This window comes from Coenobita brevimanus, chromosome 97, assembly GCF_032717465.1.
Source record: "Coenobita brevimanus isolate Jiangsu-jjx chromosome 97, ASM3271746v2, whole genome shotgun sequence".
In the NCBI taxonomy this organism is placed as follows: domain Eukaryota; kingdom Metazoa; phylum Arthropoda; class Malacostraca; order Decapoda; family Coenobitidae; genus Coenobita; species Coenobita brevimanus.
Genome location: NC_137050.1, coordinates 26716583 through 26860761, shown reverse-complemented (window position 1 = coordinate 26860761; position 144179 = coordinate 26716583). Strand labels below are relative to the sequence as shown.

At 42.8% G+C, this 144179-nt stretch overlaps 1 protein-coding gene across 2 annotated transcripts; it reads right to left on the bottom strand.

The window, feature by feature from the left end:
- Positions 1–74719: 74719 nt before the first annotated feature.
- Positions 74720–139377, bottom strand: LOC145413722 (protein PBDC1). 2 transcript variants are annotated; one of them, XM_080283379.1, is made up of 6 exons: positions 139350–139377; positions 129215–129270; positions 118013–118096; positions 117164–117223; positions 107556–107696; positions 74720–74973 (listed from the first exon to the last, which is right to left on the bottom strand). In XM_080283379.1, the coding sequence occupies exons 2-6, from the start codon at positions 129245–129247 to the stop codon at positions 74752–74754; spliced, it is 540 nt and encodes a 179-aa protein (XP_080139505.1). In that variant the 5' UTR covers positions 129248–129270; positions 139350–139377; the 3' UTR covers positions 74720–74751. The 2 variants fall into 2 exon arrangements, with proteins under 2 accessions (XP_080139505.1, XP_080139504.1); XM_080283378.1 differs by lacking the exon at positions 139350–139377 and adding an exon at positions 139181–139238.
- Between the last annotated feature and the right edge of the window lie 4802 nt (positions 139378–144179).

Below are 144179 nucleotides of genomic sequence, written 5' to 3'. Positions count from 1 at the left end.
ATTACACTCGCTGTGAAAATTAGTGTAATATATAAATGATATAAGATTGGCCATTCCAGTTCAACATCACTAGAAATGCATATTTTGTAAATCGTTTATGCAAGTCTTATAATATTCCCTCAGTACGATGTCATTTATAATTCATTCATTTTGGTTACAGAAAGTTAAATTTAAATAAGAGAGAATAATTGCCTGCTCAGCTAAAGGACCTACCTTAACTATTCCCCTTAGTATCATGATTCATAACCGAATACTTGATGCAGTTTAACTACTTCATTGCAAAGTGATACTGACAGCAGCGAGTGTCCACCCGTGAGTAGGGGTCTCAACCCCGGGTAAATTACCCCCAGCGCAGTCATTGCAGTCATTCTGCATTTAAACACATTTTTCGTTATATATACGCTAGGTCCATTGTCTATATAAACAGATGTATTGTTTGTGTGTATTATGGCCAACGATCCAAAAGTATTTGGAATATAAAAAACAGATTGGGTAGGCTGCAATGCACATATGTGCTACGTAATTAACAGTACGTAGCATATATGTGTCGGTATAATACAAGGTTAAATGCCGAAAATTTCCGTCGTCTCTATTTCGTCATTTCACAGTTTTCTTACCTAGATATTCCAAACCTCCTTTTCATATAATAGTTACTGTATCGTGAACTAAATAGAAATAAGTGATGGTTAACAAAAATTAAAAAAATTAAAATAAGATAACACTGATGCCCGGCAGTAATACATATGTGTGCAACGACAGGCATGAGGATATATAACTGTTAAAGGTATACCTCCTTTCCACACCACAGTAAGATGAGAAGGGAGGAAGGATTCACGGGAACAACGTGTGGTGTGAAGAGGTATGCCGAGCGGCTTTTAGGCCCTTCCTATTCGACTGGAGCAATCTCCTCATAGTAGACATCCTATGAAATTAAAGCAAACAACACTGAATCATATCGAAATTCAAACATTTAATAGGTGTTTATAGTTTCTACACGAACATCACAATATGCAAGGTGGTCAGGTTATAACTTGTCGAACTGATGGTGATGCGGCGAGGTGCACTGACAGGGAAATGGAGGAAGGGTGAATGGCTGCGGGTTTAGGGTAGCGAGTTTGATCCCTGGTTGACCTACTAGAGAGCATTGCAGCCTACCCAATCTGTTTTTTATATTCCAAATACTTTTGGATCGTTGGCCATAATACACACAAACAATACATCTGTTTATGTAGACAATGGACCTAGCGTATATATAACGAAAAATGTTTAAATGCAGAATGACTGCAATGACTGCGCTGGGGGTAATTTACCCGGGGTTGAGACCCCTACTCACGGGTGGACACTCGCTGCTGTCAGTATCACTTTGCAATGAAGTAGTTAAACTGCATCAAGTATTCGGTTATGAATCATGATACTAAGGGGAATAGTTAAGGTAGGTCCTTTAGCTGAGCAGGCAATTATTCTCTCTTATTTAAATTTAACTTTCTGTAACCAAAATGAATGAATTATAAATGACATCGTACTGAGGGAATTTTATAAGACTTGCATAAACGATTTACAAAATATACATTGCTAGTGATGTTGAACTGGAATGGCCAATCTTATATCATTTATATATTACACTAATTTTCACAGCGAGTGTAATTACCTAACATCTCATATTAGCCCATTTCGTAAGGAAACGTTGCATCTCGATAGATACCGACACCAATAAAACAATGTGCCTCCGACAGGTTCCGCTGCTTCAAAGGTCAAAATCATTCGAAACTAACCCCTGAAACAATACCATAAGTTAATCGGTACTCATTGCTACGTGTTATTCTTACTATAACTGTAATTACAGCTTGCTTATTTAACACAGACATCATCTGTATACATTACTTCTTGCCACGTAGTTAATATTCAGTAATAAATAAGGGACAAAACATTTGTTCCGATACTGAACGCCTCAGCCAATCACGTGCATCCTTACAAAGGTTGTAGATTCTGAGTGATCCATTGAAAAAATACGAGTGTTTACTACGGAACAGCTGCCAGATATCGCCACACACTAAGCATATTTGGTTGCACTTTCTTCTTGGCCAACTGTACATCCGCCGCCGGAGAGAGAGAGAGAGAGAGAGAGAGAGAGAGAGAGAGAGAGAGAGAGAATTTTGAAAACTTTTAACGTCGTGTCCTAAAACTGTATACAGATAAATAAATAAATAAAAACACAACCTATCTCTTTTAACGCTGTGGCCTAGAAATGTAAACACTGTATTTACTTCCGCTAACGCATGACATTTGTATTTATTGTATTATTTGTATTTATTGTATATGTATTGTATTACTGTATGTATTGTTATTTTATTCAGGTGAAACGAATACATCCTCCCATATGGGTAAACAGGACAGATCAGGCGCTGGAGAGGGACGCCTTCATGAGGTGACACCGATATAAAATTCAGGCTAATCCCTTCGCTCCATTTCCTACTTCCCCCAAAGAAAAATGGACTGCAAGAGGAGGGCACTTTAAACCAGCAGTCTACCGGGTTCACGTTTCATATCAACATGGGTCCACAAAAACAACAACAAGAGGAAAGACCAGCGATGGCGACTTAAAATCTGTTCTTGCTTCCGTCTGACAATTTTCTTCATCTCAGGAAAGGCCTCTCTTACCGAAGGGGTTATAAACAGCCTCCATTCACTGCAAGAGGTATTTCTAAGCCACGTAAAATCGCCTGGTGGTTGCAACTGCATTTCGTGTGTGGTGTGGGAGCGCGAAACTGTGTGGTGTGGTATATTGTGGTGTGCCGTGTTGTGGTGTGGTGTGGGAGGGTGATTTTGTGTGGTGTGGTATGGAAGGGTGATTTTGTGAGGTGTGTTGTGGTGTGGGAGGGTGATACTGTGTGGTGTGCTATGGGAGGGTGATACTATATGGTGTGGTGCGGGAGGGTGATATTGTACAGTGTGGTGTGGGAGGGTAATACTGTGTGGTGTGGTGTGGGAGAGTGATTTTGTGCAGTGTGGTATGGGAGGGTGATTTTGTGTGGTGTGGTATGGAAGGGTGATATTGCGTAGTGTGCTATGGGAGGGTGATACTGTATGGTGTGGTGTGGGAGGGCGATTTTGTGTGGTGTGGTATGGGAGGGCGATTTTATGTGGCTTAGTTTGAAAGGATGGTATCGTGTGCTGTGTGGTGTGGTGTGGTGTGGTGTGGTGTGGTGTGGTGTGGTGTGGTGTGATGTGTGGCTATGCTGATGTCGCGAAAGTCAACTGGAATGAAATACCTCCTGTCGAAAAATCGTTAGTGAAACTGACGGACAGAACTGCTCCTACATGATCCCACACCTAAAATGAAAGAGGAATATCTTGCAGCAGAGTAGCCATGAATAGGCACATCTTCCAAACAAAGGGTCATTCACTGCAACCCTCACCCTCTCATTTAACAACCTGTCCCTCAGCTGCCGGCAGGGAAAAGTGCAAAGAACCCAGCTAAGATAACTATGCAAAAGATTCTAAAAGCCAGTAAAGCCAATCACCGACTTTCCATCCATCCTTCACTCATCTTCTCTTTTATTTTTATTGCCCCACAGCTAAACTCAGCACGATTATGTCTTATATTTTGTTCTCGGGTGTTAGAAAGGGCCCTGGGAAAGGACGCCTTCATACGGTGGCGCCTATATGACTAGGTGGCTGAACTGCCCGGATATAAAAACTTCCCTCAATTGCCTCCCTATTCCCCAAAAAGGGAATGATGAAAAGCAATAGCAGGGCAATATCAACTAGAAGTCCATTGGGTTCACGTTTCAAATGAACCTGAGGCCCACAACAACAGCAACACTTTTTACTTTGACATCTTCATACGAGTTTATTTAACTCTTGACGCTTTCGAACTGAAAAGGTTTGACACAGCATTCATTAGCCAACAAGACAGGGCTCGATACCGCAAGAGAATCGTCTAACTACAGCAAGAATTAAAAAAAAAAAAGTGCTTTCGTCAATTGCCTGTCCTGCGTCGCGCCATGAAAAAGTCGTAAGGGTGTAAAGAAGTGGGCGTGATGAAGGACTAGGTGGGATGGGCTGGAATATTGGTGAGCAGTGGGGCCGAGGCAGGAAAGTATACCCTGTGAAATAGGTATTGTAGGATTAATGGTGTGGATGCACTGAAAGAAATAACCTTCAGGAGTGACGGTGTTGGAGAGAGGGTGGAGGGTGGAGGAAAAAGAAATGGAGGTGAGGGACAAAGAAATGGGTGGAATGAGGTGGACTTGTGGAGGAAGTGGGGTAGGAGCGAGGGGCCATGATATTACGAGTATATCCTGTGATTGTGGACGCTGTAGAATTAATGATCTGAGTGCTGTTCAAACTTTTCCACAACAACAACAAAAACTACAACACCCTTCATGGCGCTAAACAGATCAGCTACCATAATAAGACAGGAGCCAACACAAACTAACCAGGCAGATCCCAAATGAGAGTCATTCAGCACATCCCCTCCATATCACTTAACACTCCCCTCATCAGCTGCCGGCAGGAAAAAGTGAGAGGGAACACCGTGATACGCAAAAAATATGAGGGAGGAAAAAACAGCCTTTGAGAGAGTAGCAGCGAGGGGGAAAGTATGGAAAACAGAAGAAAAAAGAAAAGGGAGAAGGAGGAAGACAGGATTACATGAAGGGGAAATGACAAAAAAATGAGGGAACATGATATCGGCAAAGGGAATGACAAAAGAAGAAGTATTAAGTAACGATAAAGTGAGACTGAGGAAAACAGAAAAAAAAGAGGGAAAGGGAGAAGAAGAGGGGAAAAAGGACAAAATAACAAGAGATAAAAAGAGGACACGAAAGAGGATAATGTGAGATACCGGTATATAGTGCAAGGGAGAAAGAAAGTGTATAAAGGAGGAGGGAATGAATGAAATGGAAAAATAATTAACGAAAACAGGAAATGGGAGACGGAAGAGCAGAACAGAAAGATAACAATGGGAAATAAGTTAAAGAAGGAAACAGAATGAAGGGGAAACGGGAGAGAGGAAAAGACGGGAACAGAAGAAAAAAGATATTATGGAAGGAGAAAAACAAAGGTGCAGAGATGAAATAAAAACATCGGAAACAAGGGAAAAGAGGTAGAAAAGAGAAATGATGGAGAAAGATGGAAGAACGAAATGAAGTAATGACAAGAAATGGAGAATAAAAAGAGGAAAGAACAACATGAAACAAAAGAAGCTAGGGAAGGAAAATAAGAGGGAAGAGGTGGTGGTGGGGGCTGCAAGAAAAGGACACGAGAGAGAGAGAGAGAGAGAGAGAGAGAGAGAGAGAGAGAGAGAGAGAGAGAGAGAGAGAGAGAGAGAGAGAGAGAGAGAGAGAGAGAGAGAATAATCCTAAATAAGGGAAACTGAAGAAGAGCAGAAACAGACAACCGAGATGGAAGGGTAAAAAATGGGAGAAGTGAGAAGACAAAGATAAGAGGAAGGGAAATAAACTGTAAAGATTAGATGCGTTTGGGGAAAAAATGAAGGAAAGAGAAGAAAACATTTATAGGCTAAAGGAAGAAGGGGGAAACAGAGGCAAAATGAACGTGGCGTAAAGAAAAAAAAAAGAGAAGAAAAGAATGAAAAATTAGGCAGGAAAGAAATAAAGAAAAAGAGACAGGAAGTGTGGAATAAAATAATAAACTAATGCAGAAGAGAAGAACCACCAGTCGACAAAGGAAGCAAAGGAGAAAATGTTAAAAAATAAAGGAAGGAAAAGAATGATAGGAAAGAAATGGAGATGGGCAGCAGACAGGAAGAAAAGAAACAGTAACTTGTGGAAGAAGGGAAGAAACGTAAGGAATAAACGAGGCAGAAGATAAAATAAGGAACAAAAAGACAGGGAAAGATTTGGAAAAGGAAAGTGGGCAGGAAAAGAAAGAATGAACAGGAAAGGGACGTCGAAGGAAAAGTTGGAGAGGGAATGAAAAAGATAGGAAGTGGAATAGGAAAAAGGGAGAAGTAAAAGAAAATGAGGGGGAAGGAGGAGGGGAAGCCAAGTATATGGAGGAGGAAAGAGGAGGGAGAGAGAAAGGGAGGAAAGAAGAGGTAGGAGGGAGAGAGAAAGAAGGAAAGAAGAGGTAGGAGGGAGAGAGAAAGGAGGAAAGAAGAGGTAGGAAAGAAGTGTAGGAGGAAAAACTTGAGAGAAAGAAGAAGAAGGGTGGAGGTAATGGACACCATGTTAGGGGCTCCATGAGAAACTGTGGGTGGGTGTTGGTAGGGGTGAATGTGCTCCCTTACCCCCCTTACCACTCCCTCACCCTCTTACCCCTCACTACTCCCTCTTACCATTCCCTCAACGCCCCTTTACACTCCCTTAACTCCCTCACCCTTGCCTCTCCCTCACCCCTCTATCCCTATTTTAAAATGTCAGTCTCTCACTTCCCCTTATCACTCCCTCACCTCCCCTAACCCCTACCTCACCCTCTTACAACTCCCTCATCCCCTTACCCCTACCTCACCCCCTTACCACACCCACACGCCATTTACCACACCATTAACACTCTCTTATAACTCCCTCACTCCCCTATTACCCCTCCCTCACCGCCTACCACACCTTTATCACTTATCGCTCCCTCACCCCCCATTAATCCTCCCTCACCCCCTACCCCTTCTCACCCCCTTACCCCTCCCTCACCCCCTTGCCCCTCCCTCACCCCCTTATCCCTCCCTCGCCCTCTTTACTACATCTTTATCACTCTTATCACTTCCTCACCCCCTACCACTCCCACATCTCTTTATCATTTCCCCACTCTTGTGGCACTCCCTGACCCCCTCCCCCTCCCCCACCACCATTCCCCTCCCTCACCCCTTACTTCTCCCTCACTTCTTACCATCCCCTCACCCCTTTACCTCTCACTTACCCTACCTTTTCACTCCCTTATCACTCTCACCACTTCTTCACCACAACCCTTCCCCCCTTCCAACTCCCCTACCCCTCCTAGGCTAAAAAAGAAAAAAAAAAAATGATGGAATGAGTAAGAATGGGGGAAACGCTTTTGTCTGTAATTTACACTCTTTACTATCCATGCAGTACTAGCCCCACCGGAACAATTGTGGCTCAGTGGCTAGCGGGTTTGCCTCTCGACTTGCTTGTGACCGTAGTGTGCGCTAGAAACCGAGCACACTTCTCCTTAGCGATTTAATTTCTATGCTGCACTTTCCTGCTCTCTCTCTCTCTCTCTTGTATGTTGTCTACGTCTTTTTAACGTAAACTATCTATCTATTTCTATCTATAGGCAAAAACACATAAGGGTTCAATAACGAGTCATACACAAAAATAAAGTGCTGAGGGAAAGGTGTTAGGGAGCATCCGTTCTTGTCCGTAAAGGAAACTCCGTAACACCTCCTCCTTAGCGATTTATTTAGATTATCATACACTACTATCGTCTTTCGTGTTGCTTAAACCATTCTAATATCGCCATACTCTGCATAAGTAAGGTATGAATTTACATGAATCAACCAGATCCAAAAAATAAATCGCTAAGGAAGAGGTGCTAGGGCGTTTCCGACGAGAATAAAACCCAAAGTCCCTAGAGATGACATACACAGACTCTGATGCACCAAAACACAGCCAAATCCATCACTTCAATACTCACTATCACCTATACACATTTTCGTACTTGGCTAGCATAGGGAAGGGCTCATTCCGACTACAACTCCCTCCAGTGAGAAAATACGCTCCTGCAGCAGACCTCATACGGGCTGATAAGAGACAGAGACCCTGATACAGACGCCCAGATAACGATGTCGCTGAAGGCCAAGCAGGATAGGTTGCAATATGACAAGTAAATACAACATGACAAAAGCAGGGTGATGCAGCGATAAAATAGAAGAGAAAGTGCTAAAGTGCTAGATTCTCCATAATGTCCTTCCTGATACCTAGCGTTAAAAAAAAAAAAAAAAAAAAAAGGTGAAACAGCATCTCCGCATTTATTTACGTGCTTGTATGCGATTTTCCACAGTTACGGACACACATATCGTTCCTCTTTTTGAACAAACAATTACGAAACTCTTACAGAACATTCGAAATAGTTTGTTAGGCTCCATATATCACGCCACTGGCAATCAAAAGTTATCGCTCACTGTCCTGCTATTTACCGTAAAGAAGTGAATCAGTATTTATGTCCACGACTGTACAGCAAATTATTAGGGTCGCTTATGGTGTGCAACAGGCAAACTCAAAAGCATGGGGAGGGGGGGGGGAGTTGGTTGGGTTTAGCTTATCGTATTCTAAGTGGCGCTGGAAATTTCGTAACACCTTTTCCTATGCGATTTATTTTGGACATTACACTTTAACATCCTTTTATACGCTACTGATGCACACTATATCGATATTAAATGGATATAAATAACATGAACGAGAATGTCAAGGAGTCACCTGCAAAATAAATCGCTAAGGAAGAGATGTTACGAAACCTCCAATGTCAATCAGAATACGGTCAACGGTGCGTTCCGGTGCTACGCTGGCGAAATGTAAAAGAAAGTCACTGGAGTTTAGCCTATAGATATTTTATGTGTGTGCAAAGATGACGCACCGATAGTTTTCTGGCAGAAGTCATTTTTTTCGGATTTATATTACGCTGTTGGTTATCAGTACCTGTGATGGAGAGTATTCGCTACGAAGGTACTTCCTGAAAACAGATCCAGTGCGTCAGACCGTTTTATTCCAAGTTTTATTTCAGCTAAGCATGGCCTTTTAAGACAATCCTCCGGTGTAATAGTGCTTAGGATAGTTTCGTAAGTTCGAGATAGTGATAATCTACTAAATATGATGTTCTGTATTTATCATCAAAACCAAATACTACAACATCTTTGAGCTCATTCCCAATACTCTTGAAGGTGTGAAAACTTAGGCCACGTTATTCTCCATTCAAGGACAATTGTTGCCACTGGTTTAACTCACTTTATGCCTCCGAGAAGCAGGTTGTCATCCCATTACCACCATACACTCACTGCCCACACTCTACCCAAGCACCCACTCCTAACCTTCCCCCATCTCACTCATCCCTCACTCTCAATATTCCTTCGTCCTCTTCACATCTCTAACGCCTCATATCTCCTGTCCAATTACCCCCTTCCCCTACATCATCTCCTTCCCCCCCTTCCTCACCCTTCTCCTGCATCTCCTGTTTCTCCTCCCATCATCCTTCCTCCATTCCTCCCTCTCTGTTTTTTTCCCTCCCTCTCTCACCCTTACACCACATTTCCCACACATATTTCTCCTCCCATTACCCCTCCTTCATCCTTCCCTCTCCCATCCATCCACTACCTCCCCCACAACTCATATTCTCCCTACCATCATTCCTCCTTAACCACTCCCTTCCCTCCCTGTCATATACTTCCATTTATTCCCCTCCACTTTTTACATCCTTTCCCAACATCCCACACCACACCATTCCCTTCCTTCCTTATCTCCCCTCCCATCACTCCTTCTGCATCTCCTCCTCTATAAGCCTCATATTACCCCCCCCCCCCCAACATTGCTCCCACATCTCCCTCTCTCACCCTTGCAACACGTCTCCCACACCTTCAGTATTTCCCATCCCATCATCCCTCCCACACACTACTCCCTTCTATCTCAGTTCCTCGCCCCTCCCTCCCCCCCCCCTCTCTCTCTCTCTTTCTCAGACCTTTGCCATTTTTTGCCTCAGCTCACATATCACTCCCTCATTTTTGTTTATGTCTCCTGTTTTTTACCTTAATAATTTTTTCCTCAAAACTTTCCCCCCCCCTCCTCTCTCTCTCTCTCTCTCCCTTCCACGAAGGCTTAACTTACCACTCTTTTGTTTACCTATGACGTCATCGCCGCCATCTTTGTTTCGCTTACGTAAGGGACTGAAATTTGGGATATATCTGAGGACCATATATCGTTCAGTGTTAAAGTTTCCGGCTTTTTTCTTTTTAATGCTGACTTTTTTCTTTTTCAACTCTCACGCATTGACAATTCACTCTCAGCCGAATTAAATCGCCAATCGTCAGGCAGAATCGAATACTAGAGCTGTCCTGGCCATGAGAGGGTTAATGTAAGTATGCAAGAATATTTAAGTGATCTATTCCTGTCCCTACCAACCTCTATCATCTTCCACTCACCATATCATTGTCTTTATCAGTACTCATTGTTTTGTTGTCATTCCCTGAGTAATTCCGTTTTCTATCGTTTTTTTTTTTTCTTTCTCCAGATAACCATGATCCATTTTTATTTCTCCTTATCTTCACAACTCAGTCTCTTTTTTCTCCCTCCTATCAATTATTTCTATCTCTTTATACTTAATTTTTCCTCCTGATTTTGTACCCATCCCCTCTTTTTCAATAACGTCCCTCCTTAACGCACGCACGCACACACACTCGCTCTCTCTCTCTCTCTCTCTCTCTCTCTCTCTCTCTCTCTCTCTCCACTCCTCCTTCCCACTTTCTCTTTCTTTCTCCGCCTACCACACTCTTTCCATTCCTCCCACTCAGCTCTAATTCTGCCATGCTTTCTTTCACTACCAGTTTTATCTTTACCAATCTATCCTTCTCTCTCTCTGCCTCCTGCTTCCTCATTTTCCTAATCACCTCTCTCTCTCTCTCTCTCTCTCTCTCTCTCTCTCTCTCTCTCTTCATTATCCCACACACTGTCCTTTTCTCCTTCTGCTCCTCTCCCACACCTTCTCTCCCCTTCTCTTTCCCTCCCTTCCTATTCTCCCATTCTCTCCCATTTTCACACAGCCTAATACCTTCATTCCCACACTCTCTCTTCCCACACCCCACCATCCCAAGTTTCTCTTCTCATATCCTTTCCTCTTCCTTCCCACACACACACACACACACACACACACACACACACACACACACAGCACTCTTCCCCTCCTCTTCCCACCCTCCTTCCCTCCCTCCCTCTTTTTCCTTCTTTCATCTCTCCTACTTTCTCCTGACTCCCTTCCCTTCCTCACCTAGTCTCCCTCCCTCCCCCCTTCCTCTCTCATCCTCCTACTTCCACATTCTCCTTAGACAACACACTCTCATCCCACAGCACTCGCTCACTTACCCACTTTCTCTCTCTCTCTCTCTCTCTCTCTCTCTCTTTTCTTCTTCTTTTTCACATATTACCCTTACTCTCTTCCCCCCTCAATAGTTTATACTCACTATTTCCTAACTTCTCTTTCCCCACTCCCACACTCCTTCTTCTCCTCTCTCTCTCTCTCTCTCTCTCTCTCTCTCTCAGTTTTTATCACATCCTCCCCTCTCCTCTCTTTCCCTCAAATCTCTGTCTTTACTCTCATTTCCTCACTCCCAAACTTCCCCTTCACTTTCTCTTCCTCTTCCTCCACTCCTCCTATCCCACTTTCTCTACCCTCCTGGCACAGTCTTCCCTCCCCTCCTTTCTCACTTGTTTTCCCTTCCTCGCACATTACACCATTCCCTAGCCTTTTTATTCACCTCTCTCTCTCTCTCTCTCTCTCCCCTTTTCCCACAGTGTCTCCCCACCCTCTCCTCTCCCCAGTGGACTCACACAAGGCTGACTGTATCAACACCAGATTTTTATAGCGGTCATAACACCTTACACATGGCCAACCTCTCCCCCTCCCCGTCCCTCCCTCCCTTCCTCTCTCCTCACTGCCTCCTTTCACTTTCTTCCTCTCTCTCTCTCTCTCTCTCTCTCTCTCTCTCTCTCTCGTCACTGTTTACATAATTTTTCTGTTGTTTTCCATATGTTTACCTTCCTTCCTTTTCTCTCTTTCCCTTTCTCACTCCCTCCCTCTCACCTTGCACCCTTCTTCATCTCACCCCTCTCCTCCCCTTCCCCTCACTGTCTATCCTTACCTCTCTTTCTCTCTCTTCTCCTCACTTCTTTCTTTACCTGTTCTTTCTTTCCATATTCCCTCAAAATCTTATTTCTCATCTTGTCCTTTTCAAATTCTTCTTGCTGCCTCCAGACGACTGACTTAAAAAACAATAGAAACGGATCTGGTACTGAAGAACGTAGTGAAGGATAGATCTACTTATTATCTAGCTTATGTGGTGTAAGTATCCCCTGCCAAATTCAAGAAAATGGTCCAAAATCAGCAAAAACAATGTACTGATGAAAAAACAAAAGACGCCACCGTACAGCAAGAGTTAATCCATTTTTCTGAACCCCCTCTCTCTCCTACTCCTCTTTTCTCTTCTCAAAATCCTTCTTTAATCTGTCTCTTCTTTTTCGTTGATTCTAATATTTTCTAACGCATCAAATAATCCATTCAATTCAAGGACGTCTTTGGAAATTATAACCTTCCTGTTTCCAGACAGTTTGTGTTCAAGTTTAGAGAGATTTTTTTGACCTGGAGGGGTTGAACACGGTTTTCAATACAAGAGGGTTTTCCAACGTTACCTATAATTGTCTGGGGAATAAAAATAAATAAATAAAAATGCCAGCGTTGTGAAAAAATTATTTACCATTTCTTTTGGTTCCCTTCTTCCATTTCCTTCACCTTATATATTTTTTCTCATCCATGAATACAGTTTCAATGCTTTTTCTAGCCATTTCTCCCTCTGCCATATTTTCTCTTATTTTCGCTATTATTTTCCTACAATTTACTTCATTCTAATTCTCTCTCCTCTTTTTGTTTTCCCATTCGGTTCAATGACGTAACATTTTATTCTTGCTATCTCTAGTTGTAATCAGCCTGGATAACGTTTGTCGTGTTGAAGGTGATAATGAAGGCTATATCTGAGCCCCCCACCCCAGCTCATAAAGTCTCTCCAAAGCGGAATGAAATGGTCTGGAGGTATTTAGTGCTGCTGTGGTCCCAGGTTTATTTGAGGCGTGAACCCGGTGGACTGCAGGCTTAGGTCACCATTCCCCTTGCCAATCCACCGTCCTTCTTGCAGTGGGAAGGGATGTAGCTGAGGGACATTTGTATACCCAGGCACTTGAGAGGCTCGGGTTCATCGGTGCCATCACGTGAAGGCGCCCCTCCCCCGCACCGTCTGGATAGAGCAAGACTGATACATACAAGACGTCATCATAAGGAAGAGATTAAATGTATCTTTCTCTCAAGTGTAGTTTCTTTTCCCTCTCTCCCTCCTCTGTCTTTCCTCCCGTCATTCCCTCTTTCCACATCTTATTTATTCTGTCCTTTCCCCCCATCTTTTTTCTCTCTCTGTTGTCTTTTTCTTTTATTTTGCGGTTTCCTCATTCCTTCATCTCGTATTCTCCCCTCCCATCTCTCTCTCTCTCTCTCTCTCTCTCTCTCTCTCTCTCTCTCTCTCTCTCTCTCTCTCATACCATTCCTGTTAACTTTTCATCTTTCTTTCATCTCTTTATTTTCTTCCTTGTTTCTGCAATTCTCTTACACTTTCTCTTTCCCTTTCACTCTCCTTTCCTCTAACTTTTCTTGAACTTTTTCCCCACTCTTTCCTTCATCCTATCTCCTCTTCTCCTTCGTTTATCTTCAAATTACCACCAATATTTTCCTATTCTCTCCTTCACTTTCTCTTCCTTGACCTATTTCATCATTTCTCCATATCTTTCGTTAACTCTTTCATTATGATTTTTTTTTTTTTTTTTTAACCTCGCGATTTTATTCCACTGATGAGAGAGATTTTTTGAACTAGAGGGGTCAAATAGAGCCTTCGTTGACCCTTTGATAGAACCTTCGTTGACCCTTTGATAGAGCCTTCGTTGACCCTTTGATAGAGCCTTCGTTGACCCTTTGATAGAGCCTTCGTTGACCCTTTGACAGAACCTTCATTAACCCTTTGACAGAGCCTTCGTTAACCCATTGATAGAGCCATTGTTAACCCTTTGATAGAGCCTTTATTAACCCTTTGATAGAGCCTTCATTAACCCTTTGATAGAGCCTTCGTTGACCCTTTGATAGAGCCTTCATTAACCCTTTGATAGAGCCTTCATTAACCCTTTGATAGAACCTTCATTAACCCTTTGATAGAGCCTTCGTTAATTTCCTACTTTCCCTCCTTCCTTCCCTCCCTCCCTCTTCCTTCCCTCCCTTCTCCTATTTCCTCCACGCCTTGCCTCCCTCCTTCCCTCCCTATCACCTCCATCATCATCTGGCATTCCTCTCTCTCTCTCTCTCTCCACCACCACCCATCTCCCCTCGTCTGGTATTCTTTCCCCTTCCTCCCTCCCTCCCTCCTTCTCCCCTCCTCCCTACCTCCCTCCTTCCCCCCCCCTCTCCGTCTCTCCCCTCAGCGAGCGTGGGAACGAGGGGAGACCAAGGGTACAGGTGGAATAACAGTTTTTCTCTCCTTCTCTCCCTTCCTCCTCTCTTTCTCCACCCTTTTTCCTCTCCTCTGTACTTTCTCCCTTCTCCTTCCTCCCTTTCTTCTCTCCTCTTTATTCTCTCACTCCCACCCCCCTTCTAATTCTTCTTTTTCCTTACATATCTCGTTTCTCCTTCCCTCTCTTCTCCTCCCTCTCCCTATTTCCCCCTTTCTTTCCCTTTTCCTCGGCTCCTCTCCCTTTTTCTCCTTCTGCCCCCAATCTCTCCCTACTTTCTTACATGTCTGCCTCTCCTCCTTCCACTAATGTCTTTCTCCCTTGTCTCCCTTTTTTCCATTTTTTTTTTTCCTCAGTTTTTATTTCCTTCTGTATTTCTCTACCTTGGTCTTCCCTCCTCCTCTTATCTTTCCCTCAGTTTTCCTATCTTGCTCTTTCCCCTCTCTTATTCCTTCCTCTCTTTCCTCCATTTCCCTCTTTTGTCTCTCCCCTTTCTTCATTTTCTTATTATGGTCTCTCCCTTCTTTACCTTTTTTTATTATTATTCTTTATCTCTTTTCTTCCATTCCCTGTTTTTCATGTTTTCCATTTTCCTCCCTTTATCTGCTGCATTTTCCTTTCTATTTTTCTTCATTTATTACTCTCTCTCTCTCTTCCTTTCTTTCTTAACCTTCACTTTCTCCTCTTCGCCCTCTCTTCTCCCACATTCCTCTCCTCTCCCCCTCCTCCTCCACATCATCATCATCATCATCATCATATCACCATCCTTGTTGCCATCATCACCATCTTCATCATTCTTTCCCATCTCTTCTTTCCTCTTTCCACTCTTATTCATTCCTCTTCCGTCTCCTCTCTCTCCTCCCTCTTTTCTTCCTCTTCTCGCACCGCATATAAACACTACAAGACCAGATCAGACAAATCGTTATAATAGTCTCTTTAATTAGCTGCTTTCCCAATGGAGTACTAAAACAAAAAAAAATAAATATGTAGATGATAAGTTATAAGTATCGTTGCACCAGACTAATTACCCCTTCACACCGATGACGTATTATTTATTTTTATTCTTGCTACCTCAAAACCTTTCCCGGTGAAGTGGGTTTGAAAAAGTCTCCATTCATTTTTGGCCACAAGAGACGTAACCTTAAAACTAAATATCATATGGTTGTAGCACACACACACACACACACACACACACACACACACACACACACACACACACACACCTATCTATCCACTATCCATCTATCTAACTTAAATTCGATAGTACCATTTATATTTTTTTTTCCTGCTACCACTCAATTATTTTATTCACCTCAAGACGGACAACTACAACTGACAGGATTAAAACCAACCTATATTCTTGTGACTCAGATCAACTTTTTTTTTTCTTTTTAATGTGGTGTCCTGTATAATTTAAGCTTACTATTTCTCGTGAGACTTTTCGAACTAGAGGATTTATATATATATGTTTTTCACTAACCCCTTCATTACGAGGTGTTACTAAGATCAATAAAATAGGATGATATTAACTATGCGTTCAATTTAACTATAAATAAAACAGTCGCTTCTCCATCTTCACTACAGAGTTATAATATGAGAATAACACTAATATACGATGCTAGTCACGATAAAGTGCCATGGCGTGGATGTAGGGCCTCAGAACTGACTTATTCTGCCGCTGAGTTACGGAAAAGGAAAAAAAAAATAAGATGAAGAAGCTACAGAACAAAATTAAAGACATCCTCGTGCTGAAGCGGACAAGCGAAGCCTCTGGTAGTGAAGAGGTTAATTTTAAGCTTCATTTTCAGCAATTATCGGCTTCTTATCCAATCACTTCAAAGTTTATTTTCCTTAAATTTTTAGACGTTCTATACTAGTTTGGTCATTCCAGGGTATATATATTTTCTATCTATTTATCTACTTGTCTATCTATGTATCTACCCATCTATCTATATTTTTTGCAGTTTGGTTCATATTCTTTTGCACTCTCCTGTTTTGTCAAGTATTGTTTTCTTTTCTGTTCTCGGTTCTTCGTGTTTCTGTCATATATTTTCTGTATTATCCTGACATTCCTTCAGTGTTTACCTGGTATCCTTCCGTCCTATTTTTTTATTATTATTTATCTTTCTCCTTCCGACACTGCTTCCACTCCATTTATATATTTCCATTCTCCGCTCCATGCTTGCTCTCTCTCTCTCTTCACCGACGCTACTGGTACTCTCTCTCTCTCTCTCTCTCTCTGATATAACTTTCTCATCTTTCCCGTAACCAGTCCCTCAACCTTTCCTTCACCTCTTTTTTTTTTTCTTTTCTTTTTTTCAACAGGTAATTTTTTTGCCATTCACCTGCACCAGTTCCCTTTCATTTTTTATTCACTTTTAATTCATTTTTTATCGTACTTCAACCTGTCTTCCCCTCTCTGCCCATCCCCCCCTCTTCATCCCTCCCGTACCTTCATTCTTACCTACCTGCCTACCGTCTTGCCTACCCCCTTTCTTCTTACCTGCTCCTTGCCTCCCTCCTTACTTCACTCTCTTCCTTCTTCCGTCCTTACTTCTCCTTTCTGTCCACCTCTCCCTTTCGTTTTTCTTCCTTTTCTCCTCCTTTTCCTTCTTACCACCATCCCTCCCTCCTTGCTTTCCTTCCTTCTTCAATCCTTCTTTACCTTTCTCTTCACTTCCCCCCTTCCTTCTCCTCATTCCTCCTTTACTGCCCTTCTTTCCACCTTCCTTCCTTCCTCACCTCCCTCATCCCCTACCTTCGTTTCTTACCACCTGCCTTTCTCCTTAACCACCACGCAGCTCTCTCTCTCTCTCTCTCTCTCTCTCTCTCTCTCTCTCTCCTTATATATATTTCCATCCATTTATTTATTACACGTTTACATTGCAAATTCCATTTATTATAACTCCATCTATCATACATTCCATTCATTTATTATACATCAGCTTTCTTTCTTAACCTCTTCAGTTTCGGATATAATTTTCAGATCGTACTGTCAGACAAAGTCTTCATTAACCAATTCAATAAGAGAGGCCTTCCCTACGCTCCAAAAAAGTAAATAAATAAAATAAATAAACAAATAAATAAAATCGCTGGGAAGTATTAATAATGTCAAAAAAATGTCCTTTGATCCTCCTTATCTACCCTCAATGTCCCTCTCAAAGTCTCCTACACACACACCCTATTTTCTACCTACGGCGATGTGACAACAGAGCTAACAGAGTGAGGTCCCAGAGAGCCCGACCCAAACTGCCTTGATAAAATAGAACGACTGTACCCTAGGTCAAGAGAATTAATTCTCTTGACCTAGACTGTACCTACCACCACTTCTACCTACCCGTCTACTTACCAATCTCAGTAGTGATTTGCCTCTACTTCTACCTATTTCATCTAGCACGTCATCCTACCCTATTTCTTATTTACCTACCCTCTTACCCATCCTCCCACCTTCCTTCCCAATCTGTCCACTTATAACGTATCCTTTCCCCTTCTTCCTGACCTTCCCTCCCTCCCTCCCTACCCATCCTCCTCTCTTCCTTCCTTACCCTGTCCACCCTCCCTTCTTCCTTCCTAAGCTCCTCCCTTACCGGGCTTTTCTCCTTCACTTCTTCCTCTCCTCTCTGTCAACCCTCTCTCCCTCCATCCCTAACTGCCTACCTCCCTTCCCTCTTTCCCTCCCTACCTTCCCACCTTCGACCCTGACCTACCTGCCTTCCTTACCCTTTTCTTCTCCCTTTTTCAGTGACGTGTAGTGAATAAAGAAGCATTTTAGTTTTTTACCTTTCTTCTTCGCTGGTCAGATCCGTAGAAACTAATGTGACAAAGGCGCAGTTATTTCGATTTACGAGAGAGAGAGAGAGAGAGAGAGAGAGAGAGAGCAGGAATGAAATATACCCCTTACACCCTTTAATATATTTCATTTTTGCTTCTTCCGATAATCTTAACGAGTTTTGGGTTGATATCTAGTAGTGGAGGTGCTGGTGAAGGCTGCATCTGTTTACCCATCCACTCTGATCTGCCCTAACCTGAATCAAATCATCGGGAAAGACAGCAAAAACAAATGTAACATTCCACCATCGATGTGAAGGACTCATTACACATACATACAAGCCTGAAGAGGGTCCAGGTCGGGCCGAAACTGCTCCATCTTCATAAAAAACACAAGTTCAATATATGGGTGCAATATTTCTCTCAGATCTATCCTGCTTGGCCTAACGTTTACACCAAGCGAGATGAATCAAAGAAAGTGGGAAGCTGGCACAGAAAACGAGAGTGCTTCTATGTTCAACCCGTAACTTGAAAAAAAAAAAAAAAAAATCGCTTTCTTCCTACTCTCTGGTCATTTATCCCTTCATGCCCACCCCACCGCTACCCTTCCCCCCCCCACCCTTTTTTTTCCCTTCTTACTACGCACTCCTTCTCCCTCCCTTTCACCCCCTCCTTTCCCCTTTGCATTCCGTCCCTTTAAACCGTCTTGAAAGGGGTTCCTCTCTCTTTCTCTCTCTCTTTCTCTCATGCCACCGCTACCACTTTTTTTCAACTTTTTCCCTTCTCCTTCCCCTTTTAAATCGCCCTGAAAGGGGTAACTGGCTTCTCACTTACATTTTTTATATTTTTACTGTTTCTTTTCTTTTCGCTCGCTGTATCCCTCGTTTCGTTTGCTTTTCAGTTATCACCACATCTCTGGCATTTCTTTCAACATTATAAATATCTGTTTCTTTTTCCTTCGCCCTTTTTCGTGTCCTGTTCCGCTGTTTTTATATTCGTTTATCATACGTTTTCTTTAATAATGTTTTTCTTGATTCTGCGGTATTCTTTCATTTTTTTTCTTTTTAGCCGTTATTCTTTCCTACGTTCATTTTATTTTTAATCTGTCCTTACCCACAACCCCACCTCCTCTCTCTCTCTCTCTCTCTCTCTCTCTCTCTCTCTCTTCCACACCACCGCCTCGCCCGTGCTGCCTTGCCGGGAGGAGTAGCTCCCTCCTGTAACCCTAGCGGGGCTATATAGTCCAATACAGGGCTTAGCTCGGGGGAACTCCATTTCTCCCATTTCTCTCTCTCTCTCTCTCTCTCAAATGTGCTATTCCTTACATGTTATCAAATCTTAGTCTATAGCACCAAAAGAGCACACACACACACACACACACACACACACACACACACACACACACACACGCATTACCCTCTTCTCGTCATACTCTTCCTCCACTCACACGCCTTCATAAACCCTTTCAATCCGGCGACATCCCTCTCTCTTTTAATCAATTTATTTCATCTCCTCTAACAACAAACACTTCTATTCATCTTATGGGGCTTCTCGTACTGAAGGGGCTACAGACGGCCTTCAAAAACCACTTCATTACGATGGATTCTTACAGCTTAATTAAATCATATAGTGTTCAAATAATGTTAAAATTACGTCACAGGGTCATTTTTCGTAATCTTTCTTTCACAATATATATATCTTTTTTTTTCAGGGGCATTTCCTTTTTACTTTTTGTCTTTTGATGAATGCTAAATCTAACAATGGAATTCAGAGAGTATCGTCTGTGTTCAAGAAATTACTCTGAAGAAAGAAGGAATAATAATAATAATAATAATAATAATAATAACACATCTGATGACGAGGATAGCGACAACAAACCTACTCATCCACTACAACAACAAGACAAAGGAATAACAGACTAATATAATGTACTTCAATAACCTGTCATTTCTTGGGCATGACAAAAACTACTGCATCCTCTTCTCTTCCGTCATTCTCTCCCTCCTTCCCTCCAGTCATCTCATTTCGTCTCTCCTCCCTCTCTTATCTTCACTACCTTCCTTCGTCTATTTTTCTCAGCCTCCTCCATCCCTTCCTTCGATTTCCCTCTCTCCTTTCCTTCCGTTCCTCTCACTCTCTACTTGTCTTCCTCTCCAACCCTTCTTGACTTCTCTCCTCACCCTACTTACCTCTTCCTCTTTCTTTCCCTCTCTTTTCCCTCTTTTTCCCTCCTTTTCTCGTCACTGTTTGCTTTTCTATCCTTTCTTCCATGTTCCTTCTCCCTTGCCTCCCTCTCCATACTTCCCTCTCCTCCCCCTTTCCCTCCTCTTTTCTTACACCTCATAGTCTACTGTTCCTTCCCGCCTCCTTCCCTATCCCTCTCCTTCTCTTTCCCATTCGTGCCTACAGAGCTCTCCATCCTTCCTTTTCCCCCATTTCTGATCCTTTCTCTCTCCCACTTCACTGTCTACCTTTTCATCCTGCCTTCTACTCCTCTCTCTTTTTCCCTTTTCTTCATCTCATTACCTTTCTCTCCTTTTCCCTCGCTCTCCCCTCCTGTCCTTCCTCACTGTCTAGCGTTACACTTTTCTTCCTCGCTTCTCTCTCCCCTTCCCCTTGTTTCCCTTCTCCCTCTCTTTCCCTCTCATGTTTACTTTCCCATCCCTCCATCCTGCTTTTCTATCCCTCTCTTTCAAATCACAACATAGGCTTCATAGTTATACCTTTCCATAAAAGAAACAGCCAAGAATGAAACAATAGGTCTGTTGCCGTTTCCTTTATACTCCCTATATAGCTCCCCTTCCCCCAGCAAGAATACTTCTCCATCGTTCTCCCCCCTCCGTGCCTGCCTTCACTCTCCTTCTTACCCTTTCTTCTCCTTTTCTCTCTCTTCTCCATGCCTAACCCTCCATTCCCTCCTCCACTTTTTTATCCTCATCTCTCTCCTCCTCTCCTCTTCCCCTCCCCACTCTCCTCGCCCCCCTTTCCCCCCCTATATCCTCCTCCCCCCTCTTTCTCTTCTATTCCCTTCTCTCTCCTCCCTTCCCCTCCCCTCACCTCCCCCTAATTCCATTACCTACCTTCGTATCTTGAAATCTGAAATGGGGAGGTAAAGGAAGGAGTACAAGAGAGGGAAACAGATATTAGGGAGGAAAAAAGACAGGAGAGAAACGGCGAGGGCAGAGAAAAAAAGAACAGAGAAACACAGACGAGGGAGGATGAAGAGAGTAAGAGAAATTAAAAAAAAAAAAAGAGAAAAATGTAATATGGAAGAAGACTTGGGGGCGGGGCAGTACGAGGGAATTGATGAGAAAAGAGAAAAAGAGACTAAGGAAAGAGACGGGGAGGGAAGAAGGGAGTAGGGGAGAAACGGGGAGAGAGGAGAAAGAGAGGGGATGATACAGGAAAATTTATATGATGAAGTGAGACAGGACGAGGTGTAAAAGAAACGCAGAGAAAAGAATAAACGAAGAAACAGAGAAGGATGAAAACAACAGGAGGAAAAATAAGATTAAAAAGGAAAGCTGAAAGAAGCAAGAAAGGACTGAGCAACAGAAACAAGTAATGGTGACAATCTATATTATAATGACCCGATTTCTGCATGTTTGTTTGTTTGTTACCGCAATATCAAAAACCGGCGCACGTAGCATAAATTTTTGTTAGAGCAAAGTACCGTTCAAATACCTTAACTTGAAGAATAAAACAATTTTCAGTCCAATCTGGCCACCGGTTACCGAGTTATGGCTCATTTCCGACTGAAAATAGGAAGTGACTTGACATCGAGCGAAGGCCGCCCAAGGAGGCCTTTAAGCGAGTATAGATAAAACAAAAATTGAAGAAAAGAATGGGGGAACGGATAAAGAAATGGAGAAAAAAAAAGAAAAACGAAGGATGGAATAAAGAATGGGAGGAAGGATGGATGAAATGAGGGGGAGACGAGGATAATGAGAGAAAGATGAAAAAAAACAAAAAATGAAGACAAGGAAGGATCACAGAAGAAGAAGGAGGAAGGATGGAAGAAAGTCAAGGGTAGGAAAGGATGGAATTGAACGATAATGGATGGAAGAAAAAGAGGGATATATGAAAGGGAGGAAGGTTGGAAGAAAGGGAGGAAGGATGGAAGAGAGGGAGGAAGGATGGAAGAGAGGGAGGATAGATGGAAGAGAGGAAGGATGGATGGAGGAGTGGGAGGACGGATGTCAGAAAGAGTGGAATGGGAAGGATGAAAGAGAGGGAGGATGGATGAATGAAGGAGTGGGAGGAGGGATGTAAAAAAGAGTGGAATGGGAAGGATGGAAGAATGACGAGGAGGAAGGATGTAAGAAGGAAATCCCAAGGTGTTAGTCCAATTACCAGGTAATTACTGAATGTTTGGCAGGTGACGTGGGGAGGAGGAGAGGGGGACAGAAAAACACGGAGGAGGAAGAGGGGAGGAACACTGGGTAAGAGGGGAGAGGATCAAGGGAAATGGGGCGCTAGGGGGGGGGGGCAAAGTGGAAAGAGGAAAAAGGGGGTTGGGAGGTCTAGGTGAGAAGAGGGGAGAGGAGGAAAGTGTATGAGGCTTGGGTAGAAGGAAAGGGGTGAGTACAACGGAAAGCAAAGTGGGGGAAAATATAAGGGGGAGGAGGACGAAAGGTGGGGGGGAGGGATAAACAAAGAGAGAAGAAGAGGGAGAGGGGAGGCAGAGGATGAGGAAAAAAATTAAGAGAGAAGAGAGGAGGGGGAGGAAGGTGAAGAGGCAGAGTGACGGAGGGCGAGGGAGGGAGGAGGAGAGGGAACTAGGGGAGTAGGAGAGATGAGAGGAAACGCCATTATCTACTTCCATCACCTACTGTTTCACCGTCCTTGCCTTGTAAACAATCCTACCCTCCTCCCATCCCCTCTATGACTTTACCCTTTGGGGGAGGGGGCGAGGTAGGGGAGGAACTGGGGGATAGGGGAAGGAGCGAAGGGGGTAGAGCTGGCAGTCAAGGAGAGGGTTACAAAGGGTACATAATAAAGCTTTCCGTTTTGTTACTAGCAAAATTACAGACGACCAACGTTCTCGCCTCCTCGTGAAGCCCACAAACATACACTTCAGAGAGGCTGCTGGCAAAGTATGGAAGAAATTTGAAACCAGTGACGGCACAAACTTCGACAGACAGAGCTACAAACATGAAGTCCTCGTGTTTCCCCCAAAGCTGTAAAGGTCTGGGAGAACCACCACAACATAACTCTCTTACTTAGCTTAACAGGGAAAGTCTTTAGGTTAGCTTAGAAATTCTTCCCTAAACACAAACACACACACACACACACACACACACACACACACACACACACACACACAAAACACATACACACAGACACCTAGTATGCCTCAGGTAAAAATAAGAAAAAACAACATGTACCTACACCATACAATTATGACACCATCCTCTTTTAACTAATGTATACTCTTTATCAAACCTCCTCTCTTCCTAATAATCACCATTAAAAATAAAAAAAAGTGGGGAGAGACTGGGAAAAGGAGAGGAGAGGAAAGGAGGGAGGGAAACGAATAGGGGGTAAGGAACGGAAAAAGCATGAGGGAGTGATCACATGAGCTAGGTGAAGAAAGAATGCAGGAGGGGAGGGAAAACTTTGGGGTATTATAAGGAAAAGGAGGAACGAAGGAAGGAAGGAATGAAGAAAGGAAAGAAGGAAGGAGGAAAACTGGGAACAGGGAAGACATAGACAAAAGGGAGGGATAGAAAAAAAAAAAAGGTTGGAAAATATACAGGAGGCAGAAGAGAGAGGGAGACGCAACTAGGAAGGAAAAAGAAAAAGAAAAAAAAGGAGGACAGGAGAGAAAGAGAGGGATGACAGGAGGTGATACATGAAACGAGGGAGAGAGGAGAAAGGGAAGGAAAGAGAAAATGAGAGAACAGAAGCCAACAGTGCAGACACAGGAGATGTAAGGGGTAGAAGTGAGAGGAAAAAAAAAAAAGTTAAAACAGGAGAGAGGGGAAAGGGTAGGGGTGAATCTCAGACTAGGAGAAAAGCAGGGACGAGGGAGGGAGAAAAATAACATTACAAACATCACCTGTATACCATCTCTTTACCCACATAAACATTGTTCATTTTATTTCCCCTGGGTCTCCTCCTCATAAGTCAGCACGTTTACAGTGTCGAAGTCTACCCTCACATGATAGGTTCCTACTTCAGTGAATCACTGTCACTTCTTTCCGAACAATTTCTATCAACTCAATGATATGAGCACCAAAAATGCACGACACACGCTAAAAGTTGACTACAATGTGGCAGAGTCGTGATAGTACTTTACAGGTCCTATTACTTTAAGGCCTTGTATTACTGCCACTTGTTATAAGCATAGGTTCCTATTTGTTATGCAGGGCACACTAGGGAACACTACTGCCTACGATTCAAACTATGACGGACCAAATTTCCCACATTCTGTCACAGTCACGGCAATTTAAACTGGCTAACTAAACTGTCCTTACTCTTCCCTTCTGCATGTCAAGGTTAAGCAATGTTATATGTAATACTTTTCTATGCAGAAACTTCATTTTCTAGTCTTCCACCCACTTGTAGTGTATCATTCTCATTTTCACTTAATTTGCCCTTTGTATTGTACTTGCTTGTTACTTCCTCTCTCTCTCTTTCATCTCTCCTTTTCAAATCTCTTTTTCTTTAGGTAAAACTCGCACCTCTCCCACTCATTCCTCCATCTCATCCTTCTGTCTCTATAATCTTTTCACTTGTCTCTGTTCTCATCCCTCCCCCATGCGTTCTGTTCCATATTCATTCGTCCATCTTCTCTTGCAAGGGCGTGTCCAATTTTTATTTGCCTGTTTACTTTCTATGGGGAGCTGCCTCTATAGTAGACATAATACACAACGAACCACATAACTTCTGAGAGATCATTCTAACTCTTTAAAACATTTCTCGAGAGGAACTACAGCATCATTATACTATTTTTCTGTTTTCTTAATTTTGATTACCCTCTCACCTCTCAAAAAATTTAATACCAGATAATTTTACCTAGTGGGATTCCCCCCCTTCTTACAATCCTGGACACGCCCTTGTATTAGTGTGTAATTCTGTAAAACTTTCCCTCTCCAGTTTGACCTCTCTCCACACTGCATCTCTTCTACGCCTCTATGTGCTTTTAACCATTCTCTGCCTACACAGTTTCGTAGGACTTTCTCTCTACTTCCAAACTGCACTCTGCTCTTATTCTTCAACATATTCTCTTCATTCTTCTATGTAGATCTTCTTCGGCGGTTACAGTTCCCTTCACTCCACCCTTTTTTTTCTCCTCTCCTCTTTCCTTAGCTTCATCTCCCCTATCTTTCCCCTCTTACATTTTCTGAACTTTTCCATCCTTCACTTTCACTTCAACCCTCACTTTTCTCTCACCCTCACTTTTTACCTTCCATCATTCCTTCATATCACAAACTCATTTCCAAATATTTTCCTCTTCTTTTTCCTCCCTCTGTTCCCTCTTCACCTCTTCAATACGATGACGTTGCTTCGTTTTATTCTTCAAAAATGTTTATCACTGTAATATAATTCAGTTTGAGATTATTAAATGGAAGGTTTAGATACAGCCTTGACTAATGAATCCTATCATAAAGGAAGTTTTTTCCTAATTAGTAATATCGTCTGGAGGTAGCAAGAGTAACCTACTAAAAGACATTACGGTACTGAAGGATTAAGTGCACCAAAGTATATGAAAAGAGGCTAAGTACAGCAGCTGGTTGGGTCATAGTAAACACCTCCTGTCTAAGGGTGTACAGTAAGGGCAGGTCTACACTCTCACAGTCACCCTTGTCTCCTAACCATCCTACCTTACCCCTTCCTTTCCCTCTCCTGCATCGTCCCTTCTCCACTCCCCCTTCTCTCTCCTTCCCTATTCCTTCATTTCCCTCCACTCTCTCCTTCCCTACCTCTTCCTTTCACCCTCTCCTTCTCTACCCCTTCCTTTCACTTTCCCTCTCCTTCCCTACCCCTTCCTTTAACCTTCTCCTTCTCTACCCCTTCCTTTCACTTTCCCTCTCCTTCCCTACCCCTTCCTTTAACCTTCTCCTTCTCTACCCCTTCCTTTCACTTTCCCTCTCCTTCCCTACCCCTTCCTTTAACCTTCTCCTTCTCTACCCCTTCCTTTCACTTTCCCTCTCCTTCCCTACCCCTTCCGTTCACTTTCCCTCTTCTTCCCTATACCCCTTCCTTTCACTTTCCCTCTCCTTCCCCTCCAAAACCCCTTCCTTCATCACTGTCTCCTCTCACCCCTCCATCTCCCCTGACTCTATTCTCTTTTCTCACCAGACTTCCATTCTCCTTCCTTTCCTCCATCTCACCACGCTCTGCCTTTATCCCTTACCTCCTGCCTCCCTCCATCTATCATTAAAGAGCAAAGTCACAAGGGGTTTAGGAGGGTCGGACACATACGAGACACAGAAGGCTAAACGTAGGCTTGTGATAGCCAACACTGTATTGTCTATCTATCTACCTGTCTACAGCCAGACGCCACAATTCCGTAAGGGGTGGCCGTTTGTCTTTACGGGAGGGGCGCTAAACCTTCGCCGACCCACTTGTTGACACAGGGAACACGTATGGGTTGGATATGTGGTTACCACCCACCACTGTAAATGGTTTCCTGGTTTACAGGAAATTATTCTGTGCATTAAGTTATTTGACTGTTGCAGATAGGTGTTAGCATTTGAGCGTCCACCTTAGTCATGCTGGTAGTCAGAGGACTCGAATTCACGAAAGAGTGACCTCCAAACACAGGTCTGTACCAAGCCGACCGAGCTAAAAAACTGTCTCATCTACCTTCTCTCTCCCCTACTTCCCACTACCGTACACCCTGATCTCCAGTCCTTCTCTTCTTACCTCTCCTCCGTCAAGGCGTGTGAAGAGGTGTTGTTGTGTCACGTAACCCCGGATGACCTGATCTCACACGGGACACCTCCTGACCTCACCCCCACCCGGTACACAACACCAGCGACAAACAACAAACACAACACTGACAGAATGGTTATCGCCTCTCCAGAAGGGTCGTCGGTGTGCCGGGGGTGACAAACGTAATGCTCTTTCTGTTTTTCTTTTTCAATTTACTCATGCTGTCTCCAGTTAATGTTAATCGGTTTATGGAAAATGTTTAGAACTGGAGGGGTTAGATATGGCCCTCACTGTCCCCTTCACAACTAAAGGGTCTTCCTGACGGACAACCCCTTCAATCCGATGACGTCCTTTACAATACCTTCAAGCAATTTCCAGACAATTTTATGCTGCTCAAGATTTTTTTTTTACTGGAGGTGTTATATGTGGCATTCAAAATCTCTTTCACTATTAATTAAAATTTATCAAATGTTTATAATTACGTGAAATTAAATCTGTTTAGGTAGTTCATTATTAAAACGTTAGTTTGTGGTACTAGAAAAGTAAAGTTTTATCCTAAACCGTGATCTGAAAAATTTCAACACATATAACAAGAGTAGTTTTTATTTTAATATCCTTCTCGTTTACTTCATTATATATATATATATATATATATATATATATATATATATATATATATATATATATATATATATATATATATATATATATATCTGTTTATTGCCTTTTTGACGAAAAATGCTATATTAATTAATCTTCTATTGTAGCAACATATATTTTTGATTGGATTTCTCTAACGTTTATGGGATTTATTGTGTTTATTTCCGTTATAGTATTGTATTATAGAGGTACGTACATGTATGGATGGTGATTGTAACTTTAAATCGATTAATATATTTCATCCTAGCCTTTGTTCTATTTATATTCTTTTAATTATTAGGTCTAATTTAATTAGGATCATACTAGGGTGAGATGGCCTCGAGTTAGTGTCCTATGCTTTAGTATTTACTATCAAAATGAAAAATCCGCAAATGCCGGAATATTAACTTGCTTATCGAGTAAGCGATGCAGCAATTCTTCTAAGTGTTGCTCTCATGTTTGAAGTAGGAGGATGAAATTTTTTTGTGTGTTTTATTCAGATCATAATTTCACCCTACTAATAAGACTTATTATTATGGAAGCTATAACTAAGAGGGCCCAAATTCCTTTCTCAGCTTGGCTTCCAGCTGCCACAGAAGGGTAAAATCTTTTGGTGGTAGGAAATAAACTTAAAAATACGTAATCAGACTGAGTGCGTTAACAGCGTTTGGCAGAGCCAGGAATAAACTACAGTAAGATATCCTAGGATTGAAGGGGTAAATTGCGACATCCATCATCTTTTACTATTAGCTGCTTTTCTTCTCAGTAAATCATAATTATTCAGCATCTTTTTGTCTATTCTATCTCTAATCTACCTTTCCCAATTGTTACTCATTATCCATTTTGATTATCGTCCGTTCTTTTTTTTTTTTTCCTTCACGCATATGACGTGCTTTATAACTTATTTTTGCCACTGCTCGAAGATTTTATTTAGGCTAGGAGAGACTTTTACAACTGGAAGGATTAACGAGTCTTCCTGAACGCCTCCACGATATGAGGTCTCCCTAAGTCAAATAAAACTGCATGGAAGTAGCAAGGATATACCCAAACGTACATTCCCAGATTCAAGGGGTTAAGAGGACACGGTAGAAGGAAAATTAGCCACGTATTCCATGCACGTCGAAAGAGGTGACTCAAATGGGCAGGACTGGGTGACTAAATTAGCGTTTGTGACACGAATCCTGTACCTCATACGATACATGGCTTAGGGAAGGTGGCGATGGGACTGTGTTTGGCCATCCTGCTTCCCCTGAATCATGGTCCTTTCATAAACGAGCACCACTATATCAACGCAACAGACTAATCTCCTAATGTTTGCTGATCCGTACGAAGTAAAAAGAGTATTATATCTACCTATCACCGGAGAAATCGAAGGCCACTTATTTTTCATTCATCTCAAAGATATCCAAGGGCTATAACCCGACCCAACCTCAGAGAAATAAAAGCATACTGTACACCACTATATCTAACGTTACCTCCCCACCTCTAAACAAATTAAATAGCAGTATAACTAAACATCCCCAAAGAAAAAATACCAAAAACATTACACTGCATTTTCCCACTTTTAAAGAAATAAAAGGGCAACATAGCTACCCATCCCCTCGAATGAATGAATAAATAAGATAAATATACATCTCCCAGTTTCTACTGAAAGGGCAGTATATCTAACCCCTGTATGTATGTGTGTGGAGAGAGAGAGAGAGAGAGAGAGAGAGAGAGAGAGAGAGAGAGAGAGAGAGAGAGAGAGGGAAATATATATCACTCACATAACGTCACAGCGCCAAAAAGTAAACTGCAACAAAGAAAAAAAAAAACATACCTTGGCTTAAGTACTGGCAGTCTAAGCAGTTTTCCAGCAAATACACTCCAGCCTAACAACTCCTCGGTCTCCCTCTCTTCGTCTCCCGACGGTTCTTTAATCATATTTCTTTTCCTGTCACATCAAACTCGGTTTCTCTACTCGCCTCTGCTGGGAAGAGAAAAAAGTGTGAAAGGAAGTGATGAGAAGGAAGTACAAAATGTTCACTAATCAATTACTCGGTTAATAACTAATATAATAACTAAAACATAAACCTTGCAAATCTAGTTCATAATATAACTACTGACCATGAAAATGTGCTTATTGAGGCAAATTCTCAGTTACATTCATGCTCTTAGATATGATGCAAAACTCTGATTCTCCATCGTTAATTCAGCATGGTAGGTCGTTTCTGTTATAGAGAGAGAGAGAGAGAGAGAGAGAGAGAGAGAGAGAGAGAGAGAGAGAGAGAGAGAGAGAGAGAGAGAGAGAGAGAGAGAGGCAAAAAATCAACAAATACAAACTGAAAAACGCAATAGAATCACATTAAGGACGTCGGACGGAAGGGATTGGAAATTATTTAATACTTCAGGACAAAGAGTAGAACAAAAAGTGGTTAACGTGATGCAGGGAAACAAAGAAAACAAAAAAAAAACTTGTCAGTGGTAGCGGGAGAAGCGACGTAAACACAGTGATCAAAGAAAACCTAATGATAACTGAGTTTTTATGGGTAACTTAACTAAGATCACCCCGCCCGACTAGATTAACTTAATATCCTCTGTCCATGACCCTAGGCCCCCGTGGTTCTTGAGACAGGAAGTGTGTGTGTGTGTGTGTGTGTGTGTGTGTGTGTGTGTGTGTGTGTGTGTGTGTGTGTGTGTGTGTGTGTGTGTGAAGGATCGTATACTATATTCTTGTTTATATATTTTTTGCTCGCCTATTCTGTATTAGTAGGTTTATATTCATGCATTTTGTTTACCTTATTTATTAATGAGGAACAAAAAAAGGAATACGTAGACTGCAGACATGTAAAACAAAAATTCAAATGCAAACTAAACAGGAAATATGAGACACACAATCCTATACAGACAATGCGCGACACACCCTCTCCACTGGCACAGGGTAACTTCAGTAATCGTAAGGCAATAAATGTAATCTATGTTAAATAATCCTTAGTGAGCGATGCATAAACTAGAAGCAAACTGGCCAAACAGCCTCTTACGCTAGGCATCCTCCAAGGTCGCTCATTTTTAAAGTCACAGGAGCGAAGGTGAGGGGTCAGGTGAGGAAGGAGGGGAAGGAGGGCACTGTGGGAGAGGGGAGGGTGAAGGAGGATGAAGGAGAGTGGAAGGGTAAAGGACGCAGAGGAAGGGACGATGAAGAGGGAAAGGTAGGACTGGAATATATGACAGTGGTAAGAGATGAGTGGAAAGTTGAGAAATGACAGTAGGGGGGCGCGAAAGAGAGCAAGGGTGATGGGGAAAGGGGAGAATGAAGAGATAGAAAGTTGGAGGAGGCGAGTGATAGGGGATGAGAGGAACGGGAAAGGAAATGAAGAGGAAGGGCGAAAGGGAGAGGCGTGGGGAGGGGTCAAGATTGAAGGAGGGGCGGGGGAGGGGAAGTGAAAAAAAAGAGATTATGAGAGGGATGGGGGATGACTGTAAATAAAGACAAAGGCAAGTAAGGGAAGGAAGGAGAAGAGAGGAAAGTGAAAGCGGTGAGCAGCTGGAAAGGTGGATGGACGAGTATATGAAAGGGAGAGACAGGGATGGTAAAGGGGTGAGGGTGGTGAAAGAAAAGGAGGGGTGAGAGTGGTGAAGAAATGAAGAAATAAAAGGAAGGAAAAACAGGGGACAGAGAGAGAGAGAGAGAGAGAGAGAGAGAGAGAGAGCCAGGTGAAGTGGGAGGAGAAGGAACGGTGAGGGTAGAGATGATGACTGAGGTGGAGAGGAGGAAAAATACAGAATGCGAATTAGTGGAGTCGGTAGGTATGCATTAGGAATAAGTGGGAGCTGTAGGATGGAGTGAGAGAAGAGTGTTAAAGGGGAGGGGGGGGGGAGAAAGAGGATAAGAATGCATGCCAGATATATGAAAGAGGGAAAGAGCAAAGGAGGGGGGGGAGGAGAGAAAAATGATAGGAAAGAGGGCAATTGCAGGAAGGTGAAAGAGGCTGTAGAAGGGAAAGGGTAAAGGAGGTACACAGATACAGAGTGGATGCTCTTAAGAGGAGATGCAGAGATGTGAATTATAAGGCCATGGGGGAGGAAGGGGTGGGTTAAGGAGGATGGAGGTGGTGGGAGCCGGAAGAGGGAATGATGATAGTGTAGATGTCAGGGTGGAAAAGGTGTGTGCGGAGAGAGTAAAAAATAGTTAGAGATGCGAGGATGACAATGGCATGGATGCAAAAGTGAGGAGTGAGCAGGAAGAAGAATGGAGGGCTAGAGTTTAGGAAGAGGGGCAGGAAGATGGGGGGACGACTATGGGGTGGAGATTAGGAGAGAAAAGTTAAGGGCCGGGGCTTAAGCTGGCTAGAAGTGCGAGAGCGCAAGTGCGTATGGGGAACAGGATGGAGGGCTGGAGGTTTAGGAGGAGAAGAGAAGTGGCGAAAGCATGAAAAGGTCGAAGATGGGGGATGACACGAAGGAAACGGTGTGTCCTGAGGAATGAAAGTGGCCGGGGAGTAAAAGATGATTAGGGAAGAGTCTGGTGGTATGGGTCCAAGACTGGTGAGGATGGATGACAGGGACTACGACAGATAGTTTAATCATTATTTTTGTTGGCATAAGTGGCTTCCCAGCATCTCCTCTTTGACAATTCATTCTTCCCAGTTCACCAAATCACTCTCCAGTAGGCATATTCATGACTTCTTACTCTAGACACATATTACTCAGCGAACACACAAAACAGTAGTAACGTGCTCTACGCAGAAATAAACAGGTATGGAAATGGTGTTAAGAAGCCTCCTATACTTATGGGAATACGCCCCTGGAAGCGTAACCCCTTCTATCCCATGACGTAATTTTCGTTCTATTCACGCTGCCTAAAGACGATTTTCCACAGGTTTGGGGAGATTATTTGAGCCCAAGGGTTAAATGAAAGCCTTAATTAACCCCTTCAGCACGAGACGCTTTCCTACGCAGTATCAGTTCTTATTTTCGGAGCCAAAAATACAAGAAACAATAAGTCGTGGGAGCGAAGTGGTTAAGGAAGGGGGTGGAGATTGCCCGGTGGCTGTTCACTGCCTTGACAACATATTAACGCCAGTGTTAGATGGCTTGTGACTTGAATTTTTGCTGCGTGTTACGTGTGATGGTTTTAGCACACGGTTCTGGGAGTGTTGACGGAGAAAGACGGGTTCTGTCTGCACTCAGTACCAATGTGTGCTGTAACCTTCACTAATTTACTCATAATCTTAGTTCACTCGGCGATGAAATCTTAGCTACGTTATTCTAGGTACGCCCGACGATTTTTTAGTAATGAGCATGGCCTTTCGTTGTGTGGGAGTTAAACTGTGCTAGTAATATATATGTACTTGAGGTCACGTACTGGTGAAATAATTTCTTTGAGGGTGTTAATATTTCCTCTGTAAAGAACTCATCTCTTGTTGGCCTTGAAATGCATTACAGAATTGATGAACTAGCAGGACAGAAAAAGAAAGCATATTTTAATCCCTTCAAACAAAGGACGGCTATTATATATTGTTCTTGCTATCATCAGACGATTTCATTCAGCCAGGGAGAAGCGTCTGGTGGTGAAAGTGTCTAGAAACAAATCCTTTCACTACGGAAGACTTTTACTAAGCTGAATAGGGTCGTCAGACAGTGATACAAATTGGAAAAAAGACGCCACCATACTGAAGGAATTAATCTTAGTCTGTTTATTAGCTGTCCAGTCATATACAAATAACGACAACGATAATTATAGTTCAGACGAATATGCTAGTATAGTATCAGCCTATCCATTTTTCATCCCTCCGCCAGGCCAGACAAGCACCTCTTTTACTGGTTCATCAAATAGTCAGCAGATCCAATTAAATCTACTACTCTTATGTTTAGATCAAGCTGTTAATATCACTGGTAAAAAGCGAATCAAACCAGTGAGTAAATCGTATAATCGTAGGTACACACACAAGTTGCTCGATTACGTATGTCAATGTGCAGAGATTCACAGGTTAAAAGATCACGTATTATAAAGCTTACATACGCGTCAGCACAGTAACATAAAGCTCACATAGGCTATACGAGTCAGTAGATAATTCAGTGATTTTTTTTTTTCATATATGTAGGCAAATAATTAATCTCTGCCCTTAGTACTTAGAGCACCATTATGCAGTTAATGTCCAGAGTTTTGTCATTCTCTCTCTCTCTGTCACACACACACAAACACACACACACACACACACACACACACACACACCCTGGAAGGAAGGAAGGGAGGGGGGTGAAGGGGAGACAGGATACCCGGGGCAGAGGTGAAGGCGACAGGCATTAGCAAGGATAACAGACGGAGGATCACAGCCAAAGGGGAGGCCATGAGGGGAGCAGGGGAAGGGGGGTGGCAGGCAATGGGGAGATGGAGCGTGTGGGATGATGAGTGCATGGGAAAGGGGCAAGGAGGGATGGACAGAGAGTGGGTGAGGAGGGGTGGATGGGGGAGTAGATGAGGAGGGGTGGATGGGGGAGTGTGGGATTATGGGTGCATGGAGAGTAGGTGAGGGATGGATAGGGAGTGGGTGAGGAAGAGTGGAAGGGGGAGTGGGCGAGGACGGCGGGATGGGTGCAAGGGAAGATAAGAGAATGCGTGATGATGGCGGAGTAAGGGGAGTGGGTGAGGAGGGTGGATGGGGAGGGTGATTGAATGGGTGATGATGGGGATGGGGAAGTTCGGAAGTGGTGGATGTGGGGTGGATAGGGAGTGGGGAAAGAAGACTGCATAGGGAGTCGAGAGTAATGGGTGTATAGGGAGCGGGTGGATGAGGAGCAGAATAAGAAAGGAGAGTGTGTAAGGTAAATGACGAGAAAGGATGGCTGGGATGGGAAGTGGGTGAAAATGGGAAGACAGGATTAAGGTGAGGATGGACGAATGGGGAATGGGGAGAAATGGGTGAATTCTGAAGGAGAAACTAGGAGTGGAGAGTGCAGAAGGTGGATGGTGGGAAGTACGACTGGGATGAAGAGTGGGTGAGCAGTGGATGGAAGCGGAAGAGGGAGAGCGAGGAGGCAAGAGAATATGGAAAAATGAAGAAGGGGAAGAAAAAGGTGTAAAAAAAAAAAGAGACAGTAAGATGAGAAACAGAAGATGTAGAGAGAGGGTATACAAAGAGGGACCTGGAACATGAGGAGTAGAAGGTGGGGAAGAGGCTGCTTAGGGGAGAGGAAGATGGGGAGAGGTGTAAGAGGACAGGAAGTGGATGGTGGGAAGGGAGCTGAAAGAAGTATTTGCAATTGACGGCTGGGAAGCAGAAGATGGGGAGAGAAGGAAGTGTGAGAGGATAGGGACTGAAGGAAAGGGAGTGGAAGAATAACAATGACGAATGGATTAAGTGGATGATGGAGATGAGGTGGATGGTGGAGATGATGATAACATGTGGATATAGAATTGGAGTAATAACCTGAGAATGTCATAAAAGAACACACCACGCGGGAAAAAAACTACCTTAATTTAATCTCTATCACAATTTTCCATTTCATCTTCTGACAGTTTAATTTTTTTTCTTTTCCTGATGCTACAATAAAATGTAATAACTATAAACTTGGATAAAGTAACTTAAAAAGCATCCGATAATTTGCTCACGTTATCCACATTAGTATGGTAAACGGATGACGACTATGTAGGAGGGTCGTTAGTAGAACAGGAAAGTGGTGGTGATGGTAAGGCAGAGATGGCGGTGTGGAAGGGTAGAGGTGGTGGTTGTGGTAGGGTATGGTGGTGGTGGTGGAATAAGGTAATGGTGGTGGTGGTGGTGGATAAAAGGAAAGGTGATGTATGGTGGGAGGAAGGTACGTTACCGAGTAGGGACGGAAATGCCTGTAGGTCCTTTTCTCTGAGCCATCCCCACACTGTTGCCGTCAGGGAAGTTACATAGATAGAGAGACGGACAGAAAATCGGAGACAAAAATGTACACAGTTAGATGGACACATACATACATACTGTACACAGACAGAGACGGACAGATAAATGGACAGAAATACAGTTATACAAGGGCAGCTAGACTGACAACAGGGACACACGTAGGTAGACAGACAGATACAGGCAGGCAGACAGATAGATAAAATACTACCGGGATCACAGAATCTACCCACGATTTATCTCACACTTCAACTACCTAAACAGCTCCTTTCTCTAAGACACTGCACAAGGAACCTTTAACCCCTTCAGGGAGATAGTCTTTTCTCGTGGTATTCCTGCTACAATCGGCGGTTTTATTATGCTTAGGGAAGATCACCCGTACTGAGGAGGCTAAAAATTCTACCTTTTCAATACGATCATCCCATTTACACTACATGCTATTCCTCCCATCGTCATACGGTTTTATTCAACTTAGGGAAGACAACCCCGTAGTGAAGAAGCTACAAAATCTCCACTTTCAAAATCAGTGGGAAAATATCGTCTTATATTACTCGATTACATTTGACATACGAGAGACTGCTTCCACTGAGGCGGTAAAAAAAACGTCTTCATGAACGAACTGAATACGGGAATATCCTAATTTATACTCCTCATGACATGCCAGACGATTTTCTTCAACACGGGAAAGATTACCCGTATTGAAAGGGCTGATTTCACTGGTTTCCCCTCCTCAAAAATCCTTCGTGATTCCCAGTGACTCGGCAAAGATCACGAAACCATCCGAAACCTGACGAAACGTGACCATGAAACTGTGGAGTGACGCTGGCAAGGGCTGACCAAGTGAAAAAGAAAGGTGAAAAAGAGTGAAATTTGTGAGAAGCAAGTAACTCTGGAAAGGAGGGAGAGATAAGATGAAGAATGGAGGAGGAGGAGGAGGAGCAGGAGGAGGAGGAGCAGGAGGAGGAGGTAAAGAGGGAGAAAATCTGGAAAGAGAAGAAATCTGGAGGAGGAGAAGGAGGTAAACAGAGCAGGAATGGGGAAGGAAGAGGTAAGGGCGAGAGAGAAGAGAATGAGAGGGAAGGAAGAGGGAGAGGGGAAAAGAAATGGATTAAAAAGGGGAGGAGAGGGAAGGGGGATAGAGAAAAAATCAGTAAGCTGGAAGGGAAGGGAGAAAAGGAGAGAGACGCAAAAGTGGAAGAGAAATGGATAAGAGGAGGAAATGGATAAGCAGGGGTGGGGGGGATGATGGAATAAGGTGGGGGGGGAGAGGGAGGGGGGAAGGGAAGAGAATAATGGGAAAAGGGTAGTTTAGTGAACGGAACAGTTGCGTGTGGAAGGTTAAAGGAAGAGGGGAAGGCACAGAAAAGAAAAAGATGGGTAGACAGAAAGAAGACAGACAGAGGGATGAAAAGCATGAGGGATAAAAAAAAATGGAGAGAGAGAGAGAGAGAGAGAGAGAGAGAGAGAGAGAGAGAGAGAGAGAGAGAGAGAGAGAGAGAGATACCCAGCAATTCAAAAAGTTAGCCTTGATCTCTGACATCGACTTCTGCACTATTCATCTCCAAATTAAACCAGACCACACCAGCGCCTCTCCCCGTCTTCCTGTATTGCATCAGGTTACAAGACTTCACACACGCCTGGTGGTCTAGTGGTGTGAGGCGCCTGGTGGGGTGATGTTCATGTGATACGCGTAGGTTTGAATATCCAAGAAGTGCTGGTCTTTCAATCCTACAATGCCATTAGAGACGCAGGCTTCTAATCTACCCTAACCCCTTCGCTCCAGTTATGTATTTTTTATTTTATTCTTACTGTTTCTAGACGACTTTATTCAACTTAAAGAAAGAAGGAGTTAGACACTATTTTATCTATCTACTGCCAGACTCCTTAATCCCGCAAGGGGTGGCCACAAACAAATTGCCTCCACGTCGCCCTGTCCCATGCAATTTCGTCGCCCTCCCCCCAACTCACACAACCTTCATTAATCCCTTCTCTACAAGAGGTGTTTACTATGCTGAATAATATCGTTTGGAAATAGGAAGGATGGGACAGAAAATAAGTCATTGCACTGAAGATACTAAGTACTCTAGCCTTGTCTTATGATCCTACTGTGCGCCTCACAAGCGTAATGAGCCGTGTTGTAATTGTACCTGGAAACTCCGTAACACCTTTTCTCAGCGATTTATCTAGCCTGATTTTTGTACATATTAAGAAGATAAAAAAAAAAAAAGGAATAATATTAAGGTGTAATAGGGAAAACAAATCGCTAAGGAAGAGGGGCTACGAATGACAACGAGATTACGGCTCACCATGGGCATAACTTAACATATTATTATTATTATTATTATTATTATTATTATTTGAGAGGGAGATATTGTGAGTATAAAAAGAATAATATATAAGGAAGATTAAAATACACAATAAACACATCATCATCATCATCACCATCATCAATCATCATCATCATCATCCCTTCCCACCTAGTCATTACCGCATCCAAAATAGTCCTGGTCGGCGCTCATGGGTTCTACTGAGACACTGGTGGGTAAAAGCAAGCACACAAACCCACAAACACATGGAATTAACACTAAACACACCTAAAAGCCAAACGGATGGATGATGATGATATGGAGGAGGAGGAGGAAGATGGTGAAATGAAAATGAAAAGTAGACAGAAAAAAAAGAAGAGAAAAGAAAAAAACAGTATAAGACAGCACGCAAAAAACGACGCACATAAGCGAACAGCAGCGAAAAAAAAAAGTAAAAAGGCCGAAACTGAAAAATAAAATAAAAAATTAAAGAAAAGATACAAGAAATAATAAAATGTGTAAAAAAAAAAAAGAAATAAAGGATGACAGAAAACAAAACAAGAGCAGAACAGAACAGATGAAAAGGGTAACACTGAGAAGAACAGACCGTGTGCGCTGACCACGTGACCTGCGTCGCGCCATGTACCAATTAAATGGTATGGTGGGCAAAGGAATGGGCAGGATTGGCTGGAATAATGGTGAGTGGTGTGGCTGGGACAGGAAAATATTCTCAGTGGACATGGGTGTTGTAGGATCAGAGGCTGGACTGCAATGAAGGATTATTTCATGAAAGTGTCGGGGGTAAAGAAATGAGCGTAGAGGAAAAAAGAAATGGGTGGGATATACTGGAATCGTGGTGGAGAATGGGCAGGATTCATGAAAGTATATTAGGTGACAACAGGTGCTGCAGGATTGATGGTCTGAGTGCAGTAAAAATTTATTTCAAAATATTCTCCAAAAACAGCAAGATAAGTTCGCGTTGCCCTCATATGCCAAGCGCACTGCAACCCAGACAAAGAGAGATAAAGAAGAGGGAGAATAAAAGCTGAGAGAAGAAATGATGATGATGGAGAGAAAAAAGGAAGAATGAGAAGTAAGGACTAAAGAACGAAGGGTGGACGTAAGAAAGTGAGTAAAGGATAATAAAGGAAATGAAACAATGTGTGAACCTGGTGGTGAGGAAGTTAATGATAAAAAAAAAAAAAAAGCAAGGAAGTAATTACGGGACCAAAGACATTGTGAAGGCCAAAGGATGAAATGGAATGAAGGGGGAAGGAAGGATGGAAATGGATGAGTGACACAAAATGTAGGTACACTAAAATGGGAGAAGAAAGAGGAAAAAAGGAAGGAACAGAGGATGGAAGGAAGGAACTAAAGAAGGAAGGAAGGAATAGAGGAAGGAAGGAAGGAACAGAGGGAGAAAGGAACAGAGGAAGAAAGGAAGGAACAGAGGAAGAAAGGAAGGAACAGAGGAAGGAAGACAGAAAGTTAGGAGAAAGATAAAGAAAGAAACGAAAAAGAAAAAACGACAAAGGATAAGTGGGGTGAAGGAAAGAAACGAAAGAATGAATGTTGAATGACAGGATGAACAAGGTGCATTCAGAGACTGCAACACTTGTGCCTTACAGTCGAACGTTCGATCCTGATCTTTAACTGATTGTTCTCAAGTGCGACTTAACTTACCACTGCCAGACCCTCAACCGTTCCACCAAGTTTGGTCGAAATCTTATAAAAATCGTTAGAGCTGATTCTACATTGTGGCACTGACCTTCTACCCCCAGTTTTCAAAACTAAAAAACTGTATGCATGAATTACCCTGAACCCGTCAATTAAGTTTGGCTTAAATCGAATTAAACTGTTTGGGCTGACTTTCCCTCTGACTCTGACCTTTGACTTAATGTTCCACAAAGAAAATAACTTTATCCCTGGCTGACCCTCAACATTTCCACCAAATCTGGCTTAAACAGGATAAAAACTGAGTTTTAATGTTCACACACACTGACATACACGAGCGTGCGCACGCGGGGCGAAAGAATACACCCACGCGCAAAGTGAGTGGGTGTAGTGAATGCATGAAAGAAGGAAGTAATAAAGAAAAGATGAAGGAGGAGAAAGGAACTGAGAAGAAAAGGAGACTGGGCAAAAACAGAAAAACACAAAGGAAAAGAGCAGCAAAGAAGGGAGGTGAGGGAGAAAGACGACATGAGAGAGGACAGGAAGGGAGGGTGAATTGAAAAATATATAGGGAAAAGGAAAGACCGGTGAAACGTACAGGAAACAGAGATAAAGGAGGGACGAACGACTGAGAGAACGATTGTAGAAAGAAAAAGAAAGGAATGAATGACCGAAGTACGTACGCAAACAAGCAAGAACGGACAGAGCTGCGGAATGAAGAATAAGATGCATGGAAGGGAGAAAAAATAAAGATAAAGAAGGAAGGAAGGCTGAAGAAAGGAAGGAAAGAGATGAAAGAATGGAAATAAAAGCAAGGACAGACAATTAGTAAGAAGTGTTTTGAATAACAAAAATAATAATAATAATAATAATTAATAATAATAATGATAATAATATTAATAACAAAAGTAATAATAATAATAATAATAATAATAATAAAAATACGTGGAAGTACTGATTTCAGCAGCCCGAGAAAAACAATCAAACACTCGACAAACAAAAGATTCGGAAATTGTACGCAGAAACCTTAGCCAGAGAAGGACAAATTATAGTCTGTCCACCTTAACTTGGCGGAGACTTTCGAAATTTTTTAAAAATCATATCCCGTGGCTCAATGGCAGACTAAGACAAAACTGTGGTTCTACAACATTTCCATAATACTTATTCGCCACTAGCACCATATTCTAGTTTTAATCTCTTATTTAAGGTCTGCAGTCAAAAGGGAAAGATGCCAATTTCAGTTTAAATTAGAGGGAACTAAGTACAGCTGGTTGTCAGTCATGATAGGGAGGAATTAGCGTACTGGAGTAAGGTTAGGGAAGATGACACAGCTACAAGCCTGGGCAAGAGGATAGGGCAGGTTGAGGATTATCACACTCAAAGACCTTGCTTACACCTATGCCAGCCAGTCTGGAAGACTGGGACTGATATGGCTGCGATTATGATCACTATAACTGACTGATTTCTATGGTTACTTTCTATATACAATGCATAACAAATTCATAAAATATGCCTGGACTGTACTGACTACACACATACGTTATAGTATTCATGCGAACATCGTCTTCAACACCCTAACCGTATGTCACAATTATACATGGCCCGGCTCTGTAAGATAAAAAATAACAACACGATAGCACAAAGAGGTCTAGCAACAGAGTGCCTAGTTATATGAGACTTAAATCTACTAACACATCAAACAAATAACCCACAGTGAAACAATAAATTCCATAATCCATACAATACTGCGAACACAATCACACTAAGTTCTTCGAGACATCAGCACGATGCACACATCAACTCCACTCCCATTCGAATTTTTTTATATATAATTATATTTACAAGAATACAATTATTGCAAAGTTTACACCTTTTTATTATTATTAGTTCTGTTACTCTGAGACTTTACTGTTCATGTTTCAGGATCCCACGTAAGACACAAGTGGGAAAGCAAGTAGGGATGACTGACGACGACGACGACGACGACGACGACGATGATGATTGTACCGTGCATAAATCACAAACTTAAGTGACAAATACCCACTAATCTTGCTCAACTACCATTCCAACACTCTGAACTCCCGGCCTCCACAATGCCTGGATACTGATTTCGGGTTGTAACTGTACACTGCAAATGAGAGGGTGTTGACAAATCTTCACGAAAATGCCTTTTTTTTTTTTTTTTTTTTTTTTTTTTTTTTTTTAATGTGTCCGACTCTGGGCATAGGCTTCACAGCCTGCTCTCAAGGCCCAGTAGTCCTCCTACATACCATACACCTCTCTACATGTCACCACTTCGGCGCTAACACCCACCGTCCATATTGAATACATGCTAGGGCTGTCTCATACAGGACTGGTGTATTGGTATTAGCGGGGGTACTTTTATGACATGTCGGCGGGTCATCTGCCTTGCCAGTGTTCGTTGGAATTTTGGGATGAGAGAGAGAGAGAGAGAGAGAGAGAGAGAGAGAGAGAGAGAGAGAGAGAGAGAGAGAGAGAGAGAGAGAGAGAGAGAGAGAGTGAGAAATAAAAAAAAGGGAAGAGAAAAAGGGAGGGATAAGAAGGGAGGGATGTAAGGTGGGGGAACTAAAGATATGAAAAGATTGGTGGGACTGTGGGAAGGAAAGAATGGGGAAGGAAAACGCGGGGGAGAGGAAAGGGAAGAGGGGAAAAGAAAGAGAGAGAGGGAAAAAAGTGAGTGAAGGGAGGAGGGAGGGAGGCAAGAAAGTAAAGAGGGAAGGAAGAGCAGGAGGGAAGGAGAACGCGAAGAAGGAAAGGAAGGGAGAAGGAGGGAGGTAAGGAAGGAAGGAAGGGAGAGGGTGTCTTCCGGTGTTACGTGCGAGGGGTGATGACGAGGGGGGGCGGGAGTCACCTGGCCCTGACCGTTCCCACACCCTGACCCCCTCACCCCAAACCTCATCCCTCCCTCCCTCCCTCCCTCCCTTACCTCTCTCCATACTCGTCCCCTCCCTCCTTTCATCCCACAATCCCCTCCCTCCTTCCCATTCCCCCACCTTTTCTTTTCCTCCTCTCACCCTCTCATCGCTACTGTATCCCCCTCCCTCCCCCTCTCTTCTCAGTCCCTCAGTCCCCTCTCTCTCACCTCTCTCCCTATACTCACTATCACCGCTCCTTTCAACTTCCCTTTCTTTACATGCATTTATACCCCTCCCATCGTCTTTACCCCTACTCCCTTACTTCCTTCACTGTGATGTTTCTCTCCCTCTCACCTCACTCCTCACTATATCTTCCTCTCCCTCGTTTCCCCCGCCTTAACGTAAGAACATAAGAAGAGTGGATAACTGTAGTGGACCGGTTGGCCCATGCTAGGCAGCTCCTAGAGTAGTAAATGAACTACTAGAATGAGATAAGGGTAGCAAAGAAGAAGGCTCTTCCCCGCCCTCCAAACCCTCCAGCCGAAGCAGGCAGGTAAAAGTCAGAAAGAACACCACGCAGTACAGAAAAACTGGCGTGGACATTCTACAGGAAAGTGTGAAAAGTGAAAAAAAGACTATCATAGTGTAACCTCTGAAGGAAAAAGAATGAACTGTTACTGGTTATATGATTTTTTTTTCTATACCCACCTCTTGTCATATGCTTATCTAGTATACGCTTGAATCTCTCAATGGAAGAGGCAGCAACTACTTTACTAGGTAGCCTATTTCATATGTCAACTACTCTACTGTCAAACCAATTTCTACCTATTTCCTTACTAAAACGAAATTTTTCTAGTTTGAAACCATTACTTCTAGTTCTATCCCGTATGCTCACTCTAAGTACCTTGCTAATATCTCCAATATTTATTTCCTTCATCCACTTAAGCACCTCAATAAAGTTTCCCCTTACTCTATACCTCTAGCGGGTGCAAATTTAGTCTTTTTTAGTCTGTGTTCATATGACAGGTTCCGAACAGCATGTACCGTTTCGTCATTCTTCTCTGTACATTTTCAAACGATTTTTTTTTTTTTTTTATGTGTCCGACTCTGGGCATAGGCTTCACAGCCTGCTATCAAGGCCCAGCAGTCCTCCTATATACCATACACCTCTACATGTCACCACTTCGGCGCTAACACCCACCGTCCATATTGAATACATGCTAGGGCTGTCTCATACAGGACTGGTGTATTGGTATTAGCGGGGGTATTTTTACGACATGTCGGCTGGTCTTCTGGTAGATCAGTAAAGCCTTATTTAATGAAATTCAAATCCTTAAACTGTTCCCTGCCCCAGCCGGGATTCGAACCTGGGTCCGTTAGGACTGCAGGCCACCTCTCTACCGATTGAACCACCGAATTTATATCTATTCTATAGTAAGGACACCAAAATTGCACGGCGTAGTCTAAATGTGGCCTTACAAACACTAGACAAAGTTGCAATATTACTTTTGATGACCTATTGCTCATGCTTCTCAAAATAAATCTTAGGACCCTCATCTCTGACCATGCCTGGCCCTCCTCACTCCTAATCTCTTTACTCATCCCCTTCCTAGTACCTTTCAGTTTCTCCTATGAATTATGAATGACAGTTTTTCCCAATACATAGTGGTCGTCCTCATATTTTTTTCTTTTGTCAAGTTTCAGCTAGGCGGTTTGGCAGGTGGGCAGGCGCTTTCCAGCTTTTCTATACTTATCTTTAACTCATGAGAAGGTAACGTTAGTTAAAATCTACCCTCAAACAGCCTTGAAAGGACCAATAGGCCTGTTGCTGTGTCCTTGCCTTTGTACTCCATTGCAGCTCAATTTTCACCGTACTTTTTTCCCCCCCTCTCATTTTCCCAACTTTTTCCTTCATTCCCCGATATGCCTCTATTCCTCCCTCATCCCCTAAACACACCTACCACACGTTCCCATCTCTTCATAAGTCTTTTTCATCTCTCTCACTCCCCTTACACCATCCCTACCATTCCTCCTTTCCCCATAATCCTCTTTCCCCTAACCACAACCCCTCTTCCCCCACCCACTCACGTCCTTCCCCCCAATCCCCTCCACCTAAACACCTCAACCCTGACCCCTCTATTACCGCGAGGTCACTCAAATTAACACCTTGGGGGCTGGTGGTCACTAGCTGGATGGGTGACCGTATACATGTTTCTGATTAAAAATAAAAATAAAAATAAACAAAGCAAAAGGGGGAAAATGGAAAGAAAAAAATCAGTTTCAGTGACGTATGTATGTGCTGGTGACTAATGATGTGAAGCAGCATATGCTGAAATGATGCTAGGGGTGGCATGAAACAATGGGCTACGTCCAGAGATACACATACATTAAGCTCCTACATAAAACAAAGTATACCAGTAATGGCAATAGTTTTGTATTCATTAAACCTGGTTTCGCACCAACATAGTGAAAATACTGTGCTGCTCTAATTAGTTTGTTTATTTTTTATCACCTCACTAATATACTTCGTCATACATATGTGTAAATAAATAAATAAATAAATATATATATATATATATATATATATATATATATATATATATATATATATATATATATATATATATATATATATATGCATAATCGCCGAGACAACTGCAAAATATTCCATTTCTCGCCTTTCCTCGCTTCGTAACTTCATTCCACTCGTTTCATACCTCTCCCTTCTAACTGCTGCTTTCCCATTCTCACCACTCTTCACATCTCTTTCCCTTCGCCATATCATTACCACTTTTCCTCCTCTCTCTCTCTCTTTCTCCACTCCCTCTTTATTGCCACTTACTCTCACCATCTCTCTTTTTCTGCCTTATCTCTCTCCTCTTCAACCCCCCTCATTTCATAACTCCTCTATTTTTATCCATTTACTTCAATAAAGTCTTTTAATATTTTATACTATATTTTTGCCACCACTAGACTATTTAAGTCAGCTTAGGAGGGACTTTCTGACCTGGATATGTTGCATATACTCTTCATTAACCATATATTACACGACAAAATGTCTCCCAAATAATTCATAAAATCGTCTGAAGGACTCTCTTATAGGATCAGGTATTATTAGTCATCTTTTGACTTTGTACTAAGTGAAAATAAAAATTTTTTACCCTAGGCCATCCACAATAAATGAACATTAATATACTACTAAGCAACTCGCATTCGAAAACCTGTCACCTGTACGACAATAAAGGTGACAATTTCAGACCCTGAGATGTCTCGTCCAAGACCTACAAAAATCCTTGCCAACACAGTACACCATTCTGCATCACTGGACGCTCCTGTTCTTCACTTCCGACTTATATGCCTTACGATATAGTTACCCCGGAAAAAAAAAAAATTGTGACGTCATTTGAACTACTATTTTTGAAATGTTTGGGTGCCAATCACTGCTTTCCGAACAATTCTGGCTATAACACTTTTTAGTAATGTTGGAGCAGAGTATTCTATCACAGTACATGATTTATATTGATGTATACATGCTTCTGAACTACGAACACCATGCACGAATGATAATCTCTGTCCTACACCTTTAAGCATCTCATTCCTCTTAACATCAAAAGGTCGTATTTAGCTACAGGAAACTATAGAAGCTAAAACGGCTACCCAACGACACCTGCCTCACCTTACCTGCCACCTGTCATATCTGCCCCGCCATACCTGTCAAACCCCTTCTGCCCTACCTCATCTGTCTCACCCCTTCTGCCCTACCTCACCTGTCTCACCCCTTCTGCCCTACCTCACCTGTCTCACCCCTTCTGCCCTACCTCACCTGCCTCATCCCTTCTGCCCTACCTCACTTGCCTCATCCCTTCTGCCCTACCTCACTTGTCTCATCCTCTCTGCTCAACCTCACCTACCTCACACCTTCTGCTCAACCTCACCTACCTCTCACCTTCTGCTCAACCTCACCTACCTCACACCTTCTGCTCAACCTCACCTACCTCACACCTTCTGCTCAACCTCACCTACCTCACACCTTCTGCTCAACCTCACCTACCTCACACCTTCTGCTCAACCTCACCTACCTCTCACCTTCTGCTCAACCTCACCTACCTTTCACCTTCTGCTCAACCTTACCTACCTCACACCTTCTGCCCTACCTCACCTGCCTCAATTCCACTGCCTAACCAAATCTGCCGCATCTCATCTGTTGTACGTCTCCGGCATCGCTATACCAGTTATAACTTCTGCCGTACCTCACCTGCCTCACTTCTGCCTCATCTGTTTTGCCTGACCACACTCGCCCAAACTCTAGCGTCTCATTTCATCTACCTCATCTGTGCCACACCTCCCTACCTTCTATATTCCTCTGCTTAACCTTACCTCCCCCCCCCCCACTCCTTCGCCCTTCCTTCACCTGCATCAGCCTACGTGCTTTTTCTCAGAGCCTCACTCTACGTGCCTCTCCTTATCTGCCTCACCCTACGCGCCTCTAGTCACTGCCTTATCCTACATGCTTCTTTTCCCCTGCCTCACCCTAAGTGTGTCTTCTTTCTGCCTCACCCAACTTGCCTCTCCTCAACTGCCTCACCCTCTGTGCCGCTCCTCATCTGTCTACGTGCTTCCTCCCCCCATTTATTTTTTCTCCCTCTACGTGTCCCACTCTACGTGCTTCTCCTTCCAATAAGCCTTCGTTCACCAGCCTAACCTCACCAGCCTATGTTTGTGTTCTTTCATGCACCCAACACGAAGCAGCTGGCCTACCGCAGTCATCCTCTCGTTTTACCTTCTTATGTTTAACTGTCAGACATGAATGTACAAGTTAATTATTTACTTGCTTACCTTACCCTGCCACACCCTACATGCCTAACCTCACCTGCCTCACCCTACGTGCCTGGCCTCACCTGCCTAACCTCCACACAACCCCAAGGACAGGCAGAGGGAGGGAGGAAATGAGGGGGGAGATGGGGGGCTGGCGAGGGTAGGAAACATGTGACCTCTGGGGGACGGGGTCACACATGGGGGGGGCGAAGGGGGGGAGAAGGGAGAGGGGGCAGAGGGGGAGGGGGAGAGAGGAAGTTGGCCAGGTGAATTACCGGTGAGGAGGAAGGAAGGAGGAGGGGGAGGGATGGAGGGAAGGTGGAGGAAGGGTCAGAGGGGCACCTAAGGGAGGGAAAGAAAGAAGAGAGAGAGAAGGAAGGAGGGAAAGAGCAGGAAGGAAGGAACGAAAGGGAAGGAAAGACAGAGAGGGAAAGTGAAGAAGCAGGTGGAGGGAAAGGAGAAAAGAGAAGAAGAAATATAAAGAAGCAGGGGAATGGAAGGAGGGGGAAAGAAGACAGAGAAAGATGGATAAAAGACGAAGTACTAGAGGTAAACAGAAATGAATAAAATGGCGGAGGAGGGAACGACAGACGGAAGGAAGAACGAGGAGGGGTGGACGAAAGGTCGGAGGGGAGCCAAGAGTCGGGAGGAAACGAAATATTGTGAAGGAAGAGGGTGAAGAGGTTGAAGGAAGTAGGGAAAGAGTGAGGTAGGAAGGTATGAAAAAGAGAAATGAAAAGTGGAGGTAAGGAGTTGAGAAGGAAGAAGAACTAAGGAATACCATGAGAAGGAAGAAAGGAATGAAAGTCAAGCATAATGGTGGGCTTGCTTTCGCCGGACGGAACAGGGTCACTCCCATAACCTGCATAATAAGTCGTGGTGGCATGAAATTGGACAAGCCTTACTTACGAGTCAGGAGTGAGCCTTCTGATCGACCCCCGGGTATAACTTTAATAATGAACCTAGGTGAGGGGGGCTGGAGACCTTCAAGTAATATAAAAAGGTGCTATAGTCGAATCAGTCCTCAATCTGACTAGGTTACGTCTGGTACTGACTGAACAGAGAGGGCTTAGAGATCCCCAACAGAAAAAAAAAAATGCGCTACAGTACAAAAGGAAGAGCCAAATGAACGGGAAAAGAGAGGTCTGGACAGAGAGAGAAAAAAAAGGAGTATAAATGAGAACGAGATATTGGAAGCACAAAGATTCTGTATTTGTACCATTTCGTAACAGATCCACTGTAGGACCGGACTTTCTCCTTAGAGGCAAAGTGCAACCAAAATTCACACTCCCAATGCTGGTCATATACGAAGCGAGAAGAGGCATATGAAAATCTGTGTTGTATTGGTTACGTCTGAGTCCTAGTTGAATATTTATGTAATTTGAGTGGAATTCGAACATATCTTAGCATATGAAAGGACTTACCAGCACCCACTGTAAACGCCTATCACGATCAAGTATTAAACCTCAGACTTATGGCATACGCACATCAGGAGACAAACGTGCTACCACTGAGCCACCATGGCGTAAGAGGGCAATCACTGGAAAAAGTCTAAACATATATCCTAAGTATCACTATGTATATGGGCTATTAAGGCTATAAACTACTGATCCACTTTCCTGATGCGATATGGTGGTTCAGCGTTGAAATATATTTAATAGTAAATTGTGTAAATGTAGCCTATGAAACTGCACGCACCTCTTGTAAAAAGCATTAAAAAACAAACAAACAAACAAAGCGAATGAAGAAAAGAAGCAAGAAATATAAATGTTGAGGGAAAAAAGGAGGAAGGAAGAAGGAAACAGAGCGAAGCAAGAAGGTCGGGGGGAGGGGAGGGGAGGTCAGACAACCGGCGTGGGAAGTACTTTTACGCCCCCTCCCTCCTTAACCTCTCCCCCTCGCCCCTCCAATCATTACTTCACCAAAACCTGAAGCCAAAGGTCCGCCATCTTGCCTCAAAAACCATTGCCTACAAATATAAGTCCCCAAAGTGATGGAGGACGGAGAGAGAGGGAAGGATGAGGGAGGGTAAGGAGGAGAGGGAAAAAAGAAAGGAAAGAGAGAAGGAGTGTACAGTAGAGGAGAGGAGAATGGGAGAAGGGAATGGAGTATAGCGAATGGGACAGAATGGAAGAGAATGGAAAGGGGAAAGGGGAAGAGGGAAGGGAGAATGGAAGACGAGGAAGAGGGTAAAGGAAAGAGAGAAGGAAAGGAGGGAAAGGGAAAGAGAGAAGGTTAAGGGAGACGGGAAGAGGGGAAGGTCACTCACAAGTTAACGCCTGTCCATAATAAAAACAAACAAACCTATACCATATCACTGTCTACCCCAACTATCTTCTGTTTCGCTGTCTGTGCCTTGTCTTTGTCTTCTCTCCTCCAAACCCCCCCCCCACCATGACTTTACCTTTTATAGGGAAGGGGTGAAGGAAAGAGGGGGAGAGGGTGAAGGGGTGAAAGATGAGGGAAAAGAGGAAAAGGGAGAGGGGGAAGGGAAGAAGGACGGACAAGAGGGAAAGAGGAAAGGGAAGAAGGGGAAAAAGAAAGTAAGAAGGGGTCAGAAGGGGAAGGGTCTGAAACGAAGACATTTATGTATTTGATCTTTAAAATCTTTCCTCTGGTTCATTCCCCTCTTTTCCTCCCGCTTTCAGTTGGATTTTCCCCCTCCATTAATTCTAACCTCCACCTTCCTATTACTTTTTATCCCCCTCATTTCTGTTTACATATCTCCAACTTTCCATCTCTTTTATCCTTCCTCTTTTCATTTCTCTCTACTCTCTCCCCTTATCTCCTCATTTTCCCAGTTCACTGCCTTTCTCCCCCTTTCTTCTCAATCATCACTCCTTCACTCTCCCTCTTCTCCTCCCACTATCCTTCTAATTTCTCCTCCTTCACTGCCATCTTCCGTACCTCTAAAATATCCTAACTCATCCTCATCCCTCCCCCCCTCCCTCTCCTCACATTCAATGCCCATCCCATTTCTTACCGAAGAATATAAGAAGAGAGGATAACTGCAGTGGGCCAGTTGACCCATGCTATGCAACTCCTGCAAGAGTGACTAAACTACTAGAACAAGACAAGGATAACAACGTAGAAGGCTCTCCCCCGCCCACCAAACCCTCCAGTCGAAGTCTGGCAGAAAAAAGTCAGAAGGGACACCACACAGTATAGAAAAACTGGCGTGGACATTTTACGGGAAAGTGTGAAAGAAGACAAGAGACTATCGTAGTTTTCTTACGAATTTTCATTCGTGAAAGAAGACAAGAGACTATCGTAGTTTTCTTACGAATTTTCATTCGTGAAAGAAGACAAGAGACTATCGTAGTTTTCTTACGAATTTTCATTCGTTTTCTCCCCTCCCTCCTTCCCGTAGACCTAATGCTCTTTTCTCTTTTTTTTCCCTTCCTCTTCCTTTCATTTGCACCTTCACTTCTACTTCTTTCACTCCCTTTTCTCCCTTCCCTCCCCCACTGGTCTTTTTCACTCCCGTCCTTTCTTTTACTCCTCCTTTTCTGTTTCTTTCATCCCCTTTCCTCTTTTTCCTTTTCCCTTACCCCCTTACCACTCCCTTTCTCTCCTCCCCTCTGTCTCATTCATTATTCCTTTCCCCGTTTCCTTCTCCTGTTCTCTGTCTTTCTGTACTCTTCCTTCAGTATCAGTTCCCGTCTCTTTCTCCTCTATCTGCCCATTTCCTACTAACTCATCCTCCTCTTGTTCTTGCGATGCTATCCTTATCTTTGGCTCATAAAACAGATATCACAGTTTTCTACTCAAAAACAATTACCCTCCAAATGAACTAACAGGCCCTTAGGTTTTTATTTTCCTTATTATTCCTTTGTTCTAATTTGCATTCCTTCCTCCTCCCTTTATTTTCATCCAGTTCTTTCTTTTCCTTCCTTCTCCCGTCTGATTTTCCTTCTTTGTCTTCCTCCCTCTTACTTTTCTTCCACTTCTCTGTTACTCACAGTCCTCTCCCTTCACCACATTCACTGACCCCTCTCCCTCTCCACTCCTTCCCCTTCCTTCCTGACTCCTGCCCTTCCCTCGCTCCATCTCACCTTTCCCCTCCCCTCCGCTTCCCCTCACTGACCCATCCCTCCCTCTCCACACCCACTCCCCCCTCCCTCCTCCGTCCCCACCCACATCCCCTCCCTATCCCCTACCACACCCCTCACTGACCTCTGACCAAAACGATGTACCCCCTGAGAAATTCTGGTGACCCCCCTCCCTCCACCCCCTCCACCTCACTCCTTTCTCAAGTTCATTCATTCTCCCCTCCCCTTCCCCCACCCTCGCTCCTCACCCCATTCATTCGCAGCAAGTTCAAGTTCTGCCACCCCCCCCTTCCTCTCTCTCTCTCTCTCTCTCTCTCTCTCTCTCATTTCAATTTTTCTTACTCTTCCTTTTTCACACACACACACACACACACACACACACACACACACACACACACACACACACACACACACACACACACACACACACACACACACACACACACACACACACACACACACACACACACACACACACACTGCTTTAACCATGAATGAGGCTAAACAAATACAAACAATATGCAGTAAAGAAACACGATACGCAAGGTTATATGTAACAGGGAAAAGAAAATGGAATGTGAGCCGCTGGTGAGGGTTGCAAGGGGTGACTTATTTGCCAAGGAAGTGGACTCTTAAACTTCCTCACCCCAACCCCCTCACCCATCCCTACCCCCTGGCCCCTCTCTCCTCACCCCTCCGTCACCCCTAGCCCCTAACCTGTCGTCCCCTTCCTCCAACTTGCCTCCTTCCCCTCACCTCTAAAAGCACAAAGTCAAGAGGGGGTTAGGAGGAGGGCAGGGGAGATCCGTGGCACAGACGGTGAAACAGAGGACAGTGGTGGTAGACAGTGGTATGGCGTAGATTTAGTTATCTTACTGGTCCCGACAGGTATCGGCTTGGGAGTGTCCACCCCACAATCTCAAAGGCAGTCTGGGAACTTGAACTATCGACAGACGCTCCTCCAGACACGACACCAATACCAAGCCGACCAAGCCGTTGAACCACCCACCTCACTATTAGCCTAGCTCTTAATTCTACAAAATAAAGTCACAGGGGGTCAAGAGGAGGGTAGGAAAGATAAAAGGCACGGCCAGTGAGGGAGAAGATAGCTGCAGCAGACTTTTGGTGATGGTTACTGGATTGCTGAAGGAAGGCGTTTACTTGCAACTGTCCCCGTCAAAAACGTCCCCAACTCCCTTTTTCCACCCGTCCCTCGTTCCCCTCAACCCTTACTCCCCTCCCCCACCACTCACCCGTCTCCTCATCACCATTTCTGTCATTCCTCACCTAATCAATCATCCCCTCTTTCCCATTATCTTCTTACCTATTCTTCTCGCCCTTCAATCTCTCCACCTGTTTTTATCAATGCAGATTTTGTCTCTCTTCCCTTTTCTTCCCCGCCCTTCCTCCTCGTCTTCTCTCCATACCTCCTCAGACGTACTGTTACTCATTCTTCCCTTCATTTATCCTTTATCACAAACCAATCATTACCTGTATCACAAAAACCACAGTGATAACGATAAAAGAATACCGAATCTTACTTTCTTGCTTTACATGACTCGACAAAGCTGACAATTTTCCTAACGTATATTATTTTCTTTCTTACTTTTCCACACACACACACACACACACACACACACACACACACACACACACACACACACACAAAGAACAATGCATACAGTAAAGCACCACACAGCAGAACATTTACATTTTGAAAACACACCAAACAATGTGGAAATCCAAGCGCCCAATAATATAAATAATGTGACCTAGAGACTGGCCCCGTTAAGTGCCTCAGTAACTGTACACCTTCCGGCCAGAGGATGAAGAAGGGCAAAAAATCATGTAATAAGATAATAATAATAATAATAATAATAATGATAATAATAATAATGCAGAGGAGGAGGAGGAGAAAATAGATAAGAAACAATAGTGGAAAAACGAGGGACTGGAAGAAAATATGGGAGAACTAAGACACAAAGGGAATTTCCAGAGAAGAGAAGAGAAGAGAAGAGAAGAAAAAGTAGATGAGAGCGGATGTACGGAAAAGATGGGGTAAGCGAGAAATGAAATGAGGGGGAGAGAGAGAGAGAGAGAGAGAGAGAGAGAGAGAAATGAAGGAAACACCTGGAGATAAGAACGAGAAGAATTAATGAAGGAGGAATCTGAGGAAGAAAGTGGAAAAGACAAGAAGGAAAAGGAGGAAAGGAATGGAGACAGCGAGGGAGGGAATGACGAAGAAAGGGATGGAGTAGAGATGAAATTTACTGACGATCTGTGAGCATAAACTAAATGACTGAAGGAAGAAGGGAGGGAGCGAAGGAGAGCAGAAGTGGTGAAGGAATGGAATGGAAGGAAAGGAGTGAATTAGTGGGTGAGTGAACGAGGAATGAGCAAAGTAATGGAATAAGGGGGTGAATGAGTGAGCGAGGGAGCTGTTGGGTTAGGAAGAGTACACACAGCAAATGACTGGGTGAATGAGTAAGTGAATAAGTAGATGGGTGAGTGAACGAGGAAGGGAAAGGCAGGTAAGTCAAAGGAAGGGAATGACAGCGTAAGTGAGTGAGTAGGGAAAAAGTAGAGGGAGAAAAAGAGTGAGTGAATGAATGAATAAGGAAAGAGTAGTGAGAGGAAAAGTGTGAGTGAGTGAGGAAGGAAAAAGGAGAGAGACGAAAAGAGTGAGTGAGGGAGGGAGGAGTTTCACAGTGCTCACTCAGGCGTACTAGGGAGTGTAAGGTGATGTTTTTTTAGCTGCAGGAATTCCTAAGGCGGTCCTGCTGGGGAAGGCTCTCTCTCTCTCTCTCTCTTTCTCTCTCTCTCTCTCTCTCTCTCTCTCTCTCTCTCTCTCTTCAATAGCAACAGGAAAGTGTGTGTGTGTGTGTGTGTGTGTGTGTGTGTGTGTGTGTGTGTGTGTGTGTGTGTGTGTGTGTCTCATTATCATGCTTGCACATTCATATTCGGACACCGCGAGTACCCACTGGCAGTACGGACGGACATTAAGTTATGATCCCCTACAAAACAAGGACGTTGTATTTCCACCTTCATTCCACAAGACGATTTTTCTCATCTTAGTCAGGACGCCTCACAGAGAAGAGTTAAAACAAGCACATAATTCTCTTCACTCAAATTACACTTTTTTTGGCTGGCTGACATTCTTTTTACAATCAAACGATGCCATTCAGCTCAGGAAGGATGTCTGGCAGTGAAGGGATGAACACCAACAAAAATATCTCTACATAATCACACACAAACACATAACCACATTTTAAACATTCCAAGCGTGTTATAAAAATCCTTTAAAAACGTACCGATTTTTTTTTTCAGAGTACTGGTATAATTAAAATTTCGTGTTTCCTCTAAATTTTCTGTTCTGGTACTTTCCCCCCAAACATATGAAAATTCCCTGACTCCCTAAAGCGTGGGAAACCAAATCTACTTTATTATTTTCTCTTTTATTTTTATTTTTTTGTGTAACTAGAACTGGCTGGCGCGGTCGAGAGAGAGAGAGAGAGAGAGAGAGAGAGAGAGAGAGAGAGAGAGAGAGTGTGTGTGTGTGTGTGTGTGTGTGTGTGTGTGAAACAGAGAGAGAAGAGAGGTGCGCCCCGTTAGTGTGAGACATCAGCATTCCTCAGACAGGGCGGGAAGTGGGTGTGGCGGTTGACCCCTACCCGCCCTCACCCCGCCCAAACCCACACCCACATCCACACTAATAATTACACCCTCAGCCTCATTCACACACACACACACACCCTCACTCATACCCACACTGTCACTAACCCTCACTTGCACTCAGATTCACACCCTCACTCACATCCACACCCACACTTACACCCACACCCTCAGTTACACCCACACCCTCAATAACTCCCTCATCCCCACTCACACCCACACCCTCACTCACATCCACGCCCTTACACACACACTCATCCTCACTCACACCCCCACCCACACTATCCCATTATCTCCACTCTCAATCACACTCACTCCCCCATCCTCATCCAGCCTTCCTGCTTTGCTATCCTCATCCAATCCTTTGTTAACCACATTCACATCAAAACTGCCCCCATCTCAACCCCTATCCTTACTCACACCTCAGCACCTGCCCATACCTCAACACTTGCACAATGACAACACAAATATTTATAACTTATCCATTCCACAACTTCACGTCTACACCAGGGAGCGCCCTCTTACCCCATTCCAATTTCTCACTAAAGGTTTATTCACTCCATCCTATGCGTTCATCATTCCTTCATCTTACCTCGCGTTATTTTTACATTCCTTCTTCCTTCATGCATCTCCCCAGTCGCATACTGTCTACCTTCCAGCCGTAACAATTCTGAATCACTCCACTACTCACATTGTAAACTCATTCCTCAATTTCCTCCTCTCATTCATTACTCCCCCACTCATCCTCACAGCCTATACCTAACTCCAGCCTTACCAATCTAGAATCGCTCATTGTCCACTGCTTCGTTTCAATCCCCAGTTTTTGCCATCTTTCATTCAGATTCTCATTCATTCTCACACCTTACCCTCTCTCCTTGTTTGAGCTTCACACACACACACACACACACACACACACACACACACACACACACACACACACACACACACACACACGAACACGCGCGCGCCAAAATCACTCCAGTACTCATTTCACCTCACTCCTCAACAGTCCCCTTCTCTCATTCACATTCTCTCTCACTCCTACACCTTACTCATTTTCAGTCTTACTAATCCAGAATCATCATGTTGTTACTCCTCTTTTCCTCTCATTCCTTACTTTTCTTGGTCTCATTAAACCCATCATGATCAGGGCAACTCTCGTATTTTATTCTGTTAACGCCAGGTTTTCTTTCCCCGGCGTGAGTCAAAGGAGCCTGAACGTTTACCTCAACATTATCGGGTCTACTTTGATAGTCTGTGTCAACCAGAGCCAGACGATTTTATGCAGCTGAGCGAGTAAAGGAGCCTGAGTGTTTATGCCTTCGTTCGTTTTCATCCACTCCATACATCCTCATCCAAATCCCATACCCTTACCCTCATTTTTTTTTTTTTGGGGGGGGGAGGGGGGGAAGAAAGAAGGAAGGAAACAAAGCAAAAAAAAAAAAAATGCAAGGTTGCTCCCTCAAATATAAATAAAATAACAGGGAGCCAAATTCAAGGTCCTTTCATTTCGAAATGCCTGGGCACATTGCGTTTAAAAAACTGGAGGTCATAGGCAGAGGGAAATACAGACAAAGACAGTTCCACAGTTGACTTGTTGCCTACATGAAGGACTCAGAGTATCGGTAAACTCTTGCACTACAGAGATGGGCAGAAAAGGGGTGAGAGTTTGCTGCAAGACCGGCGCTACTCGTTTGCCATTATGGAGGGGGATGCAAGTAAAGAGTTCAGGAGTGATCACTGAAGTAACGATAAAAAAGATAATGCTGCAACAGCGTGGTGAAGAGACTGATATTGAAGGGAGTCAGTAAGAGGAGGAGAATTAACGAGACGAAACGTCTTTGACTCCACCCTGCTGATAAGGGCTGTATGTGATGAGCCCCCCACACATGAGACTTGTACTATACGCAGGGGCGAATAACAACACTGTATAAAGCCAACAGCTGTGTAGAGGTAAAGGATGCACGGAGTATGCTTAGAACACCTGATCTCTTGGAAGCAGATTTTGCAAATGAGGTAATATGATCTTTCCATGATAAATCCCAAGAGAATGGAAATCCAAGTATGTTCAGAGATAATGTGAGATTGAGCTGGATGTTAAATATTGAATGATATTCCTAAGGAAAATATTGGCGGGTCGAAAGTTGTAGGAACTGAATTCTGGATGCATAAAAAAAAAAAAAAAAAAATGTTTCCACCCCAGTCCAAGATATAAGCCATGTCACAAATTAGTTGTGCCGCAGCCTCATCCCGTGTTAGCTGAAGTAACTTATGCGATGGGCGCTGAGGGAGGCGAATGGACTGGTGAAGCGTGGAGTCATCACCATATGAGTGGATAGAGCTATATGTACAGCTTAGAGGGTGATGAATAGAAGAAGAGTTGATGGTAGGACAGAACCTAAGGAACACTACTGTTCACTGCCCTAGGAGAAGAATGGTGGCAGTCTGCAGATGCAACTACAGAACGACCAGAAAGGAAGCCAGAGATGAAGGCACAGATAGAAGAACAGAAACCGTAAAAGGGCAGTTTAGAAACTAAAGATTCATGTCAGACTCGATCGAATGCTTTGAGATGGAAAACGTAATGGCAAAGATTTCGACAAAGTCCCAAAACGAGGATGACCAGAAGTCTGAAAAGGTGAAAAGATCGTCAGTGGAGGGGCCCTGGCGGAACCGATACTGCCGACGGGAAAGAGGATTATGAAAGGATTTTTCTTTTTAAAGAACAGATTCAAAAACTTAGAAATAAGGGATGGAAAAGTAACCGGGCGATAGCTAGAAGGCCGGGAACAGTCTCCCTTCTTCGGGACAGGCTGAGTGAGAGCAAATTTCCAGCAAGATGGTAGGCCTACAAGTCAACATACAAAGGTAAAGAGTTTACCTAGGGAAGGTGTAAACACAGAAGCACAGTTCTTGAGGACAACAGGAGGGACTCCAACAGGCCCATATGCCTTGTTAGTATTGAGGCCAGTGAGGGCTGCAAACACACAGATGAAAACATTTTAATGTCAGTCATGAGAAAGTCAGAGGCGAGATGAGATGGAGGAACAGCACTGGAATCGTATAAGGTGGAACTGGAGAAAGTCTGAGCAGAGTTCTGCTTTTTCAGTAAAAGAAACAACTACTGAGTCATCAGTGCGGAAAAGAGGAGGAAAGGAGGATGAAATATTATTAGAAAGGTTACTGGCAAGGTGCCAAATCCTGGCGATTTTATTAAGCTTTGATGACACTTATTGAACTGGAGGCGTTAGATGCGGCCTTCATTAACCTCTTCATTACTAGACGGCATTCCTATATTGAAAAAAAAAAAAAAAAAAAAAACTCTTGCAGCAGTATGGACAAGATGAAAATTGGACGTACTCGGGCTGAAGCAAAGTTCCATGCAGGCTTACCTAACCACTCCAAGCTCCAGCCGAAAACCATCAACATCATCATCATCACCATCCAAACCCTACTTCCCACTAATAATTGAGTTGGACAAATGCAGGAGTAGGAAATCGAAAACACGTAAAGTAAGTCGTACATTCATTCCCTCGCACCTAACTTAGCTACTGCAGCATAACCTGATCTAGCAAAACCCTTACATACCGTACACAGGCTACTTATTTCCTCGTGCCTAACCAAGAAACTAAGGTACCGGTACATATTCTCGTCGGTTAAAGACGTTCCTTTGCACCTCTTCCTGAGCGATTTATTTTGCTTACTACAACTTGCCGCCCTCTTCTGTGTTACTTAAATCATTCTAGTATCATCATACTCTGCACGATATTAACATGCCGTATCCAAACATAAATAGTTAAGGAAGAGGTGTTAGGGGGCTTCCTTAACCGACGAGAACACGAACCAGAGACTATCATTTTGCAACTGGCACGACAAATTCGAATTTAAATCAGGGTCGTCTCTTCTGGCCTCTCATGAATAAAAGAAATGCAAAGATTCGCAAAACTCGACTCTTAGGTGTCCTGGACGCTATTCATAAATGGTCTTAGCCAATTCTGACGATAAATCAGCCTCTAAATTAATTCAGCATTATCATGAAGCGTCTTAATGCATCTTGCCGTTCACGCTGTTAGCCAATCTATTCTGCTTGAGAAGTTTCCCGTAGCTGTATGGATGGATGAAGATGAAAATGTCAAAATATAAACAAACAATCTTATACACGACTTACGCTTAAGAAAGTTTATGGCAAAGGTGTCCCCGGGAATATTGCTTTTATCATTTTTATCCATCCATGTCCGAATTTCACCCACCAAGAGGAAAATCAGCCTCTAGGGACGCGGCAGTGGACGGCATGGCATACTAACAAAAACACAGTCCTACAGAAGAACATAAGGAGAGGGTGACTGGAGTAGAGTATCTTGCATTTACCATTTTCATCCCTCCACCTGCATCCCCGTCTGTTTCACAATCACCCACACCCAGGCGTTGCTTCACACATAATTGTACCCACCTCTCTACCTCACACCCAAAACTCCTGCTTGTATGTTTTCTCCTTTACGTTAGCATCTCCATACGTATAGTGTCTTTTATTTTCACATACTAATACAACAACAACAATTACCTCAACTGCTTCTACCAACGACGACAGTAGTAGTAGTGGTAGTAGTAGCAGTAATAATAATAAACAATAATAATAATAATAATAATAATAATAATCGGTAATAAATTGAGAACAAACATTAACGGGCCTACAGTAAATACAAATGTGGACTTAACGGCGGCATCATGAACGAAAAATTAACACACATACACACACACACACACACACACAAAGCGACTTGATGATGCTCACCCATTCAGTTTTCCTGTTCTTTGAAGCAGGTTTATACAAATTTGACCGAAAAAAAAAAAAAAGTATACATGCAAGAATTAAACATGCTATCAAGGCACGAAAGGAAAAAAAATTACCAATCAACTTGCTTCAGCGACTCCACAACCGTCATAAACTGTACGATAAAAATAAAAGTGATCGACAGGATGGTATATTAGCGTGGTAAAGGGAAAAAAAAAATAAAGGTACTGGCTACGTGTTGGCATCCTGACAGTCGGGCCAGAGGGTTCATGGCCGCTTGGGGAGGAGTGGCACATATCGCATTATTCCCGCGCTTTTTTCTCGGGGTCCACCTCTTCCCCGGGGTCCCACAGAGCTGTACACAACACCGGGATTTCCTGCACCCCTCAAGCACGCCGCCAATACCTCGGAGGCAGGCAAAACAAAGCCCCAGTATTAAGGAAAAATTAATGGAAGATGTCTGGCTGAGGGTAAATGGTAACTGCAATGAATGAAGGGCTGGGCAGGGTCGTAAGGTTAGACGCAGAGGAGCAAGGGGTGGGGAGAGGGTGGGGGGGAAGCCACATGAGAAACGTATGAGGAACCACATGGGAAACGTATGAATTTAACACTCCTCAAATTGTAATATGAAAACACTGTAATGCAAAGTAATGTTAAAACCACTTCAGCCCCATTGCTTTTTTTTTCTTTTGCTACTTCCAAAACTATTACACTGTGGCTACAGTGAAAAGTGGTTGAAAGAAGTTCAGGGAGCTGTTGCCTCTCCTGACACTGAGAGGACTCTCCCTCCCTGCTAAGGGATCTTTGTATGCGGCATGTTTTAGGAGTGTAATGCTGTATGGTAGTGAGACCTGGGCAGTAAAGGAAGTGGATATTCACAGGCTCAAACATACAGAAATGACAATGATTAGCTGGATGCGTAATGCGTCCTTTAATTCGAGGCTTGCGGGGGCTAGGTTTGTGATGGAAGAGTTAAGAGGAATGATGGGACTGGAGTGTACTGGTGTTGTGATGAGAGGTAAATTGAGATGGTTTGGACATGCAGAAAGGATGTAGCGTTGAGAGAGGCAGGCCGAAAATGACCTGGGACGAGATCATGGAGTGTGATCTCGGGGATAAGGTGCTGAATAGAGAGGCTGCCCAAGACTAAGCACCATGGAAAGCCGCCATTAGGTGACCACGGCCAACGCATACAAGCATGTTGGAGCCTTTATAAACGAAAAGAACAAACTATGCCCACACTCACTACATGTGTCTCATCATCACAAGTTCACAACACAGTTAACCCTTCAATATAACCTTGACAAAAGTGTATTGGTGTTGTGATGAGGAGAGTAAAATACCCGCCGCCGGACGCCGGACCACCCACCCCGCCACCCCCCACCCCACCACCGAGCCGCTGCCACACCACCACCCCAGGAGGACACAACGGTGGGGCTAGTGACCCAGGTCAAGAGGGTCACCGGGACACTACTGTCCTGAGTCCTTTTTCCCAGCAACTACCCCAACACCAGGTGACGGAAAAAGGCAACGACCTTGCGAGCGGGACAGCCGTCACCAGAATCGGGGTGGGACTGAACAGGATTCAGTCCCAGGTAACACCGCGTCGACGGCCACTGTACGTGACAGGGAAGGAGCGGCCACTGTACGCCCTTCAGTTATCACCCCAAGGGTAGGAGGCCCAAGGGCAGGAGGCCCAAGGCTACGGCCAGAAGTGCACACCAGGGTAAGGGGACCCTCGGCTACGGCCTTAGTGTGCACCGGGGAGGGCGCGCCTCTGTGCATCCCTCTCCTGCTGTTCTCTCCTATGGGAGCAACACCGCGTCGATGGCCACTGTATGTAACGGGGAAGAAGCGGCCATTGTACGCCCTTCAGTTGCTTCCCAAAGGGCAGGCAGGTTTACGGCTACGGCCGAAGTACACACCAGGGTAAGGGGACCCTCGGCTACGGCCTTAGTGTGTACCGGAGAGGACGCGGCCCCTGTGCACCCCTCTCCTTCTTTTCTCTCCTACGAGAGCAACACCGCGTCGACGGCCACTGTACGTGACAGGGAAGAAGCGGCCACTGTACGCCCTTCAGTTACCACCCCAAGGGTAGGAGGCCCAAGGGCAGGAGGCCCAAGGCTACGGCCAGAAGTGCACACCAGGGTAAGGGGACCCTCGGCTATGGCCTTAGTGTGCACCGGGGAGGGCGCTGCCTCTGTGCATCCCTCTCCTGCTGTTCCCTCCTATGGGAGCAACACCGCGTCGACGGCCACTGTATGTGACGGGGAAGGAGCGGCCACTGTACGCCCTTCAGTTGCTTCCCAAAGGGCAGGCAGGCTTACAGCTACGGCCGAAGTACACACCAGGGTAAGGGGACCCTCGGCTACGGCCTTAGTGTGTACCGGAGAGGGCGCGGCCCCTGTGCACCCCTCTCCTTCTTTTCTCTCCTACGAGAGCAACACCGCGTCGACGGCCACTGTACGTGACAGGGAAGGAGCAGCCACTGTACGCCCTTCAGTTGCTTCTCTAAGGGAAGATCAGCTACCGGCTACGGCCAAAGTATGTACCAGGGTAGACAGGCCCTTGGCTACGGCCTCAGTACGTACCGGAGAGGGCGCGGCCTGTGTGCACCCCTCTCCCGCTTTTCTCTACTACGGGAGCAACACCGCGTCGACGGCCACTGTACGTGACGGGGAACGAGCGGCCACTGTATGCCCATCAGTTGCTTCTTGTAAGACGGGTAGGCTTACGGCTACGGCCGCAGTACGTACCAGGGTAAGGTGACCCAAGGCTACGGCTTTAGTACGTACCGGAGAGGACACGGACTCCGTGTACCTTTCTCCTGCCTTTTCCTCCTGTGGGAGCAGCACCACCAGCACGGCCTCTGTACGTGCAGGGGAAGGAGCGGCCACTGTACGCCCTTCAGCTGTGTGCCCTAGGAGTCACAGAACCGCGTTCACGCCCATTGTGCGTGACGGGGAAGGAGCGGCCACTGTACGCCCTTCATTTGTGGCTCTGAAAGCACTCCCGACGCAGGAAGTCCCTTGCACGGCCGACTCCTTTCCTCTTGGCTGTGTGGGACGCCCTTTGTCACCATCCGGGAGTGTTGCCCCGGAGGTGTTGCCAGAGTGGTGGCAAGGCCCGATACCGGCCCTACCTCCTACCCCTGGGAAATCTGTTCCTGTCGGACACCAGACGGAGACGGTGCCGCAGCCCAACCCTGTCGGCGCCTTTCCCTATAGGCGACTGCAGTCCTAGGACTCCCAGGCCCGACCAGCAGCCTCCAGACGAGGGCAACCCAGGCTCACTCACCCCACGGAGCCAGAGGCGACAGGCCTGCCTCCTCCAGCTGTTTGGCCCCAGTCCCGAGGGCCACCTCTCACGTCGAGGCCCCCAGACCGGAGGGCCTCCCTGCATCCCACCAACGAGGCTCCAGTACGAGAGCCTCCTCTCAGGTCGAGGCCCCCAGACAGGAGGGCCTCCCTGCACCTTACCGACGACCAGGAACCGGGCAGTGACTCCCCTGCGGGCAGTGTATTGCCCCTTGCAGGAAGGCTCCCCCTAGGGCCTTCCCCTCACGCCCGTACTCCAGAGTGACCTCTACCCAGGATACATAGGTAAATAGTGACGCCCCTTGTACGGAGAACAATCCAGGGGAAATAACAGTGAACAGTGACCAAGTGAAGTCCAGTGTAAAGCCAGTGACAGTTACCATTAGTCTATAAGAACCCGATACCCGGCAGAACAGAAAATAACTTGAACCCTAAATAAGAGAACTGATAGTGATTGTGTGAGTCCTAAATAAGAGAACTTTCAGTAACTGTGAACGGAGACTAGGGTGCGCGGGCGAATCAAAAGTCCGTGTACAAGTGCCGCCGCACTAAGTGGCTACATCAAGTGTCGCGATCCGCACCCTGTCTAATTATAGTAGCATTCACCCCACGGACTCTTAATCTTGTTCATTCCCATTGCATCCAATTAAATATATATTCTGCCTAAAGATGAAACACGGTTATCGCTACATATAACTAATAACATAAGTGTACATGCATTATACTGTGTGTTAAGTGTAACTGTGCATTGTTAAGTCAAAGGCTAACTCTGTGTCCCTGTCTCCTGTATATCAAATATCACTCTGTGTTATATTGTAACGGTGTAGAAATTAAGGCAATAGATGTGTTAAGGTATACTGCCTGGTTTTTATGTCCTGTTCCTTTGTGGGTGCTTTACTTCCGGTCCGGAAAGAGGACCCCACTCAGTCGCTGGTGTTCTTAGGACGAGAAGTCGACCTAAAAACACCCAGCATAACAGAGAGGTAGATTGAGATGGTCTGGGAATATGGAAAGGATGGGGCATGACAACTCGGGGCACCCAGCTGAAGTGATGGGTTCCCTGCTGTCCATTGAGTTCACGTCCAGATGAGCAATGGTATCACAACAACAACAATCCTCCGAAATTTTGAGATAAAGAACCAAGACCAAACTGGGCTACAACATAACTTGAAAAGGAAGGGGTCAATGGGAGGGAGGTCAGGAAAAAAAATGCCATATAAAAACTTATGTGTATAGTGAAATCTAAGTACAAGGCGTTGCTACAAAAAAGTAACATATTTCAGACATTAATGCCAAACTTTCTTAATACACACAACTCTGCAATAACCTCTTACCTGATTCCACATCCCTTTAAATTCAGGAGCACTGAACTGACGGAAGAGGAGGGACAGACGAGGCTACGGGCTGTCATCCATCTCCCACTCCTACCCTGACAGTCTGGAAACAAATATCCACAAAAATAAGCAACATGTACAAGCTTTAGTTACAGACCTTGCCCAAATTCACAAACAAACTACGATTAATTCTCTGTCATAGGTGATCTGCCTTTGCAGGAAAAACGAGCAGCATCTTCCGAAGTGTGTTCTTCCTACAAATAACAAATCCTCCTTGTGAGAATAATGATCGTTAGTTATTTTGCTTTACAAGATGGACTAGGACACAAGAATGCTATATTTTTCCACACTTCTTGATCTGCCTGCAAAAACAGGTCACATCTACCACCAGGAGTTGATCTAACTTTGTCAGTCTCAGGTCCTAAAATTCAAGGATGCTTTATCAAGAACTACTGAAACAAACCTCCCCATCAAATTATAGCCGGATTATATCTTAACCAAGTACAACTGATAATCGTACTGCTGTTGGTGGTATTATCATCATCACAATTACCTTGACTTTTCTTCCCTCATAAAGTGAGGTTCTATGGATTTCTAGTCAATTTATCACCACACCTGACGCCATACAGGTCAGTCATCAATGGTGCCCAACACAGAAACACCTCAACAGATTTGCCTTCATTCTAGCTTTCACTTTATTTTTTTTTTTACATTATAATAGCTTCTTGGCTATTACTTTTATATTTTTTTTCTTTGACATTCATTTTGACATCTGTGCTTGCTTCAGACCCTTCCCCTCTTCTAACTTGGGTTGTTTCTACATGCAAACATGAAACATTCCGAATTTGTCCATTGGTAATTAGAAGTTACTCAAAACCCATCCAGGCCCTTCATACCGATTCCTTCCATGTCACGAAAATTAAGGTCCATTCCAATCACTGAGTTCTGTTATCGGCGCCTTTATTCATTTAGGTAATTGCTGCCATGTTGATTTGGTAAAAATAAATAAATAAATAAATAGGGCATCCACCATCCACTCACTTGCCATGGTGCTACTTCCTGGTGACTCTACGCTTAGTAGCAGGCCAAATGGATTCCTGCAACATTTTATAAAAAAAATAAAAAAAAAAAAATAATAAAATAAAAAAATCATTTTCCTCACTGGGTGGTAAACAAATAACCAATAAATGGATGGATGGTCGAGTTGGCTAAGATGTTCCAGTTGGATGTTGCCCGGAAGTGTTTACGTCTACAGAATGGTCTGGGGTTTAATGTCCACATAATGTCACTCAGGAACGTGTGACTCGTCAAGCACAATTAGATGTCTGGACTGAGTAATTAAACCAGGATCCCTAAGCTCCTGATGGAGCAATTAAGAATTGAATGAAGGATGGATGGATGGATGATTCAGTCTGACAAGTTCAAGCCCATTTCTATCAATGAAGTTCGGTCAGATCAATTCTAGTTTACTAACGGCCTATTCTGGGTCATTCGGGTCCAGTTTGGTCCCTTCAGTCTCGTCACTTCCAATCCAGTCCAGGCATATCAAAGTAGGCCAGTTTAGGTCCACGTCAGTCAAGACATGAATAATCAGATCAATCTAGGCCCATCAACATGATGAAAAAAGATGCCTTCATGTGGTAGCACCGACATAACCAGAAAACGGAGCTGCTCAGTTATATAAACGTCCCTCAACTCCCTCCATATACCGTAAAAGGATGGTGGATTTCAGAAAAAAGGCAGCTTCAGCCTACTGTCCATTGTGCCTTCAGATTAGCCTCTGGTAACAACAATAACAACAACGTCTAATCTGGCTCAGGTCAGTTCAGGGCTATTCAAAGACAATCAAGTTAATCACATCCTATGTTACTTCAGACCAGACCATTTTAGAACAACTTAGGGAATTTAGTATGGCCAATCAAGTCCAGTTCAAAGCATTTATGTTTAGCCTACCCAGCTCCAACCTTATCAGTTCAAGTCCACACTTGTCAGTTATGTTCCAGTTAACACTTCTGGTCAATTTCCACTCATTCACGTGTTGTACTGTTCTTTTCACTACGTGAAGATAACCGTTGTAGATCGACCAGTATGGGTGTTGTGATGGCTTAATTCAGAATCACCTCTATGCATATGGCATTATATATGAATCTAACATAACACATATACAGTTTGAACACTATTTTTGTCAGTATTTAAAAAATATAGTAATCAATCTGTAAATATCACCGCATCTTCATGTACTGCACAATCTTCCGGCAGAGTGCAAGAAAGGTCAATGTCCAAAAAACTCAGTTTTCAGAAGCAAAGGAGGTTGAACCCCTTGTAAGTTCTTGCTCTGAATATATGAGGAATCCAGTTAAAAGCCATCCCAATGAGAACAGAGATTCGCAGTTTTATCAATGAAAAGTACATCATTATGGTGGTTAATGGGCTAAACTTAAGAGTGACAAACTCTTACCCTTTTTGCACCCAACCGGAAAACTACGATATCAACAATCCCTTCAGTCAGAAAGCTGTTTTAGGCTGAACACAGTGACCTCATAGTAGCCAAAACTCTAAGGTCATCATGCATTCAAGAAAGGTGTTACGACCAAGTGAGAACAATATGATTATGCCGTTCAGGTAATGCAATCTGATCTGCAGAGTACGCCTTTACAGCATAAATGGCTGGTCTGTTACATATCTAAAATACGGGGTTTTTGATTTGGTAGTCTCATTTCACTTAAAAAAAAAAAAAAATGTCTTTGGGATGAAGTAGCACTTGTTAGTAATCCAAAAGGTAAGTATGCTGTACTTTTGTGAACAACCAAGCATTTTGAAGTGATTTTTCGGCATCACCAGTGCTGGGTAAGGTGCTGGGCTTCTCTGATGGTACTGTATTCCAAATATGGGTCTAACTTTTGTTCACTGTTGTAGTATCACATAGCGAACAGACACATAGCAAGACATAGCTGTACTTTGTCTTTGTTGACCGAGTTCCTTGGGAGGTGGAGAATTGGTCAATGAGAAAGCTTGGGATCGGGAAGTGGCTGGTTAAAGTGGTTATAGCAATGCACGAGGGTGCTCGCACCCAAGTGAATTTTCTATGAATGTTGATGTGCATCTGGGGTCAGTCTTGAGTCTCTTATTGTTTATCATGGTGCTTAAAGCTCACATTACCTCAGAAATGGACTCCCATGGGAGATGTATGCTGATGACTTGGTGTTGACTGAAAAGAATGAGACGGAGATGAAGGAAAAATTTAGGAAGTGGAGAGAGGGAATGGGGTAGGAGGGTTTGAAAGTAAACGCGGATAAAACAAAAGTGATGATTATGTAGGGCTGGTGACGGTAGTCAAAGTAGAGGGAATATGGCCTTGTGCACTTTGACACAAGGGTGTGGGAAGTAACTCCATTTTGTGCAGTGCTTGTGACAAGTGGATGCATAAGAGATGTATTACACCTGGGCTGCAAAATAATGCTGATTTGTGTGTGTGGTGTGTTGGGGAAAACATGTTGAGATTAGGGGGCAAGAGAGGACTGATCTTGCTGGAGAGTCTCTTGAGTGTGTGGAGGAGTTCTGCTATTTGGGAGGCATGTTGTGTACTGGAGGTGGGACTAGAGCTAGCTCTGAGGCCGGGATAAGGAAGTTCGGGGAGCTGTTGTCTCTAACACTGAGAAGGCTCTCCCTCCAAGCTAAAGAGCCCTTGTATGCAGCATGCTTTTGGAGTGAAAAGCTGTATGGTAGTGAGACCTGGCCAGTAAAGGAAGAGGAAATTCGTCAGCTCAAGTGCACAAAAATGATAATGAGTGAATGGATGTGTAGTGGATCCTTGAATGCAGGAAATGGGGAGGGGGGTTAGGACTGCAACTGAAGAGTTGAGAGGAAGGATGGGCTTGAATGTATTAGTTTTGTAACAAGGAAGCCTAGACTGAAGTATTTTGGGCACAAACTACTGGATGATGACAAATGGGTGTGGAAGATGAGAGGTGTGAATGTCAAGGGTGGGCTGCAAGAGGCAAGTTAAAAAAAAAATAAATGTCACACAGTATGACCCACGAGATATGGGACTGAACAGGGAGGCTGCCAGAGACTAAGCAGCATGGAGAGCCACCTTTAAGCGGCCAAGGCCTACTCATGCAAGCAGGTTGGAGCCTTTATAACCAAAAAATGATATTTGACCTCCTTTCATTAAAAATGAGGTCTTCCTGTGTGGGAGTTGGCAATGGTGTAGTTTAAATGTGTTTAAGCGGTGATGAGAGAGGATAAGTTTTATGGCATTATCAGACTATGCAAAGAGGTCTACAGACTGATTCAATGAGCTAGCGGCTGTGACTTTTGTTTCAGAGTGTGAAAAGACGGTGTCAGATGGGGTTACCAGGGAGGAATGGTTACTGATGTCATTGTCACAGATCTCTGCATTTTCACAGATGCTCAATTAGAGTATTCAAAGCATGGGTTTAGCTTTGACAGAGTTGATAGCAACTAAACTAGAGGGATGCCCTACCTCCAGGAAGGAGAGAAAGTTGGGGAAGACAGGTACATCTCACTTGTTGGCAAGTTCGGATTAGGAAAAAGTAGGGTTGCATGGTCAGCATTAGAGATAATGAGAAGTCAGGCCTAGCAGCCTGACAGAGTCTCATGGTTGGCTGAGAAGGAAGGGAGTCTGGGTGAATTTCCCCCAAACAACTGTTTGTGGCACATCACTGGTGTAGTAGGGCCTTTATATTCAGAATATTCATCCATCTGGAGATAACCAAGTGCCTGGTGAACAGTAAAAGGGACCTCCCACTGGGCACTTGGAAGGTGGTGAATCTCAGTTAAGACTGTAAATATCACACCTCAAGCTGCCTTGAAGAACAAGTGTTCGAATCTGCTATGACTTGGAATTTCTTTTGAGATGGTTGGTGATGGGTACCTTACAACCAGAACATGCATCTGTAGATATCACAACAGTGAAAAAGACAATTCACAAATAAATCACTGGAATGATCTGTAAGTAACCAAGATCAACATCAAATTATACCATTAAAAATGTCACATTCAGTATGGACACAATCTACTGTATAACCCATTTGCACCCAGTGTCCTCAGTGTAGGATGGAGCTGGGCAATTTCAAAAGTTAATAAAAGGGGGAACCCCGGGGTAGGGACCTACAAGCTTCGGGACCATGAGCCAAGAGGCAGAGGGCAGTATGCCTAGTACCCTTCCAGCACAATCCCTCATACAAGAACCATGGGCGCTAATAGGTCAGACTGACAAATCTATCAGCTTCTTTAACCTATTTGCACCCAGAATACTCAGTGTAGGATGGAGCTGGGCAATTTCAAAAGCTAATAGACGGAGGAACCTCAGGGTAGGGACCTAGGAGCTTCACGACTATAACCCGAGAGGCAAAGGGCGGTATGCCTAGTGCCCTTCCAGCACAATCTCTCACACAGGAACCATGGGAGCTAATGAGTTAAACCCTGGAATCACAGTTTGCACTGTACAACTGTATTTAGTTGTTACACCAGCTCTGAGTAAGTGGATTATGGGAGTAATATTATATGGCTCCTGCCACTGAAGATACCATAAACTGTATCAAGAAACTGACCACCTGCTGGCAGCAGTGATTACTGAATTTTTATTTACCCAGTATTACTGTACAGTAAATGGAATATTCCATAATTTCAGGGAACATTTTCAAGCTACTGAAATTATGTACCCACACTTACTTGACGCTGTAATCACATTCAAAAGGAATCACAAAGTGAAAAGGGTCTGCAGCAATTTTACCCTAACATCACAGAATCTGAATAGTCTAAAGAACAGTTCACCACTGGAGACCTACTAACCTCTTTCCACATGAAAGTTCCATCCAAATCATTATTTTCAGCTTAGGGGTGACTTTATAACCTTGAGAGGTTAACTATAGCCTTCCTCAATCCCTCCCCCTGCAGAATGATCTCCTAGCCTCAATGAAACTGCCTGTGAGCAACATGAATAAACTACAAAAAGACATAACTGTACTGAAAAGGTTACTCCCTAAATGTGTTTTATGGTTTCAATTTGTCCAAAATGTATCTGTTACTTACTAAATTCAGAAGCTTCCACATCAAGTTATCAATTAGCTAATAATTATAAGCACACCTGTAATATCAAAGGGGCTTCCTCAAAATTAGTGTCTAATGTTTTACAAAAGCACCTAAGTTCTGTGAAGGAAACCCATGCTAAAACAAATTTGCAAAATACAGAAATTCCACCATTATTACCAATAAATTTTTTGTAAAACTAAAAAGAAAAATGAAAAAAATTTCCTGATGGTTTACTTGTTAGGTGCAGGCAGAACACTGAAGTCTTGAATGCCAAAAGTGCTGGGATGATTATAAAAGATATTGTACCACAAATGCCATACAGAAAACATCACCATGGATGGTATTCTTAAATAATGTGTGAAGAATCTACTGGATACTAGTGTTAGTGTATTACAGATGGCATGCTGGAATTATTTACCAACTGAAGCTAAATTAACCTAAGTTTACGGTATACATTGTAAATATATCCAAAACTACATCAACTCTACATCAGTACAGTAAACTATAATACACTTTTCTCCTACTAAAATGTATGAGATAAGAAACAGATGGTCATATTTGTAATCTGTTTAAGATATTCTGCTACTAAACACATCAACTAGGAACAATAAATAAAAGGCATGACAGGTTACAGAGATTAATTAAAGTCCATAACAGATTCCTAATGCCTAGTACCAAAGACCATATGGCACTATTTCAGAGGGATACATTATAGATAATGTATTGGAAACTGCAAAAAAAGCTGAAGAATGTACAAATGAAAGTAAAAAACACAATTAAAACAACAATAACACAATTAGATAGGATACAGAAAGCACAGGCATTATTCATAATACTTTATTGACCATTCATGACTATTATCAGTCAAAGGTAGTCTTGTATTCACTGAGTTTGCACAATGTACTAGGTATGCAAATGAAACAAGTATTGTAGGCAAGGGTAATGAAAGATTTTAACAAATATTTTTCTCCCCTTTTCTTTTTTACTAACCATCTATGACTGACCATACATTTCACTGCAACCATGAGAGCATATAAAAGCCTTTGGATTGCCAGAAGTAACTACTGTAATACAGTAATATTAAACAACGAGGAACAATTTTGCAAAAAATACTTACTGAATACCTAGAGGACAATGGTGGATATTTTAGTTGAGATGACAAATGAACTGACGGTACGTAATTGATCAAACTTTTATCTGCTAATAACGTACAGTAAAACCTCAATATGATGGACTTCGATAGACTGGAATTCGCTTTTATCGGAATCGAGGAGCTACCTGACAAAATTCTTATATATCAAAAAAAGTCTGATAATGCCAGAAGCAGTCCGGACTTACTGACCACTTCAGCTATGGTCACCACAATAAGGTAAATAAAAGACATATTATCAGTGTACAGTACAGTACAGTATTTTTATATGTACCATTTGATTATTGTGGTGAACGTATAATACAGTACAGTATTGCAATGGTAGTGAAAACCATTTAAAAACTGTTCATGAGATCAAGAATACTGTCTGATACAATATATCTGAAAAAGTCCAGGTCAGCGAGGGGAAGTCCAGATGTCGCTTTTATCAGAATTTTGCTTTTTCCGGAATGGCTTGGGCCCCAATTAGTCCACTATACAGTAGTGAGGTTTTACTGTACTTCTTTTCAGTGATTCCTGGAAGGAGCCACAAGATATGGCTGTTGAATTAAAAACAAAAAATTAAAAAAATTATCATGAACAAGAAAACATAACTTTGTTCAACAGTTACGTGCCTTAGCAAACAGGTGAAGTGCTAGAACGTACATAGGAATATATACTACATTCTTGGGAAAAGTACAGATATGTACAGTACAACTAAATCAAGTGAAGAACAGGAATAAGATGAAGGTATTTTGCCAGTAACATTATGATTAGTAAAATGTCGCTATTGTTAATTAGGTAGCTCTATACGAAGTGTGTCCTTGGTAGTGCTCAGGTGTGAATGAAAAAGATGAGAAAAGACCTTTAAGGATAACAGTACAAAGAATATTATAACCACAACCTTCTTGCCACCACTGTCAGCTTAGATTCTTATTCTGTCCATTCTGTCACCTCTGAGGAATCTATTCTGGTGCCACAGCTGATGTAAGTTCTTATTCTGGCTGACATCAGATGAGTTCAATGGGGGAAAGATTTAAAATGGCAGAAACTGATATGGGCGGGCACCATCTTAAGAACAGAAAAACAGGATATGGGATGAGCAGCCCTGGGACAGACAGAGAATCAAGGAATGTCAAAGGACATGATGAGAAATTACTTTTACGATAATGCCAGGCTGGTGCGGAATATACTAATACCAATTGGTCAGAGCAAAGAAACACAGGTTAGGTTTTCATCATGCTGTGGGCTGTCTACACTAATCATATGACTATGAGATACTCATATTGGTAAATAAATGCCTGTCCTGTTTTACAGTTTAATTCTAATTCACCTGCTCAAACATAATCTAAACTGTCTCTCAGCTGAAACTGACGATGTCATGGCAATTGTCGCAAGGCACAATGTTTACATATTACCTATAAAGAATTTGGTTACTGTACTGTAGGCATACCTAAGCAAACATTTATCTGATTCAGTATCACATCATTGGAGAACATTACGGAAAATACTGTATAATACAAAACAGAAACATCATCACCATCATCTAATCAAACTCAACAATATCCTGACCTGCTCCACCTGCATTCATTACTACTCATATATCAACAGACCTTTAACTTCATAGAAGAAAATTTGCAACGCTTATTGCTGGCTCATGAAGTTGCAACTTGTGCTGTGTTTCTCTGTCTTGACATTTTTCAGTATGGTTGCCATTCTACATGCATATTTTTCATTCATGCAGAACAGTTGTACTAATTACCAAATTCTGAAAATTCACTGATCACTTGCTGCTTTACAGTGATGGTAGTTTGGCTTTACTTAACACTTATACTGCATCACTTCTTTTTTTAGTGTCACAGACTTATATGGATTGACAGTTCTCATTACTATTATGATACTGCTGTTCTTGTTGCTGTTGCTGTTACTCCCAAGCTTATCTGGATATGAACCCAAACAGAAGATGGAGGGCTGCAGTATTACTGTTACTGCTGATTATAATCATATTTAGTGCTGTAAAAGTCACCTAGTATCTCCCACCCGATGTGGTGTAGAATACGCAACTCTCTATCTATTTATCTACCTATAGCCTGACGCCCTAATCCCACAAAGGGTGGCCGCAACTACAACCAGTTAATGCAACATTTTTACAAATACTATAAATTTCAAAGCAAAAACAGACATTCACTTAATGATTCCACACTCATCGAAACAATCTATTTTAAAGAAAAAACAGACTTTCACTTAATGACTTCACACTCACAGAAATGGTATACTGCTGGGATTACGTTTATGTTTTGTCTTGCAAAGACCAATGATGAGCCTGGGTTATCAATTCAATACATACAACTTTTGCTAATAAACTTAACATTTATGAAACTTTCCAACCCAAACTCACCAAACTGCAGCAAATTCTGGACACCCATCTCAATATGCTGATAAATTCTTGGAAAGTAGTACAGAGCAAAATTTGTTACATCATTTAAGAGCCAGATGTCTGTGACCAAAGGGCCCTCCAAATATGGTTAACCAGTACTCATCACAACTCCCTCTCAACACCTCAGTCTTCTTTACTCATGTTTTCTTCCAAAACATTTTTGCATTTTGTTTGTTTCCCTCTCTTCATTCTTCATCAGCTTCACTCTACATACAGTTCATTTACTTCAGCTGCATCTACAACATGTACCTCCATTCTGCTTTATTTGATATGTTCAGTTACATACAATTGGAATCAATTATAATTCTTGGCTGAATTCCTCTGGCTGGCTATTATCTCCTAATTTGGAGAACTTCTGTATTTAAGTAGGAAAATAAAATACATCAAATCTAAACCGGTGAGGAAGTGTTTCTTCATACCAAGGAAGAAAAAAAAAAAAAAATCATACTTGGGTTCAGTGATTAAAAATCCTTGTAGTTAAACTTGGTATTAACAGACAGTCAAAACATTAGTGCAACAGGAAAGGCTGACAATGGGCTGGTATACCTTATACAATTCAACAGGTAGTGCAACATTAATTATATCACACAAGTTAAATAAATGTTTATCCACAGGACATGCACTTCTTACCCAACATGCCTCTTCCCTTGCATGAAGCAGTGGGTGGGGAAAGATCACTTTTTCTGTAACAAACAGGTGCTCCTTGGCCATACAGATCATTTACTCAAAGGACATCTTGAACATATACAGTACAGCACACCAAGGAGAGCTGCCTGTTCATGTCTGGCATATGAAGCTGGCAACTGAAATACATACATACACATGACCTTTGATTCATCCTACAAATTAACACAGAACTCAACCTGACAATACAAGTGAAACACACACACACACATAAAAACAACCCATGCCATTGCTACTCTGTCTTCTTGGTTCGTGGGCGTGGCTTAAACTTAGTGCGGATGGAATCATTATGTCCCTCTCTGTTACGTGCTATTTCAATACAGAAGAACTGGATGCGTGTGACAATGATGGAGTTAGCCTCAGAGTATTCATCACTGCAGTCAAGACGAATGAGGGTGGCAAAACTATAGTCCTCTATCTCCTTTTCAAAGGACATGCAGAAAGGACGCCACTTCTGCAAAGAAAGATCATCAAGAGAGGGGGGGGGGATATCGTTTATTCAGACATGAACCAGGTGGACTGTGGGAAGCCAGCCACTTAACAGGTGTTCCCAGATCTTTTGTTGAGGTTCTAGATCTTTTGTTGAGGTTATGTTGATAAATTATTATATGTTGTGAGAGTAAGCTGAATAAGTTGAGTAAGCATGTTGTCTTGTGAAGAAATAACGAAATATTCGTGAGTTGTCACTTCTCCGACAAGTCATGAAAGAAAAAGTGGAAACTGGTTATCTGAGAGGAGCACAAGGAGTGACAGGGAGAGACAGAGAGACAAATGAAGAAGTGAAGGAGAGCTTTGGTGCTAAAGCTGATGTGCTGGAAAGCATTAGGAAAAGTACCTTCCAGTGGTTTGCCCATTGGTGGAGAACAGGGAATAAGTAACCGACTAGGAGAGTGTGAGTGAAGTGGAGGGCTGGTGGGGTTAAGGGAAACCAAAGATGAGATGGAGAGGCATATGAGTGAGGGGGATGCAAGCAGGAGAGAGGGTGAGACTGATGTGAGAAAACTGGTGACAAGGAGGTGATTCATTTGTGGCCACCCCTTCCAGAATTAAGGTGTCTGGTTACGAAAAAAAAGAATGAAAGAATTGAAGCAATGAAAGGCAATTGCCACATTGTAACCTGACTGGTAGGGACAATTTCTGTGGAATGAATGTCTGGTAGGGGGTTCACAAAGGATGATATTTAGATGAATTTTGGATAGCTGTGGTGACCACATGCTTGTGTGTATGTCAGCGGAGTGGAGTGTTGTTTGAAGGGGGAGAGGTGTTGCTGATGTATTCTGTGTAGTGTTGGAAAGCTGAGCTAAGACAGGCAGGTAAAGAGTTGACAGGAGGTAAGACAGGGTTGGGTGGTTAATAAATGCTGGAAGATGGGAACGGCAGAGTGTTCAGGATGTCAAGGGCAATCATGTCTCTAACACAGAAAATGTGAGAAAGGCTACAGACTGACATCTAAATTACCCTACATATGAATTTTTGCTAACCCTCTCATGGATATTGCAAATTTTGTTTTTTACTCTAGCAATCACCAAATAATTATCCTCAGCTGAAATTGAGCCATAAAAGTCCAAGTGTTGAAACTGTGACATGACAATCAACCCTCCAATGGTCAAGATAACTCTAGTAGTTTAGGCCCTATTCCAGCTGACACCTGCTTTTATTCAGCTGAGGGTGAGTCAAAAGAGCCGAACAGTGTTAACCAGAGAACTGCAAGTTACATTCCAAAATGCCCAGTGTTTGACAGCAACTTACATCATGGAAGTTGAGTCATAAATCACAGTTTCTGCACTTTGTTTGGACATGAATTGTGGTCAGCTGTTTATTTATAAGCCAAATGGAGGCATCTAAATTACCTTATTATACAAGATTCTTTCACTGCATAACCCTAAAATCAGTTTCCAATAAAATGACAATGTCGATTTCTTTCAGATTAGTGCCATGGCTGGTGTCATGGCACCGTAACTTCAAATATCTGTAACACCTAAGCTACTGCACATCATTCATTCATTCATTGCCAGACGCCATGTATCCCAGACGGGGTGGCCAAGGGCTTAGAGTTAATTGTTTTACAGGGAGGGGCACTAATCCTCCACCAACCCCACTTGACACGTAGACTGCACATGACACCCTAAAAATTTAGGAACATATGCTTCATTACATTCCCTACCAATCGGTAAGACCAGAATTGGAATACTAGAAACTTTAAAAATTGGTGCTTTTTTTGCACACAACAGAGGTACCCTCGAATACTTATGCCACAGATGACGGGTTATTATACCATATACCATATGTTCAATCTGCTGACTCACACTATCCATCAATCAATTGACCAACATGGAGAAACTCATGCAGAAGCCCTTGATATTTCTTAAGCTTTTGACAGAGTGTTGCACTGTTTCCTGCTGTCCAAACTCCCTTGCCATGGACTTATGTCTTTTGTTCCACTGATTTCCTCATATCTCAGCGACATAAAGGTAAGAGTAAAAAATAGATGATGTATATTCCAATTTTCACTCAGTTAATGCCAGCATGCCACAAGGATCATTTCTGGCTCCAACCCTTTTCCAATTCATATTAATGATCTCTTATCTGTCACCCATTATCCCATCCATTCATATGCAGATGACTCAACACTTCACAGTTCAATCACACATAAACACCCATTCACAAAGTTTAATATCTCTAACTCACAACTCAGTACAGCCATCTCCATATATCATGACTTATCTAAGATCACTGAATGGGGACAAAATAACCTTGTCTCATTTAATGCTAGTAAAACCAAATACTTTGTATTTACAATTTACTAACAGAAAGATATTGCCAGATTCCTATATTACCTTCAATTTTTCATTCATTCATTCATTGCCAGACGCCATGTATCCCAAACGGGGTGGCCAACGGCTTAGAGTTAATTGTTTTACAGGGAGGGGCACTAATCCTCCACCAACCCCACTTGACACGTAGGGATGCCAACAGCATCTGGTGTTTCCAGGCGGTCACCCATCCAAGTACTAACCAGACCCAACGTTATATTACCTTCAATGCTACCAATAATCCTATCTCAAAAAATATTGAAATTCTCAGTGTTTCACTTAACAGTGCCAAAAGCTGGATCTCTCATGCCAGATCACTTGCTGAAACCATGTCAAAGAAACTTGGATTATTGTACAAAGTTCACAGCTTCTTCACTGACGAGCAGTTGGTTGTAGTTTATGAGAGTCAAGTGTGCTCTCAGTTGGAATATTGCTCACCCTTGTGGAATGGATGTGTAGAGGCTGCACTAAAACAACTAGATAAAAATTCAGAACAAAGCTATTAGAATTATTAACAACCCTGCTTTTACAAAGAAACTACCTCCCCTACAGGTAAGAAGGAATGTTACCTCCTTTCCATTATATAATTTACAGATACTTTTATAGCATATGCTCAGACAAAGTTGCATCTATTGTGCCACCTCTCCATGCCTTCCCCAGTGCTACACAGGCATCTGGTGGCGCTCATGACTGGAATGTCATACTGCCATATTGCAGAACTTCTGCCTATCCAGAATCTTTTATTCCCTGAACTGCATCTCGCAGGAAGGCACTTCCCCAGAGTTGTTTCCTCCAAATGTCAACCTACAGCTGTTCAAGTCCAACTGTAACAGATTTTTTAAGAATGGAGGACACCAGTAATCTAATGTATGAATTTTTTTTTTTTTTATTCATTTGTTTTTCATTCCCGTTCTGTTATTATAAAAAAAAAAAAAAAAAATGAATTTCCCACACTCATATTGTGTGGTGAAGTCAAGCAAACGATTCATCTATCTCATAATTAACATAAAATAAAGCAGATGGGAAGCTCCCAGTACAGTGTCCCCTCACTTCCTATAATATAAAAGGTCAAGACAAGTACATAGTTCACCTTAAAAAAAAAAAAAAAAAAAAGTACTGTACTAATTACAGTAGCTATGTGGTTTTCTGATATGCAGAAGGCAGTCCAAATACATTAACTATGTAGAGCTGGGTGTCACTGCATTTGGTATACCCATACTTTAGCACACAGTCTTTCATACTGTGGTACAGTGTATCTCCTGCCATGCCCTTCTACTGTAAATCAATATCTTCTAACACTGCTTAGGTCTTACTATCACAGACACTGACCTTAAAATTGGCATACTCATGCTAGAAAATATGGTATTTTATCTCATCACACCAAAAAGTGCCAGTCACATATCCTCTTACTTCTCATCACACTAAATACTGTGTAACTGTCGGTAATCTACCTACCTATTTATCTATTGCCAGATGCCTTAATCCCGTAAGGGGTGGCCACAAACAAATTGCCTCCATGTCGCCCTGTCCCCTGCCATTTCATTCCCCTGCTCCCAGCTCACATCCCCCTCTCTCATATACCTCTCCACTCCATCCCTCCATCTCATCCTTGGCGTCCCCCTCCCTCTCACCGCACTTACATACACTCTCCTCGTCAATCTCTCGCTCTTCATCCTCTCAACATAGCCAAACCACCTCAATGTATTTCTCCTAATGCATTCTATCACATCCACACCCACACCACAATGCTCCTTCACTTCCTGATTTGTCAGTCTGTCTTTTATATGTGACTGCACATGCTCCTCTCCAATAATTCATGTCATTTCCACTGCTCTCATTCTTGACTTGCGTCCCTCCAGTAAGGTCCAAGCTTCACTTCCATACGTAAGAGTTGGTTTCACAACACTGTCATGCAGTGACCTTTTTACTTTCATGCTCACTTCCCTGTTTCTTACCACTGCTTTTAAAGAACTAGCAACTTTTCTTTTTTGTACCCCTTCAAGCACTTCACCCTCTAAACTTCCATCCTTACTCATCACACTGCCCAAGTACTTAAATGCACTCAGATTTTCCATTTCCTCCTCATCCAACCTCACTGTACATGCAGTGACTTCATTTTTCTTGAAGACCGTAACTTTACTCTTCCTTACATTCACCTTTAGATTCCATTTCTTACACACTTTCCCAAACTCATTCTTAAGCCATGCAGCTCCCCTTCGTCTTCACTTACCAACACAGTATCATCTGCAAACAAGAGTACAGCGAGTTTCAAAACACTGCCCTCTCTCATTAGGGCCACTCCAACATCCACTGCTCTACCTTGTACCTCTTTTATAACCCCATCCATATACAGACTGAACAACCATGGTGACATGATACATCCCTGTTTCAACCCAACCTTCAAACAGAAAAATTCACACACTACAGCTTTAGCACCCTCATACATACTCTTCATGGCATTCAACAACTTTCCACTTACTCCATATATTCTTAATGCATTCCACATTCCTTGTCTATCTACTCTGTCATATGCTTCCTCCAAATCCATGAAGGCCACATACAACTTCTTTCCCTTCTCTAGAAACTTTTACCAGTAAAGACCTAAGAATGAATATCTGATCTACACTACCTCTTCCCTTCCTAAAATCCCCCTGTTCTTCTCCAACTAAATCCTCTGTTACTTCCCTGACTCTGCCAATAAGTATCCTACCATATACTTTTCCTGTTACACTAAGAAGACAAATGCCCCTATGATTACCACACTCTTCTTTTTCCACTTTTCCTTTGTACAGGGGAATAATTATACCTGACTTTCAATTTTCTGGGACTCTACCTTCCTCTCAGGCCAATCTGCACACCTTCCACATCCATCCTACTACTATCTCTTCCCCATGCTTCAGCATTTAACCACACACTCTAACAATTCCTGGGGCTTTCTCCATTTTGATTTTCTTCAGGGTTTCCACAACTTCCATCCTAACTTCTTTACCACTCCGTCAAACTCTCTTTACCTCTGTCCAGAACATTTTTTTATATTCTCTCCACTTTACACTCAAATTCCTTCCAAATTCCTCACCTGATTTCTTCTTGCTCTCTCTCTCTTATTATTCTTTTCACCTCTCTCTTCCTCTCAACATATAACTCTCTCTTCCGTCCCTCAACTTCCTCCACGCCCCTGTTTCTCATCCACTCACTACATGCTTTCTTTAGTAATGAAAACAAAAATAATTAGTATTTTCATGACTCAGGATATAAATTTCAGAAACTACACTACAAACAAACTAAATGAGACATACTTAATACTTGGCAAAATTCAATCTGACATTCTCTTTTATATTGAAAGGGTAAAACTGGCTTAAAAGAAATTGTAAACCAGTGATTTTCGCACACTACAGAATGAATGGGAAATCCTAATGGCACAGTGACAGGTTAACCCCTAGGATACGCAATATGATCAACCATACTGGCGTGAAAATCCATACATGGGGCCGATTTTTCGATTCTTACAGAAGTGAACAGAGTTATACCCAAAGTTTAGAGCCTGGATTTACACACCTTATGCCACAAACCAGAGCATTTTAGACCAACTGGTTCATAAGCGACAGCCCGTCAAGGTTCATGAGCTACAGCCCGTCAAACTTGAAAAAAGTTACCCTTCCAGGCAGAACAACTCCTGTTTTCTATGCACTCCCATCCCATTCTTTCCTGCTTCCTGCCTATTCAGCACTTAGTTCTGACTGGTTGGAAGGGATATACGTCACAATCAGGGCAGAGTATGTTTTCCCCAGTTTTTCCGAGCCCCTTGATCGATCATGTTTGGTATCTTGAGTAATCCTGAAAAAAGATCAATCGATCCTGTTGGCACTTTAGGGGTTAAGAACACAGTGCTTCCTTCAGCTAAATATTGCTGTCTGGCAGTAAAAAAAAAAAAAAAAAAAAAAAAAAAAGGTGAAGGATACACAAGCAATGATAAGCACAGGAGAGTATACACAAATGACTGCACTCCAGTAAGAAACAAATGGTACACATTTACAATGAAACAGAATACAAACACAATGATCAAGTTATTATTATTTTTATTTCCTCAATCCTCCGAAGCAGGATGGTATGATTTTATAGTAACGTGCCCTGTACCGGCAGGCAAGAGCCAGCCTGTCTGTGAGTCTGTGTGTGTGCTTTAACTCCTCCTAGGCTATTGGATGGATTTCAATGAAGCTTCCCAGGTGAGTTTGTCTGGTTACTAGGAAGATTTCCCAAAAATTTAGTATCCACAATTCTGTGGCAAGTGGTGGTGACCATCATCCATTCACTTGAAGTGCTGCCTACTTCTTCCTTCACATTTATCATTCTTTCTCTGTGTCTACCCTCTTCTCTTCCAATTTCTCCCATCATTCCTGCCACTTTTTATTACTCTTCTTTCCTTTCCAGGTGGCGTTACATTATGTGACAAACCTAATAGTTTCCTGTGAGCCAAGAAATCACTTACAACACTGAGTGGTAACCATAACTAACCTACACATATTCCTTACGTTTCAACAAGTGGGGTGGAGGAGGGTTAGAGCTCCTTTCCGTAAAACCATTAACTCAGACAAATGACCACCCCTTACAGAATTATTGCATCTGGCTATAGATAGATAGATAGATAGACAGATAGACAGATAGATAGACAGATATATATATATATATATATATATATATATATATATATATATATATATATATATATATATCTATCTATCTATTGCCAGACGCCTCAATCCCGTTTGGGGTGGCCACAAACAAATCGCCTCCAAGTCGTCCAGTCCCCCACCATTTCACTGCCCTGCTCCCAACTCACACCCCCCTCTCTCATATACCTCTCCACCACATCCCTCCATCTCATCCTCGGCCTCCCCCTCCCTCTTCCCCCCTCCACCTCACTCACATACACTCTCTTCGTCAGTCTTTCACCCTCCATCCTCTCCACATGGCCAAACCACCTCAGTGTGTTCCTCATAACGCTTCCTATCACATCCACATCCACACCACAACGTTCCTTTATATCTTCATTCGTCAGCCTGTCTCTCCATGTGACTCCACAGGCTCCTCTTAAATAACTCATTTCCACTGCTCTCGCTCTTGACTTGTGTCCTTCCAACAATGTCCAAGCTTCACTTCCGTACGTTAGAGTTGGTATCACAATACTGTCATGTAGTAACTTTTTCACTTCCATGCTCACTTCCCTATTTCTTATCACTGCTTTCAAAGAACCAGCAACCATTCTTCCCTGCTGTACCCTTTCAAGCACTTCACCCTCCAAACCTCCATCCTTACTCATCACACTACCCAAGTACTTAAACGTACTCACATTTTCCAATTCCTCACCATCCAACTTCGCTGTACATTCACTAACTTCACCTCTCTCAAAGACCATCACTTTACTCTTCCCTACATTCACCTTTAGATTCCGTTTCTTACACACTCTCCCAAACTCATCCACCAAGCCCTGCAGCTCCCCTTCGTCTTCACTCAACAACACAGTATCATCTGCAAACAACAGTACAGGGAGTTTCCAAACACTATCCTCTCTCACCAGGGCCACTCCAACATCCACTACCCTACCTTGTACTTCTTTTATTACCCCATCCATGTACAGATTGAACAATCATGGAGACATGACACATTCCTGTTTCAAACCAACTTTCAAAGAGAAAAATTCACTTAGTTCACCATCCACACGCACTGCAGCCTTCGCACCATCGTACATACTCTTCACAGCATTCAACAACTTCCCATCTACTCCATATATTCTTAACACTTTCCACAATCCTTGTCTATCCACCCTGTCATATGCTTTCTCCAAATCCATGAAAGCCGCATACAACTTCTTTCCCTTCTCTAGAAACTTTTCCACTAAAGATCTAAGAATGAATATCAGATCTACACAACCTCTTCCCTTCCTAAAGCCTCCCTGTTCTTCTCCAACTAATTTCTCTGTTCTTTCTCTAACTCTGTCTATAAGTATCCTGCCATACACTTTTCCTATTATACTAAGAAGACAAATGCCCCTATGATTACCACACACTTCTTTTTCCCCTTTTCCTTTGTACAAGGGAATAATTATACCTGACTTCCAATCCTCCGGGACTCTACCTTCCTCCCAGGCCAATCTGCACATCTTCCACATCCATTCTACTACTATCTCTCCCCCATGCTTCAGCATTTCACCACACACTCCATCAATTCCTGGGGCTTTCCCCGATTTAACTTTCTTCATTGCTTCCACAACTTCTATCCTATTGATTTCTTCCTGTCTTCTCACCTCTCTCCTTCTCCCAGCCATTCCCCAGCCACTCATACTCGCATTACTTCCATCCTCTACATTCAACAATTCCTTAAAGTGTTCTCTCCATCTGTTCACTTTTTCTCCCTTCTCCACTAGTAATCTACCATTTTTATCTTTCACTCCCCTGCTAACTTCACTTCCACCCTGTCTTACTCTTTTCACTTCTCTCCAGAACATTTTCTTACAGTCCCTCCACTTTACACTCAAATTCCTTCCAAATTCCTCATCCACTCTCTTCTTACTCTCTCTTACTAATCTTTTCACCTCTCTCTTTCTTTCCACATATAACTCTCTCTTCCGCCTCTCAACTTCTTCCACGCCCCTATTTCTCATCCATTCATTGTATGCTTTCTTCTTTTGTGCCACAGCCTGTTTCACCTCTTCAGTCCACCACGCTGTTCCTTGCACCCCCCTTCGTCTTCTCTTCCTTCCACACACCACATCACATGCTGCACATATTTCTTCTGTAAATATCTTACACATACCTTCCACGTCTCCCATCTGCTCCAATTCATATTTGCCCAATCGTTCCTCCACTTCTCTCTTATACTCTGCCTTTTTCTCATCCTCTTGTAACCTTTCCACTCTCCTTGCAACTACTCCTTCCTCTCGTCTTTCCCCTCTTCTATTCCTCCATCTTACTTGCATTCTAATTCTGCCCACCACCAAGTAGTGGTCAGAAAGTCCACTCCCGCAACCTCTATACACTCTTGCATCCTTTACACATCTTCGCATCCTTTCATCCACACACACATAATCAATCATTGCCTTCCTTTCATTCAGTTCACCACCCACCCTTCTCATCACTCGCCATGTATACCTGTGGATCATTTTATGCCTGAAGAGGGTATTGGCTATCACCAACCCCCTCCCAGCACAAATGTCCACTAACACACTCCCATTCTCATCTATCTCAGCAGGCACACCCCACTCACCAACTATTCCATCCACCTTCACATTCCCAACTTTACCATTCATATCACCAATCAAAAACACTCTCTCATTCCTTCCAAACTTTTCCATGCACACTTCCACATTTGTCCAGAACTCTTCTCTCACTCTTCTAGCACGATCTTGCATTGGCGCATACACACACACAATCGCCCACATTTGTATTCCAACTTTCCACTTTACCCACACAATCCTTGACCCAACTGATCCATACTGTCTTATGCTCCTCTTCCATCTTTTACTCACAACTATACATACTCCTTCCTTTGCCCTCTCATTCTCACCTACTCCTGCACATATACCCCATCCATACTCCCATTCTCTCACACTTTCTCCTCTCCATTTTGTTTCAGTTATTCCACATACATCCACTTTCGCACCCTCAAGCACCTGGACAATCTCTCTCTCTTTCACCTCATCATTCGCTCCTCTTACATTCCATGTACTCATTACCAAGTCCTTTGTCCGGTCCTGGGTCGTCATCGATTGGTCAGTCCTTGTCCGAGGCTTCTTGTTTGTTTTTTTAGTTAGTTGTTTTCCGGGGAGGGGCACTAACCCTCCGCCAACCCTTTTAGTCACCTTTTACGACAAGCAGGGATACTGGGGGAGTATATATATATATATATCCATCCATCCATCCATTGCCAGATGCCATGTATCCCAAACGGGGTGGTCAAGCGCTTAGAGTTAATTGTTTTACAGGGAGGGGCACTAATCCTCCACCAACCCCACTTGACACGTAGGGATGCCAACAGCATCTGGTGTTCCCAGGCGGTCACCCATCCAAGTACTAACCAGACCCAATGTTGCTTATATACATATATAGTATATATATATATATATATATATATATATATATTTATATATATACACTCAACCCTCGGCTATCACGGGTTCCGCTATAGCGTATCTCGCTATCACTCCTATACAAAAAACTACCCAAATACCTTTATCACTCACTAAATGCCTGCTATCACGCACCACAAATGTTCGAAAATTTCAAAAAGGCCAGGCTCCAGTGCTCCACCCAGCCAACAAAAGCTTCACTTCGTGATTGGTCGTGTGACATCAGCGCCAACCGAGCACTGATTGGCCGCCTGACCGAGTCTCCTGCCCGCCAAACCATTCAAGTGCGCGCCCTCAGACCGTGAACAGTGATAGCGAGAACAATAACCTTTTTTATGATATGACCATGGCCAACGTACCCCCTCCCCGTCCCCCTACCATCACCCAACATAATGCTGCGGCACCTGGCAGGGAAATAAAGAAGAGGAAGAACCTATGTTATGCAGATAAACTGGAAATGTGAAACTTATAGAGAATGGTGAGACCAAGCGAAGTGTGGGGAAGAAACATAACATCAATGAATCAACTGTGAGGGGTATTTATAAGAATCATGATCACATCATAGAACATGCTCATTTTTAGACTATTATATATTAATATGTGGTACAAAAAAGGTATCTTAGAGGTAAATATTGAGGTCATGGCACCAATTAGAATTATTACCATAAGTTCTTCAATTCGGCTATCATGGTTTCAGCTATAGCGCAGCCATAGCGGGACCAACTGGGAGTGATAGCCAAGGGTTGAGTGTATACTAGCAGAGGTACCCGGAAGTTGTTGCACCAAAAAGGTGAGCACTCTAATCCTATTTGTCCTAGTTCAGTCTTTCTTTCTACTCCAAAAAAATGTGTATGAAGAGAGTTTATAAGAGGTCCAGGAACTTTCTATTTCAGCTTTTGCTGCTAACACATAGTGTTTGTGTGCACTTATTTACTACCACCAGTGACCTCAAATGACCTCCAACTGGTGACCTCAAATGACCTTGGAGGTCAACCTCACATAGCTTACATCCGAACTGGAGGTCATGTGAGTCTCAATGCCAAAAATTGGACTACTGTGTCCAGTCATTCAAGTGTGTATTACCGGTGACCTCAAAGGACCTCAGAGGTCAACCTCACACAGCATATGTACAAACTGGAAGTCCTGTGAGTCTCCATGCCAAAAATTGGGCTGCAGGGGTACCTGGCGTTGCCTGGGCCAAAAAGGCAAGCATTCTACCGGTGACCTCGAATGACCCAGTTCTGAATTTCAACCCCCCTAAAACCATCCTTGGGTCACCCTGATTCAGAATATTTTGGGTCTGGGGGTCTCTGGCCCAAGGTCTGAGCATGACTAAAGGACAAACAAACAATGCAGCTCTTCTATATGTGTGTGTGTATATATATATATATATATATATATATATATATATATATACTCTGCAGAAGAAACTGACTGCACAGGGCATAATGTAAAAACAGCAACAACAAAAATCCATGGAACACATTAATGATACACACAAAACTATGCAGCATAACTGCATCCTAATGCTTGGTCATGTTGCACTAGACCTAACTTACAAAATAGAGGCAACAGAGCATGATGTCAGCTAAATTTTGGACGCAATCTGCATTCATTTCCTTGACCAACATGTGAATCTCATCTATATGGCGAATAACTCTTTTTGCCTTGCGATATGGGGCAAGGCCCTGAATATAATGTGTGCAACCATGAATGTCATAAAATTGTAGGAGATGGTTGTTCAGTACCTGGACATACAAGTTAGAATTCATCATCATGTTTTTAGGAAGAAAGCAGAAGTCTCCTCTCCCCACTTCCCTAATAAAAGAACCCAACATCATTAAACTATCATTGTGCTTGACAGTCTAATGTGTGTAGTGGTGGTTGTAAAGACTATGGTTGCGATGCCTACTTACCTGCCCAATACGGGGACAAAAACAGGTAGAGATGCTCTCATAAGTGAACATCACCTTCCTCTAGTCTTCTGAGGTACAATCCTTGTAGTTTTTTTGTAAACTGAAGCCATTTCTAGAACATTTGTTTGGTCAAACATGGCAAGCATGATGGCAGGTTTAGGTCTTTCTGCAGCCGGTGTTGGATGGTGCGGATAGAGATGCCTTGTTTTAAGCACCTCACACCTTAGGAGATCGTTGGAAGCCTTCATTGTCTTGTGATGTTGCTGTGGATGAAGTTTTCTCGGCGGGACAACACTTGGTGGGACGCTACGGGCACTGGCTGCCACTGTCCTCACTGACTCTTCTGACCGTCCAGTTTGTTGTCCCATTTCTTTGGTAGGAATGTTCTTCTGCTTCCAGACAAGAATACAAACCTTTTTCTCATAGTAAAACCTCAGTATTATAGACTAATTGGGACCCAAGCCATTCCCAAAAAAGCAAAATTCCAATAAAAGCTATATCTGGACTTCCTCCTGCTAACCCAGACTTTCTCTGATATATCAGACATTAGTCTGGATCGCACAACGGTTTTTAACCTGCCTTGTGCCAGTGTTGTTTTAAAACGGCGTGATGAAGAGCTGCAGGCAATGCCAGTGCCATTTTAAAACAGTTTAAAATTTAAAAATTCACAGTGACTGCATTTTTCAAGATTCGTGGGTAAAAATTGGCAGCCATGTATGATATCTGTTCCTCTACCATGCTTCAGGCGGTCAAGGCCATACACCCACTTGCTCCCCCCTTCACGCTTGCTCTGCCTCACTGTGCCTGTGTGCCTCACCCAGTGCTGTACATAGTCAAGGCATGTTGTAAATATTTTCACGTAAGTGTAAGGACTATATATAGTGAAATCAAGTTGTAAATATTTTCTCTTAAGTGTAAGGACTGTACACTGTGAAGTCAAGTTGTTAATACTTTCTTGTAAGTGCCAGGATTGTACACAGTGAAGTTAGATTGTACCTATCTTTGAGTAAGTGTAAGACAATGCATTCACAGTGAGAGAGACAGGAAAATTGTGGCAGATGCTGAAGTAATAAGTAATTAGATAAGTGTCCTGAACATTGCTATACCTTCCCAGCATAAACACCTGAGTCTAACTTACATAGAAAACGGCTTTCTCTCACCTACATGGTGAGCATAAGAGAGCCGGAATACCTGTACATGAGTATGCAGGACTCAATAAAACCCATTTCTGAGCTTTGGTAAGTAATTTAATGGTGAAATTCGTTGTTTTCACATCAAAATCTATCATTTTAGTCCCCCTCCCATAAAAAAAAACAAAAGATGGCCGGCATGGAGGTGACCCATTGGGCTGAAAATAGCTGGCACGCGGCGGGTTAAACTGTTTTCACTACCATTGCAGTACTGTACTGTACTGTATTATACATTCACTACAATAATCAAATGCAGTAGTCCCTCATTTATCCGGATGCTCAGTATCCAGACATGTCCATTATCCGGATGTGTTCATTATCCACACGCTGGACCTTGGCTCTATTAAACCATTATCCAAACTTACTTGCTATTATCCGGATGTAAAAATCCCCGAGAACTTTGGCCGGCCAACTGACATGTTCAAACATTTAGTATCATGGACGCTGGGCTCCAGCCGTTAATGGGAAGTAGGCCACAACGCACAACCAGAGCTAAAATGTCTGCCAGCCCATGTACAAAATGGTCAAAGCTGTGCGATCATCTAATCACTCCCAATGAGCCTCCAACACCCAAATAATAAGACTGTAACCTGCAAGCATTGTCAAAACATCCATACACATCCCCACCGAATGTCCAATTTCCCATGGCCACCGAGCTAAGTTTTCCCAACTGCCACCACCATCGAAAACAGACCACATGCCACGAGCACGTGTTCAGTGACAGTGGCCGTCCGCCTCTCTATCAAACATCCAATGTCACGCAGCCACTGGGATAAGTCTTTCCCAACCACCACCACCATCAGACACAAACCAGAAGCCACGAGTATATGTTCGGTGACAGCAGCCATCCACCTCCCTACCAATTGTTCTCACGCAGCCAACAGGAGAGAGAGAGAGAGAATCCTTCCCATGATATGATTGCAATATCAGTACAGTAATCTCTGTATAAATGCATATTATAGTACACAGTATTGTATGTGTGTATTCACTGTACAGTACACTTCTGTTCAGTATGGGTATTCATTTCAATATCACAGCCAGCCACCTTAGCCATGCGGCCCTAATGGGATTGGTTAGGATATGACAGCTTACATAATTTTGCCTGGGAAACACATTGAGCATATTTTTAAGAAAATCCTATGGTTAGTTTTGAAATGACGGGAAGAGCGTCGTTCCTGGCTGAGGGTAACTGGTAGCGACCATGCATATACCCCCATTAATACCAATACACCAGTCTTGTATGAGACAGCCCTAGCATGTATTCAATATGGACGGTGGATGTTAGCGCCAAAGTGGTGACATGTAGTGGTGTATGATATGTAGGAGGACTACAGGGCCTTGGGAACAGGCTGTGAAGCCTAAGCCCAGAGTTGGACACATAAAAAAAAAAAAAAATGTAACACAGACCACAAGCCACAAGTAAATGTACAATAAAAGCGCCCGTACACCTCTACACCGAATGGCAGTCCCCCGGCCTCAAGGATTAGTGCGAAACCCCTCACCATGTGTGACTGTCCGCTTCCCTACTAAATAGTCAGAGTCGTCTGGCAGGCCATATTAGCCATACACTGCCTGAGGCAAGGATGTACTGGTCATCCGCTGCTGCTGTCATGTGCTAACCCTTGCCTGGGCAAACGAAAGTGAACCATATATGCAGATGTCAGTTTGCCGCGTTTTGCTTTGTCTGTGCTCGAAAGCAACTGTAGGGTGCACAATGGCAGCGTTGTACTGCTTGCTGGCCAACAAGCCTGCACCTAAATTCCCGCCTTTGTTTCGCCTGAGTGCCTAGCTTGCAAGAACGGCTGTGAATGTGGTTGCTTTTGTGGTGGTCCCCTATCTTCTTCAGGTTGTGGCCCTCCTCTTCTGTATTCTCGTGTGTGTGGTGATGGCCCCACCACAACCTGAGAAGCGGAAGACGAAGGTTCTGACTCTGGTGAAGAAACGTGAGATATTGGGCAAGGTTGACATGGGCTGGACCACAGGACGCATACTTCGTAAATATGATCTAGCCTGTTCAACACCATTTGATACCAAGAAGTCATGCAACAAGCTTACGCGGTAAAGATAGGACTTCAGCAAATGCACACATGGGGGTGACAGGAAGGTAATGGCCCAGGCCTGGCACGCCATTACTGATTGGTTGACATTGATGTGGTTTTGCCAGCAACATGGTGCCAGTGTGCAAGTGCGTGGGACTGAGGTGCAGGCTGCTGTCGAGAAGTTTGCACATCTGCACAACGTTCACAACTTCAATGCATCCAAGGGATGGCTCTTTCACTTCAAGATTCCCCATGGACTTACTGGCCGTAAAGCACATGGCAAAGCCTTGGACTCGGCAGTGGAGGAAGCAGACCCGTTTTGCCAGAAAGTGCAGAGCCTGATCAAGGACGAGGGCCTTGCCCGTGGTTGTCTATAACGCTGACAAAACAGGTCTGCTCTATGGCTCCTTGCCCACCAACACTCTGGATGAGGAAAGGGAGAAAACTGTGGAAGTTGTCCAAACAACGTGTCTCTGTTTTGTGCTGTGACAATGCTAACGTGTCGCACTGCCTCAAACCCGTTGTTGTTGGGCATGCAAAACAACCACGTTGTCTCTGGGGGTTGATGGATAGCCTGCCTGTTGTGTGGTACCATTCTGTGAAGGCCTGGTTTACCACTAAGATCTTCAAAGAATGGTTCCACAGACACTTCATCAAGGAGGTTATCCATTATAAAACGGAGGTCCTTGGTATTACTTGCAACCAGGTGAAGGCACTCCTGCTTCTGGTTAATGTCCCCATGCATCCGTCTGAGAAGGATTTGGCTGCTTATGACAGGAGGATCAGCTGCATGTTTCTACCACCTAATACAACTGCTCTGATTCAACCAATAGACCAGGATGTTATAGTGGATGTGAAGAGACTGTACTGCCAGAGGTTCCTAAACGAGGTGATGGTGGTGCAGGAGGACGAGGACATGGCCGAGGACACACGTGGGGAGTAGACCTTGCAGGATCTTCAGCATTACGACCTGAAGTCTGCAGTGTTAAACTGGGTGAACGCGTGGCAGGAAGTCTCCGTGAAAATCCTCGAAGGCGGATTGTCTCATCTCCTCCAGGGAATTGAAGCCGAGCACAACTTTGAAGGGTCTGACGTGGATGATTTCCACAGCCACCTTAGAAAAGCAGGAGAGCGGGTGGACATCGACAACGTGAGGGATTGGCTGGACGACAACGGCGATGATCCTGGTTGTCAAACCATGTCTGATGTGGAGATCGCCACTGCCGCCTCCACGGCACGGAAGAGGACAGCGAGACCGACGAGGACAAGGATGGGGACCCCGACTCTCAGCCCTGCGCAACTCCTTCACTCCCTCGTCTCAGTATCCTCCGTGGTTGCCTGGAGGGGGTGCTGGAGTATGCTGAGCACCCACACTGCGACAGGGAGTTAGTGCCGCTCAGCCTGGCGATGGAGTTGCGGGCAGTCTGGGACACTGTCATCCTCCTGCAGAATCGTCGGTCCTATCGTCAGACCAAGATCAACTCCTTCTTCAAGCCTGCGACCCCCATGAGTGCTAGGCCACTGTCACCACCACCACCACCACCACCACCGCCACCACCTTATTTCCTGTCTTCATCACTGGACCCGCAACTGAAAACGTCAACAGCTGCTGAGTCTCTGTTGGACGTAAGTTTGCGTTTGTCTTCAGAGTCTCCTGAGGTGGGTAGGCCACCATCACCACACCACATGTCACTGGTCATTGCCCCGCTCTAGCAGGTTCAGGAGGGGTTCTTGGACATTTGCTAGGAGTGAATGTTTGCCACAAGACCACATGGGACAACTCTACACCTGCTGGAGGTGTTCGGATTAAGAAGCCTGTCTGCGGTGGCAGAATAACCTGAAAACAGTGCCAAAAATAGGAGGGGTACTGTACACTCATGATGACTAATTCTTGCCCAAGGGGACCCCCTTCCTACCCCTGTACACCCAGGGAAGAGGGAAAGGGGGGGGAGAAACGAGCTCCACCTGCCTCTACCCCAGCTCCAAACCCTCCCCCATACCCCTACCCAACCACGTACCCCACCCGTCATTCTTAACTGGCAGTGACATCTCAAACTGATTTCATGCTTAGCACTCTTGGTCCCACTGCTAATACAAACACAGTACACTAGGATATGTTAAAAGTATAGAACATAACTATCAACACGCTGCAGCAAGAAATTATTGCATTATGATGTTCACAGTAAAACAAAAATGTTAACAGCCACCTCAGGCCTCATGTGCTGGGTGCACTGCTATGCAAACACACACACACACACACACACACACACACACACACACATACATACACACACACACACACACACACACACACACACACACACACACACACACACACTGAATCAGTGACGAAAAGGAGACCTGCCTATTTGTGATTGGGTTAATGAGTGTGTGAGTGGTGGTCCCGTTAGTCAGTAGTTAAAAAAAAAAACTGCGGTTTCGGTCATAAAAAGAACAAAATATGGTGGAAAAAGAAAGTCTCCATATGGTTGAATCATGGCAGAATAGGACGGTGCTTTGTTTACAACTGGCAAGAAAGAGTTTGAGGGCTTCTCTGAGGAGGATGTGGGAAATGGAAGTATTAAACTGAACCAAATAAGAGTAACAGGAATAGAGAAAACAGTGAAGAGGAATGTCCAGGAGATAAAAAAGGTCTATCTATCTATCTATCTATAGCCCGACGCCCTAATCCCGCAAAGGGTGGCCGCAGACAAAACGCCTCCAAGTCACTCTGTCACCCACCATTTGACTCCCCTCCCCCCAACTCACCCCCCCCTCCCTCATATACCTCTCAACTCCATCCCTCCACCTCATCCTCGGTCTACCCCTCCCTCTCCCTCCCTCCACCTCACCTACATACACCCTCTTAGTCAGTCTCTCATTCTCCATTCTCTCCACATGTCCAAACCACCTCAGTGTATTTCTCCTAATCTTTTCAACCACATCCACATCTACCCAACAACGTTCCTTCACTTCTTCATTTGTCGACCTGTCCCTCCACGTCACTCCACATGCTCCTCTCAAGTAACTCATTTCCACTGCTCTCACTCTTGACTTGTTCCCCTCTTGCAATGTCCACGCCTCGCTTCCATACGTCAGGGTAGGGATCACAATACCATCATGCAGTGTCTTCTTAACTTCCATACTCACCTCCCTATTTCTCATCACTGCTTTCAGTGTACCAACAACCTTCCTTCCCTGCTGTACCCTTTCACGTACTTCATCCCCCAAAGTTCCATCCTTACTCATCACACTACCCAAGTACTTGAATGCACTCACATTCTCCATATCCTCACCATCCAACCTCACTGCACACTCTGTGACTTCATTCCTCTCAAACACCATAACTTTACTTTTGTTTACATTAACTTTCAGCTTCCTCCTCCTACACACTGTCCCAAATTCATTCACCAAACCTTGCAACTCCCATTCATCTTCACTCAACAATACTGTATCATCAGCAAACAGCAACACCAGAAGCATCCAAATCTCACCCTCATTCATTAGGGCCACCCCCACATCCACTGCCCTACCTTGTACCTCCTTTACAACCCCATCCATATATATATTAAACAGCCATGGAGACATTACACACCCCTGTTTCAGTCCCACTTTGAGATCAAAGAACTCACTCAGCTCACCATCCACTCGCACCGTAGCCCTAGCTCCCTGCATACTCTTTACAGCACTCAACAATTTCCCCTCCACTCCATATATTCTTAATACCTTCCACATACCTTGCCTATCTATTCTGTCATAAGCTTTCTCCAGGTCCATGAAGGCAGCATACACTTTCCTTCCCTTCTCTAGATACTTCTCCACTAAACATCTTAGAACAAATATCTGATCTACACACCCTTTTCCCTTCCTAAATCCCCCTTGTTCTTCTCCAACTAGCTCCTCTGTCATATGCCTAACCCTATCAATGAGTATTCTACCATATATTTTACCAGTCACACTAAGAAGGCAAATACCCCTATGGTTACCACATACTTCTCTCCCCTTTTCCTTTGTACAGAGGAACAATTATACCTGATTTCCAGTCCTCTGGAACCCTTCCCTCTTCCCAAGCCAATCTACACAGCTTCCATATCCACTCCACAACAATCTCACCCCCATACCTAAGCATTTCACCACACACTCCATCAATTCCTGGGGCCTTTCCCAGCTTAATCTTCTTCATCGCCTTCCACTACTTCCGACCTACTGATCTCTTCCTCCTCCTCTCATCTCTCTTCTTCTCCCAGCCATTCCCCAGCCACTTATACTCACACTGCTCTCACTCTCTACATTCAACAAATCCTCAAAGTGCTCCTTCCATCTCCTCAATTTCTCTCTCTTCTCCACCAACAATCTATTATTCCTATCCTTCACTCCCCTACTATTTCCCCTTTCACACTGCCTTACTTTCTTTACCTCCTTCCAAAACAATTTCTTACTCTCCCTCCATTTCACACTCAGATTCCTCCCAAACTCTTCATCCACTTTCTTCTTACTCTCCTTCACCAGTCTCTTAACCTCCCTTCTCCTGCTCACATATACCTCTCTCTTCTCTCTCTCATCTTCTCCCCTACCTCTACTCGCCAACCATTCACCATATGCCTTCTTCTTTTGTTCCACAGCTCGTTTCACCTCATCATTCCACCATGCTGTCCCTTGCAGTTATTAGAGAGTTACAGGAAGGGACCAAAGAGCAGGAAAACGAGATCAAAATTCTATGGAATAAACTTGAAAAAGATTGTACCCGCAGTGATGAACAAGAAAGAGAAGTTACAGAATTAAAAGTGAGTAATGACTCTGCCTCTAATGAAATAAAACAGCTTAAGAGGGAGAATAAGAGGTTGGAAGAAGAATGGGAAAGGAAGAAAAGCAAACTACAGTAAAATCTCAAATTTCGATGGACATATGTACCAAAAAAACACACCTAAATTCAAAACATCGAAATTTAAACTGAACCTCTCATGGGAAAAATCAATTTGGGTCCAGGGCCTCCCAACTTCACTACGTAAAATCATGATTTTTTCCCCACACACCCTGTAAACTTTATGATCTATAACTGAGGTTAAGTAACTGCAGTTCTGCACTGTATTGCCATACTGTACTGTAGTGTAGAATATAGCAAAATTTGTTACAGTTTGTCAGTATCCTGTCACAGTTTTTATTACAGTAGTTGCAACACACTGTACAGTACAGTACTAACCTTAGGTTATGGAATATTATCACTTGGCTGGCTGGTGTTGCTGGTGTGTGGCAGGGGTGGACCACTTAGTTGAAGTAGCCTCCTCTGTGGAGGTATCCAACCCAAATTCCTCAAAATAAAAATCATCCTTGAGTATCTGGACATCTGCAGTGTCAACATCTTCCTCCTCACCCTCTTGGATGGTTATATCTTACAAGACCCTAGTAATTGGCCTGAAGAAGGTGATGATCTTTGACTGTTTCTGCTTATGAAGCCCGTGACAGCATCGAAATTCGCGATTTTGTGCCAAAAGTGAGGTAGGCAGACCACTCCAAAATGCATCTAAATTCGAATCATCGAATTCTAAACTGTCAAAATCTGAGATTTTACTGTAGATGAGTATGAATCCAAATCAAGAATACAAGACGAGCACATTAAAGAAATCAAGGAGCAACATATGGGGTGTAAGAAAATTCAGGAAGAAGGAAATGTAAATTTGAAAGAGATTATAGAACAACAAAGCTAAGAAAAGGTGGAGAGGGAAGTGGTTAGGGTACTGAGAAGTAGAGAATCTTTAGTTAAGGATGTAGCAGATAAGAAAAAATGTGTAATAATTTCAGGAATTAAAGAAAAACGTATGACAGTAGGATCAGAAAGAGAAAGAGATGAACTCAGTAAGGTTAAATAAATAATATCAGTAGTCATGGAGGAAAACAACGAAGCTCAAGAAGAGACTGAAGACGTGTTTAGGTTAGGAAAGTACGAGGAAGGAGGGGAAAGGCCACTGAAGGTAAAGTTTAAGTCCCAGGCAACAGTAACCAAAACTATCAATAGAACATGGAAATTATCAGACAAGGAAGGGTTCAAAAATGTTTGGATAAGGAGAGATGCAAAAGACAATGAAAGAGCTAAAATAAAGTAGTAAAGGAAGCAAAGGTAAAAAACAAAGAGAAAGGAGGAAGAGAAAACAAGGAGAGTCATGGATCAGAAATTAAGGAAGTGGTATTGATGGACAGAAGGAGAAAAGAGGGTATAAAAAACATCAAAAATAATTTGAAGGTGGCATATACTAATGTTGATGGTTTAATATCAGCAAGGCTAGAAATCAACTATTTTTTGAGGGTACATGAACCTGATGTTATGTGCTTCATAGAGACCAAGTTAAGAGAAGATATTGATGTTCATATGGGAGATGGTAAATACAAACTGTGGAGAAGAGAGGGAAATGAAAAAACGGGAGGAGGAGTGATGATAGCAGTAAAGAACAACATAAACGTAGATACCGCGGAAATGGGAGAAGGCAGGGAAGTGATAAATATGAAATTAGAAACTGGAGAGAATAGCTAGGGAGATATGGCGATAGTGTATGTTCCCCCTAAGACAAAAGCATGGAGTGATGATGAATACCAGGAAATGTTGTCAGACATGGCTAGTTATTTACAGAAAATGACTGAGAAAAAACATATAATTTTAATGGGTGACTTCAATTGTAAAGAGTGAACTGGGAGGAATGGGACTCAGGAGGCAGCGAAGATTCGTGGGGCACTATATCATTAAATATAACTATGAACAATGTGATGATGCAATGGGTCAAAGAAGAGACACGGTTCCGAGGTGAGGACACACCAGCAAGACTAGATTTAGTGTTTACCAAAGAACTCGATGTAACAGAATCTCTGAAATATCTGTGTCCTATTGGAAAAAGTGATCATGTAGTCACTGAGTTCCAGATGATAACAGGGAACATGGTGCAAAGAGACGAGCTTTATAGGCTGGGAAGATACAACTTTGGGAAAGCGAACTTTACAGGATTGAGAAAATTTTTTGAAAATGCAGATTGGAGAAAATTCTGAGAAACAAGATAAATACAGAAGAAGTGGGATATTTTTCTAGACCTCTATAATTCAGGAGTGGAAAAATTTGTGCCAAGTGTAAGGGGGAAAGAAAACAGGAAAAAGGTGTGGTTTAATAGAAGGTGTATGACAGCAAAAAAAAAAGGGAGAGACACAGTGTGGAACAATTGGAGAAACTGAGGTAACAACAGAGCAAAAGAAGAATATAAAAGAACTAGAAATGAAGACACAAGAATATGTAGAGAGGAAGAAAGGAATTTTTAAAAAGGTATAATAGACAAATGTGAGGATGAACCCAAACTGTTTTATGGATTTTCAATGGCAAACTGAACCAAGAGGAAGGAATCACCAAACTGAAAGTCGAAGGAGAGGTCTATAAAGATGCGACAATGCAAGCAGAAATAATGAACAAATGTTTCCAATCAGTTTTCACTAATGAAAAGGGGTTAGCGGAAGGGGAGGGAGTAACTAGAAATGTAGTGATAAAAGATATAAAAGTGGAAGTACAGGAAGTGTATAAATTACTGAAAACTCAAATGTAAGGAAAGCCCCAGGATCAGATGGAATCTCTAATTGGGTACAGAAGGAATGCAGAGAACAACTGGCAGATTAGATTCACAATTTAATTGTGTGTTCTCTGGAAGAGGGGAAAGTGCCTCAAGAATGGAGCAGGGCAAATGTGGTACCAATTTATAGGGAGGAAAAAGGGAAGAACCCCTGAATTATAGACCAGTGTCCCTAATCAGCATGGTTGCAAAATTGTATGAGAGGATTCTGAAAGATAGATAGATAAAATATCTGGAAGAGATGAATATTTTGGCTGATAGTCTGTTTGGATTCAGAAGTGGAAGGTCATGTGTTTCCAACCTGTTGAGCTTTTACTCAAGAGCGATTGACGTGCTACAAGAGAAAAATAGTTGGCTGGATTGTGTGTACTGTATTTAGATTTAGAGAAGGCCTTTGACAAGGTACCCCATAAGAGACTAATGTGGAAACTAGAGCATATAGGAGGACTGAAGGGGAACCTCCTGGAATGGATGAGAGACTTTTTGAGAGACAGACAAATGAGGACAGAAATAAAGGATAGGATGTCTGGATGGAGGGATGTAACAAGTGGAGTCCCACAGGGCTCGGTGTTGGTGCCAATAATGTTCCTGATTTACATAAATGATATGGTAGATGGAGTGAACAGTTATGCAAGCCTGTTTGCTGATGATGCAAAGATCTTGAAGAAGGTAGAGGTTGAGGAGGATTATGAAATGCTGCAGGAGGATCTGGTTAGGATACACAATTGGAGCCGGATGTGGGACATGAAATTCAATGCAAAGAAATGTAAAATATTGGAAATGGGTAAAAGTACCAAGAGGTCATCATTGAATTATTTGATGGGTAATGAACCAATCACAAAAGCAAGAGAAGAGAAAGATTTGGGAGTGCTGGTCCAGGACAGTTTGTCACCTGAAAAACATTAAGACAGTTAGAGAGACGTATAAACTCCTGACTAATGTAAGAGTAGCTTTTCATTATATGGATGAGGAGATAATGAAAAAATTGATAGCGGCCATGATCCACCCCAGGTTAGAATATTCAGCAGTAGTGTGGTCCCCACACAAAAAGAAAGATATAAACAAGACTGAGAGAATACAAAGAAGAGCAACCAAAATGGTCCCCAGTCTGGCAGATGTCGTACAGAGAGAGGCTGGAAAAGCTGGATTTGCCTTCCTTAGAGGAAAGAAGAAAGAGAGGTGACATGATGGCAGTGTTCAGGACCATGATGGGAGTAGATAAAATTGACAAAGATCTGTCTGCATGGGATAAGAGAGTAACAAGAGGACACGGAATGAAAGTGAAGAAGGCCAGCTGCTTGAAGGATATCAAGAAATATAGTTTTCCTTATAGATGTATAGACCTGTGGAATAGCCTGGACAAAGAGATCGTCCAGCCTAAAAACTTAAACGAGTTTAAAGCTAAATTTGACTTACTGAGAAACAGACACAGGACCCCATGAGCGTAGCTCATTTCCTGTATGCTGAATCACAATTAGGTAAATACACGCAAGCATCAACCACATGAGGCCTGGGATGGCAGTTGTTAACATTCTTGTTTTACTGTCAATGGGTGGTAACCATATAACCAAATTTTGGCGCCTGGTGGTTTAGTGAGTAATTATTGCGCTCCAATCGGATTGAACCGGTGAAGGTTTTTATATCCAAGGGGTGGTTGGGGTTGACTGCTCATGTAATGCCACTCAGGGATGAGTGAGGCTGGTCACTCTCATCTTAAATGCTGGGACCAACTGCTTAGCCCCGGGCTCCTACACTCCTCATGGGGCAATGTAGGATTGGATGATGGATGATGATGGAATGTTATAATGCATTAATTTCTTGCTGCAGCATTTCATAGTTATATTACATACTTTTTATATATCTTAGAGTTTTGTTTGTGTATTAGTAATGTGACTACGTGTGTAAAGTATGAGGTTAGTTTGAGATGTAAATACCAGTTAAGAAAGATTACTGGGGGGGTTGGGTGGGGTAAGGGTATGGGGAAGGGTTGGGAGCTGGGGTAGAAGCAGGTGGTGCTCATTTCGTCCCCTCCTGAGCAGAAATTAATGATCACCTTAGCCTTTATCATTCTTTTTCTGTGCCTGCCCTCCTCTCTTCCTATTCTCTCATCCTTCCTGTCACTTCCAATTGCTTTTCTTTCCTTTACAGGTGGCTTTACATTGAGTGACAAGCCAATTGGTTTCCTGTAAGCCAAGAAACCATTTACAACGCTGGGTGGTAATCATATAACCAAACCATACATGCTCCCTACGTGTCAACAAGTGGGTTGGTGGAGGGTTAGTGCCCCTCCCTGTAAAACAAATAACTCCGAGTCAAATGGCCACCCCTTATGGGATTATGGCATCTGGCAATAGACAGATAGATAGATAGGGTGTACATACAGCAATGTATAGGTAGGGTGTTTTTTGGTTTTCTATGGTTTTTGTGCATGGTTTTCTTGGTGTTGAAAATTATTTTGGATAATCCTATGTATGTCTTGATGTCAAAATATGGCAGACTGACCAGAAAATGCTGCCAAAATAAGGAGGGATACTGTACATACAGCAGTGTATAGGTAGGGTGTTTTCTGGTTTTCAATGTACTTTTTACATGGTTTTCTTGGTACTGAAAATTATTCTGGATAAGCCTATGTATGTTTTGATGTCATAACATGGCAGAATAACCAGAAAACACTGCCAAAATATGGCGGGATACTGTACATACAGTGGTGTATAGGTAGGGTGTTTTTTGGTTATCAGTGTTTTTCTTTGCATGGTTTTCTTGGTGTTGAAAATTATTTTGGATAATCCTATGCATGTTTTGATGTCAAAATATGGCAGAATGACCGGAAAACACTGCCAAAATAAGGATTTATTTTGCAGTTACTTCAGCAAACAAGGGATGAGGCTATGGCGCACGTAATGTCTGACTTGGCTCGTATCTCTGATTGGGGTAAAAATAATCTTGTTGTTTTTAATGCACCAAAGACTCAGTTCTGACACTTATCAACCCAACAGAATCTTCCACAGGTGTACCCACTATTGTTTAATAATATTCAGCTTAATCCTGCACCATCCTTGAACATGCTTGGGGTTTCATTCACTCAGGACTTATCTTAGAAAGATCATATTACATCTCTTGTAAAATTTGTTTCCAAGAGATTAGGTGTGCTACGCCGACTCCGTTCCTTCTTTACCCCCGCACAATTGTTGACTCTATACACAGATTTTATCTGCCCCTGTGTAGAGTACAACTTGCATGTGTGGAGAGGTTCCCCACATACAGCTCTTCTCAACAAGGTGGAGTCAAAGGCTTTTCATCTCATTAACACTCTTCCTCTTACTGGCCCCCTTCAACCTCTGTCTCTTTGCCTCACTGTTGCATCTTTATCTCTTTTCTATTGCTTCTTCAATGGTCCCTGCTCTCTGAACTGTCTGTTTGCATTCCTCCACCTCTACGACGGGCGCGTAGAACCCGTCTAGCAGCAAACTCTCATCCCTTTTCTTCCAACTCTCTAATGCAAGAGTTAACCGTTACTCCCAGTCCTTTATTTATGCAACAGGTCAACTCTGGAACTGTCTCCCTGTGTCTGCATTTCCTGCTTCCTATGATCTCCAGTCTTTCAAACACAGTGTGTCCAGGCATCTCAAAATGATAGGATCTTGAATTTGGCTCTCTCTTGTATTTTGTTTTTCTCTTGGAAGGAACAGTTATTGTGGGCTCATGGCCTTTGGTTCCTTCTTCCTAGCATTGAAAAAAAAAAAATAATAAGTGTATGGGTAGGGTGTTTTTGGGTTTTCAGTGTTTTCTGCATGGTTTTCTTGGTGCTTAGCATTACTTTGGATATTCCTATGTGTGTTTTGATGTCTAAATATGCCTGAATGACCGGAAAACACTGCCAAATTAAGCATAGGTACCGTACAAATAGGTTAGCTGTAGGTTGGAGGTTGGGTATTGGTAGGGTTTGGGTATGGTATGGGAATAATGTCCATTATCCGGATGTTGCCACTACCCAGACATGACTTTGGCTTCATGATGTCTGGATAAATGAGGGATTACTTAGAGTATATATATTAAAGCTGTACTGTACACTCATAAACATGTGTTTTATTTACCTTATTGTGGCGAACATAGCTGAAGTGGTCAGGCAGTCTGGACTGTTTCCGGCTTTATCAGACTTTCTGATTTATAAGTTGTGGTAGGTGGGGGCGCTCACCATACACGCACTCAATGTAGTGCTGCTCTCGAATGTGTGCCCTTTCCTCTCCTCCATCCTTCTTTCCTTACATTCTCTTCTGTCGTTCTTTACTTCATTCTTTCCTCATTCTTCTGCCTAAGGGTGACTTTACACTCCCTCTTCTGTCTTTCTTTCCTTCATTCTTTCCTCTTCCTTCTGCCTGTGGGTGACACTACAAGAGTGACAAGCCAAATGTTTTCCTCTACACCAGGAAACCATTTACTACGCTGGGTGGTAACCATATAACCAAATTTTGGTGCCTAGTGGTTTAGTGGGTAATTACGGCATTCCAATTGGATTTAGCCTGTGTAGGTTTATATCCAAGGGGTGGCTGGGGTTTACTGCTCATGTAATGCCACTCAGGGATGAGTTAGGCTGGTCATTCTCATCTTAAATGTCAGGACCAACTTGCCTAGCCCCGCGCTCCTACGCTTCTCATGGGGCAATGTAGGATTGGATGATGAATGAATGAAAAAAAGAATTTAGTCTGGTAGCTCCTCGATTCCGATAAAAGCAATTCCGGTCTATTGAAGTCCATTATATCGAGGTCTTTCAGTAGTTAGATCAGTATCTAATCACTTGAGTGCACAAAATACAACAGGAAACGGTATCCAAGGGTTGTGGCTAGGAGTGAAGTCTGCACTACTACCCTGTAGCTCAGCCAGTGGGTGACTGAGTTTGGCTTAAACAAAGTGTCTGATTGTAGCAAGCCCAGAGGGATGCCAAAGAGCAATCGGGCTGATAGTATGGCATGCATTGCAAATGAAACAGGAGCCCTGGCCACTGTATTTTGAGGCAGAGTGGCCAGTTTCTTTTGCAGAGTCTGTATATATTTCTTATTCTAACATGCAAGGTGGCACAGGTAAATATATGATATTCCTCTTCCATCTCAGCTCTTTCAGTCTTGTTACCAATCAAACTTGATAATATGTCAGGATGCATCCAACAATTAATAAATGTCATTACAGAGTCTGGCACCATAAAAGAAAAAATAAGGTCCTTGTCACAATATTTCACTAAATGTCATGTAGAATCAAGCAAAACAAACTTAAGGAATGATGCCACTGTTTTCCTTTTTTCTTATTAAGCAGCTAATAAATACAGAGGCATTCCCAAACAACATGAAACTAGGTGTTGCTATAATGTCTGTCTGATGTGGATCCTTAGTCCTACAAAGAGGAGTAGAGGATTCTCAAAATGTGAATGATGAATTCAGTACTGTCTATTCCATAGGTCATTCTGTTAGTTCAGTATTTCTGATTTTGAGTCTTCTTGTTCCCACCTCACGCAGTAGTCAGAAATAGGGTGATTACAAAAAGAATAGCACAACTCTTACACAACTGCTTTAAATGACATACACAAGTTTAGAGTAAAAATTTATATACAGGGTTCAGTGCTCACTCTCCATGAAGTGATACAGTAAGTTAGTGGTAAATCTAATGCTATAACAAAGTAAACTAAGCAAGATTACAACACACACACACACACACACACACACACACACAATGAAAAAGATTCAGCTCATGACTGGTTTCAAGTACACTACAACTACAGACATGCAGTCTTAAATATTACAATTACATGCACTACTACATTAGATATAAGTAATTACGGTCATTCCATGCAAATTTCAACCTTTAGTGTCAATCTTAGAAATGATCAAAAATATATAAATTATAAATCTGTGGTAGGTGGGGGTGCTCACCATCCACTCACTCGATGTAATGTGCTTTGGGTGTCTGCCCTTTCCTCTCTTCCTTCCTCTTCTGTCTTTCTTTCCTTCATTCTTTCCTCCTCCTCCCGTCTACGGGTGACTTTACACTCCCTCTTATATCTTCCTTTCCTTCATTCTTTCCTCTTCCTTCTGCCTATGGGTAACTCTACACTGAGTGACAAGCCAAATGGTTTCCTGAACACCGGGAAACCATTTACTGCGCTGGGTGGTAACAATGTAACCAATTTATGGTGCCTGGTGGTTTAGTGAGTAATTAAGACACTCTGATCGGATTGAGCTGGTGCAGGTTTATATCCAAGGGATGGTTGCAGTTTACTGCTCAAGTAATGCCACTCAGGGATAAGTGAGGCAACCCATCTTAAATGTCAGGACCAACTAGCCTAGCCCCGGATCCTACGTTCCTCATGGGGAAACATAAGACTGGATGATGGATGGATGGATATACAGTATCATTTTAAAGCTTAAACAATGAATTTTGTGAATCTGGACACAAAATGTTTCTACACTGTCTACTGAAAGCAAGGCATTAAAAATGTTGTACCATGTCAATGAAGAAAAATTCATGCCAAAATTAGTGATTTTCTTATCATCACTGACCTGAGCATGTATTGTTTGGAATGTTGTCATTGGCTTTACTGAAATAGCAACTATTTGAGTTGTAACTGTCACTACAATTATTTACATACATTTTGCGGTCTGACTGAGACACGACCTTGAAGTGGAAGCACTTCAGCAGTAATGAGAGATGTTTTTTCTAACATTTTTCCCACACACAGCTTACGAGCAGGAGAAAACTAACATAACTTTATATTATAAACAGGCAACCTAGTACCTTACTAATGTAACCCTATGATATCTTGGAAGAGACTCTGGTAAGCTACATGCTCCATCACACATTACATGCATAGGATGAGGAACGTTACCAGAAAAAGATGCAACGTTTCTTTAGTACAGCTTTAAAAAAGAAATCATTGCCGTTACACTGAATTCAGTGAGAGATGGCTGGGTAGGTGGGAGGGCTGGGTGGGTTGATGTGATGGATGGCATTGTTGGGTGTGCAGGGTGGGTGGCATTTGTGGGTGGGGAGGGTGGGTGACTGTGGTTGGTGGGCAAGATGGGTCGTGAGAATGTGTGGGTCACCAGGGTGTGTACTGGCACAGTGGGTTGCCAGGGTGGCTGAGAAGATTGTGAGGCCAGGGTTCTCTGCATGGGTGGCTGGGTCGGTGGGTTGGGTGGGTAGGTGAGTGGGTAGATGTGTTAGGTGGCACTGTTAGATGAGCTTGGTGAGTGGCATTCGTGGGAGGGCACGGTGGATGGCTGAGATCGGTGTGCTTGGTGGGTTGCAAACGTGGCTGGGATGGGTGGATATGTGGCTCCCCACATGACAAGGCAGGAGTGGGACTTTTAGGGATAGTAGTCATTTATCATGTCACTCTAATTTAGATTTTAGCGTATCATTTACAAGATAAGAAAATATTTGGAAAAAAAATTCTATACAGCGGGGTCATTCTATTGAAATCTGCTAAAACCTCCATATAATTACTGCTCAGTGAACTGAAGATGGATGTATACAGGTAATAATACACCTAATAGTTGAATAAATTATACCAATATTACATGTGGCAAGATGTGAGAGAGAGCAAAGCTTCAGATCTCCAATCCATCCACCTAACAAACTGGTGGCTTTGTGGGGGTAAAGAAGGGGAGTTCAGGGATGGACGTGTGCGATTAACCTGCCCTATGGTGGCAGACTACCCTGTCCCCTTATCAGTGTTCATGACTGTATTGGTTCATTAAACAATCAAGATACTGTCTAAACATTATGAACTGTAGCCATTGAGTCAAGTGTCTGGAGATGGCATGATCTAAGTTAATTACCTTAGAAGGAGGGGTGTATCAACAGAGTGGGTCATACTCAGTTTCTTTTCCCTGACAACCCAGACAGATGAGATAGCAGAGGACATGGTTGTGCAGGCTTTGCCAACTTCTCAAGCATCAAGAATGGTTCATACATTAAAAGGGGTGACTTTTCCCTCCTTGATCAATTAGTCTATGTTGATGTCATGTTGTTGATGTCACTTGAATGTGGTAATCTCACTGAAACAAGAATTGTCTTCTGATTACTTCATTCAATCATTCACCATCTAATTCAATGTTGCCCATGAGGAGTATAGGAGCCCAGGGCTAGGCAAGTTGGTCCCGACATTTAAGATGAGTGACCAGCCTCACTCATCCCTGAGTGACATTATGGAGCAATAAACCCCAACAATCCCTTGGATATAAACCTGAGCAGGTTAAATCTGACTGGAGCACTTTAACTGTCCACTAAACCACGAGGCACCATAATTTGGTTATATGGTTACCACCCAGCAGTGTAAATGGTTTCCTAGTGTACAGGAAACCATTTGGCTTGTCACTCAGTGTAGAGTTACCAGTAGACAGAAGAAGGAGGAAAGAATGAAGGAAAGAGAGACACAAGAAGGATGGAAAGATGAAGGAAAAGAAGGGGCAGGCACCTGAGAGCAGCACAACGAGTGAGTGGATGGTGGATGTCCCCACCAACCACTTTCTGGTTAGTTTATTATGTAAATTTCTCATCAGGACACATTTTGTTTATGTTTGTGATACAATTACTGTAACTGTAATAAGGGTTGATTGCATGATCATATTTTGATAAAAATCACACAAGTAACATTTCTCACTTCTCCAGTAACGCGTCCTTAACAACACAACAATTATCAAGAATAATCAAATTTGCTGGGTATGGTTATGATCCTTATCTGCTGACATATTACTGGTATTAAGCACTCTTTGGCTGAACCAGCCAAATCAAAGACTTACTGGAATTACTTATGCAAACTACAAAAGGGGACAGCATCATGGTAACAATCCTTATACAACTTTTGAAAATCTATATAACATCCAAATTAAAACATATAAACAATACGCCTGTGGTATGATGTGAAGTGTTGGTAAGAGCTGGAAAAAACCACTTGTTTACAATGCATACTTCTGAAAAATGTAACTGTGAATAGTTCAATAGCTTGTCTCTGAATGTAACATTCCACATAAAGGAATGACCCACTATGATCATTACTGATAACGCCTGACAATACTTGGGTGATCTACCAACAGTTTATCAGCAATGACATAAATACAATACCAGTAACTGTCAAACTGTTCCCTATGAACTGTACTTTGGCGAACCAAACTGGTACTATACTTGGCTTTACATTAAAAAAAATGGCACCAAAATTAAAGCTACTGCTACACTTCTAAATTCAACTTTCATTTGTGGGATGACCATACACATATTACAGAAAAAGTTACCTGCAACTAAAGATGCTAAACAGTGATATATACATCGCAAATATTGTACATAGCAATTATCACAGCCCAGACCTTACCTCCTTAGCTTGTGGACTTTTGAGGGCTTCCTCATCCAGCTTCACCACATCAAAGTCAGGGAACTCTTTTCTAAATTCCTTATATATGAGATCATCTTTTGGGGTGAGCTTCAGCAGTCGTGGGTCCACTGCACACAACAGCTTTGGGATGGAGATAATGTCAAGTATTTTATTTATAAAAAAAAAAAAAAAAAAAAAAAAAAAAAAAGTCCAGACTCATATTTAATCAGGACCTTAATCAAGTTCCATGATAAAAAGGCTTTCCTAGCAGCTTACTGATCCATTATCAATCATGCTTTTTTCTCACTTTAATACTCACTCATACCATTATCCTGTAAACCAGGATATCATTTAATATGCTGGGCTGTAATCTTATAACCAACCAACATGCATTCCCTACATGTCAACAAGTGAGCTGGCAGAGGGTTAGTGCCCCTTCCCTGGAAAACAATGAACTAAAAATACAAACAAAAAGCCTCAGATCAGAACGGACCAACAGATGACGACCAAGAACCAAACAAAAGTCATGGTACGAATTGCAACATGAAATGAAAAGGGTGCAAATGATGAGATGAAAGAGAGAGAGATTGTCCAGGTGCTTGTGGGTGCAAAAGTCGACATATATGGATTAACTGAGACTTAATGGCAAGGTGAGAGTGTGGGAATATGGATGGGGTATATGCACAGGGGTAGGTGAGAATGAAAGGGCAAAAAGGGGTGTATGTACTGTTGTGTGCAGGAGGTGGATGGAGAATATAGGAAGAGTATGGATCAGTTGGTTCAAGGACTGTGTGGGTAAGACTGAAAGTGGGAATACAAACGTGGATGACCGTGTGTGTGCATGCGCCAACACAAGATCGTGCAAGCAAAGCGAAAAAGGAGTTCTGGGCAATTATGGAAGTGTGCATGGAAAAGTTTGAGAGGAATGAAAGTGTGTTATTGATTGGAGATATGAATGGAAAAGTAGGGAATGTGGAGGTGGATGGAGTAGTTGGTGAGTGGGTTGTACCTGCAGAAGTGGACGAGAACAGCAGTGCTCTAGTGGACATTTGTGCAGCAAGGGAGCTGATGATAGCCAATATGCTCTTCAGGCATAAAAAATGATCCACAGGTATACATGATGAGTGATGAGAAGTGTGGATTGTGAACTGAATTAATGGAAGACAATGACTGATTATGTGTGTGTGGATGACAGAATGAGAAGGTATGTAATGGATGTAAAAGCATACAGAAGTTGGTGGAGTGGACTTTCTGACCACCACTCAGCGGTGAAGAAAGTCAAAATTCAAGTGCAATGGGGGAATAGAAACGGGGAAGGACAGAAGGAAGTAGTCCAAACAAGGAGAGTAGAAAGGTTGCAAGAGGATTGAAAAAAGGCAGAATATAAAGAGAAGTGGTGGAGTGATTGGGTAAATATGATTTGGAGCAGATAGGGGAGGTGGAAGATATGTGCAAGATATTCACAGATGAAATCTGTGCAGCATGTGAAGTGGTGTGTGGGATGAAGAGATTATGAAAGGAGGTGCAAGGAACAGCATGGTGGAATGAAGAAGTGAGACAAACTATGGTGCAAAAAAAATATATGCAGTGGTGAGTGGATGGGAAGCAGAGGCATGAAGGAAGTTAAGGGACAGAGGAGAAAGTTACATGAAGGGAGGAAGAGAGAGGTGGAAAGATTATTAAGAGAGAGTAAGAAGAGTGTGGATGAGGAATTTGGAAGGAATCTGACTGTAAAGTGGAGGGAATGTAAGGAAATGTTCTGAAAGGGCGTAAAGGGAATTAGACAGGGTGATAAAGAAGTTAGTCAGAGAGTGAAAGATAAAAATGGTAGACTGATAGCGAAGAAGGGAGAAAAAGTGAGCTGGAGGAGAGAACACAACTATTAAACATAAAGAATGAATGTAATGCGAGCATACGTGGCTGGGGAATGCTTGGGAGAAGGGTGATGAGAAGAGATGAAGTGATCAGTAGGATGGACGCTGTGGATGAAATGAATAAAGTCAAAATGGGGAAAGCCTCAGGAACTGATGGAGTGTATGGTGAAACAATAAAGCATGGGGGAGAGATAGTAGTAGAATGGATATGGAAGATGTGCAGACTGGCCTGGGAGGAAGGTAGAGTCCCGGGGCATTGGAAGTCAGGTACAATTATTCCCCTGTACGAAGGAAAAGAGGAAAACGAAGTGTGTAATAATTACAGGAGTATTTTTCTTCTTAGTGTAATAGGCAAAGTATATGGTAGGATACTTATTGACAGAGTTAGGGAAATAACAGAATAATCAGTTAATCCCTAAAAGACGGGCATCGTAATGTTGACAGACGCTCAGGACGGGCATAATCAGCGGGTGCGATATGCTGGGGGATTTGTGGGGGGGAAGGTGTGGAGGGGTGTGGGGTGGTGCAGGGATGGGGACTGGGTGCTTGGGGTAGTGTGGGGGTGGGGGGGTGATGGGTGCTTGGGGTAGTGTGGGGGTGGGGGGGTGATGGGTGGGGGTGGTAAGTGGGGGGTCAGGAGGGGGGGTGGGGGAAAAGGGTGGGGGTGGTGGTGGGGGTTGGAGGGATGGGGTAGCTTGGGGGGATGGGGTTTTGGGGGGTATGGGGGTGGGGGTGGAGGAGGGTAGGGGGTTGGGGTGGTCAGGGTAGGGGGAGGGCAGTAGTGGGTGGGGGATAGGGGGTGGTGGGTGGTGGGGGGATGGTGGGGGGAGTGGAGGGTGGTGGGGAAGCAGTTGGGGGGACTGGGGATTATAGGGGTCGTGGGGGATGGGGGTGAGGGTGGGGAGGGTTGGGGTGGTGGGAGGATGGGAGTTAGGGGTGGTAGGGGGCTGTGGAGGGTATTGAGGGGTCAGTGGGGGGAGTTGAGGGGTGGTGGGGGATTGGGAGTGGGGTAGTTGGGGGTGGTGGGGGAGGGCAGGGGGTTGGGGTGTGGGGGTGAGGATGAGGGTGCATGGTGGGTGGTGTGTGGGTTTGGCGGTAGGAGGGTGGGGTGGGTTTGGGGGGATGGGGGGGGTGTGACTGCATATGCAGACAACTGTCTTTTTGGTTCTAGTACCCTTGGACAGCATATGTGGACACCGGTCTTTTAGGGGTTAAAGAACAGGGAGATTTTAGGAAGGGAAGAGGCTGTGTAGATCAGATATTCATTCTTAGGTCTTTGATGGAAAAGTTTCTAAAGAGAAAGAAGTTGTATGTGGCCTTCATGGATTTGGAGAAAGCATATGGTAGAGTGGATAGACAAGGAATGTGGAAAATAATAAGAATACACTGATAGAATGGGAGGTTGATGAATGCCATGAAGTTTATGTATATAAGGCTGCAGTGCGTATGGATAGTAAACTGAGTGTATTTTTCTTTCTGAATGTTGGATTGAAACAGAGATGTGTCACATCTCCATGGTTGTTCAATCTGTATATGGATGGGGTTATAAAATATGTACAAGGCAGGGCAGTGGATGCTGGAGCAGCCCCAATGAAAGAGAGCAGCATTTGGAAACTTCCTGTATTGTTGTTTGCAGATGATCCTGTATTGTTAAGTGAAGACGAGAGGGAACTGAAAGGCTTGGTGATTAAGTTTGGGGGAGTGTGATGGAAATGGAATCTACAGGTAAATGTAGGGAAGCGTAAAGTTATGGTCTTCGAGAGAAAATGAAGTCAGTGCTTGTACAGTGATGTTGAATGAAGAGGAAATGGAGAATGTGAGTGCATTTAAGTACTGTACTTGGGTAGCATGATGAGTAAGGATAGAAGTTTGGAGGACAAAGTACATGAGTGGGTACTACAGGGAAGAATGGTGGCTGGTTCTTTGAAAGCAGTGATAAGAAAAAGGGAAGTGAGTATGGAGGTAAAGAAGTCACTCCATGATAGTACAGTAAAACCTCACTATAACAGACTAACTGGGATCCAAGCCACTCCGAAAAATGCGAAATTCTGATAAAATCAACATCCGGACTTCCTCCTGCTAACTCAGACTTTTTCTGATATATCAGACATTAGTCCGGATTACACCAATGATTTTTAAACTGTTTTCACTTCCACTGCAGTACTCTACTGTATTATACATTCACTACAACAATCAAATGGTATCATCATCATCATCATTATCATCATCATCATCCGGACCTCTTTCCCACCCTAGGGCAGGGTGAGGAGTGGCAACATAGAGTCAGCCTAAATTTGCCCAAGCCAATGGGCCATGCTTCCATTCACTCACCAATGAAGCCCTGGGAATCCTGGCTCTAGCTGATATGCCAAAAACATTCACCACGTACTGTAGCTTCACAGAAACGTATTCAACAGAGTCAATCCAGACGCTGTCACGTTAAAAAGGGGTGCCAAATCCCCTGATCATGTGCTTCTCTTCACAATATTCATCCAGCCAGCTTGATCTATTGTCAGTCCCCTAGCCTCACCAACTTCCATATCTCTCTTCCTCAATCCCTCCACCTTCTCCTTGGCCTCCCTTGCCTCCTCCCTCCTTCAAATTCACTCAGATATTACCTTTTTTCTTTTTTCACCACTCTGTTGTTATCTATTCTCCCCACATGACCATACCATCTCCACACAGTCTCTTTGATTCTGGTGTCAACACTTCCTCACTCCACATCCTTCAGGAACCACATTATTTTGTATCCTATCCAGTCTCTGTACTCCACATACTCAGTAGTCCCATATCCACTGCTCTCAGTCTTAACTTTTCACTTTCATGCAACACCATAAGTCTCACATCCATATGTTAGAGTTGGCACTAACACACCCCTTCATGTAAGCCTCATGCAGCTACAACACTCAAGCCTCTGTTTCTCATCAAGGCCTTCATTGCACCAGCTACTTTCCTTCCTTGTGTCACTCTACTTTCCATTTCTTTGGCACATTTTCCTCTCTTTTCTATCACTGCACTCTGGTATCTGAACTCTCTCACCAATCCCAATCTCTCTCCATTTAATATAACATCACACTGGGAGTCACCTTCTCTCTCAATAACCATCACTTTACTCTCTTCTACATTTACTCTCAAGGCACAATGCTCACAGACATCAGCAAAACTCTGCACTAGTCTACCAAGTTTTTGTCCAGTATGTACAAGTAGTACTGCATCATCAGCATACACCAAATTTGAGACATTGCATCCATCACCATTCATTACCAACGCTATCCCTCCCTCCATTACTCACGTTTTTACTTCTCTCATCATCCCATCCATATATAATGTATACTAAACAACCATGGGGATATCCACACAATCTTGTCACACGCCCACATCAATCGTGAACCATTAACTTAGATGCCCATTTACCCTTACATATGCCTCACTACCACCATAAAAACTCTTGAAGGCACCTAGCAGCTTACCATCTACACTGTACATAAGCAGAATCTTCCACAATCCTTCTCTGTCTACTTTGTCGTATGCTTTTTCCAAATCCATGAATGCCATAAACACCTAATAGTCCTTCTCACAAGCCTTCTCCACTATCTGTCTCACTGCAAAATTTGATCCACACATCCTCTGCCACTCCTAAAGCCACCCTGTTCATCATTCACCAGGACTTCAGATACCTCATTTACCTTCTCTATAATAATTTTTCCATACATCTTCCCTACCATACTCAATAAACTTATGCAACGATAATTCTTGCATTCACTTCGCTCACCTTTATTTTTGTACTGGGGTACAATCACAGCCTTATTCCACTCTGCTGGCAGTTTCACTCATCCATGCCTTCTTACATATCTCCAGCAAACACTTCATTCTGCTCTCTCTACTACACTTAATGATCTCTGCATACACCTCATCAACCCCAGCTGCTTTCCCATTTTTCAGCCATTTCACAGTGTTCTTCACCTGTGCGAGTGTCACGTTTCCCATCACTGCATAAGGAATCCTTCTCTGCACACTCCCAAAACCAATCATGTTTACTGCGGATCTGGTATGGTATCGTTTTCGTTTTCGTTTTTAAAGGCTCCAACATGCTTGCATGTGTCGCCCTTGGTCACCTAATGGCGGCTCTCCATGCTGCACGATCCATTGCAGCCTCCCTGTTCAGTCCCTTAACCCTAAGGTCACACTTAATGACCTCGTCCCATGTCTTTCTCGGTCTACCCCTCATAACCCCACCCCCAATATTAACACTTCTCACCTTCCTCACCCAACTATCATCCCCCATCCTCTCCACATGTCCAAACCACCTCAATCTACCTCTCCTCATCACAACACCAATACACTCCAGTCCCATCCTACCTCTCAACTCTTCCATTGTAAACCCAGCCCCTCCAGGCCTTGGACGCAGGGACGCACTGCACATCCACCTAATCATTGTCATTTCTGTACGTCTGAGCCAGCGAATGTCTTCCTCCTTCACTGCCCAGGTCTCACTGCCATACAGCATTACACTCCTAACACACGCTGCATACAAAGACCACTTAGCACGTAGGGAGAGCCCCCTCAATGTCAGGAGAGGCAAGAGCTCCCTGAACTTCTTCCAACCACTTCTCACCCTAGCCACAGAGCTAGCTCCAGCCCCACCTCCAGCACACAACATGTCTCCTAAATAACAAAACTCTTCCACACACTCAAGAGATTCACCAGCAAGTTCAATTCTTTCACGTCTGACGATCTCCACCTGCTCACCCCGGCACGCCGTACACATAAAATCAGCATTATCTCGCAGTCTACCTCTGATACCACTACATCTCTTATGCACCCATTTATCACACACACCGCACAAGATGGAATTACTTCCCACGCCCTTGTGGCAAACTGCACATGGCCACTCTCCTCGTCTTTGACAGTACCGCCACCAACCCTAGATATCATCACTTTTGTTTTATCTGCATTTACCCTTAAACCCTTTTGCCCCATACCATCTCTCCACTTCCTAAACCTTTCCTCCGCCTCCCTTTCATTCTCTGCAATCAACACCAAATCATCAGCATACAACAACTCCCCCCCCAGCCCCATTCTAAAGTCACGTGAAAGGGCTTCAAGTACCATGATAAACAACATGGGACTCAAGACTGACCCCTGATGCACACCAACATTCACGGAAAACTCATCACTCAAATCTCCATTCACTCTCACCTGGGTGTGAGCATCCACATACATGGCCATAACCACCCTAACCAGCCACTCCTCCAAGCCAAGCTTTCTCATTGCCCACTTCACCACCTCTCTAGGGACTCTGTCAAAGGCCTTTTCCAAATCAACAAAAACAAAATAAAGATCCCTTCTCCTACCAATATATTTTTCCTGAAGCTGTCGAACAATGAATATGGCATCAGTGGTCCCCCTGATAATATATATATAATAATATATATATATAATATATATATAATAATGCTGCACTGTACACTGATAATCATGTCTTTCATGTACCTTATTGTGGTGAACATAGCTGAAGTGGTCAGGCAGTCCAGACTGCTTCCAATTTTATCGGACTCTTTCCGACATATAAGAATTTAGTCCGGTAGTTCCTTGATTTCGATAAAACCGAATTCTGGTCTATTGAAGTCTGTTATATTAAGGCTTTACTGTATTGTGATCCGAACTCTAACTTAAGGAAGTGAAGCTTGGACCTTGTTGGAAGGACACAAGTCAAGAAAGAGGGCAGTGGAAATGAGTTATTTGAGAGAAGCATGTGAAGTTACATGAAAAGACAGACTGACAAATAAGGAAGTGAAGGAACGTTGTGGTGTGGATGTGGATGTGACAGAAAGTGTTAGGAGAAATACACTGAGGTGGTTTGGACACACGGAGAGGATGGACAGCGAGGGACTAATGAAGAGAGTGTATGTGAGTGAAGTGGAGGGGGGGGAGAAGGATGGGGTGGCTGAGGATGAGATGAAGGGATGGTGTGGAAAGGTATGTAAGAGAGGGATGTGTGAGCTGGGGGAAGGGCAGTAAAATGGAGGGGAACGGGGCGACAATGAGGCGATTTGTTTGTGGCCATCCCTTACGGGATTAAGGCATCTGGCAACAGATTGATAGACAGATCATCATGTGTGCAGCAGCTATATGAGCAAATATAAAACAATAAACGAGCATTTTCAAAATTACGGTAGAGACAATTTAAGCTTCAATTTCATAATTACAGCCTCAGGAATCACAATAAACAGTATTAAAAATACAGTTCTAACTCTCTGAGAACCTCCTGTTACAAAAGACAACCCAGATGGTACAAGACTATGTCCACCACTGGAGAAAAATACAGAGACCTCAGAACTTACTCAGTCATCACCCTCGAGTTTTGAGCCAAATACTCAAAACTGTATGATACAGGCATTCTACTGGTGGATGATGACATCTGTGATACTGCTTCGGTGCTAATTTTTTTCTTCCAAAGTGCCAGATGTAGGTATGTTATCTATGAGTCAACACTGCTGTCATACTCCAGAATGATGGCTCACTCAGTCTCTAGGTCTAACAATTATCATCCAGCCATGGATGAAAGCTGTTTACATCACAAAAACTAACCTGGATTAACTTTTGCTGCAACTTGAACAAAAAAGCTATTAAATTACTATGGAGCCACCAGCCAGTACAGTACTGTATTTTAACTGATCATTAGCTAACAATGACTCCAGGAGGTACATTAGCACAAAATACTGTATCATAATTTTGCTGAACCATTATGAAACTTTGGCGGAATATTCTGAAAAGTCTGTTAGGCTGCAAAAATTTCATCCTGAGGTTTTGAGTCACTGCTCACTACCTCAATATTTACAACAATGAAACAGATCACTCACAACCTTATTCTTTATCACAATGATGTAGATCAATGTTTAACTTCACTGACATGAAAGGATACAAGTCTGATACTAAATATGCAAACCTCAACTCTTAGGCAACAAATTTAGCTTGAAAAATACCCAAAATCCAAGCTAAGACCCCTACACTATTTTCAATTTTATTATTGCATAACTTCATTATTTTAACAGTTTCCTGAAAATTTAGCCTGAGTAAGACCCAAAGTCCAAGCTAAGACTCCCACACTATTCTGAATCTTATTCTTACATAACTATTTTTTCACCGGTTTCCAACTATAGGTGGAAAGCAAACAGTTAGGTCTGGCACTTGGCTATACTTCCAGTGTACATGAAACATTTGTTATACATGTCTGCATTATACCTGCATATTATACAACTATGCTTTTCGATATGTTGAAGGAATGAAGCTACTTTCTGTCTGGAGAAATACAGTACCAAAACTGAAATTTTGTTAAAACTATATTTTTTGCAACACATGTATATAGTACACTGTATAATGAACTTTCGATTTCCAGGCAGTTAAAGATATACAAAACAGCTATGAACCTATGAAATTTTGAGGTAAGTGATGCCAGCTGCTGAGAAAGCACTCGTAAAACAAGTGATTTTCAACATGTCATTAAAATCTGACTATGATCCTGAATCCCAAAGTATAATCTGTCATACCTGAGGATTCTGATCTTATATCTTGAGACTGGGTTTAAACTACATGAGATCACCAAAGATGGCATACATGTTGGTTCTACTCCATCCTTAAGGAAAAGATAAGACCATGAAACACTACTTAAGAGAATCATATTTTTACAAGAGAACAATATTTGGCAGATTACATATTGCTAAAAATACTTACATTGAAATATATTTCTGCATGCTCCATGGCTTTCATGGCCCATAATCCCTCCATAGTAGGCTGAAAGTAATAGAGTAACAATGAGTCCCTATTACATGTTTACATATAACATGCCCATATACACATACAAGTACAGTAACTAGTTACAAGGTGCAGTTAAAGTCCTCCAATGCAACCACCAATAATTCAAATATCCTACTCCATTTCTTCAAGGCAAAATTTTTCATTTTTTCTGGGTTTTCAAATTATTCTGGGTTATATCTAAGGATTTATCTGGCTTGGACTTGCTCTTGGACTTGGATGTACCTGCCTGCAACTATTTAGTTACACTTCTGTGCATTTTTTGTGTCTAAAACAATAACCCATTTCATTTTGTCTATTTAATGAACATCTACAAATTTCTAATGTTTTCAAAGGTCCCTCCCAACAGTCCAAAAAACCTTTGGTCCCCTGCCATTGGGATTACAGGACTTTTACTGTATTAACCTATTCATTATGACGATGCTTTATATTTTGTTAATACCAATGGTAAACCTCAGTAGTACAATGGCCAATCCCAGTATGGGGGTTCATTAAGAGGATGCATGGCCTAATTTGACTGACAATAACTATGTAATAATAACAGTAAAAAGCCAGTACAGTATAGTAAATGGCCACAGCAAAGGCCTAAAATAACAAATAGCTGGGTACACATTCAATACATACACTGTACAAGTAATATATAAAGACTCAACACTGAAAACCTGTATCAAGAATGAAATGCTTACTTTTAACAAAGACATTGACCATCTTCAGTATAAAAAAACAATACTGCAACTGAAATAAATTATTCCAAACCAGGGTGCTTACATCATTCCCAAGGTCATTGGCATTGATTCCTGAAGATGTGCTTCCTCCTCCCCCTCCTGTTACTGCTATGTCACCTGGGAGGCCCTGTTGAAAAGGGATATAATTATAAGCTACCTCCTCTTATATACAATTATAAGCTACTGATACCTCTTCTTAAATACTTTTTGCAATTGTGGTAGGTGGGGGCGTTCATCATCCACTCACTCGACGTAGTGCTGCTCTCAGATGTCTGCCCTTACCTCTCCTCCCTCCTTTCTGTCCTTCCTCTTCTGTCTTTCTTTACTTCATTCTATCCTGGTCCTTCTGCCTACGGGTGACTTTACACTCCCTCTTTTGTCTTTCTTTCCTTCATTCTTTCATGTTCCTTCTGCCTATGGGTGACTCTACACTGAGTGGCATGCCAAATGGTTTCCTGTACACCAGGAAACCATAACCATATACTATAACCATATTATGGCGCCTGGTGGTTTAGTCGGTAATTGTTGTGCTCCAATCAGACTGAGCTGGTGAAGGTATATATCCAAGGGGTGGTTGGGGTTTATTGCTCATGTAATGCCACTCAGGGATGAGTGAGGCTGGTCACTCTCATTTAAATCCCAGGACCAAACTGCCTAGCCCTGGGCTCTTATGCTCCTCATGGGGCAACATAGGACTGGATGATGGATGGATCCACACTAAGTTTTAGAAAAACTGCCTACTTATTCATTTAAACCAGGGAGGTAGGCCTTTTGCTTTTTATTCTTACTATCTTCTGATGTTTTCTTCAGCATAAGACAGACTCCTTGAAATGCAAAGGTTAGATACATCAATAATAAACCCCTTCCATACTAGTGGCCTTGCTATCATCACCATCACCCTAACCCTCTATTCCACCGCTTGCATGGGGCAGGAAAATTCAGACACGGGAGCAGGCCAGTACAAAAAAAAACAGGAGTTCTGTCAACACAGCACCCAATAAAAATGGGCCATACATCCATACTTTCACCCAGGGTTGTGGAGTCACTGATATTTCCCGACTACGACTCTGACTCCGACTCCAGAAATTTTACAAGTACGGCTCCAACCCCAACTCCGACTTAAGTATACATTGTACTAATACTGTAATATGACCCATGGACATGATGCAGGTAAATGAATAATATTTATGAATTTTGATAGATGAAATTCTTAATTATTTATTTTAAATTCTCTACTTATAGCACTTGCATTAAAACAGATAAACCATTACACACGGTTGTACAATGAACCGAATAAAGTACTGAAAATATATGATTGATATCATTTCGGAACCAAAATGCTCAGAGTTGGAGCTGCGACAGATTTACCGACTCCAACCAAAAACTGAAGACTCCACAACTCCGACTCTGACTCTGACTCCGACTCCACAACCCTGTTTTCATCATTCAGGCCTATCTCAAGCTGAATAAAATTAGCTTGTGGTTACAAGAATAAACTAAATAATGCATCACCAATATTAAAGGGGTTAAACTTCCACTCCTACCTGTCATGCTGACTTGTCAGTTTCCTCTGATTTTTATTTCCAAGTGCACTGATACAGCTGTCACATTCTGGGAGACATCCCCTTACCTATGTCAAGGGTGTCATGTCAGAAATTATTAATGCTTCACACTCCTTTCTATCCCATTCGCAAATAACAGCACAAGTACTCAACAAATAGTGCAGTGTGTGATATTAAGTGAAGTGATATCGAATCTTTTCGTGTGGAGTGGTTGTCCAGGCACTCCTATTGTCCCCCATCCTATGTGGGGATGGAGGACCCTTGTGACAACTCATACCAGCATTGGACAAACTTCAGCTGGGTGGAGGTTTCTTTGGCCATTTTATGCTTTACGGTCAAGGTCATTCCCCCTAACCCCATTGAACACATTATATCAACCTTGTTATGCAATAGTTCTTAACTTGACACAACCCTATTGCATAACAAGGCAGCACTGTATATATACAGTAAGCTCCCACAGTGCGCGAGTGGATGGGCGGTCCTAGTCCTTGCGCACTCTGAAATTGCACAATGTGAATACATAACCTTATGGGAAAAATTACATATGGGCAGTACCCCCTCATACCTTGACATTTTTTGACCCTTTCAGACATAATAAAGGAAGAAATTTTCAGACATAAACTACAGATATAGCTACAATAACAAAAATATGGTCAGTCACCTTAACAACAGTAGACAACAGGCCTGATGGACTTAAATAACAGGGGTTCCGAGGCTCGGCAACACACTTAGAGTGCCCACGCTGCCCTGGCTGCACCACGCTTGTTTAACGGTTGGAAGTGTTGTATTACTCCAGGTTTTGACCAAGAAATTTACAGCCTGTCAAATGTTATATTTCTTCCAGAATGCAGCAACAGCCATTCTGGTGGGGGTTGCAAGTATGCCAGGTGAAGAAGGTGAGTCAGGTGGGGCTGTGGAGGTGGAGGGGGAGGTGGCTGGTGTGTCAGATGGGGTAGTGGAGGTAGAATGGACAGCGGGGGGTGAGTCAGGGAAGGTGGTGATGGGAGGATCCTCCATCTCCTCCTCGCTACTGCTCACATTTTCGGCAATTTCCTTCGTCTCTTCTTGTTTGTTTGTTTCATTCCTCATCTTGTTATGGACATAACTGCAGTATAACAACTTGGCATTCGCAAAATAACCGTCATTCAAGTGAATCCAAACATTATTATAGAAACTGGGTATCCATTCTAACTTGCCATTATTCCCGAAAATGTTACTGTCAAAGTCGTTCTTGGCAAGATCTTACTGTAGACTCCTCTTGAGCACCTTCCCCACAAGCCTCTAAGTTACAATGGGTGCGACGTGTGGGAAGGGGGTTGCGTAATCAGGGAAAAGAACAGTTTTGGGCCACTCCTTGCCTCTGCCTAACATATTGTGGGCTAAACTTGCGCAATCAAGGTTTTTTGGTTATTATTTTTGGTCGCTCGTGTACTCTGCGATTCGCTTACTCTGAGTTCGCCTACTGTGTATATATATCTATAGATCTACCTATATCTATATCTATATCTACTGATCTATCTATCTATATCTACATCTACCTATCTATATGTGTGTGTGTGTGTGTGTGTGTGTGTGTGTGCAGATCCTTTAGCGCCTGGTGTGGGGTTGGTGGCGTCACAGGAGGAAAATGAGGAAAATTTATGTGTGTGCTCCATGGTGTTCGCATGTGCATATTCTGAGCATATATAGGGCAGTGTGGGGCAGTGCATGGGTGGTATCGAGAATTGTCACCTGCCCCTATTTCCCATACAAATTTCAGCCACCTACTCCTTGTGACGCAGTTTTGGTACGTCTTTCAAAATCGCACTCATTTGAGGCCTATCACTTTCAACTCTGATAAGTCCCAAATGAGGCCTATCGCTCTCAATGGGTTAATCTAAGTCTAAGAACAGTTTGTATATCAACCTAAACACACAATTTTAGTCTAAAATATCATGAAAATCGGTAAAAAAAAAAAATCAAAACCCATCGTTAAACTGGGGTTTGGCCATCACTAGACGGGGTATGGTGGTATTTCTACCCCCATCGTTAAGCCGGGGTATGATATCTAGGGGTCTCATATATCGAGGTATACCAGTAGAGTATATATATTTATATTTGCATTGTATATACAGGTGATCCACTACTTACAATTGGGTTACGTTCTGAGAAACTGATCGTAAGTGGAATTTTTCATAAGTCAACAATGCACTTAATACTGTACACTTAACTGAACATCATAGCCTACCCAAGCCTACTTTAAATGTGCTTAGAACACTTATACTTGCCTACAGTTGAGCAAAATCATTAACACAAAGCCACTTTTATAATAAAGTGTTGAATATCTCACATACTTTATTGAATACTGTACAGTCACTACTCGTTTTACGATGGGGTTACATCAGGTCATACCTTATCATATACTGATTTTATTGTAAATCGGGAGATTGAAACACATTATAAAGGGGAAGTTACGTCAACTCAGCTTCCCAAAGTCACCTACCCAAGACTGAAATAAAAATGACAACCCACTTTAATTACTTCCTGCGTCGGTCCAAGTCGTCTCCAAGACCAAAACAAGCACTATCACACCAATACAGGCGGCATTACTCACGTACAGTAAATCATTGCAACAACACAACAATCACACTTGCGTAACATTGGCCTGGTGCTACACAATGTATAGGCCTACTGTAGCACGATGCTTGGCTGAGGGGTGACGACAGCAGGGGGGGGGGGAAAGAAAGGGCTTTGAAGGGATGGCGGGACCCCAACTGAACCAAAACAATGCTCTGCACTCTGGGGCTGCCATCTTGCCTGAGACAAGCGACTGTCGCCTTGCATGTGCCTGGCGCTTCATACGAAATTTTCCTAGGGCAATATCGTTATAGAGGGAAATTCATCGGAAATTGGATTTTGGGGTGGAACTTTTGTTATCGTTGTAGCAAATTGTTGTATACCAAATCAACGTAAAACTAGTAGTGACTGTACTGAGATTGTCATCTGTGAAAGTCCAAGGTCACGTGTGATGGCCATAGCAGGATCGGTCCTGGTCGTTTCAACCATATGTCATTTAGGCCGTAACGTCCAAATAGGTTAGGTCAAGTTAGGTTAATTTATGTTATGTTGTTCTGGCCGTTAGGCGATTCGGCCATTTGCCAGTTTGGGCATTATGGCCTAAATGACTTATGGCCGAAACATCAGGACCCTATGGGCTTGCCGCCTTCATGCTGGGCAATTATTTTAAGTTTCATCTCAAGAGTAAAAGCCTTCCTCTTTTTCTTCGCACCAGTAGCAGAAGAGACAGATGGTCATTTCGTAGACACAATGGATGCACAACACACAATGTAGATAAAGGAGGGTATCCGAAAAAAATGCTGGCAACACAGAACACTGTACAGCATCGGAGCAACAATCATTTACACTAGCGACAACATGGGCAGACTGGGACTCGGCTCACTGCCACTGCCCAGTATCGCGACAGAGTATCGTACCACATCTCGCTAGCCAGGGAAATGATCAAAATTCAGATTCTGAAGTACGATTTCTACCATCATCAAGTTGAAAATTCATACGTTAACCATTCGTAAAATGGGGACCGCATATATATACATACAACGGGATTCTGAACTGACCGACAAATCTTCAAGGCTTATTCCCCATAAAACATTGCACCCATTGTATTCTATATGGAAATGTGAATAAATGTAAGACTGCACAGATACAGAAACTGAACTTAAAACAGTGACCACTGTCCAAGCCTGGGCCAACACAAACTATGCACCACCCCAACCACTAGTGCCTTATCTCACCCTCCATCTACCCCGCCTGCCCTCCCCAAACTTCTTGTTATGTCCATGTTCTGTTTAGCAGTTAGAGTCAAACGTCCAACTAACTGTATGTTCTTGGCTCCTAGTAGTGCATGTAAGTATTGTACTCTGTATGAAAATGTGAATAAATGTAAGACTGCTACGATACAGAAACTTAACACAGTGAGCAATGTCTTAGCCTGGGCCAAGACAAACTATGCACCACACTGAACACTGGTGCCTTATTTCACCCTCCACTTACCCCGCCTGCCCTCCCCAAACTTCTGGTTATGTCCATGTTCTGTTTAGTAGTTAGGGTCAAATGGCAAACTAACCGTATGTTCTTGGCTCGTAGTACTACATGTCTATAACCAAATGTATGACTATTTGTGCATAACCTGGTAACTAAATGACAACTATTGGTGATGTTATCCTCAATACCCAATCTACTGACAGCCTGCAGTTGACACCTGGCCCATACTTAGGCATCAGTATTATGCCAAGTGAACAATGTTGCAAATACAGGTACAGTACTCAATCATGTCTAGCAACAGTTGCTCAGGGATGATACGTTCTTGTTAATAACATCATATCAGCACCCCATCTTTACATACATGGCTCACAACATTCTATCAATCTATCTATAGCCAGACGCCATGATCCCATAAGAAGTGGCCATTTGCCACTGAGTTGGTTGTTTTAAAGGGAAGGGCACTAACCCGCCAGCAACCCACCTGTTGACACAGGGAACAAGTGTGGGTTGGTTACATGGTTACCATCCATCACTGTAAACGGTTTTCTGGCTTACAGGAAACCATTAGGCTTGTCACTCAATGTAAAGCCACCTGATATGGAAAGAAGAGTAATAAAAGTGACATGAAAAACAGGAAGAAATAGGAAGAGAGGAGGGAAGACAGAGAAAAATAAAAATAAATGTGAAGCAAGAAGTAGGCACCACTACATCTCACAATATTCAAAACATATAAATAGGTAATCTAGATGCTACTATTGTGTTGGATGTGACAGTGTAATTAGTATGCCATTATGGTCGGTATTTAGGACAGGTCAGGCAACTCTGTTTCACTAGATTTCTTTCTGTCATCTATCTCTGAGCAACGCCTTTCATTTTCGTTTTCGTTTTTAAAGGCTCCAACATGCTTCCATGTGTCAGCCTTGGTCACCTAATGGCGGCTCTCCATGCTGCACGATCTACTGCAGCCTCCCTGTTCAGTCCCTTATAACCCTGAGATCACACTTAATGACCTCGTCCCATGTCTTTCTCGGTCTACCCTTCGTAACCCCACCCCCAATATTAACACTTCTCACCTTCCTCACCCAATTATCATCCCCCATCTTCTCCACATGTCCAAACCATCAAACCATCTCAATCTACCTCTCCTCATCACAAAACCAATATACTCCAGTCCCATCCTACCTCTCAACTCTTCCATCGTGAACCCAGCACCCCCAGACCTTGGATGCAGGGACGCACTACACATCCACCAAATCATTGTCATTTCTGTATGACTGAGCAGGTGAATATCCTCTTCCTTCACTGCCCAGGTCTTACTACCATACAGCATTACACTCCTAACACATGCTGCATACAAAGACCCCTTAGCACGTAGGAAGAGTCCTCTCAATGTCAGGAGTGGCAAGAGCTTCCTGAACTTCTTCCAACCACTTCTCACCCTAGCCACAGAGCTAGCTCCAGCCCCACCTCCAGCACACAACATGTGCTACTGCCTCTGTGCCACTTCCTCCTCATCAATCTTCCTCAGGAATCCCTCAAAGTCCAGTGAGGAGACAACGGAAGCAGTGTCATCGTCGCCCTCAGCTGCCTCCGTGTCGTCGTAAGAGTCATCGATTTGTTGAAATTAATTCTTTACCAAACAGGTGCGGCCTTTACATAAGATCTAGTGCAATGAGCCTTTCATAGGTTAATTATCATTATTCCTGGATTACCACAGCTACTGGGTGTTTTCATAAACTTATCTCTGAAAGCTATATATGAGGATTTAGAATGCATGATAGACTGACGTGTCCAGTCGGAGCGGTGGTTGGTAAACAATGTAGCCAGCTGGAGAGATCGTCAGTAAACACTGCCACGGGTGACCCGCCCACTTCCTTAAATACCCCAAAGTAGGTACACTCAATCGCAGCAATTTGGGTCTGGACCACTGCCATGATTTACGAAATCCATGATTTATGAATAATAACTCTTATGTGAAAAATTAATTTGGGTCTGGACTTTGGCCAACCTGCCCCCACAGCACCCTACCTACGCCTATCTAGGCACCATCAAATACAAACATACAAATTTAGGAATATTCAGCGCATGTATTAAATAGAAATAAGCAATGTTAAGGGATCTCACCTTAATCCTATGACGAAATTGCTTAAGTGAATGGAGTGGGGTGATGTTGGGAAGAGCTTAGAACCTCTCAGCACTCGTTCTTTCAATACTCTTTTGCCAGCTTTGAAAAATTCTCTCCCTTCTCAACACGATGAATGAGCTCCAAACATTGACTGTACGACAACGGCGGCTGCTTCTTGACGCCATTCTGCTTAGAGGGATTCACTGGGGGGTCGGGAGGGGCCATGGCAGGTAGGAGGCAGGGGGAAGTTGCACAAAAAAAGCAGGTAGCTCTCGTATTCCACGGCAACGGCCGGTAGTGTGCGGACTGGCGGGACAAGAACAACAACATGGTGGCATTAGTATGCATACTTGCCACCAGGGATGCGTGGTGACTGGTTGTTGGGTCGCGATTTTCAGTTTAAATGCTGCGGTTTACAGTTCTCCTCGGAAAAGACCCACTTGGGTGCCTAGGTCTACGATTTTCGTGATTTAACAGTGATTTAAGGTTGGCAGCAGTCTGACAGCCACTTAGCAGTGATTTACGAATCTGTGATTTATGAACACGCGATTTACGAGGATTGACGGTATATGTTTTTTTTCCACTCACTTCTTGCATCCACAAATCAACATTTAACTATCTGTGTTACCAAAACTACTTAAGATCGAGAGTTTGTTATACTATAGATAGAATCATCGTGCCTGTTTGGTAAAGAATTACAGTACCACCTAAGCCCAAAACAGTGGGCAACTTTGGCTTCTTCTCATCGCAATCATTCTTCATTAATACCGGTACATCTAACTTTTGGGAGTAAGTTAACATTGTCTTCTTCTTCCACTTTCTTGAAGAAGTTGTAGGTTTATGAGGGTTGCAATCGGCAATGATTACAAAGGGCAGGCGGAGGAAGCACAGGGAAAAGAAAAAAATCTGCTCATAACAAACCACTCCTGGAACCACATGCTAACAAGAGAGAGGGGACACTGCACTGCCAGGAACTAGGATGTCAAGAGCGAGCGTCCTTCATGCTTGTCATGGGAGGGAGGCACTGTGATTGGCTTATAGTAAGTGCTGTGCTCGAATATGATACGTTTAGTAACTGCCATGTTTGACTACGAATGGTTTACGCCAAGATAAACACATGGGCTTGAGGTAATGGTGGCACATGTTACATGAGACATCAGAAAAGTGTCACTTTTGAGGCTGCATTTACAAATTTTGTGTAACTTCTACGAGTTACTGATGATGCAAACTGTTGCATGATGCTCCCACGTATTATGAATCCACTGTTTATGATCGTATGATTTAGGAGATTTCACCGTGTACAGTGTGCAAATATGAAAAAGCATTATCCTCCTCCTCACCATCATCATCCAATCTAGTTTTGCTTCATCAGAACTGTGCAAGCCCAAGGGTAGACCACTCAATTCAGACAGTGAAGGTGAGTGACCAGCTGTCCTACTGCGCGGCATCACATGAACAGTAAACTCATAAATGCCAGTAGATCTGTACAGACCACATCCAGTTGGAAAGATTTAACTCACTAGACCACCAGACAGCAACAGAGAGCTAATACACTACATCAGTACACAGCATGATGTTCAAGTCTTGATCTTGTGTGCAACAGAAAACTGTCCTACAAGGGGGAAAGTAATGATGCACAACAGTGGAAACTAGTATAATTTCACATGAGATGCTAATACAGTTTCATTGGCCATACATTTGACAGTTTCCATCTTTTGTGCCTTCTGGACTCTACCTCATTGCACTCTAATGTGGGGATAAATGTCCTGATTATGAATGACAAACTATCTTGCTGTTCCCATGCTCCCTCCATGGAAATTCTTCACAAGGGATGGCCATAACAAAAGCAACTCTAACCTATTGTAATATTTTTCTTACAGATCTCACTTGCACTCTCAATTATTCTTGTACCATTTCCAACTCATCCATCAATACAACTCCCAACCCTTTTAATACGGTGACATCTTTTTAGATTTTAATTATTTTTTTTCTTGCAACCTACAGAGAATTTTACACAACATAGAAAAGATCTCTCACAATCAATGGACATATGTAGGCAGTACAGTATCTAACACCTCCAGTTTGAAAGGTCCCTCCTATGCAAAGTAAAATCATCAGAAAGTAGTAACAATAAAATGAAGAATACATCATTTGAAAGAAGTGCTTAAACTCATCTACTGATTGCACTTGGAGTTTTAATGCTGCAGCATCACCAATTACTCTCACCTTCAAAGACCGTCTTGCAACAGCCTGGACACCTATCCCAAACCATCCCAGCCAACTGTGTGATAACCATGAGGGTAGTATTGTAATCTAGATTCCATTTTTCAGCAAATGCTTTTCAACAAGCCTACTGATGGAAAAGTACCGGTACATGAAATATTTTATGTACACAGCTTGTTCTCTTTTAAAATTCTCCTCATACTTCTCATTTGCTCTTCTGAGCCATCTGATGTACAGTACTCTTCCACTTACTTTCCAAACTACTGTACAACAATACTCTCCAAACACTTTTCCTGTTATGTTGAAAGGACTGTATCCTCTATAATTCATACATTCTTATCTGCGGCCAATCACTTCATACAGCTGTAAATTTCCAAAATCTACCTCAATTTGTCTCCCACATCACTTGCTATAACTTATAAAGTTGTAAAGTTTACCATTTATTCACTCTAGAACCTGAGAGCTTTGCAATGGTTACTTATCAAAATAGCTTTTCCCAATTTAGTATGTGCACTGTAACTGACTTCCTCCTTACCTATTTCTTCCTGTCTCATCTACAGCTTCATTTTTTTTTTACCCTTACAAGTAATTTAAGCTTTTTCAATCAATCTGTCAGCATAAGACAGTAAAGGATTCTCTCCACCTTTCAAATAACTCTTCAATCTTTTATCAAGACTTCCTCATTTATTTTCTAACTTCATAACATTATCACTAACCCTAACTGCAGCCTTATTAATAGTTTTGCAATCACAGTGTACCATACTAGTCATCATCATCACTGTCATCCTCATCATCCAATCCTCCATTGCCCCTTGAGGAGCATAGGAGCTTGGGGCTAGGCAAGTTAGTCCTGACATTTACGATGAGAGTGACCAGCCTCACTGATCTCTGAGTGGCATTATGTGAGCATTAAACCCCAACCACCCCTTGGATATACACCTGTGCAGGCTGAATCCTATTGGAGCGTCTTAATTACCCACTACACCACCAGGCGCCATAATTTGGTTATATACTTCCCAACCTGCATGGTAAATGGTTTCCTGGTGTACAGTAGTCACCCACAGGCAAAGGTATGAGGAAAGAATGAAGAAAAGAAAGGACTGGGGGAAAGTAGGAAGAGAGGAAAGGGCATTCACCCTGAGAGCAGCACTTCATCAAGTGAGTGGATCGTGAGTGCACCCACCTACCACTATTAATAATGTTAAAGCATCACTGAAAATAATAATTTCAAGAAAAGAAGCTTCCATACTGATACTGATGCTAGTAATACCTGTACAGTATGGTAGCTACTTACCAATTCAGCTAAAATCTCATCTTGGTTGGGCATGTTTGCAACCCGAGCCTCTGTACCTGCAATAAAACACTCAATACAGTACTACATCACAACAATCATAAAAGGATTTTTCTATCATCAATTCCTTCACCATGAACAATTTTAGCTCTATTCTGAAGAATACCAGTCAAATCTATGCCACTTGTAACAACATCCGAAGGATGAAAGGTTAAAAGGTGAAATATCTGAGCTTAAATAAATAATGACTATAAAAACAGGGTTCCTACTATATGAAAAACAGTACCTGTATACCACAATTAGCTAATACTGTAATGTAAGTGGCACAATGCTATTGCCTGACCCATCTGTGCACAGGAAAAATGTCACTAATAGTGACAGCCAAATCCTTCAAACTCAATCACGCAACACGTCATGATATTAACATCAAAGAGACTACACACCATACAGCACAACTTTTCTATCATAACTGCTTATTTATTAAAGACAAAAAGATCATATCTGAACAGAACACACTGCTAACTACCAAAAAAGCTTAGTTTCATCCCATTGTACAACTGGAGGCACAAAATGTGCTGCTCCCTGTAATAATCACACTTCTTTCTATCTATCTACTGCCAGGTGCCTCAATCCCGCAAGGGGTGGCCACAAACAAATTGCCACCATGTCACCCTGAGCCCTGCCCTTTCACTGCCCTCCTCCCAACTCACACACCCTCTCTTTAATGCCTCTCCACTCCATCCCTCCATCTCATCCTCGGCCTCCCCCTCTCTCCCCCCCTCTCCATCTCGCTCATATACACTCTTCTTGTTAGTCTCAAACTATCTATCCTCTCAACATGGTCAAACCACTCAATGTATTACTCTTAAAGCTCTCTATCACATCCACACCACAATGCTCCTTCACTTCCTCATTTGTCAGTCTGTTTCTTCCATGTGACTCCGCATACTCCTTTCAAAAAACTCATTTCCACTGCTCTCATTCTTGACTTGTGTCCTTACAACCAGGTCCAAGCTTCATTTCCATATGTTAGAGTTGGTATCACAATACTATGGCTTTTTTACTTCCATGCTCACTTCTCTATTTCTTATCACTGCATTCAAAGAACCAGCAACCTTTCTTCCTTGTTGCACCCTTTCAAGTACTTCATCTTCCAAACCTCCATCCTTACTCATGGCACTACACAAGTACTGAAATGCACTCACATTCTCCATTTTCTCATCATCCAACCTCACTGTACATTCAGTGACTTCACCTCTCGAAGCCCATAACTTTATTTTCCCCTACAATCACCTTTAGATTCCATTTCTTACACACTGTCAAGCCTTGCAGTTCCCCTTCATCTTCACTTAACAATACAGCATCATCTGCAAACAACAGTACAGGAAGTTTCCAAACGCTGTCCTCTCTCATTACGGCCACTCCAACATCCACTACCCTACGTTGTATATATTTTATAACATCCATCCATATACAGAATGAACAGCCATGGGGACATGACACATCCCTGTCTCAATCCAACATTTAGATAGAAAAAATTTACTCAGTTCACAATCCACATGCACTGCAACCTTGGCATCCTCATGCTTACTCTTCATGGCATTTAACAACTTCCCATTTACTATACATAGTCTTAATATTTTCCACATTCCTTATCTATTCACTCTGTCATATGCTTTCTCAAAATCCATGATGGCTGCATACAACTTCCTTCCCTTCTCAAGAAACTTTTCCACAGAAGACCTAAAGATGAACATCTGATCTACACAACCTCTTCCCTTCCTAAAACCTCCCTCTTCTTCTCCAACTAATTCCTGTTATATCCCTAACTCTGTCAATACGTATCCTATCATATACCTTTTCTACAATACTAAGAAGACAAATGTCCCAGTGATTACCACACACTTCTTTTTCCCCTTTTCCTCTGCATAAAGGAATAATTAATATACATGACTCCCAACCCTCCCAGACTCTACCTTCCTCCCAGGCTAATCTGCACATCTTTCAGATCCATTCTACTACTATCTCTCCCCCATGCTTCAGCATTTCACCAAACTCCATCAATCCCTGGGGCTTTCCCCATTTTGACTTTCTTCATTGCTTCCACTACTTCTTCATTGCTTCCACTACTTCCATCCTACTTATCTCTTCCTTCCTTCTTGCCTCCCTCCTAATAATCAAATAACCAAACTTACTCTCATGATTTCCAAAATGACTCTGAAAGAAATCAGGTTCAGGACAGTCCTGAAGAAGAAGTTAAGTTAGGCTTGACTGAAGAAATAATGAATAGCCATGATCATTCCTGATAACAGTACTAGTGAATTTGAGCAATTTGGTTCTGTATGAAAATCTACAACAAGTAAGCTATTTGTAGCATATAATACAGTTATGAAAGTATTATGTAACATAGATGGCTATCATTAAAATAAGCTTATAAAATTCTGAAATGCCTACTCTGGGTGTTATTAATCATTAATAAAAAATTTATCAGTTTGCTACTGAACATAAATTTGCTGGGTTTTAAATATGAGGATAATTTAGGGATAAACAATTTAAATAACAAACCTAAGCAAATCATTCATTAATTTCATTTGTCACCTTTGGCTAATTTCCTCCGCTGGTGAGAATACAGTGATCCCTTGGTTAGCTCACACTTGGTTACAGCAGTTTTTCATCATCATCATCATCATTATCATCCGGACCTCCTTTCTCACCACAGGGCAGGGTGAGGAGTAGCAATGTCCAGACAGCCAAGTTTGCCTGCTCCAATGGGCCAAGCTTCCATTCACTCATCATTCAAGACCCCAGAATCCTGGTTCTACAGTATATGATATGCCAAAAACTTTCATCACATTCTGCAGCTTCACACAAATGTATCCAATATAGTCAATCAGAACGCTGTCACGTTAAAAAGGGATGCCAAATCCCTGATCATGCACTTCTCACAACATTCATCCAGCCAGCTCGATCTCTTGTCAGTTCCCTAGCCTCACCGATTTCCATATCTCTCTTCCTCACACATTCATCCACCTTATCCCTGGCCTACCTTGCTTCCTCCCTCCTTCAAACTCACTCAGATATAACTTTTCACCACTCTGTTGTTGTCCATTCTCTCCATATGACCATACCACCTCAGTACACTCTCTTCAATTCTGGTGTCCACAGCCTTCCCCACTCTGCACCTATCATGAATCACATTATTTTGTATCCTATTCACTCTCTGTACTCCACATACATTCCTCAGCAGTCTCATATCCACTGCTCTCACTCCTGACTTCATTTTCATGCCACACCATAGATTTATATCCACATGTTAAAGATGGCAATAACACTCCTTCATGTAAGCCTCACACAGCTGCAACATTTAAGTCCCTGTTTCTTATCAAGGCCTTCATGGCACCTGCTACTTTCCTTCCTTGTGTCATTATACCTTCCACTTCTTTTGCACATTTTACTTTCTTTTCTATCACTGTAACCAGGTACAGTATTTGAACTCTCTCGTCAATTCCAGTTTCTACACCATTCACAGTAAAATCACACTGGAAGTCACTCTCAATAACCATCACTTTACTCTTTTCTACATTTACTCTCAAGGCACGACGCTCACATACATAAGCAAAACTCTGCACTAGTTTACCAAGTTCTTGTCCGGTAATTGCAAGTAGAAGCCTACTATATCATCAGCATACAACAAATTTGAGATATTCCATCCATCACCATTCATTACCAATGCCATCCCTCTCTCCATTACTCACGTTTTTACTTCTCTCGTCACCCCATCCATATATACAGTGCTCGTCAGAAGTATTCAGCGTTGTCCGCCGGGCGCGCAATACTTATGGCCCAAAAAGAATCACCCATTTTTCGGGGTAAGAATTGAGCCACAAGTTTGAGCTCCGAGCATGACGTCATGGTAGCCTGAGGCCTTCTGACGCGCTGGTTGGTTCCCGCCTCAGTCGCCCACGGGCTGCCTGAGAGAGAGGAACTCCGCCGAGTGTCCCTCTCAAATTGCGCCATTTTTTACCGAGTGTCCCGCAGTGTTTTGGCCTTCAAAACTTTGTTATGGCACCTACCCGTGAACTATCGAGTGAAATCATATCCCAGATCATTGCTCTAAAGGAGGCAGGCCACCAGACAAAGGAAATTAGTGAATTGGTTGGTGTGGCACGATCGACAGTGCGTCGTTGGTGTGTGTGGTTTCGGGAGGAAAACAGTGGTGAAGTTCCCACAAAGAAACCGAGGTCTGGTAGGCCTAGGAAAACTTCCCCAAGGTCTGTTAATGTTTTAAAACGTGCAGTGGAGTTTAATCCTTGTGTGAGTGCAAGGAAAATTAAGGAGAGCAACCCGGAAGTGTTTGGTGAGGTGTCAGTGAGAACAGTGTCTCATAGGGTGCATGAGCTTGGTTACACAAGTCACAGGCCTGTGAAAAAGCCTCTTCTCTCTAGCAGCCAGAGAATTCGTAGGCTTGCCTTTGCTAATAAATATCTAAATTGGGGTGAGGAGCAATGGTTGTCAGTGTTGTGGTCTGATGAGGCAACGTTTAGTGTTACCTGTAACAGAGGAGCATGCAAAGGTAGTGACCCACTTGACCCACGGTATGTAGAAAGCACAGTTAAACATCCTGATTCACTCATGGTATGGGGTTGTTTTTCAGGGAAGGGTTTGGGGAAGCTTGTTGTACTTCCCAAGAACCTCAGAGTGAATCAGGATGTTTACCTGGAGCTTCTGTGTGATCATTTACCAGACTCCTTCGAGCTAACAGGTGCACGAGTGTTTCAGCACGACGGTGCACCTGCTCACAAGGCCAAATCGGTCACCAATTGGCTTCGTGACTGCGAGGTATCATTCATGACAGACTGGCCAGGAAATAGCCCAGACCTCAATCCGATTGAAAACCTCTGGTAACTCGTAAAGAAGAGTCTCCAAGGGAAGGACGTGAGCTCTCTGCCTAAGCTGGAAGCCGCCATTCGTGACTCCTGGGACAAAATACCCCTCCAGCACCTCAGGAGCCTCGCCCTTTCACTTCCAAGACGTCTCAGGTCCGTGAAGAAATGTAAAGGCTACCCTACAAAGCACTAAAGGTAAATAAAATGCATTATTTATATGTTTTTTCAATGTTGAAAGGTTTGTTTCTCAGGAGGGACGCAGGGCGCCCCATACTTCTGACGAGCACTGTATATTGAACAACCACGGGGACATCACACAACCTAGCTGCATGCCCACACTGATCATGAACCATTCACTTAGATGCTCTTTCATCTTTACACATGTCTCACTATCATAAAAACTCTTGACAGCACTTAGCAGCTTGCCATCTACACTGTACATGTACAAAACCTTCCACAATCCTCCACTATCTACTTTTCCAGATCCATAAATGCCATACACATCTTACGGCTCTTCTCACAAGCCTCCTCCACCATCTGTCTCATAGCAAATACTTGATCCACACATCCTCTGCCACTCCTAAAGCCACCCTGTTCATCACTCATTAGGACTTCCAATATCTCTCTTACTTTTTCTATAACAATTCTTCCATATACTGTACTGTACCTTCCCTACCACACTCAATAAACTTAGGCTGTGATCATTCTTGCACTCACTTCGCTCACCTTTATTTTTGTACAGAGGTACAATCACAGCCTTTTTCCACTCTGCTGGCACAGTTTCACTCATCCATGCCTTCTTACATATCTCCAACAAGCACTTCATTCCAGCTCTCCACTACACTTAATCATCTCTGCATACACCTCATCAGCTCCAGCTGCTTTCCCATTTTTCAGCAGCTTCATAGCGTTCTTCACCTGTGCAAGTGTCGTGTTTCCTGGCACTGCATTCATTCTCCGCACACCCCCAAAATCAATCATGTTTCCAGCAGCTCTGCTCTCTCTATTCCCATTAATCAGGCTTTCAAACTATTCTTTCCATCTGGTTCTTACTTCATCCCCATGGGTTAATAATCTACCACTTACATCCTTCTCATTTTCACATTTCTTTCCACTGTCACTTCTGCATTTCCGCAACTCTTTCCAGAACTTCCTATTTCAGAGTAATTCACATTCATTTTTCTTCCTAGATCATCATTTACCTCCTTTTTCTTCTTCACTAGTCTCTTTACATGCTTCTTGCTCTCAATTTACTCAGTACTTCTTTCAACTGAACCCCTGTCCTGTAACCACTCTAGCCACTTGTTCCTCTTTTCCTCCACTGCTCTCTTAACCTTCATCCCACCATGCCGTACCTTTCTCCTTTGTTGTTACTCTTGCAATATGACACACCACTTTAGCACTCCTAACTAAGCAATCCCTATATGCATTCCACAAGCTGTCTAGATCCATTTCATTCCAGTTCACTGATTCCAACTCCTCCCCCACTTTGGTCCTTTATTCATCTGCCATTTCTTTGATCCTCAGCTTCTCGACTCTCAGTCTCTCTCCCTGGCTGCTTCACCTCACTCTTCTCAGCTTGATCTTGCATACCTCAATCATATATGATCTGATGGACCTCCAAACTGTCCTCTCACGGCTCTCGTATCAGCAACCATTCCCAGCATCAACTTCTTTACGAGCACGTAATCAATCCGGCTCCTTCCAACACAATCCCCATTCCTTCTATATATACCATGTATTGTATATATATTTATGTACATCTTTGTGTCTGAAATACAAGTTACAAATACACAACCTCCTTTCCTGACATATATCCATCAGTCACTTCCCATTATCATCTTCTGGTACTCCATTACACCCCTTTATGTCATCCTCAGAACCAGTACCTACTCTTCTGTTCATATCACTCATTACAATCACTTTACAGCTCCTGAGCATTTCTCCTACTGCTTCATCCAGCTCATCCCAAACCCTGTCTTTCTCTTTTTCACTCTTCACACGGTGCATACGCTGCAATCGCTCTCATTTTCACCTTCTCAAACTTGAACTTGACATTCATGCATCTCGAACTGACACATTTGTAATCTCTCATTCCACTCTGCCACACCTAATTCATCAACAAAGCAACTCCTTCCTTGCATATTCCTTGCCCATTCATGCTCGATCTTACACATTTCACATCCTCCCACTCCTCCACTTCACACCCTTTCATCTTTGTTTCACACAATGCCATCACCGCATATCTCGCATTCTTGAACATATTCACCACTTCCACCCTCTTGCTCTCCTTATTCACACCTCTCACATTCCACATGTGAATCTGCCCATTTGGTTCGGGCCCTGGGCAGGTATTAGGCTCTCCGAAACATCTGCCATGATTAAATGATTTTAGATAGGGGAATCTGGGACACTTAACCCAGCCAAAAACCCCATTTTTTGGTTACCACCCAGCATAGTAAATGGTTTCCTGGGTACAAAAAACCATTTGGCTTGTCACTCAGTGTAAAGACCATCAGGCATCCCTACACTATGTGCGTGGATGATGGGCATCCCCACCTACCACATACCTATAAACAAATTAACTGTAAAATATTATGACAGTGATGCAGCATTTCCAAATTACCTATCAGAATGGTGCTGACAGGATCTCTTATTTTATAATGTATACAATGGGCTTTTTTTAAATGTTTGTTTTTAAACATGTTCCATTTGTAAATAGGGGGTTCTATTATTGTACTTCATACTGTGTATGGTATATGTCACATTTTAATGGATATGATGTGTTTTAATTTAATTCCCATGTGTTATTTCGCTGAACCATATCATATTTTAATGGAAGTATCCTGTGTGATGTCTATAAAGATCTGCTTCATGAGCAATCCTATCTCTGTTAGCTCTCTTCAATACTATCATCTACATACCGGGTACTTCAGACCTATCCACGGAAGACAGTCATGGGGAATCCTAGCTGATAACTCTTAAGTTTCATGCCCACATAAAAACTACTGTTAATAAAGTAGTAGGACTGGCTAACAACCTACTTAGATACTCACTGTCATTCAAGTGATTTCACAATAACCCTCTTCAAAACTCATATTAGACCTCCACTAGAGTTTGGGTCCTCAGTCTGGAACACTGACTACTTAGGTAACTTAAGATTTCTTGAATCAGTACAATGTCACTAGATGAAACAAATAGAGGGCCCTTCTGAACTGATTGCCTGATGACTATTAAGTTATATTCTGTGCATGGCAGGCTGCTTATACCTGTCCTTATAAAATGTTGGAGAATCTTTCATAACCTATCTGCTATTGTCCCATCAGATACCTTCACAATCTCTCCAGTAACTAGCACAAGAGGTTATAGGTTTAAGCTAGCCAAACCCCACTCATCAGCACAATGCTGATGTAGATATTTTAATGTAAGGTGTAGTGATCACTGGAACTCTTTGGCAGACAGTGTTGTCAGCACTAATACTACTGAATCTTTCAAAAGAGGTCTCCACCTGTTCCTTGGAGAGGCATTATTGGTCAAACTATAGTATCGGTCCCACAGAAAACTCGAACTTCTTCTACTTATCAGCCCATGCACCTCATTTTGCTGTACTCACAAGGATGTGTCGTTGCTCTCGGAAATGAACGGTTTACAAGATCACTGATTTTTTCCTTCCGTACAGCAAGAACCTGAACCGTCTTTACGTGCAGCCATGTTTACCAACAATGGCAGCAGCAATCCGTCTTACATTGTTGTCAGTTTTTTATAAACATTTTGAACCGTTATATATGCATTTTATGATGTTTTACACTGACTTGACAGCAATGGAATCACGTGACTTATGAAAGCCAATCACAGCTATCCCTCCCTCTTCATCAACCAATCACATTTAATTTAATTCCACCAATGAGCGAAGTTTCCCGCACTTCGCCAGATTAAAAAATCAGTCCCTCCAATGTCTCTCCCGTGTAATGGGTGTGCTCTGAAGCCTTGGGAGATTTTCAAGGCTTTTTACCAAGAACCTGAGGCTTCCGTCGATTTTCTGCATAGGCATGGCGTCCTTCCAAGTCGGGTGGAGTGTCCTCAATGTCATGTATGACTTCAGTTGCGACAAGAAAAGCATCTCTGGGTGAACCGCCAGTGGAGTCTGACCCACAATCTCCAGAGTAAGGTAAGTTAGACCTTGTTAGGGGGGGTTAGATTAGGCTAGGTTAGGTTAGGTTGGTTAGGTTAGGTTAGGTTGATTAGGTTAGGTTAGGTGGGTTAGGCTGATTAGGTTAGGTAAGGTTGATTAACTTAGGTTAGGTTACGTTGACTAGGTTAGGTTGGTTAGATTGTTAGGTTAGGTTAGGATTATTTTACTTCAAAACCTGTCCTCTTTCCAGGGCTTCAGTATTGAAACGACATCCAACCTGGGTGTTCCAATGGTTTTTGGTGTGATTATTGATGATTTTGACTTAAATTTCTGTCAGAAACCAGTAGTTTCTGTGATGACAAATTCGAACGACTCACACTAAAAACCATTGGAAACACCCAGGTCTGATGAAAAAACTACTGTGGGACTGATACTACAAACTGACTGCATTATTCTCCAATGATACAGTTAACACACCATCATCCTGAAATACAGTATACTCTATTACCTGACTACCAACCTGTACAATTTTCAATAATAATTTCACAGTTCTTATTTCTTGGCATACCAGTATATAAACAATCTGCATATGGCACACATTTCCACCCATTATACATGGTAGTACTTCATTGTGGTTTGTTCATTAATGGGCTGGCGTGCCAACAGCTCTGGGCTGCCCGCCTGTATTGCCTTGACATAAGAACCTGACTGGTGAAACCTGGGGTACCCAACCAGGTATTTGGAAATTTTGAAATGTCACTGTCATCATATTTTCATGAACTGATTTTAGAACTGAACTTGACAGACTACCCGGTCAAAAGACCAAAAGACTGTATTCTTGGGCGCTGCGTTCAGGACAGGCAAACCTGAAATACTTGGTGAAAAATATGACTATCTGCTTACAATTAAATGATAAAATGGATCGGTTATGAGTCAAGACGCAAAGTCAACCTAGTTTAGATGGCGTGGATCCAGCAATAGCTATCTGTTTGCGATGGTGTTCAGAAGCTTAGCCTTTACAACGGCGCACTTATTTACAATTTATTAGTTATACGCATCTTTTATGTAACACTTAATCATAAAGCTGAATATATGTCATTTGAATACTACGGATACTTACCGATTCAAAATATTGAGTATTGTTTTTCCTCACTCAGCACGTGCAGCCCAACAATCTAAGAACGAACCTGACTGACAGGTGCTTCAAAATTTTTAATGTATGTCTATTCCCTGTATATTTAGATCTTATAACTTAGCTTCCCTATGTATCTAGGATACTTTGATATATGGAGGTTTTGGAACTCTGGGGCTGAGGCTATAAGGAGAATAGTAAAACATCAGTCCTGAGATCAAGATTGTTATAATTTCCATCCACTATTTTGACGATTTCGGATCTGTGTATGTGTTAATTTCAGTTAATATTGCCCATTTCAGTGAAGTTCATGAGAAAGGGATGCTTTTCTTTTTCACTAAAAAAAAAAAAATGTAAGTTATGACAACAGCGAAACCCCCTCCCCCCAAAACCGGTACACATTTTGTTGTAACGTTGACCATTCACTTTGACAATACAACCAGTCCTTTCATCGCTCATATATAACTTAATTCGGTAGTAGATAGAAGAGTCGATGCCATCGATTCTATAAAGCTCAGTGGTCGGTGCTATTTAAAAGCTGACCAACATCATGGCAAGCCAGATTCTGGCCATATTCATCGATGCTATATTCCTATAGTTACTAAATTTTATTACCTGTCAAAAGAGGGTCTGGGGATTACAAGGCCAAAGGTAATCAAAGCCAAGATAAAAGACATGTTTCCTCCTTGATCAGAGTGATCCATACAGATGTGATCGCAGAATCAATCAACACCAAGACATGGTCCTTGACCCAGTGTGCCGCTACAGCCAGAAGACAATCTCATCGCAGACATGTCCTGCAATATGGGTCAAGTGAAACCTAATTAAAGAAATTATTTTTGTTAATTAGTTAATGGAAGGGGAAAATTGTTTCAGATGAGAAGTGATAATCCTGCAGAAATCACCACATATCCGCAATCCCCCGGTTACATGATCAATATGAGAGGAGAGACTATAAGTGATGAAATAATGGAATTTGATTAGAGAGAGAATGTTTCAAATTAATAATGTAAATGGAATGTGAGAATCCTTTAAGAACAAGTTACAAGATGTAGTTGACAAGAACATACCGAAAGTAAGAATAAATGGGACAAGAAGGAAAGAGACAAATGTACATTAACAGAGAAACAACGAATTTTTTGCGTGGTAAACTAAGATCTTGGAAACATTATCTGCTCAGTAAAACAGAGGAGAATTGTCATGATTACACTGAAAAGAGGAACAAGCTTACGAAACTAACAAGACAGCTTCTGAAAATTTTTGAAAAAATATATTTCAGACAACCGTAAACTTAATCCCAAGTAGCAAAGAGCGGCACAGCCAAAACTGTTTATAAGATGCATCTTTTTTTTTTTTTTGAAAGTGATGGCAAAACTTCCTGATGACTAGAAGAAAGGTTATATAACGCCAATATTCAAGAGTGGTAACAAGAACCGTGCCGGTAATTACACACCAGTGACATAAACTTCAGTGTTATGTAAAGTTATGGAGTCCATGGTTAGGGATGTGATGATTAAACACATGATGGATAATGATTTATTCTGTGAAAATCACTATGGATTTACCCCAGGTAGGTCATGCATACTTCAGTTGCAGGTTGCGATGGAAGAATGGTCTGATATGTAAGATAAGAATGAACCTTTTGATATCATATATTTTGATTTTAATAAAGCGTTTGCTACGGTTCCACATCTTAAATTATTAAAATAGAATCATATGGATTTGGTGGGGAAGTACTGGCATGGATAAAAGAATTTCTGTCGGGTGAGGTACTTCACTTTTTATAGATATGTAAATGCTTTATACCATCTTGAATTAGTTATCCTAATTAGGGTCGACGGCTGTTGTATATGGAATAGTTCCTGACTCCTGTGGTTCTCTCATATGTTCATCATCACCATAATCATCATCTGGACCTTCTTTCCCACCGTGGGGCAGGGTGAGGAGTTAATGTCCCTTATATTAGTTTATGCCTCGACTGACAGTCAGCTGGTGATGACTGCAGGTATGTAATGCAGAAAGGCATTACATACCTGCAGTCCATGGTGTTCTCTTGGTCGAGGTATTTTTTTCATAGTGTAGGTTCAGCTATTCGTATCTTTAGGCTTTTGTATGCGTTAGCGATTTGTCTGTTAGGCTTATTAGTTTTAGGGTTTTTAGATTAAGCATTTTTTAAATAAATAATGTAATAAAAAAATTAGAAATAAAAAACAATAATATATATATATATATATATATATATATATATATATATATATATATATATATTACCATAATGACCAGGGACTTCGGCCCCAATGGTCAATATGCATTTAAAAAAAAAAAATTGCCATCTACGGGGTTGTAGGACATTCGAAAACACCTGCCTTTTTCTTTTCTTTTCTTTTTCTTTTTCTAACTGTACCATCTCTATTTGCAGGTGGCGTACGTTTAGGTTCATTGTCCCTTCTACCAAACGATTATATTCAGGAGGGATTTATTCGGGGGATTTATTGAGCGGATATAATAAAGAGATTTGTATACGGTATTTATTTAGGGAATTTATTAAGACTGTATCTATCCTTCCTCGCTAGTAAATTAAATAACATCGTATGGAGTTTGCTCGAATAAAGCGGAAATTACCCCACTTTACCCCACCCAACCCAACCATTACCCCATTACACCCCACCCAACCCAGTCAGAGCCCAACTACATCCCACCCAACCCCACCAAAACCCCACTGCACCCCACCTAACCCAGCCACAGCTTGACTAAACCCCATCCAACCCCACCATTACCCCATTGGACCACTAACCCACCCAACCTCAGCATTACCCTACCCAACCCCACCATTACCGCACCCAACCCCACTATTACCCCACTACACCCCACCCAACCCCATCATTACCCCACTACACCCCACCCAACCCCACCATTACCCCACTACACCCCACCCAATCCCACCATTACCCCACTACACCCCACCCAACCCCACCATTACTCCACTACACCCCGCCCAACCTCACCATAAAGTAAATAAGGATGGAAGGAAGGAAACAAAGAAAAGTGAAAGTAAGAAAGGAAGGAAGGATGGAAGAAAGGATCAAAGGGAGAAAGGAGGGAAGTAATGAGTAAATGAAGGAAGGAAGGAAGTACGGATGGAAGTAAATGTTTAAGTAAAGAAGAGAGGAAATAAGTATGCATGGAAGGAAGTAAGGAAGTAAAGAAGTAAGTAAGGAAGGAAGGAAGCAAGCAAGCAAGCAAGCAAGCAAGTAAGGATGTAAGTTAGGAAATAAAAAAGTGAGGAAATAAGTAAGTAAGGAAGGAAGGAAGCAAGCAAGAAATTAAGGAAGGAAGGAAGAAGGAAGTAAGGAAGAAGAAGAAAGGAATTAATTAAGTATATAAGGAAGGAAGGAAGGAAGGAAACAAGGAAAGAAAAAACAGAAGGAAAGAATGGTAGAGGGAAGGTAGGTCACGAAGCAAGGAAGGAAGGAAGGAAGGAAGGGAAGGAGGGAGGTCAAGGATGAATAAAGGAAGTCACGAATGAAGGAAAGAAGGGAGTCATTAAAGAAAGGAGGCATGGAAGGTCTGGAGGAAAAGAAGAAAGGAAAGAAGAAAGGAAGGAAAGAAGGAAGGAAGACCAGGAGGTAAGGACGGAAGGAGGGAATCGAGAAAGAAGGGAGGGAAGGAAAAAAGGCAGGACGGAGGTCACGAAGGAAGAAAACAAGGAGGAAGGAAAGGAGAGAGGGAAGGAGGGATGTATGAGAGGACTGTAGGAAGAAACATCAGAAAGGAAGTAAGAATGGAAGGAAGGTAGGAAAGAAAAAGAAAGGAAAGAAGGAAGGTAAGAAGGAATGATGAAAAACAGGAGGGAAGTCAGGAAAAAGGGAAAGAAGGAAGGAAGGATAGAGGGAGGGAGGGAGGGAGGAATGTCGGAGGGAGGGAAGGAAGGAAAGAAAGAAAGAAAGCAATGTCAGGAAGGAAGGTAGGTAGGTGGGAAAGGAAGGAAGGAAGTTCAGGTTGCAAGGAGTCAGTAAGGAAGGTTGGTTTGGACGGAAGGAAAGTGGTCAGGAAGGAAAGTGGTAATGAAGGAAAGTGAACAGGAAGGAAAGGAAGAAAGGAAAGAAGGTTAAGCAGAAAGGAAAGTGGTCAGTAAGGAAGGAATGAAGAAAGGTAGGTGGGTAAGTAGGTAAGGAGAAAAGGAAGAAGGAAGGAAGGGAGGGTATAAGGACGGCAGATAGGTAGGTAGGTAAGGAAGGAAAGAAGGAAGGAGGAAAAAAAGGAATGCCAGAAAGGAAGGAAGGTATAGGTAGGTAGGTAAGGAAGAAAGGGAAAAAAGGAAAGAAGGAAAGAAAGGAAGGAAAAAATGAAGGAAGGAAAGTAGGTAGGTAAAGAAGGAAGGAAGGAAAAGGGAAAGAAGGGAAGGAGGAAAGAGAGGAACATCAGGAAGGAAGGAAAGAAAGAGTGCAGAAAAAAAAGAAAGGAGTTCAACTAGGAAGGGAAGAAGGAAGCAAGGTAGGTAGGTAGGTAAGGAAGGAAGACAGGTAGGTAGGTAACGAAGGAATGGAAGGAGGCAAAAAAAACAAGAATGTCATGAAGGAAGGAAAGAAGAAAGGTTGGTAGGTAGGTGGGTAGGAAAGGAAGACAAGAAGGAAGGTAAAAAGGCAGGAAAGATGGAAGGAAGGAAAGTAGGTAAGTTGGTAGGGAAGGAAGGAAAGAAGGACAGAGGAAGGAAAGGAACGTCAGGATGGAGGGAATGAAGGATGGCAGGAAAATGGAAGAAAGGAGTTAAGGGAGGGAGGGAAGGAGGAAGGAAGGAATAAAGCGGAAGGAAGGATG

What these genes read in the sequence shown, in the direction of transcription:
- LOC145413722 (XM_080283379.1), bottom strand. Translation starts at nt 129,247, where the DNA reads ATGCCCAACCAAGATGAGATTTTAGCTGAATTG. An exon ending in CCAATGACCTTGGGAATGAT is followed by an intron (nt 117,224 to 118,012) that starts GTAAGCACCCTG and finishes TATTACTTTCAG; the next exon opens with CCTACTATGGAGGGATTATG. An exon ending in AAAGTCCACAAGCTAAGGAG is followed by an intron (nt 74,974 to 107,555) that starts GTAAGGTCTGGG and finishes CTTTCTTTGCAG; the next exon opens with AAGTGGCGTCCTTTCTGCAT.